This window comes from Pantherophis guttatus, chromosome 4, assembly GCF_059756535.1.
Source record: "Pantherophis guttatus breed Tessera chromosome 4, ASM5975653v1, whole genome shotgun sequence".
NCBI classification, from domain to species: domain Eukaryota; kingdom Metazoa; phylum Chordata; class Lepidosauria; order Squamata; family Colubridae; genus Pantherophis; species Pantherophis guttatus.
The window spans coordinates 7,018,387-7,156,291 of NC_142066.1; the positions used below are offsets into that span (position 1 = coordinate 7,018,387).

Sequence of the window (137,905 nt, forward strand, 5' to 3'; positions counted from 1 at the left end):
CAATGGGAGTATCCTGGTGCTTAATAAAAGTTCCAACTACCCAAGAGGTCAAGAAGAAGAAAGAAAGAGCAGCTGAGGCTAAACCAGTTCCTAAGGTTTCTTCAAATGATAGAAAGACCACCGGTTTCAGGATACATTCTTTCTGTTCTTTATCCGGGTAGTGGTCTTTTGAACATTCAAAACAGTCGTCCATATCTGGAACAAAAAGTCAAGACATTTGTCATCTCTCCATTGAATATTGTTGAAAATTCTTTTCCTAGTGGATGCTCACTGCTATTCCTTATCAGTTCTTTCCACCGGTTCCTAGTCTGATCGTGATTCTGTGAAAATGCAGGTTTTCCTCTATTTAGGATTCACATGTAATAAAGTATATGTGAGGGAAAAGGCAATTATTCTTTCAAATCAATACTGAAAAAAGTATGTTGGGTCCAACAAGCAAAAATAATCTCCTATGCTTGCTTTCAAGATAATGAAGGTATATTAATCCTTTTCTTTGTTATAGAAATAGAATGACAGAGTTGGAAGGGACCTTGGAGGTCTTCTAGTCCAACCCCCTGCTTAGGCAGGAAACCCTACACCACTTCAGACTAATGGTTATCCAACATCTTCTTAAAAACCTGGGTGTGTTGCAGCATTCACAACTTCTGGAGGCAAATTGTTCCTTAGCCACAAGGTTGTTTGTTGAGTTTTACACTATCATTTTTTAAAACTGTCATGGTTTATTTGAACTTTAACTAGAAGTGTAAATTTAACTTGAATCTCCTTATTAACATCACTTTTTTTAAAAAAAGAAGAGATTGGTGGTCTTCAAATTATACTTTAATCTAGGCTAAAAAGAAAATAAGATAATAAAAAATTGAGTTAAATCATCGCTTAATTGACTCAAATGATATATTCATTTAGGGTTTTCTGGTAAGAAAAAAGTACTTTGTGCTTTTCTTTTCCCAACAGACTTTTTCTTTAATTCCTAAATATTTATATATTTAATTCCTAAATATTTATTGCTTCACAGAACTTACAGTGATTAGGTTAACATCACAATTTATGAAGATGACATCTTCAAGATAGAAGACAACAAGAAGCGTTTTATTTTTTTTATTTTTTTTAAAAAAAGCATAATATATCCCGAGTTTATAAAAATCATGATAGATTTGAATGATCTTATGGGGGACGGGGTGTCCTTGGTGCTCTCTGAGCTTGCTTTTTTTCTTGCAAACATTTCATCACCCAAACTAGGTAACATAGTCAGGGCTCGTCCTACTGATGTTACCTAGTTGGGTAATGAAAGATCTGCAAGAAAACAAGCAAGCTCAGAGAGCACCAAGGACCCCCATCCCAAGTCAACCCTGAGCTACAAATATATAAACCCTCAAAAAATAAACCCTCAATAGGCAAATGAAGTTGAAACTATGAGAAATAAATAAATGGATAATAGATGGTGTGATCATAGAAGATCTATGGCTCAATGGAGATATATATTTTGGGCCCATATTAGGAAACTCTACCTGCCAAAATCTCTGAATAAGAGACTGTAGTCTACAGTATAGAAAGGAACATTCACCCCGAAGAACTCATAAAACTACTAATTCTACATATCCCAAAGTAATTAATTACTGTACTTTTCGAAGTATAAAATGCACTTCCCCCCCCCCCAAAGTGGGTGAAAATTTGGGTGCATCTTATACACTGAATATAGCCTCCCCACCCGCCAGCCCCCACCCTTTGTTCGTTTTCAGCCTCCGTGTGGTGCATTTTTGGCCTCCGCGTGCTGTTTTGGACCTGTTCCAGGCTGCAGGGATTACTACAGCACATCGCTGCTTCCGTGCCTCATGTTTTCAGCCTCCGTGTGGTGCATTTTTGGCCTCCGCGTGCTGTTTTGGACCTGTTCCAGGCTGCAGAGATCACCACAGCACATCGCAGCCAATCGCTGCCTTCACACATCGCATTTTTAGCCTCCACGCGTCATGTTTTTGGCCTCTGCATGCCCCATTTTTTGCCTCCGCGCATTGTGTTTTCGGCTGTTTGCTATTTGCTGCAAGGATGCAAGCCAGATGAATACCAATGGATGTTGGTAGGCAGAGGCAGAATTTTTTTCCATTGTTTTCTTCCCCAAAAACTAATGTGTGTATTATGCTCTGGACCATCGTATACTCCGAAAAATACGGTACATTTTGCTTAACTCAATCTAATGAAAACTTGAGGGATTGTCTCACCTACCCTTTTGATTTGAAATCTTTCCTTCTGGGCATGAAACACAGTCATAGCAGCAGAATTGTTTTCCTTCTATCCTTTTCTTCCAGTATCCAGGGGAGCAATGGTCATTACACAGAGAAATTGGAAGTACCTGGTCATAAAAATGAAAGGTTTTTCAAACAAATATTTTTTTTAAAAAAAAAAACCAGATTTGAATTATTCTCTTTTATGGCAGGAAAGAATTTTAATGGCCTGTTTGGAGAATGGCAGGATGAGGAAATAAATGTGCACCATGACAATCTTATGGAAACAGCATGACTTCTGTGATTTCAAATCGAAATGTAGCTCGGATACGAAAATCTGGCTTTTACATTGTAATGTCATTTTGTCAGTTTGGTAAATGCTTGAACATGGTCAGCATTTATATAGAATATATCTGGGGTTTTTTTGGTTTTTTTTTTCATTTAAAAATAAGACTGAAAGAAAAGATGTATAAAGAGACTACGTGTCAGGGTTCCAAGTAACAGCCCCAACAAAAGAAAACTCTGAGGCTTGAGTTTCCTCAAAGTTACATTTTATTAGAGATGTCATACTGGCAAATCTGGGAAAACCCGAATTTGAAAGCTTCCAGGTTTTCCCCACCCAACGGAAAGTTCAAGTCCCTGCCCAACACCCACAAGTCCATCACATGATCCAATCAAACCACCATCCCAAGTGGAGATGCCTCCCAGTTCCATCCCTCCAGGTGCAGGACAGGTTGTCCTTGACTTCCTGAGAAAGGAATGTTATTATGATTATATATCACCCATGCTCCATACATTCCCCCCTCCCAGTTTCCCACAGCAGTAAATGTGGCAGGTCTGAAGGCCTAATACAAAAGATGGCGTCCAGGCCTGTCACTATGTTCAATACAGATGAAGAGACCTTTGTGGTATCATAATGGATCACAATAAATGGCCATTAAACGTGTCCACACCTGGTTAAAAGCTGGGTGCCAGATAATCTCATCTCCACTGATAAACAATTCTTTCCCTTTTGGAGCACTGGGATCTAAGACTCCAACGGTAACTTTCTGAAAGGACCTGTTTGGAAAAGTGATCAAGTTGGTGATGTCGAATCCACCTGCTGCTTCCCTTTTCTCATTCAGGCACACTCTCTCCCCAGCTGAATTGTTAAATGAAATGCCTTGAAGAAATGGATGGAGCTACTTGAAAGAGAATAGAAGAGAGAGGGAATTGAAAGGATAATAATGGAGAACAAGCCATCGTGTTCACATTTCTTTCAGTCATTCTTCCCCTTTCTGTAATAACGCTCAAATAAGTACATTGATAAAATTGATATTCTGTATTGCATGGAATGTATAGATTTACTCTATTATTAATCTGAGGAAAAATAGAAAATAGTGTCCATCAATACAAGCAAAATGAAAACAGGCTATTTTGTATTAATCAATCAATTAATCAAACCTTCACCCTACATAATCTTATCCACCACTTTTCTTTCTTACAAAGCTATTTGAGAGCCTGGGATCTGACAAATTTCATTAAGACAGATTTTAGAATTTGAGATTTAAGTGAGGAGAGAGAAAGAGAGAAAGGGAGAGGAGAGAAGAGGAGAGGAGAGGGAACACATTCATATTCTCAACACTGAAAACATTTATGAGCCATATAAAAGTATCTTGGACAATTTTTTATTTATGGAAAAGAGATTGAAAAATAATGGTAAATGATTGTATGAAGCAGTGCTTCCTTTGATCATCTTTTATGATGCAAATTATGATTTTCTACATAAATCACACTTATACCAAACATCTGGCAATCTGCAGATGTGGAACGTCAGGTGTTTCTTTATGATAATTGTTTTTTTTTTTAATGATACAAAAATTCCATTGACTAGACTGAAAGACTATTTTTTTTCAACGCTTTTGTTCTATAATATAGAATCAGCTTTTACATTAATAACTTTGTTTCCTCGGTATCTGTCTTGATCTGTGGCCATGGCAAATAAGCTATATTAGATTATGATAAGAAAGGCTATTCACTGGGAAAGAAAAGGTAGGTGTGGCATAGAGACATTACCTGCCATGGCTGCAGATTTGAAAATGCAAACATTTTAATTCTTCTGTGTTGGGCTCTTGATCTCACAGCCTCATGCAGAGAATGTGCCACTGCATAAACAGCATTGTAGATGCTGTAGCTTTGGCCAGTCATCTTCAACTCAAACAGAGGAGAAGGCAGATTTTCCAAATTCTCTTCTCCACTACATGTTTGATTGGATATTAGGGGTGATTCTTCATTTGAAAGTGAGCAGTCAAACAATTGCTCCCAAACGTCTTGAAGAAATCCATCTTTGTGGGTTGAAGGTTTGATGACTTGAAGAAATTCTTTGAAGCCTTGAACTTCTCTTGAATGAACAGTAAAGGAAAGAGACCCATGGTACAACTGGACATCCCAAGCCCTATGAAATCCTGTCAGTATGAAATCAATTGGGAACATCAGGATCCAAACCTTTCTAAATGACGCAATCTCTTTATTGTCATAATCACGTAGAAACACAATAGTTCTGAGCCACAGAATCGTGAAGGATTCGCCATAGACAAGAAAAACATTGGCTTTCTGATCCAACAGTTTCTTAGAAATAATGGTGATTAGAGCAAAGAGTGCTGAAAGTTTTTGAAATGGGGCTTGTTGTGGAATCTTTTGTGTGAAGGTTAAACAGATCCCATTCTGGAAAAGCAACGGATGCATTTTCTGCAGGAACTGTTCTCCCGTGTTTTTATCAAATGTAAAGACTCCAATCCATGTCCATCCAAAATGGAGAAGAAGCTTGATAATTCCAATGTACTGATGGTCCTCTTTTGGCACCATGCAATAAAGTGAAGATAATTTAGTAGCCTGGAACTCTTCTTGGGCAAAAGAACCATAAGTCAACTGAACAAATAAAAGGCAGTCATTATTCATAAGAAGGAAAAAATATGGGAACTGAATGAACTCTAATGCTCGAACTCTCCGAGACCTCCTTCTACCGCATAACTCCCAGCGACTGGTAAAATCTCAGAGAGGTGGTCTCCTCCGGGTCCCATCAGCTAAACAATTCCGGCTGGCGGGCCCACAGGGGAGGCCTTCTCTGTGACTGCCCCAGCTCTCTGGAACCAGTTACCTCCTGAGGTCCAGATCATCCCCACCCTACTGGCCTTCCGAAAAGCAGTGAAGACCTGGCTTTTCCAGCAGGCCTGGGGCCGTTGATCTCGCTCTTGCGATCCGGCAAGATCTGGCCATGAATGGTGTGAATGAGTTTTAATGTTTTTAATGTTTTAAATTTTTAAATGTTTTTTATAATGATTTTAAATGCATTGTGAGCCGCCGCCCTGAGTCTTCATAGAGGGGTAGTATACAAATTGAATTAATAAATAAATAATAAATAAATAAATAAATAATGGGTCCTGTCTCCTGTCTGTGCACTGGGTTGAGCTACATTACAGTAACAGAGTTGGAAGGGACCTTGTAGGTCATCTAGTCCAATCCCCACTCACCCACCCATGAAGAAGACCCTACATGGCAGTCCAATCTCTTCTTGAAAGCCTCCAGTGATGAAGCTCCCACAAGTGTCAGAAAATTTATCCTTATTTCAAGGTTGAATTTCTCCTTGTTCAGTTTCCATCCATTATTCCTTGTCTGGCCTTCAGGTACTTTGGAAAATAGCCTCACTCTTTCCTCTCTGTAGCAGTCCCTCAAATATTGGAAGACTACTATCATGTCTCTCCTGGTCTTTCTCTTCACTAGACTAGCCTTGCCCACTCCTGCAACCATTCTTCATGATCCCTTCCCACTCTGTTATTCTGTTAGTCCCTGTTATTCCCTTATTTTGTGATTCACTCATCTCCTCCCACTTCTGACTGTATGACTCTAACCTTGTTGCTGGTATCCTTAAGATTTATATTGACTGTTTCCTAATATGATTTGATTGCCTATTTGTTCCCTATGACTTTCATTAAGTGTTGTACCTTATGATTCTTGACAAATGTATCTTTTCTTTTATGTACTCCGAGAGCGTATGCACCAAGACAAATTCCTTGTGTGTCCAATCACACTTGGCCAATGAAGAATTCTATTTTATTCTAATTCTCTATTCCATTCCATTCCATTCCATTCCATTCCATTCTATTCTATTCCATTCTTACTGTTAATGTTCATTACAAAAGAAGATAAGTTTCTCTCTTACTGCTCTCCCAAAAGTTACCTGTGGAATCTTGAAGAGATTTACACTTTCTGCCATAAAGGAAGAAGTAGGGGCATCTAACCCTCCAATGATGGCCATGAGATTCTTCTGGTTATCACATTTGTAGTTAGGAACAAATTCCTGGGATCTGAAAAGGAGGTCCAGAGTGGTGCGGTAAGTCATCCTTGGGTTGTAGTAACTGTCACAGATGTGGAACCCAAGAGTGATGTTAGGTAAGATCTGGGAGTCTTCATTGATCTCCTTCACAGCAAAGGCCACGGCAAGGACGTGTTGATAGAATTTAGTTATTACACTGCCAAGAGTTAAATCCCCCCAATTGAAGAAAGTCATTTTAAGATTCTTATAATTTGGCATCATTTCTAACTATGTAACAAAGGTTTCTATCTCTGATGCAAGTAGGAAGGTGATAAGTACAATGTATTAATGTATTGTAATAATTTGTACAGAGTGCCATCACTCTGCTAAACAAATAATTCCCTCAACACTGTCAAACTAGTTACTAAGTCTGTATTACTATTAATCTTTTCATCCTTCCTGTCACCCATCTCCTCCCACCTATGACTGTAATCTTGTTGCTGGTATCCTTAAGATTTATATTGACGGTTTCCTAATATAATTTGATTGCTTATTTGTTCCCTATGACTATCATTAAGTGCTGTACCTTATGATTCTTGACAAATGTATCTTTTCTTTTATGTACACCGAGAGCGTATGCACCAAGACAAATTCCTTGTGTATCCAATCACACTTGGCCAATAAAGAATTCTATTCTGTTCTGTTCTGTTCTGTTCTGTTCTGTTCTATTCTATTCTATTCTATTCTATTCTATTCTATTCTATTCTATTCTATTCTATTCTATTCTATTGTAATAATTTGTTTTTGAGTGTTTCCATGGTTTGAAATAAATATGCGTGACAGCAAACAAATTATGTTTTCTAAGCTACATTTATTTTATATCAGTTTAGCATGAAATGAAATATAAACAGATCTTGTTTTAAAAGAAATAACTTCAGCTCATTAAATGTTCTTCAAAAAAACCTCAATAAGCCTTTTGGAGATTTAATTTAGGAATCAATAAGACTTTAAGACTCTAATGTATTTTCATGAGAAAAATTTTAACTTAATGTAAAGAAGGTATTTCTTCACTCACAACCCAATGTAATGCAAAGACAAAGAAGGCTTAGATTAGATCCAAAATGTACAGTAGTGGTCAAAATTGTGGAAACATTTTGAGAAAAGTGTATTTTCTAAAATTAGCTAATAACACCACTTTTTTTGGGAAGTAGTACCATAAAATTATATATCAATGGAAAGATAATTTAATCAAGAATGTAATGCAATAACTTTTATGAAGGATTTACTATTAGAATAGAGGTTACAGTATAAAGAAGAAAAGGGAAACCCGTAGAAAAAATGAAATATACAAAAATGATCACCATAGAAAAAAAATGAGAGATACAAAAATGATCACCATGTCAGTTAATACTTAGTTGGGTAACCTTTAGCATGAATTATAGCCTTACAATGTCTTCCCATGGAGTGAACCAAATCTTTTAGTTCTGCAGATGTTATAATGTGAAACCAAGATTGAATGATTGCTTCTGTTAACTGGGTTTTATTGCTGGGTTGCTTCTGACTTACAAGTTTCTTTAGTCGGCTCCATAGATTTTCAATTGGGTTAAGGTCTGGGCTATTTCCAGGCCATTCCAGCAGTGGAATAGGATTATCTTGAAACTAAAAAAAAAAAAAAAAAGTGGTGTTATGAGCCATCAAACCTCAAAAATACACTTTTCCCAAAAGGTTTCCACAATTTTGGCCACTACTGTGCATTATGTTGAAACTCATATAACAAATATTTAAGGAGCTGGCTAAGATTGGAGAACACCCCTGAAGAAAAATATATTCTTACAGTGGTAACTGATAAGGTTTTAGGGATGGATGTTCCTTAAATTCAATTTCAAGAAAGTTATAAAATATTTGAGACACCATCCCACCGATGATGAGATCACCAGGCTGGAACCACTCATGTGGAACAGGGAAAGCTTCACTTGCAGGGCATCTTAGAGTAGCTACTCTGTGCATGGAGAACATCAAAAGGAACAACAGCTTCATTCTATTGTTACATTTGGATCTATCCGTCAAATAGAAGTCAAATAGAAGAAGGAAGAGAATCTGTGGAAATGAACTTCATAGAGCAAAGCCCTTTGGGCCCCCATGTGACTCTAGAAGTACTTATACCACTTGTTTCTCAATTCCTATTCCCTTCTGCAGAGAACCTTTGATGTTTTGGACTACATGGAAAATAGACTGATTTCAGTTATTTATAAGGGATATAATTACCTGTTAAACATTGGCAAGCTGGCAATTTTTCTTTGCATAGCTGATCAACATCTTTCTCTCTTTTGGGTGACCGACAGTTAACCTGTTTGGAAAATACTTGGAGAAGTAGAATTGGGAAGGTATTTTTCACTTTTCTATAGTTTTTCAAACTTATTCAAAATAATATTTACAGGTAATCCTCAAATTACATCAACAACAGCTAAAATCCTACCAGTGACTTTAAAAGTTTTTCTTAAAGCAACGTTTCGACAGGCTGAAGATGACAGGGTGTGAGCCTGTCAAAACGTTGCTTTAAGAAAAACTTTTAAAGTCACTGGTAGGATTTTAGCTGAGGTTTTAAAGGACCTTGCAGAGTGCTCTGTAGGGAATTTTAGAAGATTTTAAACTGGGATTTTAACTAGGATTTTAAATATTTTAACCAACTTATTTATAATGACGCGGGAAAACACCCGAGATTTTAATTTTTTGCATTATATATATATATATATATATATATATATATATATGTATGTATGTATGTATGTATGTATGTATGTATATGTATATGTATATGTATATGTATATGTATATGTATATGTATATGTATATGTATATGTATATGTATATGTATGGGTATGGGTATGGGTATGGGTATGGGTATGGGTATGGGTGTGTTTTTGTGTGTGTGTATATATATGAAAAAAGAACTGTAAAGCCTACAAACTTGAAATTTGGCACGTATGTTCCTCTTGGCTTCTATGAGCTCGCTAAGAAAGTATTTTTCGAAATTAATATGTGGTATATTCATATACAGTATATTAAGAAGCTCTGATGCTAAGAAGTTAGACACTCTACTCCCCCTCCCCCCCTGAAAAGTCCCAACTGCCACTTGCCTCACATTCCGTTACCTCAATTCAAACTGGCAGACATTGCACTCCTTCACTCAGGGGCAGTCTGGGGCTCCTTACAGAACTAAATGTCACTACTTCACCAAAATGTCTACGGCTCCCCCCTATGGAACTGCTTCCGGACTCAAGGTGGTGGGAGAGATATTCCCTTATGTGTTTCAATCACTGACCACCACTGAGCCAACGGATTGTGAACTGACTTTCTCCTGCATAGTGTTCCAGTCCCAACTCACTTCTTACCCTTACCCTATGTATCTATCTTGAACCAAAATTCTTCATCTACATACATACATACATACATACATACATACATACATACATATAATTTTTCTAAATTTATTCAATACACACCAGTGGTGAGTTGCTACCGGTTTGCCCCAATTCAGGCGAAATAGTAGCAGCGGTGATGGGAGGCTCCACCCCCCCCCCTCCGGACATCATCAAATACAATCTGCGCATGCGCAGAAGCGAACTGGTAACAATGGTAAATGAAACCCACCCCTCACACACACACACACACACACACACACACACACACACACACACACACAAATACACATATATATAGTCCTCGACTTACAACAGTTCATTTAGTGACCATTCAAAGTTTACAATGGCGCTGACACACACACACACAAACCAAAATGCTTCATCTACTCTTCTAACATATCTAACTGAGATGTAAAGTAGCTTTGAGAGTTCATGGTACTTGAAATAATTGACCTAAAATGTGCAGGGATACAGCAAAGGTCTTCCAATTTCAACATTTCCATGAGGAAAAAAAAAATCAATTGTTGTTGGTTCCCAATTTTCTAAAATGTTGTATTTTCAAAACCGACAGTAGGACATCTCCATCTTAAATTAGGAAATATTCCTCGATGATTGATATTTCTTTATAGCGAAAAAGTTATACTTTCTTTTCAGGGGTGCTATTCAGTAGGTTCTGACAGGTTCTGGAGAACTGGTAAGGGAAACTTTGAGTAGTTCAGAGAACCGACAAATACCACCTCTGGCTGGCCCCAGAGTAGGGTGGGAATGGAGATTTTTCAATATCCTTGCCCTGGAGTGGGGAGGGAATGGAGATTTTACAGTATCCTTCCCCTGGAGTGGGGAGGGAATGGGGATTTTGCAGTATCCTTCCCCTGGAGTGGGGAGGGAATGGGGGTTTTGCAGTATCCTTCCCCTGCTATACCCACTACACCACACCATGTCCACAGAACCAGTAGTAAAAAAAATTGAATTCCACCACTGGTTCCTATACTGGACATTTTAATTTCTACTTCTGCTGTGAGCGCTGCAAAAGCATCAGGAAAATCATCTGGCCAGTAAATGCTCAGCTCTATTATGTCGCCTTGATTCCACCCCAATGCAAGAGATTACAGGGTTGTGAAAAAGAAAAAAAGGATATACCAGAATAGAAGAAAAGGAACTGGAGAAGACAGCAAAATACAAAGACATGCAAATAGAAACGGAATGTCTGTGACAAAAGAAAGCAAAGGTAACAACAACAACAACAACAACAATAATAATAATAATAACAATAATAATAATATCAGGAGTACTGAAAAAAGAAACAGAAAGCTTTATTTTGGCAGCTCAAGAACAAGCCCTAGCCACAAACTGCATGAAGGCAAAAATTCAACATGTTACCACCAACAGCAAATGCCGCCTCTGCAATGAGAAAGATGAGACAGTCGACCACCTGATCAGTGGGTGCAGCAAAATTTCACAAACTGACTACCTACAACGCCATGACCGTGTTGCTAAGATCATTCACTGGAAATTGTGCCAGAAGTTTGGATATGACTACAGCAAAAACCACTGGGAACATCAGGTTGAGAAAGTTTTAGAGAATGAGAAACTCAAGATCTTGTGGGACTTTAGGATTCAGACTGACAGGCACTTGGTCCACAACACACCTGACATAACAATAGTTGAAAAGAAAAAAATAAGGTTCATTGACATTGCAATACCTGGTGATGCACAGATTGAAGATAAGCAGCAAGAAAAAATCACAAAGTACCGGGATTTGCAAACTGAAGTTGAGCGACTATGGAAAAAGAAATCGTGTGTTGTTCCGAATGTAATTGGAGCCCTTGGAGCAATACCCAAAGGGCTACCCCACTATTTAGAAATTCTAAATTTGCTGGACTTGAACATTTTGACTCTACAAAAAACCACCTTACTCGGAACAGCTTACATCCTCCGACGTTACCTTAACAGTTCCTAGGTCCTTGGTTAGGACTCGAGCTGCTGAGCTATTAACCAGCCTCAAAGGCTGTGAATCTCACTAAAGATTAACTAATAATAATAATAATAATAATAATAATAATAATAATAATAATAATACGTGCTTTGGGTGCAAGCTCAAAACATCTGAAGATTCACTTAAACACCATCGGCATTGACAAATTCACCACTAGTCAATTGCAAAAGACAATTTTATTCAGAAAAGCTTACACCCTGCAATGATGCATTTAAATACCACCAAACATCCACATCTGCCATTGGGAAGGATTTGATATGGGGAACAAATTGCCAAAGCCAGTTTGAACATCTAACCATGTGACAAACCACGGTAAAAATAATCCCCCATAAATCCTTCTTTGGCAAAAAACAAACTACATGGTTCCTGCAAACAGCAAATGGTCCTTGTCAGCATTTTTTCTTAGCAAGAGAGATCATATGGGGTCCTATTTTGTCTTTGTGAGTTGCTCCCTGTGGTTGAGGTCAGGACGCAAAACAATGATGTAGCATTTTGGCAAAAATATGCATCCCAGTAAAGCAGCACTGGAGGACAAGATGGAAAAGACCTCCACAGCTACCATGGCTTTGCCTTTTGTGCTCATATAGGCTGGAAAGAAGGAGATCCAAACACTGCAGAAGGCCAACATGCTGAAGGTGATGAACTTGGCTTCGTTAAAGGTGTCTGGTAATTTACGGGCAAGGAAAGCCACAATAAAGCTGGCGATGGCCAAGATACCCATGTAGCCCAAGACACAGTAGAAGAAGAAAGCTGACCCCTCATTGCACTGTAAAATCATTTCCTGGGACTGTGAATGCATGTCCAACTCAGGGAATGGAGGGAATGTGAACAACCAAATAGTACAAATACATACTTGGAAGAGGGAGCAGGAGAGGACAATAGAAAAGGCCAATTTTTTTCCCACCCATTTCCTCATCTGAGATCCTGGTTTAGTGGCCATGAAAGCCACAACCACAGTGATGGTTTTGGCCAGGACACTAGAAATGGCCACTGAGAAGGTGATGCCAAAAGTTGATTGTCTGAGAAGACAGGTCACTTTGCCAGGTTGGCTGAGGAAGAGCAAAGAGGAGAGAAAACAGATTTGAAGAGAGACAAGCAGGGTGTAGGTGAGGGACTGGTTGTTGGCTTTCACAATGGGAGTATCCCTGTGCTTAATACAAATTCCAAGTACCCAAGATGTTAACAAGAAAAAACAAAGAGCTGCTGAAGCTAAACCAATTCCTAAGGTTTCTTTAAAATTTAGAAAGACCAGCAATTTCAGGATACATCCTTTCTTTTCTTTATTTGGATAATGATCTTGAGAACATTCAAAACAGTCATCCATATCTGGAAGAAAAGATAAGAATTTGTTAGATAAAGAAGTTTTCGAATTGAATGACTGCCCAGGGATTCAAGCGATAAATACATGCGGGGTTTTCTGGTAAGACTAATGTTCTTTACTCTTCTCTATTTCCAATACAATTCCCCCCCCCCCTCCGACTAATTCTCAAGCTACTGTACAAATTATCTGAAGATCTCCCACTCAAATATTTATTAGGTCAGACATTATTTATCTGGGCTTACGATGATTAGACACTGATCACAAGTTATCAAGATGACATCATAATAACAGTGGTGGGTTTCACATTATGTTACTACCAGTTCGCCTTGAGCGCCTGTCTTTCGCCATGTCGTTTGCTCACATGTGCGCCTTCCGTTCATGCGCCCAGGCTCAAAAACGTGCCTAAATAGGATGGCATAGAACTGGGGTGGGCAGGTGGGTGCCCCCCCCTGCGATTTCCGCTACTGGTTCGGCAAACCAGTTCGAACCGGCTGAATACCACTTCTGCGTCATAATATAGGCAATACCAGAAAAGAAGGCTTTTAAAAATGCTAAATATATTCTTACAATTTTTTTTTTCAGTTTTTAACTGAGTGAAGAATCTTAGGGGAAAGAACAGCAAATGCAAATGAAGTTGAAAATGTGAATAATAAATAGATAAGAGATCATATGATCATAGACTGCCTGCAATTACTGCAGCTGTCTGCCATTACTGCAAGTTCGAATCTCACCAGGCTCAAGATTGACTCAGCCTTCCATCCTTTCGAGGTAGGTAAAATGAGGACCTGGATTGTGGGGACAATAAGCTGACTTTGTATAAAAAAGAACACCGCTTAGGGGGCGGCCGAAAGCCCTACTAAGCATGTATATACAAAAGTATGAAGGCTATTGTTTAACGCATTGTAAGCCGCCCTGAGTCTCCGGAGAAGGGCGGCATATAAATTGAACCAATAAATAAATAAATAAATAAATAAATAAATAAATAAATAAATAAATAAATAAATAAATAAATAAATAAACAAACAAACAAACAAACAAACAAACAAACAATCTAAGTTTCAGTGGATATATATTTTGGGGCTCTATTAAGAAAGCCTACTCATTAGAATCTGATACACAAACCTTTGACCCCTGAACAACGGACAATAATCCACAGGTGCAGAAATGTATATTCAACGTGAAGAACATGTCAAAACATTAATTATATGCATCCAAACTTCGTGCATTACAATTTGCTTAAATCCAACTTTTTTTAAAAAAGTTGATGGATTGTCTCACTTACCCTTTTGATTTGAAATCTTCCCTTCTGGACATGGCACACAGTTGTAGCAACAGAATTGTCTTCCTTCCATTCCTTTCTTCCAGTATCCGGGGGAGCAACCATCATTACACAGAGAAATTGGAAGTACCTGGTCATAAACATGAAAGGTTTTGCAAAGGGAGATCTTTAGAAGAGTTCCTAATTCTTCATTATGGCAGGAAGCAATATTTGACTTCCCAAAGGGCTATTGAATTTTATTAAACTTGATTTATAAAGGTATACAGATTCAACATCTTTTCAATTAATAATTGCAACACAAATATGAAATGTGTTCTCATTGTAATGTCACTTTTGTATATATGGAGAGTAATGCCTTTCTTCTTTCAAAAAACAGAAATTACATTTATAAATTGCATAGATTTATACAGAGATTATGTTCAATATGGCTTTACGGACAAAGGCATCTTCATGATATAATAATGGATCACAATATAATCCATTAAATGTGTCCATACCTGGTTAAAAGCTGGGTGCCAGACAATCACATCTTCATCAATAAATAATTCTTTCCGTTTTGGAGCACTGGGATCTATCCTTCCAACTCTAACTCTCTGAAAGGATCTGTTTGGAAAAGTGATCATGTTGGTGATGTCAAACCCTCCAGTTGTTTCCCCTTTCTCATTCAGGAACACTCTCTCCCCAGCCGAATTGTTAAAAGAAATACCTTGAAGAAATGGATGGAGCTACTTCAAAGAGAATGAAAGAGAGAAGGAATTGGAAGAAGCTAATAATAATATTCAAATTTTATTTACACGTTCTTTCCATTCCTGCGATAATGCTCAAATAGCTACATGGAGAAAATTGATAATCTATATTGCATGGAACTGTATAGATCTTCTCTATAAATGATTTTAAGGAAATATAAGGGGGAAATCATTCAATAAAAGCAAAATGAAAACAATCTATTTTGAATATGATATGGACTCACTATTTATACAATGAATCAAGCCTACACCATCCATAATCTTATTCTATCTATCTATCTATCTATCTATCTATCTATCTATCTATCATCTATCTATCTATACGTCCATCCATCCATCCATCCTCGAGCTATCTATCTATCATCTATCTATCTATCTATCTATCTATCTATCTATCTATCTATCTCAATCTAGTTTGGTCTGATCTTTCATCGGAATAGAGCCGGAAGGGACCTTGGAGGTCTTCTAGTACCAGCCCTCTGCTCAAGTAGGAGAACCTATACCATTGTACACAAGTGACTGTCCAGTCCCTTCTTAGAAACCTCCAGTGATGGAGCACCCACAATTTCTAGTGGCAAGCTGTTCCACTGGCTAATTCTTCTAGCTGTTAGGAAGTTTCTTCTTAATTCCAGGTTGCTTATCCAGATCTGATCTAAACTTATCTAGATTAATATTTTCCGATACAAAAAGAAGATGTTAATTAACAATTGTTAATTGTTATGGAGAATGTCTTTCAAAATATAGATTTTTGTTTAAACCAGAACTAAAATTAAGAGGTCAACTAAATTTAAGTAAGATGCATAACATATGTATAGCATGTAGGCATCACCTGCCAAGGCTGCAGAGCTTGAAATTCAAACCTTTGACTTTCTCTGTGTGGGGCTTTTGATCTCACTGCCTCATGCAATGAATGTGCCACGGCATAAACAGCATTGTAGATACTGTAGCTTTGGCCAGTCATCTGCAACTCAAACAGAGCACCAGGCAGATTCTCCAAATTCTCTTCTCCGCTACAAGTTTCATCGATCATTGAGGGTGATTCTTCATTTGAAAGTGAACAGTCAAACAATTGCTCCCAAACATCTTGAAGAAATCCATCTTTGTGGGTTGAAGGTTTGATGACTTGAAGAAATTCTTTAAATCCTTGAATGTCTCTTGAATGAACAGTAAAGGAAAGAGCTCCGTGGAACAACTGGAGATCCCAGCTCTTTTGAAATCCTGTCAGTGCGAAATCAATTGGGAACATCAAGATCCATACCTTCCTAAATGACGCACTCTCTTTGTTTTCAGGATCACGTAAAAACACAACATTTCTGAGCCACAGAATTGTGAATAGTTCACCGTAGACAAGAAAAACATTGGCTTTCTGATCTGTCAGTATATTAAAAATAGTAGACATTAGATCAAAAAATTCTGATAGGTCTTCAAATGGGGCTTGCTGTGGAATCTTTTGTGTGAAGGCTAAACAGATCCCATTTTGGGAAAGCAACGGATTCAGTTTCTGCAAGAAATGTTCTCCCTTATTCTTATCGAATGTAAAGACTCCAATCCACATCCATCCAAAATGGAGAAGAAGATGTATAATACCACTGTATTGATGCTCTTCTTTTGGGACCAAGTAATAAAGTGAAGAGAACTTAGTAGCTTGGAGCTCTTCTTGGGCAAAGGAGCCATAGGTCAGCTTAACAAAGAAAGAGAGTCATTATTCATGACGATGGAGGGAAAAATATTAGAGGATGATCTCTAATGTTCATTACAAAAGACAACCGATTTATCTTTTACTGCTCTCCCCAAATTACCTGCGGAATTTTGAAGAGATTTATACTTTCTGCCATACAGGAAGAAGTAGAAGCATCTAATCCTCCAATAATGGCCATGAGATTCTTCTGGTTGTCGCATTTGTAGTTAGGAAAAAATCCCTTAGATTTGAAAAGCAGGTCCAGAGTGGTGCGGTAGGTCATCCTTGGGTTGTAGTAACTGTCATGGATGTGGAACCCAAGAGTGACATTAGGTAAGATCTGAGAGTCTTCATTGATCTCCTTCACAGCAAAGGCCAAGGCGAGGGCATGCTGGTAGAATTTGGTGACTATACTGCCAATAAGTTAAAAAAATCTTATTGATTAAGAAATTTAAACATTGTTATAGTTTGGCATCATTTATAAATGAATAAGAAACATTTCTGTCTCTGACGGAAGTAGGACGATGAGAGTTGCACATAATAAAATACTGGAGTAATTTATAGTGTTTCCATGTATTTCCATGCCTTACAATAAATAAGCACTACAGCCAATTGAATAGTCAGCTTTTTTACATACTACTACTTTTATTTTCTTTCAGTTTAGCAGAAACACATTCAGCAAATATCATGCATTTACTGCTAGCATATTTTGTGAGGAGTCATAATGGAGATCTTTAAAAAAAAAGTTCAGCTCATCGAATGTTCTTTAAAAAAACTTCTTTTGGCAAACATTTAATGTGTGAATGAAAAAGACTTTAAGACTTTAAAGCATTTTCACGAAAAAGATATTAACTTAAAGAAAACATTTCTTCTCCCACAACCAGATATACTCAAAAGACAAAGGAAGATACAAAATCTGCATTATGGTCATAAAAACCTTTAATCATATAAGAAATATTTGGGGAGTTCAGTAAAATTGGGGACACATCTGAAGGAAAAAAATATTACATTGGCAAGGGATAAAGTTGGAGAGAACGATGGTCCTTTAATTCAATTTCATAAAATGTGTAAAAAATGTGAGACACCATCCCACCGATGACAATGTCACCAGGCTGGAACCACTCATGTGGAACAGGGAAAGCTTCACTTGCAGGGCATCTTAGAGTAGCTACTCTGTGCATGGAGAACATCAAAAGGAACAACATCTTTCTTTCTATTGTGATGGAGAAAATGTCTGGGTCTGTCATTCAAAGAGAAGTTCTGGCAGATAAAACAGGAAGAATGAATGTCAGAAAGTCAGCATTATCCTTTACTGTCTCCATGCGGCTCTCATGATATTTATGAGGACTGTTTTTCAATTCCTATTTCCTTCTGCACAAAATGTTTGCTATTTCAGTCAAAGAGAAGTTCTGGCAGATAAAACAGGAGGAAGAGAATTTGTGGAAATAAACCTCATGAAGCCACCCCTTTGTGCTCTCATGTGGCTCTAGAAGTAATTATATGGGTTGTTTCTCCATTCCTATTCCCTTCTGTTGAGAACCTTTGATAGTTTTGGCCTATTTCGATAACAGACTGATCTCAGCTATTTGTAAGGCATATAATTTACCTTTGAAACATTGGCAAGCTGGCATTGTTTTCTTTGCATAGCTGACCAGCATCTTTCTCTCTTTTGTTGGGTCACCTAATAATTGACTGATTGCTTTGAAAATACTTGAAGAAGTAGAATTGGGAAGATATTTTGGAGATATTCTTTTTCACTTTTCTATAGTTCTTCAGATACATTCAGTAAAAAGTTATACATTCTTTTCTTGGATGTTTTAATTCCTATTTCTGTAGGCTTTAATTTTTACTAGTATTTATTCACTTTGGCTCATGATATGATATATTAGAGAATAACCTGGCTAAAATAAACTAGGCAAGATTCACCCTGCCTTCTTACTTCCTGTCTCCAATAAGGCAGCAGGGCCTCCCTAATCTTCAGCTTCCTCTTTAGCAGGATAGAGTCATCCATTTCAACATAATTACTTCACTTGTTTTAAATCACCTTATAAATCCTCATCTTGTTGTCCTTCTGAATTCTTTTATTTAAAATAGCTAGCTGTGTTTCCAACCCAGTTAAAATTTCCACCCACAAATTGCAGGGACTGGGTATGTCTAGTTTAATGAAAAGAAGACTAGAGGAGACATGATAGCAGTGTTCCAATATCTCACGGGCTGCCATAAAGAAGAGGTTATGTGGGTTTGGGGGAAAACCCACGGGGGATGGGGACGAGCCCGGCTGTTAATGGTGCCATAGGGGGTACGGACTCTGGGGGAAAGGGGACTGTTAGAATGCCCGCTATTGAGGGCTTCTCCATTAATAAGCTGAGTGGGAGGGGCAGGTATGGCGGGAGCAGGGGTCCGTATCATGTGGTGGGGACACGCGCTCGCTATCTCCGAGCGATTGCATGCTCCGGTCCCCTTAGCTCTTCCCGTTCCCCAGGTTGCTTACAGTCTCAGGGCCCGAGTCTCCGGCTGATGTTGTGTAATGCCAGGTCCGTAGTAAATAAAGCCCCCCTCATTTGTGATCTTATTCAGGAGGAGGGAGCGGACCTGGCAGGTACTACGGAGACCTGGTTGGGCCATGGGGGGGTTCCCCTTGTGGAGATGTGCCCATCAGTCTTCCATGCATTTCATCAGCCGAGAGCTCAGGGCAGGGGCGGGGGGGTGGCGGTCATTCTAAGAGAAGGTCTTGATCCGAGGGAGACCACTGTACCTCAGATAGCCAGATGTGAGTCCCTTTTTGTGAAGTGGGGTCGTGGGGTACAGATGGGTTTGTTGATCAGGTACCTGGCTCCCTGCCACGTGGCAACGACCCTGCCCGAACTCCTCAATGTTATAGCCGAGGTGGCGACTGATACCCCCAGACTTGTGGTCATGGGGGATTTCAACCTGCCATCTATCGGTGAAACATCTGAGGTAGCTCGGGAGTTCATGGCTTCCATGATGGCCATGGACCTGACCCAAGTAATTCATGGCCCTACTCACATAGGGAGACATACTCTGGACTTAGTTTTTATCTCTGGTCAGTGGTTGAGTGGCCTTGATATAGGGGATATAGATACTGAACCCTTGTCATGGTCTGACCACTCGCTCCTTCGACTTGACTTTCCGACCGCCGCACCCCGTCGCAGGTGGTTCTGCCCCAGGCGCCTGATGGATCCTGATAGGTTCCAGATGGAGCTTGGGCCATTTCCTGAGACTCTAGCTCATGACTCGGCTGATGACCTGGTGGCTGCCTGGGATAGTGCAGCTGCCGGGGCTTTGGACCGAGTCGTGCCTTTGTGGCCTCTGACCCGGCACCGAACTCACTTAGCTTCTTGGTTCTCTGAGGAGCTGAGAGAGATGAAGCACTGGAAAAGATGCCTAGAGAGCGGTTGGAGGGCCAGTCGTTCCGAATCTGACTTGACACTGGTAAGGTCTCATATTAAGACCTACCTAGTGGCGATAAAAGCGGCAAAATCTAGCTATTTTATCTTATCGTATCATCAGATAACTGTCCAGCCGCCCTGTTCAGGGTGACCCGCTCCCTTCTCCATCTGGGAGCGCGGGATGACCCCTTGCAGGGCCGAGCTGAGGATTTTGTACAGAATCTGTATGATAAAATAACTCAGATTCGGGAAGACTTGGCTGCTGACTGGGTTAGTTCAGACGAGATGACTGAGGCAGGCCTTGAGACTGTTATCTGGGAGGAGTTTGATCCTGTGGCTCCCGAGGACATGGACAGGATCTTGGGACAGCTGAACGCAACCACATGTTTATTGGACCCGTGTCCCTCCTGGTTGGTGCTGGCTTCCCGGGAGGTTACACGAGGCTGGCTCCAGGGGATTATCAACGCTTCTTTGAGTGAGGGTGTCCTGCCGGCCGCCTTGAAAGAGGCGGTGGTGAGGCCTGTCCTCAAGAAGCCATCACTGGATCTGGCTGTTTTGGCTAACTATTGTCCAGTCTCCAACCTTCGTTTTATTGCAAAGATTGTTGAGAGTGTGGTGGCACGACAGCTTCCCCAGTACCTGGATGAAGCTGTCTATTTGGATCCGCTCCAGTCCGGCTTCAGACCTGGGTACAGCACGGAAACGGCATTGGTCGCGTTGGTGGATGATCTCTGGAGGGCTCAGGATAGGGGTTATTCCTCTATCCTGGTCCTGTTAGATCTCTCAGCGGCTTTTGATACCATCGACCATGGTATCATGTTGCGCCGGCTGGAGGGACTGGGAGTGGGGGGCACCGTTTTGCGGTGGTTCTCCTCCTATCTCTCAGACCGGTCGCAATCCTTGTTGACAGGGGGGCAGCGGTCGACCCCAAGGTGCTTTGTTTGTGGGGTGCCACAAGGGTCGGTCCTCTCACCCCTCCTGTTCAACATTTATGTGAAGCCGCTGGGTAAGATCATCCGTTGTTTTGGGGTGGAGTTCCATCAGTACGCTGATGATACTCAGCTGTACAGCTCCACTCCAGACCATCCCAACGATGCCTTGGAAGTGATGTCCCAGTGCCTGGAGGCCGTGCGGGTCTGGATGGGGAGAAACAGGCTTCGACTCAACCCTTCCAAGACCGAGTGGCTGTGGCTGCCGGCATCTCGGTATAGCCAGCTGATGCCATCACTGGTTATTGGGGGCAAATCATTGGCCCCCACGGAAAGGGCCCGCAACTTGGGTGTCTTCCTGTTCTCACGGCTGTCTTTAGAAGGGCATATGACGGCCGTGGCCCGGGGGACTTTCTATCAGGTTTGCCTGATACGCCAGTTGCTTCCCTTTCTGGATTGGGACTCCCTACGCACGGTCACTCAATCACTCGTCACTTCTCGTCTGGACTATTGTAATGCTCTCTACATGGTACTCCCCTTGGGGTACACCCGGAGGCTCCAACTGATGCAGAATGTGGCCACGTGGGGAATTATGGGAGCGACGGGGCGCGCCCATTTGACTCCTCTCCTGCGCGAGCTGCATTGGCTTCTGGTGGACTTCTGGGTGCGCTTCAAGGTTTTGGTGATCACCTTTAAAGCACTCCATGGTTTAGGGCTGGGGTACTTATGGGACCGCCTTCTGCCACCAATAGCCTCCCACCGGCCAGTTCGCTCCCACAGAGAGGGCCTCCTCAGGGTGCCGTCGGCCAGACAATGTCAGCTGGCGACCCCCAGGAGGAGAGCCTTCTCTGTGGTGGCACAGAGCCTTTGGAACAATCTACCCCCAGAGATACGAGTGATCTCCGACCTCCGGACTTTTCGTTGGGCCCTAAAAACTTATTTCTTTCAGTGAGCCGGTCTGTCCTGATTTTATGGTTGGTTTTAAAATTTGATACGGATTTTTAAATTGATAAGTTTTAAACTACGGGCCAAATTTATTTAATTATTTTAAATCTATTTTTAACTTTATGTATAAATGTTTTTTATCTTGGCTATTCACTGCCCTGAGTCCGAAAGGAGAAGGGCGGTATAGAAGTTTGAATAAATAAATAAATAAATAAATAAATAAATAAATAAATAAATAAATAAATAAATAGGGAGTCAAGCTATTTTATGAATGGATACAGAAAAGAGGTAGAAATTAGAGAAAGTAAGATTATGAATGTTAATATTATAAGTATTGAAAGTAAAGAAGAGGGAGTCAAGCTATTCTCCAAAGCACCTGAGGGCAGGACAAGAAGCAATGGGTAGAAACTAATCAAGGAGAGAAGCAACTTAGAACTAAGGAGAAATTTCCTGACAGTTAGAACCATTAATCCGTGGAACAACTTGCCTCCAGAAGTTGTGAATGCACCAACACTGGAAGTTTGTTAAGTAGGGGTTGGATAACCATTTGTCTGAAGTGGTGTAGGGTTTCCTGCCTAAGCAGAGGTTTAGACTAGAAGACCTCCAAGCTGCCTTCCAACTCTGTTCTTCATTCAAATGACAATTAAGAAATACTAGGGGATACTCTAAAAGTTTCAGTTCACCATGAGGTCATATATTCTATCAGAAAGTTTGGAAGTCATTATTATAGCTAGGCCATCATCCTTCCAGAGGCGCTTTTTCAAGAGGTAATTCGACTTTACGGTACTGACCTGGATGGGCAGAAACAGACTCAAACTCAATCCCTCCAAGACTGAGTGGCTGTGGATGCCGGCATCTCGGGTTTCAGAGGCCCCATCACTTTTGATAGATGGGGAAAAACTTGCCCCCGTTGATAGGGCTCGCAACTTGGGTGTCCTCCTGGATGCTCGGCTGTCCCTAGAAGACCATCTAACGGCCGTGACCAGGGTGGCCTTCGCACAGGTTTGCCTGGTGCGCCAGTTGCACCCTTTCCTGGACCAAGATGACCTTTGCACAGTCACTCATGCCCTGGTTACTTCCCGCTTGGATTACTGCAATTCCCTCTACATGGGCCTGCCCCTGAAATGCACCCGGAGACTCCAGCTGATTCAGAATGCAGCCGCATGGGTTGTTACGGGAGCCGTTCGTTACTCCCATATAACACCTCTCCTGTGTGAGCTACACTGGTTACCAGTGGTTCTCTGGGTCCACTTCAAGGTGCTAGTTCTCACCTATAAGGCCCTACATGACTTAGGTCCGGGATATTTGCAGGACCTTCTCCTGCCTGCCTCTCACCGTCCTGTTCGCTCACATAGGGCCGCTCTCCTCAGGGTTCCAATGGCGAGCCAATGTCGTCTTGCTATGCCCAGGGGTAGGGCGTTCTCTGTGGGTGCTCCTACCTTCTGGAATGAATTACCTACCGAGCTCCAGATGGCTCCTGATCTTCGTTCCTTCCATCGGGACCTGAAGACTTGGCTGTTCAAACAAATAGGCTGACTCTGATTCCGGGCTTTATTATTTACTATTAATTAGTTATTTGGTTTATTTCCCCCAAAAAATGACAAACCTAATTGTGTGTGTGTGAGAGAGAGAGAGATGCAGAGACAGAGACAGAGAGACAGAGACAGAGATAGACACACACACACACACACACACACAGAGAGAGAGAGAGAGAGAGAGACAGAGACAGAGACAGAGACAGAGACAGAGACAGAGACAGAGACAGAGAGACAGAGAGTGACAGAGAGAGAGTCAGAGAGAGACAGAGAATGTATTGTGCACATGGATGTTTATGTAGACTATAAATTAATCTCCTAACCAAGAAAGCTTAATTCATGAAGTCTTGCTATCTTGCCATGTTGAAAAGGAGAATGGGTTAAGTTATAGAATCTTGGAAAAATAATTGAAAATGCCGCAGTATGTGCAGTTATTTTGAAAAGAATAATAGAATAATAGAGTTAGAAGGGACCTTGGAGGTTGTCTAGTCCAACCCCCTGCTTTAGCAGCAAACCCTACACTACTTCAGACAAATGGTTATCCAACCCCTTCTTAGAAAACTACCAATGTTCGAGCAGTCACAACTTCTGGAGGCAAGTTGATTAATTGTTCTAACTGTCAAGAAATGTCTCCTTAGTTCTAAGTTGCTTCTCTCCTTGATTAGTTTCCACCCATTGCTTCTTGTCCTACCCTCAGGTGTTTTGGAGAATAGCTTGACTCCCTCTTCTTTGTGGTAGCCCCTGAGATATTGGAACACAATTACCATATCTCCTGTAGTCCTTCTTTTTATTACATTAGACAACCATAGTTCCTGCAACCGTTCTTCATATGTTTTAGCCTCCAGTCCTCTACTCATCTTTGTTGCTCTTCTCTGCCCCCTTTCTAAAGTCTCCACATCTTTTTTACATCGTAAAAATTTTTCGTTTTCGAATGAGTAAACGAAATATATCTTAATATTAACAGATAGCATGGTGGCCTAAAGGTGGACCACACTCCTCACAATCAGGAGGCTGTGATTTCAATCCTAGGTAGTGGCAGATATTTTTCTCTCGGGGGGGGGGGACGACAGACCAAATATCTGCTGTGATCTTCCTATAAGCGCCAGGAAGGGCATCCGGCCATTAAATGCTCATCTCCATTAAGTTGTCTGAACTCCTTCCAATGCAAAGGATTACAGGATCGTTAAAAAGAAAAAAAATTACCAGGGCAAAATAAATCTAAGATAGTACCAGTGGTGAAATCTAAAATTTGTTACTACTGGTTCTGTGGGCGTGGCTTGGTGGTGGTGGGGATAATGTGACTGGGTGGGCATGGCCAATTTTTTTTTACTTTTAAAACCATTTTTTACATGTAAAAGCATGTTTTAAAAAATGCTTTCAAAAGGCTCTGACGATCCCAGTTGAGTTGCCTGATCGGCAGAGGGTTTTTTAAAAGCTGGGATCGTCAGAGCCAAAAGAGCCAAAAGAAAAAAAAAACTTTTTTTCTTTTAAATGGCTCTGACGATCCAAGCTGAGTTGCCTGATAGGCAGGTAACTCAGCTGGGATCATCAGAGCTTGGATCGTCAGAGCCATTTAAAAGAAAAAAAGGTTTTTTTGCCTGATCAGCAAGTAACTCAGCTGGGATCGTCAGAGCTTGGCCCGTCAGAGGCATTTAAAAGAAAAAAAGGCTCTGATGATCAGGCTCAGCTGTGCATAGGGGGCGGGGGCAGGGATTTTCGTACCGGTTCTCCGAACTGCCCGCCGCCATTGCTACCTTCTTGCCCGAGCCGGTCCAAACTGGGAGCATTTCACCCCTGGATAGTACCAATAGTAATAGGCACTTTGGGTGTTATCCCAAAACAGATTCACTTAAACAACATCAGTATTGACAAATTCAACACCAGTCGATTGCACAAAATGCTTTATTTAGAGCAGTTTAAAACCTACAAAAAATAAATAAATCCACATCTGCCAATCCCAGGTCCTTGGAAAGGATTTCATGTGTGAAAAAAACCTGCCAAATCCACTCTGAACACCTAACTTGCATGATGAACTGTAATAAAAATAAACCTCCATATATCTTCTTAGGCCAAAATCAAAACTACATGGTTTCTGTAAATAGCAAATGGTCCTTTTATTGTTTGTTGTCAGCATTTTTTACTAGGAAAAAAGACAACATTGGGTACTATTTTCTCTTCATGAGTTGCTCCCTGTGGTTGAGTTTAGGCCGCAAAACAATGATGTAGCACTTTGGCAAGAATATGCATCCTAGTAATGCAGCACTGGAGGCCAAGATGGAGAAGACCTCCACAGCTACCATGGCTTTTCCCTTTGTGCTCAGATAGGCTGGAAAGAAGGAGATCCACACACTGCAGAAGGCCAACATGCTGAAGGTGATGAACTTGGCTTCATTAAAGCTGTCAGGTAATTTACGGGCAAGAAAAGCTACAATAAAGCTGGCGATGGCCAAGATACCCATGTAGCCCAAGACACAGTAGAAGAAGAAAGCTGATCCCTCGTTGCATTGTAAAATCATTTCTTGGATCTCTGAATGCATGTCCAACTCAGGGAATGGGGGAGATGTTGACAACCAAAGAATACAAATACATACTTCTAATAGAGAGCATGAAAGGACAATAGAAAAGGACAATCTTTTCCCCACCCATTTCCTCATCTGAGATCCCGGTTTAGTGGCCATGAAAGCTACAACCACAGTGATGGTTTTGGCCAGGACGCTAGAAATGGCCACTGAGAAGGTGATGCCAAAAGTTGGTTGTCGGAGAAGGCAGGTCACCTTGTCAGGTTGACTGAGGAACAACAAAGAGGAGAGAAAACAGAGCAGAAGAGAGACAAGGAGGGTGTAGGTGAGGGACCGATTGTTGGCTTTGACAATGGGAGTCTCCCTGTGCTTAATAAATATTCCAAGTACCCAAGCTGTCAAGAAGAAGAAACAAAGAGCAGTTGAGGCCAAACCAATTCCTAAGGTTTCTTTAAAAGTTAGAAAGTCCAGCAGTTTCAGGATGCATCCGTTCTTTTCTTTATTTGGATAATGATCTTCTGGACATTCAAAACAGTCATCCATATCTGGAAGAAAAGTGAAGAATTTGTCATCTATGCCATCCATGCTTTTCAAAATCATAATCGATGACCGTTGTGATTCATTTTGACTTGTTTCCATTAAGCACCAGTGTAACCATTTGTCAATGAAAATGCAGTTCTTCCTCTGCTCTATGCTTTAGAATTCACAAGTAAAGTGGGAAGGGCAAAGAGCCAGAACTGTCCGAAGACGTCTTCATGGTCATGTGGCTGGCATGACTCAATGCCAAAGGCGCACGGAACGCTGTTACCTTCCCACCAAAGGTGGTCCCTATTTTTCTACTTGCATTTTTTACGTACTTTCGAACTGCTAGGTTGGCAGAAGTAACGGGAGCTCACCCATTACGTGGCACTAGGGATTCGAACTGCTGAACTGTCGACCTTTCGATTGACATGCTCAGCATCTTAGCTACTGAGCCACCACAGTACAATCAATATAATCTTTTTAACACTTCTAAATTTTAAATTCTAAAATGTGAGCAAGATAAAGAAGCATTAGTCTTTTTATTAGAAAATAAAAGACGAACGAACAAAATAAATCACCTACATTTACCATCAAAACAAGATATTAGCCTGAACTATGGCCCAACCTTTTGTGTGCTTCTGTGTTCTATATAGAAAGTATTAATTGGTTCTAAAAACACCCACCCTATATCCCCCTGTGGTTGGAATATCTAATCCATTCACAAATCTTCATTTGTTTGCTGAAGCTCTTTTCTCTTACTTTCAGGTTTTAGTGGAAGATAAGATCTAGAAAATGGCAGATGAAGAAGGAAAATGTCTTAGTTCTCTCATGGTTAAAATGGACCTCAGCGTATCAAAGGGTTTGGTTGCAATATTATACTATCATTTGTAAAAACAACAACAACAACAACAACAAATCTGTCATTGTTTATTTCAATTTGAAGTAGAGTCTTTGAAGAGTGGACATTAATGGTCCTTTAATCATACTTTTAGGGGATGCGGTGGCTCAGTGGCTAAGAGATGAGCTTGTTGATCAGAAATGTCAGCAGTTCAGCGGTTCGAATCGCTAGTTCCGCGTAACTCTGGCAGGTCGGCAGAATTAGCCTGCAACGCTACATTCTAACCACTGCACCATCACAGCTCAGTCTCACCTATCAATTTGCTAACAATCTTAGGGAAAAGAACAGCAAATGAGGTTGAAAATGTGAAAAGTAAATAAATAGATAAGAGATCACGTGATGATAGACAATCTATGTCTGAATGGATATATATTTTGGGCCTCCATTTGGAAAGACTACCTCTTAAAATCTTATAGGCAAACTTTGACTCCTGAACGACGGACTGTAATCCACAGTGCAGAAATATATTTCCAGCCTGAAGAATTTGTGAAAACTATTCTTTATATGCATCCCAATGTAGTGCATTACAATTTGCTTAAATCTATCTAATGAAACTTGATGGAATGTCTAACTTACCCTTTTGATTTGAAATCTTCCCTTCTGGACATGGAACACAGTCGTAGCAACAGAATTGTTTTCCTTCCATTCCTTTCTTCCAGTATCCGGGGGAGCAATGATCATTACACAGGGAAATTGGAAGTATCTGGTCATAAACACGAAAGCTTTTGCAAAGGAAGGTTTTTAAAAGAGTTTCTAATTCTTCTCCAATATGGCAGGAAACAACATTTGACTTCTTAATGTGTTAGTGAATTTTATCAAATTTGATATACAATTTAAATACGTTCAACATCTTTTCAATTGATAATTGCAATCCAAATATGAAATGTTTCCTCATTGTAATGTCAGTTTTGTAAATGGAGAGTATTTTTTTTCCAGAATATGCCTTTCTTCTTTCAAAAACAAAAATTAGGTTTATAAATTATATATATACATACAGAGATGATGTTCAATATGGCTTTACAGACAAAGGCATCTTCATGGTATCATAATGGACTATAATACAATCCATTAAATGTGTCCATACCTGATTAAAAGCAGAATGCCAGACAATCAGATCTTCATCAATCAATAATTCTTTCCCTTTTGGAGCACTGGGATCTACCTTTCCAACTCTAACTCTCTGGAAGGACCTGTTTGGAAAAGTGATCATGTTGGTGATGTTGAATCCACCTGTTGCTTCCCCTTTCTCATTTAGGAACACTCTGTCCCCAGCTGAATTGTTAAAAGAAATGCCTTGAAGAAATGAATGGAGCTGCTTGAAAGAGAATGAAAGAGAGAGGGAGTTGAGAACAATATAAGAAGCAAGAGACCATCATATTAAATTTTCATTCCAATTCCTACACTAACACTCAAATAATTACATTGAGAAAATTGAGAATCTCTATTGCATGGAAATGTGTAGGTTTACTCAATTACTAATCTAATCTTATTTTAAGGAAAAATTGGAAATCGTGTCAATCAATAAAAACAAAATGAAAACAATCTATTTCGAATATGATTTAGATTTAGATTTACCATTTAAACAATGAATCAAACCCATAATCATATCCTCTATGTATCCTTCTTCATTGGCACAAAGCTATTTGAAAGCATAGGATATGATAAATTTCCTTTAACCAGCTTTTAGAATCTGAGACTCAAGAGGTCCTTAATAGACTCATACGTACTCTGCCTCCTCATCCATCTGTCTCTCTGTCTGTCCATCCGTCCATCCATCCATCCAGCCAGCCAGCCAGCCAGCCAGCCATCATCTATACATCTGTCTGTCTGTCTGTCTGTCTGTCTGTCTGTCTGTCATCTCAGTCCAATCTGATCTGATCTGATGTAATCTAGATTAATATATTCCATTCTCTTGGTAGTTTATCATAAGTCTCAAAACCAACAACCTTTCAAGGAAATGATAAATAATAAGACTTCATAAATTCTAAGTCCCGAGTCTAAAAGCCCTGACTTAAGTAAATAGCAAAAAAAAACTGTTAAGAAGAGTGAAATATTCACATTTCAGAATAAACAAAAAAGAAAGAGAGAGAGAGGGAGGGAGAGAGGGAGGGAGAGAGAGAATGGCTTTTGGAGATTTCCCCATTCAATTTTTCTTGTAATCAGGCTGAAAAAATCTACAAGAGAGGACAATTCTACATAGAAATGAAATGGTTATTTATGGAAACAAGGATGATATAAAATCCCCATGGACTAGTCTGAAATTTGCAAAGGCATATTTTATTTTCATCTCCTTTTGTTCTGTAACATAGAATGACCTCTTAAATTAATAACATTGTTTATTCAGTCTCTGTATAGATGTGTAACCAGAGGCCATGGCAAAAAACTTATATGATACTGTGGATTGCAATGAAAGAAAGCATAGGTGTGACATGTAGGCATCACCTGCCAAGGCTTCAGAGCTTGAAATTCAAACCTTTGACTTTTTCTGTGTGGGGCTTTTGATCTCATTGCCTCATGCAAAGAATGTGCCACTGCATAAACAGCATTGTAGATACTGTAGCTTTGGCCAGTCATCTGCAACTCAAACAGAGGCGCAGGCAGATTCTCCAAATTCTCTTCTCCACTGCATGTTTCATCGGCCATTGAGGGTAATTCTTCATTTGAAAGTGAACAGTCAAACAATTGTTGCCAAACATCTTGAAGAAATCCATCTTTGTGGGTTGAAGGTTTGATGACTTGAAGAAATTCTTTGAAGCCTCTAACTTCTCTTGAATGCACTGTAAAGGAAAGAGCCCCATGAAACAACTGGAGATCCCAACTCCTTTGAAGTCCTGTCAGTGCAAAATCAATTGGGAACATCAGGATCCAAACCTTCCTAAATGACGCACTCTCTTTATTTTCATAATCACATAAAAACACAACAATTCTGAGCCGCAGAATCGTGAAGGACTCACCATAGACAAGAAAAACATTGGCTTTCTGATCTATCAGCTTATTAAAAATAGTTGAGATTAGATCAAGAAATCCTGATAGTTCCTGAAATAGGGATTGCTGTGGAATCTTTTGTGTGAAGGCTAAACAGATCCCATTTTGGGAAAGCAACAGATGCATTTTCTGCAAGAAATGTTCTCCCTTATTCTTAGCAAAAGCGAAAACTCCAATCCAAGTCCATCCAAAATAAAGGAGAAGCTGTATAATTCCACTGTATTGATGTTCCTCTTTTGGGATCATGCAATAAAGTGAAGATAATTTAGTAGCCTGGAGCTCTTCTTGAGCAAAGGATCCATAGGTCAACTGAACAAAAAAAACAAAACAAAAAGAGGGAATCATTATTCATGACAATGAAGGGAAAAATATGGAACCTGAATAATCTCTAATGTTCATTAGAGACCAATTTATCTCTTACTGCTCTCCCCAAATTACCTGCGGAATCTTGAAGAGATTTATACTTTCTGCCATACAAGAAGAAGTAGAAGCATCTAATCCTCCAATAATGGCCATGAGATTCTTCTGGTTGTCGCATTTGTAGTTAGGAAAAAATCCCTTAGATTTGAAAAGCAGGTCCAGAGTGGTGCGGTAGGTCATCCTTGGGTTGTAGTAACTGTCATAGATGTGGAACCCAAGAGTGACATTAGGTAAGATCTGGGAGTCTTCATTGATCACCTTCACAGCAAAGGCCAAGGCAAGGACGTGTTGATAGAATTTGGTGATTACACTGCCAATAAGTTAAAAAAAATCTTATTGATTAATACATTTAAACATTATTATAATTTGGCCTCATTTCTACAGAGACTAGGATTATGAGAATTAAATAATAAAATACTGGAGTAATTCATAGATTACTCCAGTAATAACCAGTTTCCATGTATTTCCATGCCTTACAATAAATGAGCAAAGACAATAGTCAACTTTTTTCCAAGCTACTACTTTTATTTTCTTTCAGTTTAGCACAGAACAGAATATGAACAAATTCAGCAAATATCATTCATTTACTGCTTGCATATTTTGTGAGGAGTCAAAATGCAGATCATTAAAAAAAAAAAGCTCACTGCATGTTCTTTAAGAAACTTCTTCTGGCAAACATTTAATGTATGAGCGAAAAAGACTTTAAGGCTTTATTTTCATGTAAAAGACATTAACTTAAAGAAAACATTTCTTCGCCCACAACCACATATGCTCAAAAGACAAAGAAGGTAGCTAGATTGAATAGTCAAGAAGCAGTTACAGGTAGAGATAATAGAAATAAAGATCTGAGAGGGGAAAGTAGGAGGCAAATGAAAAAAATGCATAGCAACCAAAGTATTGAAGTGGGCAAGAGATGACGGATAAATGATTTGTCTTTGTTGTTCTGATTTGCGTTTCCTTTTCTCTCTTGCTTTTCTTTCTTTTTCTTTTCTTTTCTTTGTTTCAGATAGATGACACAATTAGAAGCCAGGTAGGATAGAAAGAAAATGTTTTTTTTCATTTAGAGGTGATTTGATTAAAAGTTAGAAAAATTGATAGAAATAAGAGAAAGGGGAATGTTAGTGTATTATTATTAGAAATATATAAGTTGATGGAATGTAATAACTATGATCAATTTTACTAGTTTTACTAGTATTGGAATGTATGATCCTCAGGTACCACACTGTTTACACTTTGATTTGATATGTTTGTAAAAAACAAAACAAAACTAAAAACTAAAAAAAGAGAGAACAGAATATGTACAAATTCAGCACATATCATTCATTTACTGCTAGCATATTTTATGAGGAGTCATAATGCAGATCTTTAAAAAAAATTCAGTTCACCGAATGTTCTTTAAAAAACTTCCTTTGAAGAACATTTAATGCATGAGTGAAAACGACTTTACGACTTTATTTTTATGTAAAAGACATTAACTTAAAAAAAACATTTCTTCGCCCACAACCAGATACACTCAAATGACAAAGAAGTTACATTATAATAGATATAACATCTGCATTATGGTCATAAAAACTTTTAATCACATAAGAAATATTTGGGGAGTTCAGTAAAATTGGGGAACACATCTGAAGGGGGAAAATATATTACATTGGAAAGGGATAAAGTTGTAGAGAAGGATGGTCCTTAAATTCAATTTCATAAACCTGGTAAAAAATGTGAGACATCATCCCACCAATGACGAGGTCACCAGGCTGGAACCACTCATGTGGAACAGAGAAAGCTTCACTTGCAGGGCATCTTAGAGTAGCTACTCTGTGCATGGAGAACATCAAAAGGAAAAACATCTTCATTCTATTGTTATGGAGAAAATGTCTGGGTCTATCAGTCAAAGAGAAGTTCTGGCAGATAAAACAGGAGGAATGAATCTCACAAAGTCAGCATTATCCTTTACTGCCTCCATGCGGCTCTAGTGATATTTATATGGACTGTTTTTCCATTCTTATTTACTTCTGCACAGAGTGTTTGATACTTCAGTCAAAGAGAGGTTCCAGCAGATAAAACAGGAGGAAGAGAACCTGTGGGAATAAACCTCATGATGCCACCCTTTTGTGCCCCCATGTGGCTCTAGAAGTAATTTATGGGTTGTCCCTCCATTCCTATTCCGTTCTGCTGAGAACCTTTGATGGTTTTGGCCTATTTGGATAATAGACTGATTTCAGCTATTTATAAGGTATATAATTTATCTTTGAAACATTGGCAAGCTGGCCTTTTTTTTCTTTGCAGAGCTGACCAACATCTTTCTCTCTTTTGTTGGGTCACCTAATAATTGACTGATTGCTTTGAAAATATTTGAAGAAGTAGAATTGGGAAGATATTTTGGAGATCCCCCCCCCCCAGTTTTCTATAGTTCTTCAAATATATTCAGTAAAAAAATATACATTCTTTTCTTGGATGTTTTAATTCCTACTTCTGGAGGCTTTAATTTTTACTAGTCTTTATTCACTTTGGCTCATGATATGATATATTAGAGAATAACCTGGCTAAAATAAACTAGGCAAGATTCACCCTGCCTTCTTACTTCCTGTCTCCAATAAGGCAGCAGGGCCTCCCTAATCTTCAGCTTCCTCTTTAGCAGGATAGAGTCATCCATTTCAACATAATTACTTCACTTGTTTTAAGTCACCTTACAAATCCTCATCCTGTTGTCCTTCTGAATTCTTTTTTTAAATTAAATCTCAAACTGGGAAGGCTTAAAGGACTATCTGAATTGGATATTATTTGAAAAGAAGAAAAAAAAGAAAAAAAGAAATCAAAAGGACTTGAATTAGAACTATATAATAAGTTAAAATAAAAAAACTATTTCTTCTTAAATTGAAAATATGAAAAATTGGGAGCATGAGTTTGAGGAGTTGAGGGAGATGTTGCAAAAGGTCCGAGAAGTGTTTAAGAGAAACAAAGAAGTGGAAGATTGGATAGAATATAAAAGGAAAGAAAGAGAAAAGATAAATGAGAAGCAAGAATATAACGTTGGAAAGAAAATAATTGAAGGGAAAATATAGATGTTTACACTGAGATCAACAGTGATAAAATAAAAATAGATAGGGGGGAATATCTCTCAAAAAAGAAGGAAAGAGAAGGAAATGGGAAAAGAGTAAGGGGGAGAACTAAAAGGGTAATAAAGTTAAAAATTAGAAAAAAGATGCAGGAAGGAGGATACAATAAACACAAAAAAAAGAAGAGGAAGAAAGAAATGAGTGAATGGGAGAAAGGGGAGAAAATATTAAGAAATGGAATTCAGGGAAGTTTAAAATAAAATGGTTAAAAGGGGAAAGAAAAAATGTAGTAGAAAGGAATCACAGCAGTAATATGTTGATTTAAGGGAATGGCATTAGTAGTAAAAGTTGTATGTTAGAAATAAATTGAAATAAATATATAGATTACTGTAAAAGGGAATACTTAATTGCAATTAAGACATAAAATTGAAATGAAAGTAAAGAAATATGTGCTAAAGATTGAAAAAACAAAAGGAAATTGAACGTAAGAAATGAAATTGAAATGTTAAATAAATGATGTAAGAAAATGTTGTAAGTAGACCAGCAGATACAGAATGGTTTACTTTATATGTAAAAATAGCTGGAAATAATTGAAATATTAAGAAAAGAGAAAAATAACTATTGAAATGGAAATAAGAGGTGGAAAGTTAATTAAGTTGAAAGATTTTAAGGTAAAGATGAAATGAGTTGAAATACAATGTTAAGAATTTTAAAATATGATGGGAATTTTGAGGAATATATGCAATAAAGGGAGAGAAAAACGGGGATGCCTGGACACCATAGGAAAAAAAGGACTGAACTGAAAATGAATACAGCAATAGAAAGAGACAGAAGAAGGAGTAGGGAGATTGAAGGAAGGGAGAAGGAGAGAGAGGAACAGAAGAAAGGGAAGAGGAGAGGAAGAAAGGAAAGGGGAATAAGAGTAGGAGAGAACATTAGACGGGGGAGGAAAGGAGGAGGGGGAGAAAGGAAGGGGAATTAGAGAAGGAATAGAAGAGGAGGGAAGAAGAAGGTAGAAAGGATAAAAGAAGGGAGGGAGAGGAAGAGAAAGAGAAGAAAGATTGTTGTAAAACAAAAAAGATGAAATGGAAAAAAGGCATCACTGGACATGTTTAAATATATTAAGAATGAATTATTAAAAAATTAAAGGAGGATGTATATGATTAAGAATGGAAAAAATAGAACTTGAGAGTGAAAGAAGATACTGTTTATAGAAATAAGAATAGAAAAATTAAGATTGGGTTCAAATATCATCAGACCCCAGGAGGCCACAGATAGAGGGTTTGCAGAAGTAAGTTCTCTGAACTGGAAAAAATTTAAGATGAATTCCTTTCTTTCATATCAATTGAGGTCCCAAGAACTATTAAAGCGAGCCCCTGCTTTTAGTTATCAGGATAATCTCTAGAAAAACAAAACACCAAAAATGTTCATGAAACATTTGGAAAGGCCCAAATAAAAGTCAAACCTACTTCATCGCTACCATTTATTTTTCTTGGTGTTTCAGCTAAGATGGCAGACAAGGCAATCAAGCACTGCGAAACATCAGCATTGTGAGACGATTACTAAACTTATTAAACATAATATTGAGTTAGCAAGTGTGCTATGCCACCCATCTATGCCCATCTAGTTTTTTTGACCCAACTGCAACCACCCAGCCATATCCACCTAGCGGCTGTGAGTTGTCCCCTTCTTTCAAGAGGAGTTGGAAAGGAGGTTACGTACATGGATAGAGGTTTCCAACAAATCCTTTGGCAGCCCTTTATGTTCAATCATTGCTTGGTGACGCAATGCTAAGAAAGTAGAATTTAAGTCTAACTATTCCCACACTCAGAAGGTTGATCCTGGTTGACTCAAGAGTGACCCATTCTTCCCTCCTTCCAAGGCCAATAAAATGAAGACTCAGATTGTTGGGGGCAAAATGCTGACACTGCAAACCACCCTTAGAATAATGTAATACTATGTGCATATACGCCACTTTCTCTGGAGTTTTTCTATGACACTTTCAGCCTTCTGCTTCTCATGATATGGCTTCACCTTGGGCCTTATAACAACTATTACCATATTTTTCGGACTATAAGACACACTTTTTTGTCTCCCTTAAAGAGGATGAAAATGTCTGTGTGTCTCATAGACTGAATATTGCTGAAGCCCCGCCCACCTGCTGGCCATTTTTTGGCCTCTGCATGCCCCATTTTTGGGCCTTTATTTGGCCTGTTTTCAGGGCTTTTTTCAGCCCATTTTTCACCCCCAAAAAGGGCCAAAAAAAAGCCTTGAAAATGGGACATAAAAGCCCCAAAAATGGGCCAAAAAAAGTCAAACCTCTGCTCAAGCAGAAAACCCTGCTAGACAAATGTTTGTCCAAACTCTCCTTAAAAACCTCCAGTGTTGGAGCAACACAATTTTTGGAGACGAATCGTTCCATTGATCAATCATTCTAACTGTCAGAAAATCTCTCCTTAGTTCTACTTTGGTCCTCTCCTTGATTAATTTCCATTCATTGTATCCTCCCCTGCCTCCAGGTGCTTTGGCATATAGGATGATGCCCTGCTTCTTTGTAGCAGCTCCTTAGATATTGGAACACTTTTGTCTTGTCACCCCTTGCTCTGTCAAAATGTTTGCCTTTGTTGGTAATTTGGTACCCAGAGGATGGGGAGCTCAGAAGCAAAGCAATCTGACATCTGGGCATCATTATGTGAAGTTTTGTTGACCAGAAATATCTTCTGGAGAATGAGCAGAACCCTCAGAATGCATTGATGCCAATAAAAGGAAAAACTAAAGAAAAACATTTGAAGAGGCATTTTGAAAAGCAAGCTTAGACAGCCATATTCACAGGAAGGCTGAAAGACCTTCCCAGGTCATCTGAGAATGTCCAGACAGGACTTACTTTGGTGTTATTGATAAAGCAAATCCACAAACATGTGAAAAATGCCGTAGAACCCCTTGAAGTCAGAATGCCAAGCTTTTTATAAGACTGGACTGCCTCAGAGGAGAGGTTTCAATGCTTTGTATAACCTTCTTGATAAAGAAGCTAAATATTATTAGGCAAACAGAATTGATGGTAATTGATGTTTGAATCCCCAAATCTTACCCATACTAATATGCACCAGAAAGGAAAAATATCTAATATTGTAACTCTTTATTCTTATTATCTTCACTATAAATCTTGGTAAAGAAGTTGAATAATATTAGGAAATATAAATGACATTACAATGAATTCTTGATGCCAAAATCTTACATATACTAATCAATATTGTACTAGAAAGTAAAGGAATTGAATTCTTCAGTTCTTTCTTCTTACTAGCTGATCCTTAGTATTCATCTCAGGTCTCAACAGAATGATGTAGCATTTAGGGAAAAAGATACAGCCCAGTAATCCTGCACTAGAAGCTAAGATGGAGAAGATCTCCACAGCCAACAAGGCTTTTCCTGTGGAGCTCAGGTAAGTTGGAACAAATAGCACCCAAACACTGCAAAATACCAGCATGCTAAATGTAATGAATTTGGCTTCATTGAAGCTGTCCGGTAATCTGCGAGCACAGAAGGCCACAAAGAAGCTGGCAAGAGCCAGGAAGCCCATGTAGCTTAGGACACAGGAGAACATGACCGTAGAGCCTTCGTTACATTCATTGATGATGGCCTCGGTCACAGAATGCATGTTCAACTGTGGGAATGGAGGGGAATATCCTAGCCAGATGGCGCAAAGGCCAACTTGGATGAGAGAGAAGAAAAGGACAATGCAGGTTGCCATTCTTTTTCCCACCCACTTCTTCATGTTGGAGCCTGGCCTGGTAGCCATGAAGGCTACAACCACAGTGAGGGTTTTGGCCAAGATGCAAGAAACAGCCACGGAGAAGATGATGCCAAAGGTTGGTTGTCGGAGAAGGCAAGTGACTTTACCGGGTTGACCAATGAACAGGAGAGGACACAGGAAGCAGAAGTGGAGGGAGATAAGGAGAATGTAGGTGAGGTCCCGGTTGTTGGCTTTGACCAGAGGGGTATCTTTGTGCTTAAGAAATATTCCTAATATGAGAGCAGTGATCAAAGACAATGAAACAGAAACGGAGGCCAAAGAAAACCCTAGAAGTTCCTTGTAAGAAAGGTATGTTACAACTTTGTGGATGCAGTCATCTTTTCCTTTGTTTGGGTATTGGTCTTCTGGACATTTGAAGCATTTTTCCATATCTTTAAGACAGATGGACAGATGGACAGAAAGAAAGGAAGGAAGGAAGGAAGAAAGAATTCAGGTCAATTTGTGTATAGCACTTTGTCTCCCAGCAGAGTTGTTGTAACATCCTGTATGTTTATGTGTATACGTATCTATATGTGTGTATCTATATGTGTATGTGTGTGTGTGTGTGTGTGTATATATATATATATATATATATATATATATATATATATATATATATATATATATATAGTGAGATAAAAGTTCCGCTCGCACATATATGCTAGTCGTTCCTGACTCTCTAGGAGGCAGTGCTCATCTCCGTTTCAAAGCTGAAGAACCAGTGCTGTCCGAAGACATCTTTGTGGTCATGTGGCCAGCATGACTAAATGCCAAAGGCGCATGGAATGCTGTTACCATCCCACCAAAGGTGGTCCCTATTTTTCTACTTGCATTTTTTACATGCTTTTGAACTTCTAGGTTGGCAGAAGCTGGGACAAGTAATGGGAGCTCACCCTGTTACACAGCACTCGGGATTCCAACTGCTGAACTGCCAACCTTTTGATTGGCAAGCTGAGTGTCTTAGCCACTGAGCCACCACATCTCGTGTGTGTGTGTGTGTGTGTGTGTGTGTGTGTGTGCCTGTCTGACTGTCTGTCTCTCTCTCTCTCTCTCTCTGTGTATCAATTTGACCTCATGAGTACAACATTCAACAAGAAACCATTGTGAAAATTGTGAGTTCTACTCCCACCTGAGATGGAAAGTCAGCTGGATGACCTTCACTCAGAGCCACCAAAAATAACATGGACTGCTTTGGATTTCACATAAGTAGAAGTTCCAAAGGTGCTTTTTCAAGGAGCAACTGGACTTTCTGTTTTTTCTTTGAAGACACTTTGCTTCTCATCCAAGAAGCTTCTTCAGCTCTTCTTCAGCTTCTTGAATGAAAAGTGAAACACTTTGGATGAGAAGCGAGGCCATGTGATGAGGTGAGCTCCTGTCCTTGCCCCATCCTCTGCCAACCTAGCAGTTCAAAAGCATTCAAATGTGAGCAAATAAATAAGTACCACGTTGGTGGGAAAGTAACAGAACTCCTTGACATCATGCTGCCTATGTACTCAAGAGACATCAGTTTCAGAGTTCTGGTTAGTTAACTGATGCAGCTGCTTATATTACTGCTTTAAGATAAAAAACAAGAGACTGCTATAACAATGGATAATGTACCTGTTTTGTTTGAAATCTCCCCTTCAGGGCAAGGAACACAGTCATAGCAACAAAATTTTTCCTCTTCCTTTTTCTTCTTGTGTTTTCCAGGATGGCACTGTTCATTACACACTGAAAGGGGACAAACCTAATACAAGTAGGAAAAAAAAAAACTGGAATGAGAATGATACATTCAGGTATTTCTATGTACAGGTGGTCCTTGACTTACAGCAGTTCATTTAGTGACCATTCAGAGTTTACAGCAGGGTTGAAAAAAGTGACTTACGGCCATTTTTCACACTTACAACCTTTGCAGAATCCCTGCGATCATGTGATCAAAATCCAGATCCTTGGCAATTGGTTCATATTTATGAGAATTTGGGGAGGGGGTGTTCCCATCTGCTCTAGCTGAACTTCTTTTGTCTGGTTTAGGTGATATTTTTCCTTTATTTCCTTAATGACTTTGTTATTTGTCCCCAGTGTACTTGTCCATAAGGCAACTGGATTTTGCTTTTCCCTGAAGACATTTTGCTCCTCATCCAAGAAGCTTCTTGAGATCTTCAGTTAGAATTGAAGACATTTCTTGGATGAGAAGCAAAACATCTGCCTTTTGAAAAAGCACCTTTGGGACAACCAAATTCTGGATGACCGTGAATCTCCATAAAGACTTAATAACTTCTTATCTATCTCCTGAAGGAATCTTTTAGACAACGTTCATGCCTACCCATGCCTGCTTCATCTTTAGGTATGGCAGCTTCAGTCTAGCCTCACAAACTGTAGCGTTTCACTTTACAACCTTAAGAAAAATGTTATAAATTCAGTCACAAAACTCAACAGCTGCTTTGCTTAACAGTGGAAAATCTGGTACCAAATATGGTCATAAGTCAAGAGCTATCTGTATACATAAATAATATTTCCAGAAAAAATGGCTGCCAGTACTATGTGCAAGAATCTAGGTCCCAAGTCTATAAGATAAACAAAGCATCACATATTGCATTTGTACTTTAATTGAGGTAGAAATCAGATTTAGAGAGGATTCTGCCAATTCTAATAAAAACAGAAAGGTTGAGGTTTCCCAAGAAAGACAGTAAGAGTGACTGATGTTCAGCCTTATGGCATATTTGGTCTGACTGCCAAGGTTCTGTAGTAAAGATTATACAGTCCTATTATTTATTTTTCGGAGTATAAGATGCACTCTCCCCCCCCCAAAAAAAAATGAAAATTTGAGTGTGTTTTATATTCCGAATTTATTTTTATTTTTTATTTTTTTATTTTATTTTGAATTTGTATACCGCCCTTCTCCCTGAGGACTCAGGGCGGTGAACAGCCAAGTAAAAACATCAAATACAAATATTAAAATACAGTTAAAATATACATATATAAATTTGGCCCCATTAATTAAAAACAATAAACAAAACACTTAAAAACACTTAAAAAATTAGGCCAGCACGGCTTGCTGGAAAAGGAAGGTTTTAAGGGCACGGCGGAAGGCACCGAGGTCTTGGATTCTCCTTATCTCTGGAGGCAATTGATTCCAGAGGGTAGGTGCCCCCACAGAGAAGGCCCTCCCCCTGGGGGTCACCAGCCTGCACTGTTTGGCTGATGGAACCCCGAGGAGGCCCTCTCTGTGGGAGCGCACGGGTCGATGGGAGATCGTCGGTGGCAGCAGGCGGTCTCGAAGATAGCTAGGCCCTATGCCATGGAGCGCTTTAAAGGTGATAACCAACACCTTGAAGCGCACCCGGAAGACCACTGGGAGCCAGTGCAGCTCGCGCAGGAGCGGTGCTACATGGGAGCGCCAGGCTGATCCTGTCACTACCCGCGCTGCTGCATTCTGGACCAGTTGGAGCCTCCGGGTGCTCCTCAAGGGAAGCCCCATGTAGAGAGCGTTGCAGTAGTCAAGGTGAGAGGTGACGAGGGCATGAGTGACTGTGCACAGGGAATCCCGATCAAGAAAGGGCCGCAACTGGCGGATCAGGCAAACCTGACAAAAGGTCCCCCTGGTTACAGCCGTCAGATGTTCCTCCAAGGACAGCTGCCTATCCAGGAGGACTCCCAGATTGCGAGCCCTCTCTGTGGGGGCCAACGACTCGCCCCCAATAGTCAGTGATGGAGTCAACTGACTATATCGGGATGCCGGGAGCCACAGCCACTCAGTCTTGGAAGGGTTGAGCCTGAGCCTGTTCCTCCCCATCCAGATCTGCACAGCCTCCAGGCACTGGGACATCACTTCAAGGGCATCGTTGGGGTGGCCTGGGGTGGAGATGTACAGCTGAGTGTCATCAGCGTACTGGTGGTATCTCACCCCAAAGCCACGGATGATCTCGCCCAGCGGCTTCACATAAATGTTGAACAGGAGGGGCAAGAGGACCGACCCCTGAGGCACTCCACATATAAGAGGCCTTCAGGTCGACCTCTGCCCCCTGCCAACACGAACTGCGACCGGTCGGAGAGAAAGGAGGAGAACCACCATAATACGGTGCCCCCCATCCCCAACTCTTCCAACCGGTGCAGCATGATACCATGGTCGATGGTATCAAAAGCCGCTGAGAGGTCTATCAGGACCAGAACAGAGGAACAACCCCTGTCCCGAGCCCTCCAGAGATCATCAACCAATGCGACCAATGCCGTTTCCGTGCTGTGTCCAGGCCTGAAACCCGACTGGAACGGATCTAGATAGGATGTTTCCTCCAAGAATTGTGGAAACTGTCGCACGACCACACTCTCAACAACCTTCGCCAGGAAGCGAAGGTTGGAGACAGGACGATAGTTGGCCAATATTGCCGGATCCAGGGACGGCTTCTTGAGGAGAGGCCTCACCACCGCTTCTTTCAAGGCGGCGGGGAAGTGACCCTCACTCAACGAAGCGTTGATAACACCCTGGAGCCAGCCTCGTGTAACCTCCCGGGAGGCCAGTACCAACCAGGAGGGACACGGGTCCAGTAAACATGTGGCCGCACTAAGTCTCCCCAAAATCCTGTCCACATCATCCGGAGTCACAGCATCAAACTCCTCCCAGATAACATTCTCAAGACTATTCCTCGTCACCCTGCCCTGATCTACCCAGTCAGAGTCCAAATCCCCCCGGATCTGAGCGATTTTGTCATACAGGTATTGTCCGAAATCCTCCGCCCTGCCTTCCAAGGGATCCTCCCGCGCTCCCGGATGGAGCAGGGAGCGGGTTACCCTGAACAGGGCGGCCGGACGATTCCCTGATGACGCAATAGAGGTGGAAAAGTAGTTAAACTTTGCCGTCTTTATCGCAACTAGGTAGGTCTTAATATACGACCTTACCAGTGTTCGGTCAGATTCAGCGAGACTGGCCCTCCAACCGCTCTCTAGGCGTCTTTTCCGGCGTTTCATCTCCCTCAGCTCCTCGGTGAACCAAGGAGCCACGAGGGATCGACACCGGGTCAGAGGCCGCAAAGGCACGACTCGATCCAAGGCCCCACCAGCCGCCCGATCCCAGGCAGCTACCAGGTCCTCGGCCGAGTCGTGTGCCAGATCTTCAGGAATTGGCCCAAGCTCCGTCTGGAACCTATCAGGATCCATCAGGCGCCTGGGGCGGATCCATCTAATTGGGTCCGCCTCCCTGCGGTGGGGTGTAGCGGTTCGAAGGTCCAGACGAAGGAGTGAGTGATCTGACCATGACAAGGGTTTCATGTCTATATCCCCTATAATAAGACCACTCAACCACTGGCCAGAGACAAAAATCAGGTCCAGCGTGTGTCCCCCCCTGTGAGTGGGGCCATGAATTAACTGGGTCAGGTCCATGGCCATCATGGAAGCCATGAACTCCCGAGCCATCTCTGACATTTCACCAACGGACGGCAGATTGAAATCACCCATGACCATAAGCCTGGGTGTATCAACTGCCACCGTGGCTATCACGTCGAGTAGCTCGGGCAGGGCCGTTGCCACACAGCAGGGAGCCAGGTACGTAAGCAGCAAGCCCATCTGAACCCCATGACCCCATCTCACAAAGAGGGACTCACATCCGGCAATCTGTGGCACAGTGGTCTCCCTTGGACCCAGACCTTCGTTAATAATAACCGCCACCCCCCCGCCCCTCCCCTGGGCCCTTGGCTGATGGAATGCTCTGAAGCCTGGTGGACACATCTCAACCAGAGGGACCCCTCCCTCCGGGCCCAACCAGGTCTCCGTAATACCCGCCAGGTCCGCTCCCCCCTCTTGAATAAGATCGTAAATGAGGGGGGCCTTATTTACCACGGACCTGGCGTTGCACAGCATCAGCCGGAGGCCCAGGTCCTGAGTATCTGAGCCACCTAGTATCCGAGGGGAGCCTTGAGGACCGGGGCGTGCAATCGCTCTCAAGTAGCGAGTGCGCACCCCCGGCACAAGATAAGGTCCTCTGCTCCCGCCATATCTGCCCCTCCCATCCACCGTGCTGATGACATCCCCAATCCCTCGTCCTGCGCCCTCCAGACCGTTACCCTGTGCCAGGCTGGGCCCTGACCTAGGTGGATTACCCCCCCCATCCCCTTCGGTCGCCCTCCCAGTTCCCCTTAAAAGATTATTAAAAACCCTAATTAAAAAACCCCTCAATCCCCGCTTTAAAACATGCCACCTCTCGGGGCTCCAAAGCCCGTCCTTAAGGTAGGCCTTCGATAGAGTGGAAGGCCATCGCCGCGAGAGGGGGGCATCTCGCAGCGCAAGCAAATCTGCCGAGGTATAAGCCATACAAGTATTTAGCTTTTTCGAAGTTGTTTTTCAGCCGTAATGAGGCACTAGCAAGTGAAGTGATCTTCCGTGTTTTGCCTGCTTTTCTCATTGCTGCTCCCTCCAATAATCAGCTGTGTTTTACAAGTTTTTTTTCAGCCCTAATGAGGTGCTAGTGAGTGAAGCGATCTTCCGTGTTTTGCCTGCTTTTCTCATTCCTTCTCTCTCCAACGATCTGCTGTGCTTTAGAAGCTGTTTTTTTATCCCCAACCAGGGGATAAAAAGCAAGCATGCACACTCAAAACCAGCGAACTAAAGTGTTGAAGCTGACCAGACTAAGGATGCTAGCCAGAAGAATACCTGATAGGCAGAATTCCTATTTTCCTCCCCAAAAACTAAGATGTGTCTTATATTCTAGTGCATCTTATACTCTGAAAAATATGGTAATTTGTAAAAGCCATTGAGAAACCAAAATTGGGAACTGGGGAAAAGAGAAAGTACAGGCAAGGAAGCAAGTGGAATGATATGGAGAAGTGAAGGAACACTTGTCTGAGGTCCTTCAAACATGGCAATGTTACCTATGCTAAATCCAGATCTGATTTGATGTGAAATCAATGTCAGTGATCCAACTGGAGAACATGGGCTCTCTCAAGAAGCCACAAGAATACATACCTGATTGAAAGCTCTAGGCCACAAAATCATATTGTCACTGATGACAAATTCATCTTCTTGGGCTCCATTTGGATCGATCCATCCAATTTTTACCCTCTCAAAGGACCTGTTTGGAAAAATGACCATGTGCACAATGTCAAATCCACCTCTCATTTCCTTTTGCTCATTGAAGGACACTGTCTCACCAGCAGAATTATTGAAAGAAACCCTTTGAAGGTAGGGATGGAGCTAATGGAAAGCCAAGAGGAAAAAAAAAAAGAAAGAAAAGCTTACAACATTTAGAAGAAAGAAAACAAAATGGATGAATACCATTAGATTTCATTTCTGCTTGCAGTTATGGTGAAATAGTTCTACTTCCCTAATTCCAGTCATTAATTCTGATTAAGAAATATTATAACCTCACAGACTTCAAATGAGTCTCAGCCTAATTTCTTCTCCATCACTTACATAGAATAGAATAGAATAGAATAGAATAGAATAGAATAGAATAGAATAGAATAGAACAGAACAGAACAGAACAGAACAGAACAGAAAAGAAGGAGAGGAGAGGAGAGGAGAGGAGAGGAGAGGAGAGAAGAGAAGAGAAGAGAAGAGAAGAGAAGAGAAGAGAAGAGAAGAGAAGAGAAGAGAAGAGAAGAGAATTCTTTATTTGCCAAGTGTGATTGGACACACAAGGAATTTGTCTTTGGTTCATATGCTCTCAGTGTACAAAAAGAAAAAATAAAATATATTCGTCAAGAATCATAAAATACAACACTTAGTGATAGTCATAGGATACTAATAAGTAATCAAATCATACTAGGAAACGATAAAAACAATATAAGTTGTAAAGATACAAGCAACATGGATATAGCCATAAGTGGGAAGAAATAGGTACTAGTAAGGATGAAGAGAAGAAGAATAGTAATAGTCTTACTAGTTAATTTGACAGTATTGTGGGAATTAGTTGTTTAGCAGAGTGATGGCATTTGGGAAAAAGCTGTCCTTCTGCCTTTTTGTTCTGGTGTGCATTATATTTGGCAGGGGAAAAAATCAAGAATCAAAATACAGTCACTGCAAGATAGTAGAGAAAGAGGAGGATTTGGACTCCCAGATTGGGAAATTTACTATAAAGCAACATCACTTATATGGATCAAAGACTAGATGGGATTATGAAACAAAAGAATTTTCACATTAGAGGGATATGATTTAGAGAGAAGGTGGCATTCCTTTTTATGGGAGGGAAAAAATAGACAACATAACTATTTTCAGCGACATCTAATCAGAGAGGCACTACTACAAACAGGGCAAGGGATAGAAAAGAATCACTATGATAAAATTCTAGAATGGTTATTCACAATGGAGGCACAAATTTACCCAAATGCATTAAACATTGACAAAATGAAAAGATATAAAGATTTGTTAAATAGTCAAGGGGAATTGAAAACAAGGCAGGAATTAAAAGAACAAAGTACAGACATTGATTGGTAGCCTTACATGCAAATAAAATCTAGATATAAGACAGATTTGATACACTATGGATTCCAAAGAGAAGTACATGAATTAGATAAAATCCTCCAAAACAAAAGAATTTTAACATTAGAGGGATACGATTTACAGAGAGGGTGGCATTCCTTTTTATCGGACGGAAAAAATAACTATTTTCTTTTCTTCTTCTTTTTTTGTAAAGTTTTTTTTTTTTTTAAACACACAAACAAACATACAATGCATCTTTTCTGAACAGAATATTGGCCCGGTTTTAAATTTGTACAGATTTTTATTCATTTTTAACACAATTTTATATATTCAATTTTTCTCATATCTTTTATTTTCTCTAAATTTAAAAAACCAATATTACCCTTCATCTTAATGTTTCATGCTAGTATAATTCCTTTTTTCTTTTCCCTCCTTAAAATTTGAACCCCTAAATTTAAATTCACAGAACATAATACAATCCCCAATTATTTCCTTAAGTTATCTTATTCTACTCACCAATAATTCTTTTATCAACTATTCCAGATAATACATTTCAACAGTTAAACATATTCAATAAAGAAAAAAAATCAATTAAATATCAATCTTACTTCAATACCCCTATATTTAAATTCATATAACATAATACAATTCCCAATTATTTTCTTGAATTCTCTTATTCCAATCTCAGATAGTTTTTTCTTTACTAATTATTCCAAATAGTACATTTTGACATTTTTATCGAGACCAATTAAATATATCTAAGTAATTCATAATCCAATATCATTTCAACTTTCTTTTCTTATTTAGTTAAGTTCCAAATATATAATTAAAAATATTCCATTTGTTACAGTACCCTTCATTAATTCTTTAAAGATACAGTTCATTTCTTCATATTAATTTAAATGGTTTATTATTTACCATTCTATTACTTCAATTATTTATACATTTGTCTCTTATACTCCAGACATCATAGTTTCACTAATTAGTTAAAGAATCAATTTAATATCAATCTTACTCCAATGTCCCTAATTTAAAATTCAAATAATATAATACAATTCCCAATTATTTTCTTAAATTCTCTTATTCCAATCTCAAATAGTTTTTTTCTTTAGTAACTATTCCAAATAATACACTTCAACCATTTTATAACATTTTTATAAGGACCAGTTAAATATATCTAATTAATCCATAATCCAATACCCTAGTAGTCATTTCCTTTACCCCATATTTCTCTTCCATTTCTTTCTCCCTTCCCTTCCTTATATTTTATTTTCTTTTTCTTTCCCCTTCTTCTTTTTTGTATTTTAAAATCCTGAACTCTCTTTTCCCTTTTTCTTATCTTTCCACTGTTAGTCCCAATGTAATAATTTTTTTAAAATCATAAACTCTTTTATTTTGCTGTATCTTTCCCGTTATTTTTCATCCCTTTCCCCTTTTTCTTATTTTGTCACTGATAATCCTAGTGTAATCATTTAAGTTTTTTATATATTCTTTCTAGTCCACCCTCTTTTCTTTTTTTGTTTCTTTCCCCTTTTTCTATTTTTTCCATTGTTAAGCCCCGTTTAATTTTTAAGTACATTGTTATCATCATTTCTTTCAGTTCCTGCACCATTTTATTCTTTTTAAGTTGATATTGTTCCAATTGAATTTACATTATAGTCCTCTTTTTTCTCTTTTCTCTTTCTCTTTTCTAATTTAAAATTCAGTCCAAATATACATAGTCCAAATTGCGCATTGCATTCCAATTTAGTTTCAATTTAAAGTCATTAACCAGTCCTTCTATTACAATTTTTTCTTTATTCTTTTAATCTTCCTCTCTTTAAAGTTTCCAAATTAAAAATAATCTTTTCGGGTTCTTAATTCTTCTGATTTTTTTTTTTAATTCTCCAATTACTTAAATACAAAACAAACTTCTAGTCGGATTTTATCACTTTATAATATCCGCCTTAATCTTCTTCAGTCCTTCACACCTGTTATCCGCTATTACAGCTCCAGGACTTCACAGTTATTTTAAAAGTCTTTTTTTTCTTTCTTTCTGCCTATGAGTTAAATATCATTCACCCAGCTTCAATATTCTGTTCAATTCTACACTCCTGCCCATTACTTAATCTGGTTGCCCCAGTTTACTGGTGGTCGTAATGGCCGCAGCACTCCACTGCAAAGTCAGAGAGAAAAACCTCCGACCTCTGAGGAACTTGCCTGTTCCTCTTGGTCTTCCAAGGTGCCTCTCTTTCTTCTCTGTCCCTGCAGGACAGATCTGGTCCAAAGACCCCTCTGCAGCGGTTCGTCAGCCCGGGATTTCATGGGGCTCATCAGAGCCCGCTAATCCCCGACTGTCTCACCGCAATGCTTCTAGTTGAATCACAACATAATTATTTTCAACGACATTTAATCAGAGAGCCACTACTACAAACATGGCAAGGGATAAAAAAAAAGAATCACTATGATAAAATTCCAGAATGGTTATCCTTAATGGAGGCACAAATTTATCCAAATGCATTAGACATTGACAAAATGAAAAGATATAAAGATTTGTTAAATAGTCAAGGGGAATTGAAAACAAGGCAGGAATTAAAAGTGTCTGGAGGCCGTGCGGGCCTGGATGGGGAGAAACAGGCTCCGACTCAACCCCTCCAAGACCGAGTGGCTGTGGCTTCCAGCGTCCCGATATAGCCAGCTGACGCCATCACTGGCTATTGGGGGCGAATCACTCGCCCCCACGGAGAGGGCTCGCAACTTGGGCGTCCTCCTGGACGCACGGCTGTCTTTAGAAGATCATTTGACGGCCATGGCCAGGGGGGCTTTTTATCAGGTTCGCCTGATACGCCAGCTGCGCCCCTTTCTAGATCGGGACTCTCTACACACAGTCACTCAGGCACTAGTCATTTCCCGCCTGGACTACTGCAACGCTCTCTACATGGGGCTCCCCCTGGGGTGCACCCGGAGGCTCCAGCTGGTCCAGAACGCGGCCGCGTGGGGGATTATGGGGGCGACGAGGCGCTCCCATGTGACACCTCTCCTGCGCGAGCTGCACTGGCTCCCAGTGGTCTTCCGGGTGCGCTTCAAGGTGTTGGTGACCACCTTTAAAGCGCTCCATGGCTTAGGGCCGGGGTATTTACGAGACCACCTTCTGCCACCAATAGCCTCCCACCGGCCAGTACGCTCGCACAGAGTGGGCCTCCTCAGGGTGCCGTCCGCCAGACAATGTCGGCTGGCGACCCCCAGGGGGAGAGCCTTCTCTGTGACGGCGCCCACCCTCTGGAACAACCTTCCCCCAGAGTTACGTATAATAACAGACCTCCGGATTTTTCGTCGGGCCCTGAAAACCTATTTATTTCAACAAGCTGGGCTGGCCTGAGTTAAATTTTAAATTGATTTTAAATTGGGTTATCTTAATTTCGGCCAAAATATTTAATTATTTTAATACTGTTCTTAAATTTTGTATGCTTTGTTTTTATCTTGGCTGTGCACCGCCCTGAGTCCTATTGGAGAAGGGCGGTATAGAAATTTAATAAATAAATAAAAGAACAGGGTACAAACATTGGTGGCCTCACATGCAAATAAAATCTAGGTATAAGACAGATTTGATACAATATGGATTCCAAAGAAAAATACATGAATTAGATAAAATCCTCCAAGGCACAGAAGATAAATTGATAAAAAAAAATTATAACTATCTATTAAGGTACAAATTGGAAGAGAAAGGTAGTTAAGGAAAATATGATAATTTGGGCAAAAAATTTTGGATATAACATTGAATTGGATAAATGGAACAAAAATTAAAAACTGACAATGTCTGTATCCTATAAAGAAAACATGTACAAAAGATTGGCAAATATTTTTCCCAAAACTTCATCAACATGATGGAAATTCAAACAGCAAAAGGGAGCATATTACCATATGTGGCAGTCCTGTTATAAAGCAAAACAATATTGGAGTAAAATCAGATCACAATTAGAAGAAATAACCAAACAACGTACGGCGATGAGGCCAGAATATTTTTACTAGAAATACTCCTAAAGTCATATGAAAAAGAAATATAATATTTAATTATTCATATTATCACAGCAGCAAGAATAATCTATGCTCAGAATTGGAAAAACAGTAATATACCAACCGAAGATAATTTGATCAGAAAAGTTTTGGAATGTGTGGAAATGGATAAACTTACAAAGGAGATACAAGAAAAAGAGGAAACAGAATATTACTTAGTGTGGGAGAAATGGTATGAATGGGTGGAAGAGAGAGATAAAAGGCAAGGAAAATTAAATAATGGTTGAAATAGGAGTAGAAGCAGTGGTGGGATTCAGCCAGTTCACACCACTTTGGGAGAACCGGTTGTTAACTTTCTGAGCAGTTTGGCAAAGTGGTTGTTGGAAGAAATCATTAGGGCAGGGAATCGGTTGTTATACTTGAATCCCTCCACTGAGTAGAAATACAATAACAAATATGAGGAAACAAAAACTGTAGAAACGAAATTGTGTACAGGGGTATTTATACGTATATATATAAATAAATTAATATTAGAAGAATATGTACAAAAGATACATTAGAATAAGGGAGAAAAAATGTATGAGTAAGAATTTTTTTACTGATGCGAAACTGTTGAAAAGGAAAAATTGTTAAAGCTTTCTTTCTGTTTTTTTTTTTTAAAATGTTTAATATTTTTTTTTAAAGTGTTCTGTTGTTTTTACAATTACCTGCCAAGGTTGCAGCTCAAAAAGTTCAGCATTTTGAACCTTCCTGAAAGATCTCTGATGGGACTGATAAAACAACATGGCATTCAAAGCATGTGCTGCTGCATAAACACCATTATAGATACTGTAGCTATGTACAGTGGTTCCCACCTCAAAGAGAGGCCCAGGGAGGTCCTGTAATCTCTCTTTGCCAGTACACATTTCATTCTTCTCTATTTCCATACCAGGATCTGGAAAAGTACAGTCAAATGCTCGCTCCCAAAACTCCTTCTGGAAGCCCTGACTTTTGGTATTGGATGGTTTTATGCCCTCAAGAAATTTGCTGAACCCCGGAAGTTCTCTTGAGTGAAATGTAAAGGAAATGGCACCATGGAAAAAGTTCAGGTCCCAACTTCTTTGCAAGAAGGGTAATGTGAAATCAATTCTACTTGTCATGACCCATACTTTCTTAAATGAATCTTTTAATTTATTTCTGAGTTCTTGTACGAGTAGAATGGTCCTCAGCTGGGAGAGTGTCACTGATTCTCCATAGAGGAGGAACACCTTGGTTTTCTGATCAGTTAAAGGTACATCGATATATGAGGTTATTTCAGTCATTTCTTCAAAGTTATCCAAAGAGACGCGCTGTGGGATTTTTTGTCTGTAAGCTGTGCAGATGCCATTCTGGAAAAGCAAAGCTTCCAGAGTCTGCAGGAACTTCTGTCCATTGTCATTGTCATGAATGAAGATCCCGATCCAGGTCCATCCAAAATGTTGAAGCAATTTAAGAATCCCCAAATATTGTTGGGCTTCGTTGGAGACCATGGAATAGAACGAAGGGACCAGAGTGGAATCAATCTTCCCAGGGACCAGTGCACCATAGGTGAGCTACAAATATAATATATAGGTGAGTTAAAAATATAATTATAATTTTTAAAACCAGCGGACAGCTTCATCTCTGTATGTCTGATTTTGCTACCATTTTTTAAATAACTTGTCAATGCATAGAAAACCATGGATTAGTTTGGGAACTGTTTCTGAAGTATTAGTGCATAATGCATTTCCAGCAATATTTTTTGGTCAGAGTTGGAAGGGACTTCATTGGTCATCTAGTCCAGACCCCTACTCAAGCAGGAGACCCTACACAATTTCTGATAAATGGTAGTCCAATCTCTTCTTGAAAGTCTCAAGTGATGAAGCTCTCACAGCTTCCGAAGGCAACAATCATAAACCAATCCATTACCATCTACTTAGAGACTAACAACCTACTCTCTAACAAACTATTTGGCTTTAGAAAAACATTGTCCTGCAATCTGCAACTATTACACTGCAAAAACATATTGGCTTCAAAACTCGACCAGGGTAAATCAATAGATGCAATTTACATAGATTTCTGTAAAGACTTCAATTCAGTGGTACACGACAAGTTACTTCTAAAACTAAAATCTTATGGCATTTCCGGTTTCCTGCATAAGCTAGAATAGCTGCGTTCTCTTTGCGGATGATGTAAAACTATTCAACACCATTGACAATGCTGCTACTTTACAATAAGACCTTGACTATGTGTCAGAATGGTCAAACAATTGGCAACTCCAAATCTCAACCAATGCTCTTTTTAACACATTGGCAAAATCAGAACACAAAATACAAGCTGGATGGAAATGACCTAACAGACAACCTCACTCTGTTAAAGACCTTGGAGTACTCATCTCAGATGATCTAAGTGCCAGAGCTCACTGTAACAGCATTGCTAAAAAAGCATTAAGAGTTGTTAACTTAATATTGTGTAGCTTCTTCTCCGATAATATTGAACTGCAAACTAGGGCATACAAAACTTTTGCCAGACCAATTCTTGAATACAGCTCATCTGCCTGGAACCCGCACTACATATTGGACATTAATACAATTGAACGAGTCCAGAGATATTTCACAAGAAGAGTCCTCCACTCCTCTACTTGCAACAAAATACCTTATGCCACCAGACTCAAAATTTTGGGCTTAGACAATTTAAAACTTCACCGTCTTCGGTTTGACCTAAGCATAATACATAAAATCATCTGTACAATGTCCTACTAAATGTCCTACCAAACTCAAGGTAAACTGATCCAAACTCAATTTCAGAAAATATGACTTCAGTAACAGAGTGGTCAATGCCTGGAATGCACTACCTGACTCTGTGGTTTCTTCCCTAAATCCCCAAAACTATAACCTTAAACTGTCTACTGTAGACCTCACCCCATTCCTAAGAGGTCTGTAAGGGGCGTGCATAAGCACACCAGCGTGCCTACCTTCCCCTGTCCTAATGTTTTCTTTTAATCATATCCTTTACATGTATTTATAATTATTTTTACACTTGTATCTGTCATAAAATACATGAAAATAATAATAATAATGATAATAATAATGATGATGATGATGATGATGATGATGATAATATAAAAAAACAAAAACAAAAAAACAAAAACAAAAAATTGGCAACCCAGATGAACCAGATCCTAAAAACATGATGAATGGATGACAAATGGAGGACATTTTTGATCCAAAAAGATAAAGAAAAAGGAAAGGACACTGGAAACTATAGGCCAATCACCTGTTTGCCAACAACATACAAGCTTCTTACTGGTATCATCGCAAACCAAATCTATGGATACCTGGAAAGAAATAACTTGCTTCCTGTAGAACAGAAAGGATGCTGCAAAAACTCAAGAGGAACAAAGGATCAATTGCTGATCAACAAGCTAATCCTAAAGAACTCAAAGAAAAGATGAACCAACCTGTTCATGGCTTGGATAGACTATAAGAAAGCATTTGATTCAGTTCCCCATAGCTGGATCAAGAAATGCCTGGAAATCTTAGGCATCAGCAGGAACATACAAAAATTCTTGGAATCTTCAATGAACCTCTGGAAAATGAAACTTATGGCTAATGAAGAAGAACTGGGTGAAGTTGAAATTAAACGAGGCATTTTCCAGGGCTATTCCCTTTCACCCCTACTTTTTATACTCTCAATGCTACCACTGACAATCATTTTGAAGAAGATGAACTGTGGATACGAACTTGCAAAGAAAGGACTGAAAATCTCGCACTTGATGTACATGGATGATTTGAAACTGTTTGGTAAAACAAAAGCTGAACTGAATTTATTAATTGAAAACACAAAAGCCAAGACATCGGTATGCAGTTTGGAATTGACAAATGTGCAACAATAGCAACCAAAGCAGGCAAGATCACAGAAGAGGATGGAATAGAACTAGAGAATGAAGAAATGATAAAGGCAGTAAAATCAGAAGAAGGCTACAAGTACTTGGGGATTTTAGACGCCTCTGACTTAATGAATAATAAAGTCAAGGAATTAACTTCAGCCAAGTACATTTGGCGAATTCGTAAGATATTAATGTCCAAATTGAGTGGAGGAAACTTCATAAAAGCCATAAATACCTGGGTTATATCTGTGATTAGATACTCTGCAGGAATAATTGACTGGACCCAGTTGGAGTTAGACAATTTGGACAGAAAAACAAGGAAGCTTATGACAATGAATCATGCCTTGCACCCTAAAAGTGATGTTGACTGATTATATTTACCAAGAGCAGAGGGTGGTCGAGGACTCCTACAAGTAAAGCAGACTGTGGAAGAAGTAAAATGCAGCTTGAATGATTACATCCAGAAAAGAGAAGAACCAATGATTAAGGAAGTAAATAAAGGAGGCCTTTTAAAGACAACTAAAACAAAAGCAGAATATAAGAAAGAAGTAATTGAGCAGCGAGCTGAAAATTGGAAAAGCAAAGCTCTGCATGGCCAATACTTGAAAAGTATTGAAGGCAAAGCTGACCAGAAACTAACTTGGAACTGGTTAAGATCAGGAGTACTGAAAAAAGAAACAGAAAGCTTTATTTTGGCAGCTCAAGAACAAGCCCTAGCCACAAACTGCATGAAGGCAAAAATTCAACATGTTACCACCAACAGCAAATGCCGCCTCTGCAATGAGAAAGATGAGACAGTCGACCACCTGATCAGTGGGTGCAGCAAAATTTCACAAACTGACTACCTACAACGCCATGACCGTGTTGCTAAGATCATTCACTGGAAATTGTGCCAGAAGTTTGGATTTGAGTACAGCAAAAACCACTGGGAACATCAGGTTGAGAAAGTTTTAGAGAATGAGAAACTCAAGATCTTGTGGGACTTTAGGATTCAGACTGACAGGCACTTGGTCCACAACACACCTGACATAACAATAGTTGAAAAGAAAAAAGTATGGTTCATTGACATTGCAATACCTGGTGATGCACGGATTGAAGATAAGCAGCAAGAAAAAATCACAAAATACCGGGACTTGCAAATTGAAGTTGAGCGACTGTGGAAAAAGAAATCGTGTGTTGTCCCGATTGTAATTGGAGCCCTTGGAGCAATACCCAAAGGGCTACCCGGCTATTTAGAAATTCTAAATTTGCCGGACTTGAATATTTTGACTCTACAAAAAACCACCTTACTCGCAACAGTTTACATCCTCTGACGATACTGTAATGGTTCCTAGGTCCTTGGTTAGAACTCGAGCTGCTGAGCTATTAACCAGCCTCAAAGGCTGTGAATCTCACCAAAGATTAAATAATAATAATAATAATAATAATAATAATAATAATAATAATAATAATAATGTTTTGGAACATAATACCCTGGATATCACGATTGTGGAGAAAAAAGTGTGGATCATCAACATTGCCATAACTGGTGACAGCAGAATCGATGAGAAACAACTTGAGAAAGTCACCAGATATCAGGACTTGAGAATCGAACTGCAGAGACTCTGGCATAAACCAGTGCAGGTGGTCCCAGTGGTACTCGGCACACTGGGTGCTGTGCCTAAAGACCTAGGCAAGCACTTAAAAACAACTGGCGCTGACAAGATCACCATTGGTCAGCTGCAGAAGGCCACCTTACTGGGATCTGCTCACATAATCCGCCGATACATCACACAGTCCTAAACGCTTGGGAAGTGTTCAACTAGTGATTTGTGATACGAAACCCAGCATAGTTATCTCTTTTGCTGTGTATACTGTCATTTTTGTGTAAAATAATAATAATAAAACTTCTGTTCCATTGGTAGATTGTTCTCAGTCAGAAAGTTCCTCCTCATTTCTAGGTTGAATCTCTCCTTGGTCAGTTTCCATCCATTATTCCTTGTCTGGCCTTCTGGTGCTTTGGAAAATAGCCTGACCCCTTCCTCTCTGGGGCAGCCCCTCAAATATTGGAAGACTGCTATCATGTCTCCCCTGGTCCTTCTCTTCACTAGACTAGCCATGCCCAGTTCCTGCAACCGTTTATCATATGTTTTAGTCTCCAATCCCCTAATTATCCTGGTTGCTCTTCTCTTCGCTTTTTCTAGAGTCTCAACATCTTTTTTACAGTGTGGTGACCAAAACTGGATGCAGTTAATTAGCCTTTCAATTACCTTTTCCTCCTTTTGGAATCACCAGGAGTTTAAGGTGAGGAAAAAAATATGTAATTCCATGTTTTATAGTGCAAGACCCCTACCTGTGGAATCTTGTAGAGACCAAGGATATCTGCCATGTAAAAAGAGGTATCAGAACCAAGTCCTCCAATGATGGCTATCAGGTTCTTCTGTCTAGTACATTTGTAGTTGGGAAGAAAGCTCCTTGATTTGAAGAGCAGGTCCAAGGTGGTCCGATAAGTCATCTTTGCATCATAGTAGCTGTCGTAGATATGGAATCCAAGGGTAACATTAGGCAAGATCTGGGGATCCTCATTGATCTCCTTCACAGCAAAGGTCACGGCAAGGGCATGCTGGTAGAACTTTGTCACCATACTGAAAATAGAAGTGCATTCTTTTCCAAACATGTGCAGAAATCACGCTTCCAATGTTTACAAAGCTACAAAACGTCCTCAGCCAGCATCCTATTCATGTTTGCAAAAACACTCTTTTACTTGAAGTTTTTTCTAAACTCAATTACATAAGTCCACCTAGTTTTTAAAATGTGATTTGCAATAAAAAAACTGGAGAGATTGAAATCAATTAAATGCAACACTATAACAAATATAAATTTTAATTGTAATTGTATTTTTTTAAAAAAAGAAAAAACATTGTTCACCATTTAGAATTATTTGGTAAGAGGGGTTGTTGTACATATTGAATCAATTGATCAATAAATTTAATTTTTAGCACAGAAGCCATTAAAGGAAAAAAAATGAAGAAGGGATGGAGCACAGGGGCTGCAAGGGCAAAAACACAATTGTTATTTTCATGAGAAGACAAGGAAATGTTGAATAGAAAGTTCCATATGCATAGAAAATTGTAACTGACATCAAGTTTATTGCATTATTATAAATGAATTGAAAAACCACAGCTCATGTCAACTGGTTATAAAATATAGCAGCATAAAAGTATATCTTTAATATAGTCACACTTTATTTATTTATTTTATTTTGCAAGCTAGATATTGTAACTGTTTTCACATCATAGAAAATAGAGGCTGACTATTTTTGTTGTTGTTTCCTAGCACTTTACCTTTCTCTAGAATCTTAGGCCAATGTTTCAAAATAAAAAGAATTATCCATAAGGATGGACCAATGCATTGATTACTTAACAGTAAGGCTAATACTGAGTAAGGTATTATAGTTTATGAAACATTATCTCTCACAGACAAAGTTCCTCAGTTCCACCTTTGTTGTCAGTCTGGCTAATATTTGCAAGTGCAGTGACCAAAACACACACACACACACACACACACATATTCTCTCAAAGTTGCATTTTTTCTTGCAAAAGACAACTGAACTGTTTCTTTATTTGTGTCATCATTTTCCAAGGTATCAGTGGAGATTCTCAGTCATCCAGATCATAACTGATATAGTTGTCCAGTTGCTTTTTGAAAAAGCACCTTTGAGATTCTTCTCAAAGATGCTGCATCAGTTATAATGATAACCAATGAACATTATGTGTAACCTATAACATTATAACTGTTGTATAACCTATAGCATTATAACTGATGAGGCAATTGGACTTTCTGGTTTTTCTTTAAAGACGTTTCACTTCTCATCAAAAGAAGCTTCTTCAGCTCTGAGAAGCAAATCATCTTCAAAGAAAGAAAAGAAAGTCCAGTTACTGTACCTCTTGAAAAAGCACCTTTGGGAGACCCTATATTATTTCAGACATACAGTATGGTTGTCCAGTCTTTTTTTGAAAGCCTTCACTGGTAGTCTTCCATCTTCTTCCTCTTCAAATAAAACAAACAAACAACCCAGTTGTCTTTTGAAAGAAAAGAAATTAAACCTTCAAAATACAATAACTATGACCTGGATTTCTGAGAATCTCCATAGGTAAAAACACTTACTCAGAAAAGTCAGCTGAGACCTGTGAAGGCATTTCCTCAAATAGATCTTCACTGAACGCATACGTAAACTGAGAGATCATCCCACCAATGAGGAGGTCAGCTGGCTGGTACCACTCATGAGGAATGGGGATAAGATCACTCTGGTGACATTTCAGACTGGCTATATTTCCCACTAAGTTAAGGATCAGAGTCAAAATCATAGATTGTTTCATCGTCTGAGAGAAAATCTCAGCTTTCTGCATCTGTACAGTCTTATCCATTTCAACTGCCATTTTCATCAGCCCCTGTCATTTTTTAGAAAAATAGATTGGTTACCACTTAACAAGGAGATAAATGCAAGTTGATGTGTATCAGCTGAGCCTGCTAACATTCTAACTTCAGATGGATATCAGTAGATTAAAAAGGGAGAGATTTGAAAAATTAACTCTTCAGAAACTCCCTTACTTCAGGTCCCTCCTCCCAGTTTTGAATATCAGAGGCAAAATAGACATGTTCAGACTTATTTTCTCCTGGGAAATAGTTGAACAATAGGTTGGTTGGAGGAAAATTTATTTGACTAAATCCGGAGAGAGATAATTCAGACAATAATTCTTTGAATGCTGGGTTTGGAATCCTAAACAACCTTTTTGCTAATAATTGCATTTTTTCCCTTCCTTCAAGCTTGGAAGGGTATGTGTGCATAGAGTTAGTTTGTGTGCCCATCTGGCCATGACACTCATCAATGCCCACCTAGTTGTAGTGAACCAACCAGCCATGCCCACCCAGCCATACACACCTGGCGGCTTTGAGTCGTCTCATTCTAGAATTAGAATTATAGAATAACAGAGTTGGAAGGTACCTTGGAGGTCTTCTAGTGCAACCCCCTGCTTAGGCAGGAAACCCCACACCACTTCAGACAAATGGTTATCCAGCATCTTCTTAAAAACTTCCAGTGTTGGAGCATTCACAACTTCTGGAGGCACGTTTTCCAACAATTAACTGTTCTAACTATAAGGGAATTTCTCCTTAGTTCTAAGTTGCTTGTCTCCTTGATTAGTTTCCACCCATTGCTTCTTCTCCTACCCTCAGGTGCTTTGGAGAATAGCTTGACTCCCTCTTCTTTTTGGCAACCCCTGAGATATTGGAACACGGCTATCATGTCACCCCTAGTCCTTCTTTTCATCAAACTAGACATGCCCAGGTCAGCAACCGTTCTTTATGTGTTTTAGCCTCCAGTCCCCTAAATATCTTTGTTGCTCTTCTCTGCACTCTTTCTGGAGTATCAACATCTTTTTTACATCATGCAACCAAAACTGGATTATTTATTTATTTATTTATTTATTTATTTATTTATTTATTTATTTATTTATTTTGTCACATTTCTATGCCGCCCCACTCCCAAGGGACTCTGGGCGGCTTACAACAAAGAATAAAACAATGCAAACAATCTCATAAAAGGATAGGGTGTGGGCAGTCCAGACCTCAGGAGGTAACTGGTTTCAGAGAGCTGGGGCAGCCACAGAGAAGGCCCTCCCCCATGGATTCGCCAGCCGACATTGTTTAGGAGGAGACCGACTCTGTGGGATCTTACCGGTCTCTGGGAGTTATGTGGTAGAAGGCGGTCTCGAAGATAGCCTGGCCCTGAGCCATATAGGGCTTTAAAGGTAATGACCAACAGCTTGAATTGTACCCGGAGACCAATAGGGAGCCAGTGCAGCTCGTGGAGAATTGGTGTAATGTGAGTGTATCTAGGCGCACCCATTATAACTTGCGCGACTGCATTCTGGACCAACTGTAGTCTCCGAACACTTTTCAAGGGTAGCCCCATGTAGAGCGTGTTGCAATAGTCCAACCGTGAGGTGACAAGGGCATGAGTGACTGTGAGGAGAGCCTCCTGATCCAAGTAGGGTCGCAATTGGTGCACCAGATGAACCTGTGCAAAGGTCCCCCTAGCTACAGCTGTCAAATATTGTTCCAGTCTCAGCTGTGAATCTAGAAGGACACCCAAATTGCGAGCCCATTCTGAGGGGGGTACTTTCTCACCCCCCAGAACCAAGGATGGACAATCGACATAGTCTTTAGGGGGCAATACCCAGAGCCATTCGGTCTTGTCTAGGTTAAGTCTGAGCCTGTTGACTCCCATCCAGATCCTCACAGCCTTCAGGCACCGGCACATCACATCTACTGCTTCATTGAACTGACGAGGGGTGGAGATATACAGCTGGGTATCATCAGTATATTGCTGATATTCCACCCCGTGTCATTGGATGATTTCACCCAGTGGTTTCATATAGATGTTAAATAGGAGGGGAGAGAGGACTGAGCCCTGAGGCACCCTGCAAACGAGGAGCCTAGGGGTCGACCTCTGTCCTTCTATCAGGACCAACTGTGATCGACCAGAGAGATAGGAGGCAAACCACCACAACATGGTGCCTCCCACTCCTAGCTCCCTTAGTCGTACCAGAAGGATACCATGGTCAATGGTATTGAAAGCCACTGAGAGGTCAAGTAGCACCAAGATAGAGGAATGACCCCATCTCGGGCTCACCAGAAATCATCCCTCAGCGTGACCAACGCAGTTTCCATGCTATAGCCAGGTCTGAAACCAGACTGAAAAGGGTCCAGATATTCTGTTTCATCCAATGACTGCAGGAGCTGAAGTGCCACCACCTCTCTACAACCTTTCCCACAAAGGGTAGGTTGGAGACTGGATGAAAGTTTTTTTAATTCTGCTGGGTCCAGGGAAGGCTTCTTCAGGAGGGGCCTCACAACCGCTTCCTTTAAGGGCTGCAGGAAGGACCCCTCCCTCAAGGACGCATTAACTAAAGCCTGGAGCCAGCCTCGTGTCATCTCCCTGCTGGCCGAAACCATCCAGGAGGGGCACGGGTCCAACAAACAAGTGGAGGAACTCATCACCCCTACAGCCTTGTCCACTTCCTCAGGAGTCACTGGCTCAAACTCCTCCCACACAATAGGACTAAGACCCACCTCTGTCATCTCAGTCGGTATTGCCCAATCAGAGTCCAGGTCCATCCGAATCTGAGCAATTTTATCTGACAGAAACTGTACAAATTCCTCAGCTCTACCCTGCAAGGGCTCCTCTGTTCCCCCAACCTTAAGGAGGGAGCGAGTTACCCTAAATAGGGCAGCTGGGTGAGAATCAGCGGATGCAATAAGTGCGGAAAAATGTGAACATTTTGCCGCCTGTATCGCCATTAAGTAAGTCCTAACAAAGGCTCTTAAAAGTGTTTGGTTGGATTCAGATTTACTGGTCCTCCAGCATCACTCTAGATGTCTCTTCTGGTGCTTCATCTCCTGGAGCTCCTCAGTAAACCAGGGAGCTTTCCTGGATCCGCTGCCATTGAGAGGCCACAAAGGCGCAATCTGGTCCAATGCTCCAGACGCCGCCTTATGCCCAGGCAGCCACTAGGGACTCGGCCGGATTGTGGACAAGGGAGTCAGGTATCTCCCCAAGCTCCTTCTGAAACCCCTCAGGGTCCATTAGGCGTCTGGAGTGGAACCACTTAATCGGCTCCGCCTCCCTACGATGGAGGAGTGGTGTCTTAAAGTCCAGCCTCAACAGGAAATGATCTGACCACGACAAGGGCAAGACCGCTATACCCCTTAATTCCAGATCATATCTCCACTGCCCTGAGAGAAATACCAGGTCAAGCGTGTGTCCCCCCCCTCATGGGTCAGACCCTGAAGTATTTGGGTCAGGTCCATGGTTGCCATGGAAGCCATGAACTCCTGAGTGCCATCGGAGGATTCACCAAGTGACGGTAGGTTGAAGTCCCCCAGTACCATAAGCCTGGGGATCTCCACCGCCAACCCGGCTACTGCCTCTAGCAGCACAGGCAGGGCTGTTGTCATGCAGCTGGGAGGCAGGTATGTCAACAACAAGCCCAACTGGACCCTTGAGTCCAACCTCAAGAGGAGAGACTCACACCAAACAATCTCCGGGGCAGGGATCCTGCGAGCACAAAGGCTCTTCTGGAGAATAGCTGCCGCTCCTCTACCCCTTCCCTGGAGTCGTGGCTGATGCAATATCTGAAACCCATTTGGACACATCTCTGAGAGGGGAACCCCGCCTCCTGGCCCAGCCAGGTTTCAGTTATACATGCCAGGTCAGCCCCCTCCTCCAGGATTAAGTCCCGAACAAGGGGGGCCTTGTTAACAACAGACCTGACATTAAACAGCAGCAGCCTGAAGCCAGGGCCCTGACATCCCAAGTCGCCAGGTATACGAGGTGAGTCTGATGAACCAAAACCAGAGGGGCCAGAACAAGTAATCATTTTGAGGCAGCAAGTCCTAGTTCCCTGAGAGCAGCCTACCCCTTGGCTCCCGCCATATCTACCTCTCCCAGTCATAACCACAATATTCCGGCTCTCCATCCCCCCAGGGATCCCCTTCCCCACCTCAGCAGCCTCCCTCCTCCCCGACAGGCAAGGCATCCAACTCGTACCGAACCGGGAGTCATATCTGAGCCCCCATCTGCTTCTGCTTGCACACTCAGCAGAGGGGACTCCATTCCCTGCCCCTGGGTCCCTCATTCTCCCTAATTCCAGCCAGTCCAAACCCACTCCTTCCATTCTAAAAATAATTTAACTTTCAATCCATCCCAAACACACTCACACATACACACATACGCACTGTCCCCAAGGTAAAATTAATATATCGAGCAACTTCAAAAATGGTCTAAGCTTCAAAGATGTCGAATAAAATTGAAGCAAGTCTGGGAGTGCTCTAGGGACTCTACTGATGGCTTGTGAGGAACCACATATTGAGGTATCCCACCAAACAATGAATGTCCTCCTGTTACTGAGCCTTAGCCCTGTCCGATCATTTCCACAAGCCGACAGCCACTCCACCATCTTGCCTTGGGAGGCCCGATGCATTTCACGGAGGCCTCCGGTTTTTTTCTTCAGATGATCCTCCTGGTTGAAGTCCTGCTTTCCTCTCCACTAAGACAGTCTAAGGGGCCACAACTTGGCCCTATTTAAAAATGTTTACATGGGAATAAATCCTAGTTCTTTCTAAAGACAACCTCTAGCCCAGGATAGCTGTTTTATCAGTGGCATGGAAAGTGAAGATTAAAAGACAATTTGGCTGAAAATTTTCCCAGAAGGAACTCCCACTGCAAAGAATGCTGATAAACTTAGTGGGTTTCTCTGCGTCTACCTTCACCTTAATTAGCAGTGTTTCAAATCCTAAAATTTCTGACTCACTCTTCAAGTAAACCACAACTGAGTTTGTCCATAGATTAAGAGTCATCCAGTTTACGGTTGTTCCGGATGTTGGCTTCTTCCTTCCTGAGCTGTCTTAGCTAGCCCACCCTGGTAGAGCTGAGGCAACGAGGCGACAAACAACCTTAGGTGGTGGTGAAGGGCTCTAGGACCCAGGGGAGCACAGGCAGCCAGGAGCCAGGTTGCAAATTTGTCTCCATGACTCTGTGACTCAGATTAGAAACCAAGAGTCTTAGATTCAAGTCCTATAATCTTATAGGACCCCTGGATGCAGTATTCCAGGGGTGGTCTTACCAAGGCCTTATAAAGTGGTATTAACACTTCAGGTGATCTTGATTCTATCCCTCTGTTTATGCAGCCTAGAACTGTGTTGGCTTTTTTGGCAGCTGCAGCACACGGCTGGCTCCTATTTAAATGGTTGTCCCCTAGGGCTCCAAGATCCACAGTTGCTACTCTTGAGCAAGGTACCACATATACTAATTGCAAGAGAGGTTGGAATAGATGATTATGTACATGGATATGGCTTTCCAGAAAATCCTTTGGATAGCCCTTCATGTTCAATCATTGCTTGGCGATGCAATGCTTAGAATGCAGAATTTCAGGCTAACTGTGCCCACAGTCAGAGGTTTGATCCTGGTTGACTCAAGGTTGACCCATCCTTCCAAGGCCGATAAAATGAGGACCCAGATTGTTTGGGGCAAAATGCTGACATTGTAAACCACTCTTAGAGTAATGTAACACACTATGGAGTGGTATGTAAGGTATAATAGCCTTTGCTATTGCTATATCAGCGACTCTCTAACACACATCAACTCAGGCGTCATTTTATTTATTCTGATTAACTCTTAAATGGGACTCATTGCTCTTGCCTGTCATGTCAGATAATTTCAGTGTGCTTTTGTGCATGTACATCACTTTCTCTGAGTTTTTCTATGCCACTTTCAGCCTTCTGCTTCTCACAATATGCCATCACTTTGGGCCCTATAACAACTATTACCATATTTTTTGGACTATAAGGTCACTGTTTTGTCTCCCAAAATGGGGATGGGGGTGGGGAAATGTCTGTGTGTCTTATAGACCGAATATTGTGGAAGCCAGGCCCACCCACCGGCCATTTTTTGGCCTCTGCACGCCCCATTTTTGGGCCTTTTTTTGACCATTTTCAGGCCTTTTGGGGCCTTTTACAGACCCTTTTTTGGCCTGTTTTGGGGGCTTTTTTCAACCCAATTTTTTTATTTAAAAAAAGGCAAAAAAAAAAAAAAGCTTTGAAAACAGGCTGAAAAAAGCCTCAAAAATGGTTTGAAAAAAGCCCCAAAATTCATCTGGAAAAAGGCTTGAAAATGGGCTGAAGAAAGCCTTGAAAATGGGCAGAAAGTAGCCTTGAAAATGGGCCAAAAGCCTCAAAAATCAGTGGAAAAAAGCCTCAAAAACGGGCCGAAAAAGGCTGAAAAATGGCTGAAAAGAGCCTCCAAAACAGGCCCAAAAAGCCTCAAAAATGGGCTGAAAAAAGCCGCAAAAAAGGGGCAAAAAAGGTTGAAAATGGGCTGAAAAAAGGCTGGATAAGGGCTGAAAAAACTCTCAAAAATGGGCTGAAAAAAGCCTCAAAAAAAGGGCCAAAAAACACTGGAAAAGGTCCAAATTTGGTAATTGTTACCCAGAGGATGGGGAGCTCTGAAGCAAACTGATTTGAATGAGCACAACCCTAAGAATGCATTGATGCCAATAAAAGGAAAAACTGGAGAAAAACCAGGAGAAACATTTGAAGAGGCATTTTGTAAAGCAAGCGTAGGCAGCCATATTCACAGGAAGGCTCACAGATCTTCCCAGGTCATCTGAGAATGTCCAGACAGGACTTACCTTAGGGTTATTGATAAAGCAAATCCACAAACATGTGAAAAATGCCTTAGAATCCCTTGGAGTCAGAATGCCAAGCTTTTTATAAGACTGGACTGCCTCAGAGGAGAGGTTTCAATGCATTGTATATTCTTCTTGATAAAGAAGCTAAATAATATTAGGCAAGGTCACAAATAAGGTAAAATATTTGGGGATACAATTGACAACGAGGTGTAGTTCACTTAAAGAAAATAATTATAATAAGCTTAAGCAACAGATAGGACAAGATTTGGTGAAATGGGGAAGTTTGCAGCTATCTCTGATTGGTAGGATTGCAACTATTAAGATGAATATTTTACCTAGAATTTTGTATCGTTTTCAGACAATTCCAATAAAGCTGGGTAAGGATTTTTTTTGTGGATTTGAATAAAATGGTGTTGAAATACATTTGGCAGGGAAAGAAGGCAAGAATAAAATTTAAGCTGTTACAAGACGCTAAAATGAGGGGTGATTTTGGTCTACCCAACTTTGAATTATATTATCAAGCAGCTAGTTTAATGTGGATAACATTGAAAAACGCTAGATTATTGAATTTGGAGGGACATGATTTGTTGATGGGGTGGCATGCCTTTTTTTTAATTAAATTTTTATTTATTTAAAAATACAAACAAAACAAGACAAGTAATCCGGACTTTTCGTCGGGCCCTGAAAACACATATTTTTCACCTAGCCGGGCTGGCTTGATCCCATCCCTTCGGTTTTAATTTGTAATTGGTTTTAATCCGGGTTGTTTTAAATGGATAGCCAAATTATTTAATGTTTTTAAATTGCTTTTAAATTTTATATGTTATGTTTTACCATGGCTGTTCACCGCCCTGAGTCCTGTTGGAGAAGTTAATTAATTAATTAATTAATTAAATAAATAAATAACAAAACATACAAACATGTAAACAAAAAAAGAGGTCAAATATAATCATGTCGAAGTTATCACAACTGTAATCTGTTATATAATTCTCATTTGTATATTTGACTCTTCCCTAATTGGGTCTTTTACATTGTGTCTGAATTTTTTAAGTCACTATTGGCCTATATTGAATAATGTGTATTTCTATAGCTGTCTTGGGTTCCACTGGCTGCCTCCTAATCCTGTTTTTTCCTTTTCCTATCTTCCAACCAATTGTACCACTTATTCCATGCTAAATAGTAATTATGTTCCTCTTTATCTTGAAGTTCCTTTATGAGTCTGTCCATTTCTGCACATTCCATGATTTTGCTAATTACTTTCTCTTCGCTTGATGTGTCATTACTCTTCTAATTTTGTGCAAAAGTTGTTTTTGTTTAAAAAAATAAAAAAAACTTTTTTTTAAAAAAATAATAATATTAGGCAAACAGAATTGATGATAATTCATGTTTGAATCCCCAAATCTTACTCATACTAATAAACATTGCACCAGAAAGATATCTAATATTTTAACTCTTTATTCTTTTTATCTTCACTTTGATATTCAGCTCATAAATATTGATAAAGAAATTGAATAATATTAGGAAATATAATGGCATTACAGTGACTTTTTGATCCCAAAATCTTACACATACTAGTCACCATTGTATCCAAAAGTAAAGGAATTGAATTCTTCAGTTCTTTCTTCTTACTAGCTGATCCTTGGTATTCATCTCAGATCTCAACAGAATGATGTAGCATTTAGGGAAAAAGATACATCCCAGTAATCCAGCACTAGAAGCTAAGATGGAGAAGATCTCCACAGCCAACAAGGCTTTTCCTGTGGAGCTCAGGTAAGTTGGAACAAATAGCACCCAAACACTGCAAAATACCAGCATGCTAAATGTAATGAATTTGGCTTCATTGAAGCTGTCCGGTAATCTGCGAGCACAGAAGGCCACAAAGAAGCTGGCAAGAGCCAGGAAGCCCATGTAGCCTAGGACACAGGAGAACATGACCGTAGAGCCTTCGTTACATTCATTGATGATGGCCTCGGTCACAGAATGCATGTTCAACTGTGGGAATGGAGGGAAAGATCCTAGCCAGATGGCACAAAGGCCAACTTGGATGAGAGAGAAGAAAAGGACAATGGAGGTTGCCATTCTTTTTCCCACCCACTTCTTCATGTTGGAGCCTGGCCTGGTAGCCATGAAGGCTACAACCACAGTGAGGGTTTTGGCCAAGATACAAGAAACAGCCACGGAGAAGATGATGCCAAAGGTTGGTTGTCGGAGAAGGCAAGTGACTTTACCGGGTTGACCAATGAACAGGAGAGGACACAGGAAGCAGAAGTGGAGGGAGATAAGGAGAATGTAGGTGAGGTCCCGGTTGTTGGCTTTGACCAGAGGGGTATCTCTGTGCTTAAGAAATATTCCTAATATAAGAGCAGTGATCAAAGACAATGAAATAGAAATGGAGGCCAAAGTATACCCTAGAAGTTCCTTGTAAGAAAGGTATGTTACAACTTTGTGGATGCAGTCATCTTTTCCTTTGGTTGGGTATTGGTCTTCTGGACATTTGAAGCATTTTTCCATATCTTTAAGACAGATAGACAGAAAGGAAGGAAAGAAACAAAGATTTCAGGTCAATTTGTGTATAGCATTTTGTCTCCCAAGCAGAGTTGTTGTAACATCCTATGTATGTTTATGTGTACTGATACATATGCGTGTGTATAAATATATGCATCAATTTGACCTCATGAATATGACATTCAGCAAGAAACCAAAAGATTGTGAGTTCTACTCACACCTTAGACAGAAAGTCAGCTGGGTGACCTTCACTCAGGGGCACCAAAAATAACATGGACTACTTTGGATTTCAAATTAGTAGAAGACCCAAAAGTGCTTTTTCAAGAGGGAACTGGGCTTTCTGGTTTTTCTTTGAAGATGCTTTGCTTCTCACCCAGGAAGCTTCTTCAGCTCTTCTTCAGCTTTTTGGATGAGAAGTGAAATACCTTAGACAGAAAGCCAGCTTAATATTTGACTTCCCAAAGGGCTATTGAATTTTATTAAACTTGATTTATAAAGGTATACAGATTCAACATCTTTTCAATTAATAATTGCAACACAAATATGAAATGTGTTCTCATTGTAATGTCACTTTTGTATATATGGAGAATAATGCCTTTCTTCTTTCAAAAACAGAAATTACATTTATAAATTGCATACATTTATACAGAGACTATGTTCAATATGGCTTTACAGACAAAGGCATCTTCACGATATAATAATGGATCACAATATAATTTATTTTTATTTTATTTTATTTTATTTTGAATTTGTATACCGCCCTTCTCCCTGAGGACTCAGGGCGGTGAACAGCCAAGTAAAAACATCAAGTACAAATATTAAAATACAGTTAAAATATACATATATAAATTTGGCCCCATTAATTAAAAACAATAAACAAAACACTTAAAAACACTTAAAAAATTAGGCCAGCCCGGCTTGCTGGAAAAGGAAGGTTTTAAGGGCACGGCGGAAGGCACCGAGGTCTTGGATTCTCCTTATCTCTGGAGGCAATTGATTCCAGAGGGTAGGTGCCCCCACAGAGAAGGCCCTCCCCCTCGGGGTCACCAGCCTGCACTGTTTGGCTGATGGCACCCCGAGGAGGACCTCTCTGTGGGAGCGCACGGGTCGATGGGAGGTCGTCGGTAGCAGCAGGCGGTCTCGAAGATAGCTAGGCCCTATGCCATGGAGCGCTTTAAAGGTGATAACCAACACCTTGAAGCGCACCCGGAAGACCACTGGGAGCCAGTGCAGCTCGCGCAGGAGCGGTGTTACATGGGAGCGCCAGGCTGCTCCCATCACTACCCGCGCTGCTGCATTCTGGACCAGTTGGAGCCTCTGGGTGCTCCTCAAGGGGAGCCCCATGTAGAGAGCGTTGCAGTAGTCAAGGCGAGAGGTGACGAGGGCATGAGTGACTGTGCACAGGGAATCCCGATCAAGAAAGGGCCGCAACTGGCGGATCAGGCGAACCTGACAAAAGTTCCCCCTGGTTACAGCCGTCAGATGTTCCTCCAAGGACAGCTGCCTATCCAGGAGGACTCCCAGATTGCGAGCCCTCTCTGTGGGGGCCAACGACTCGCCCCCAATAGTCAGACATCACTTCAAGGGCATCGTTGGGGTGGCCTGGGGTGGAGATGTACAGCTGGGTGTCATCAGCGTACTGGTGGTATCTCACCCCAAAGCCACGGATGATCTCACCCAGTGGCTTCACATAAATGTTGAACAGGAGGGGTGAGAGGACCGACCCCTGAGGCACTCCACATATAAGAGGCCTTGAGGTCGACCTCTGCCCCCCTGCCAACACGAACTGCGACCGGTCGGAGAGAAAGGAGGAGAACCACCGTAATACGGTGCCCCCCATCCCCAACTCTTCCAACCAGTGCAGCATGATACCATGGTCGATGGTATCAAAAGCCGCTGAGAGGTCTAACAGGACCAGAACAGAGGAACAACCCCTGTCCCGAGCCCTCCAGAGATCATCAACCAACGCGACCAATGCCGTTTCCGTGCTGTGTCCAGGCCTGAAACCCAACTGGAACGGATCTAGATAGGATGTTTCCTCCAAGAATTGTGGAAACTGTCGCGCGACCACACTCTCAACAACCTTCGCCAGGAAGCGAAGGTTGGAGACAGGATGATAGTTGGCCAATATTGCCGGATCCAGGGACGGCTTCTTGAGGAGAGGCCTCACCACCGCTTCTTTCAAGGTGGCGGGGAAGTGACCCTCACTCAACGAAGCGTTGATAACTCCCTGGAGCCAGCCTCGTGTAACCTCCCGGGAGGCCAGTACCAACCAGGAGGGACACGGGTCCAGTAAACATGTGGCCGCACTAAGTCTCCCCAAAATCCTGTCCACATCATCCGGAGTCACAGCATCAAACTCCTCCCAGGTAACATTCTCAAGACTATTCCTCGTCACCCTGCCCTGATCTACCCAGTCAGAGTCCAAATCCCCCCGGATCTGAGCGATTTTGTCATACAGGTATTGTCCGAAATCCTCCGCCCTGCCTTCCAAGGGATCCTCCCGCGCTCCCGGATGGAGCAGGGAGCGGGTTACCCTGAACAGGGCGGCCGGACGATTCCCTGATGACGCAATAGAGGCGGAAAAGTAGTTAAACTTTGCCGTCTTTATCGCAACTAGGTAGGTCTTAATATACGACCTTACCAGTGTTCGGTCAGATTCAGCGAGACTGGCCCTCCAACCGCTCTCTAGGCGTCTTTTCCGGCGTTTCATCTCCCTCAGCTCCTCGGTGAACCAAGGAGCCGCGAGGGATCGACACCGGGTCAGAGGCCGCAAAGGCACGACTCGATCCAAGGCCCCACCAGCCGCCCGATCCCAGGCAGCTACCAGGTCCTCGGCCGAGTCGTGTGCCAGATCTTCAGGAATTGGCCCAAGCTCCGTCTGGAACCTATCAGGATCCATCAGGCTCCTGGGGCGGATCCATCTAATTGGGTCCGCCTCCCTGCAGCGGGGTGTAGCGGTTCAAAGGTCCAGACAAAGGAGTGAGTGATCTGACCATGACAAGGGTTTCATGTCTATATCCCCTATAATAAGACCACTCAACCACTGGCCAGAGACAAAAATCAGGTCCAGCGTGTGTCCCCCCCTGTGAGTGGGGCCATGAACTAACTGGGTCAGGTCCATGGCCGTCATGGAAGCCATGAACTCCCGAGCCATCTCTGACGTTTCACCATTTAATTTAATCCATTAAATGCCTCCATACCTGATTAAAAGCTGGGTGCCAGACAATCACATCTTCATCAATAAATAATTCTTTCCCTTTTGGAGCACTGGGATCTATCCTTCCAACTCTAACTCTCTGAAAGGATCTGTTTGGAAAAGTGATCATGTTGATGATGTCAAACCCTCCAGTTGTTTCCCCTTTCTCATTCAGGAACACTCTCTCCCCAGCTGAATTGTTAAAAGAAATGCCTTGAAGAAATGGATGGAGCTACTTCAAAGAAAATGAAAGAGAGAAGGAATTGGAAGGAGCTAATAATAATATTCAAATTTTATTTACTCATTCTTCCCATTCCTGCGATAATGCTCAAATAGCTACATGGAGAAAATTGATAATCTATATTGCATGGAACTGTATAGATCTTCTCTATAAATGATTTTAAGGAAATATAGGGGGGGAAATCATTCAATAAAAGCAAAATGAAAACAATCTATTTTGAATATGATATGGACTCACTATTTAAACAATGAATCAAGCCTACACAATCCATAATCTTATTTTATCTATCATCTATCTATCTATCTATCTATCTATCTATCTATCTATCTATCTATCTATCTATCTATCATCTATCATCTATCTATCCGTCCATCCATCCATCCATCCATCCATCCATGATCTATCTATCTATCTATCTATCTATCTATCTATCTATCTATCATCTATCTATCTATCTCAATCTAGTTTGGTCTGATCTTTCATCAGAATAGAGCTGGAAGGGATATTGGAGGTCTTCTAGTACCAGCCCTCTGCTCAAGCAGGAGGTTCTATACCATTGCAAACAAGTGACTGTCCAGTCCCTTCTTAGAAACCTCCAATGATGGAGCACCCATGATTTCTAGTGGCAAGCTCTTGCACTGGTTAATTCTCCTCACTGTTAGGAAGTTTCTCCTTAATTCCAGGTTGCTTATCCAGATCTGATCTAAGCTTATCTAGATTAATATTTTCTGATACAAAAATAAGACGTTAATTGTACTGTTATGGAGAATGTCTTTCAAAATATAGATTTTTGTTTAAACCATAACTAAAATTAAGAGTTCAACTAAATTTAAGTAAGTACAACGTATGTATAGCATGTAGGCATCACCTGACAAGGCTGCAGAGCTTGAAATTCAAACCTTTGACTTTCTCTGTGTGGGTCTCTAGATCTCACTGCCTCATGCAATGAATGTGCCACGGCATAAACAGCATTGTAGATACTGTAGCTTTGGCCAGTCATCTGCAACTCAAACAGAGCACCAGGCAGATTCTCCAAATTCTCTTCTCCACTACAAGTTTCATCAATCATTGAGGGTGATTCTTGATTTGAAAGTGAAAGTCAAACAATTGCTCCCAAACGTCTTGAAGAAATCCATCTCTGTGGGTTGAAGGTTTGATGACTTGAAGAAATTCTTTAAAGCCTTGAACGTCTCTTGAATGAACAGTAAAGGAAAGAGCTCCGTGGAACAACTGGAGATCCCAGCTCCTTTGAAATCCTGTCAGTGTGAAATCAATTGGGAACATCAAGATCCAAACCTTCCTAAATGACACACTTTCTTTGTTTTCAGGATCACGTAAAAACACAACATTTCTGAGCCACAGAATTGTGAATGGTTCGCCGTAGACAAGAAAAACATTGGCTTTCTGATTTATCAGTATATTAAAAATAGTCGACATTAGATCGAAAAATTCTGATAGGTCTTCAAATGGGGCTTGCTGTGGAATCTTTTGTGTGAAGGCTAAACAGATCCCATTTTGGGAAAGCAACGGTTTCAGTTTCTGCAAGAAATGTTCTCCCTTATTCTTATCGAATGTAAAGACTCCAATCCACGAATCTAAAGACTCCAATCCAGGTCCATCCGAAATGGAGAAGAAGATGTATAATTCCACTGTATTGATGCTCCTCTTTTGGGACCAAGTAATAAAGTGAAGAGAACTTAGTAGCCTGAAGCTCTTCTTGGGCAAAGGATCCATAGGTCAGCTGAACAAAGAAAGAGAGAGATTATTCATGATGATGGAGGTTAAAATTTTAGAGGATGATCTCTAATGTTCATTACAAAAGAAGACCGATTTATCTTTTACTGCTCTCCCCAAATTACCTGCGGAATTTTGAAGAGACTTATACTTTCTGCCATACAGGAAAAAGTAGAAGCATCTAATCTCCCAATAATGGCCATGAGATTCTTTTGGTTGTCACATTTGTAGTTAGGAAAAAATCCCTTAGATTTGAAAAGCAGGTCCAGAGTGGTGCGGTAGGTCATCCTTGGGTTGTAGTAACTGTCATGGATGTGGAACCCAAGAGTGACATTAGGTAAGATCTGGGAGTCCTCATTGATCTCCTTCACAGCAAAGGCCAAGGCGAGGGCATGCTGGTAGAATTTGGGGACTATACTGCCAATAAGTTTTTTAAAAAATCTTATTTATTAATACATTTAAACATTGTTATAGTTTGGCATCATTTCTAAATGAATAACAAAAATTTCTGTCTCTACAGAAGTAGGACAATGAGAATTGCACATAATAAAATACTGGAGTAATTTATAGTGTTTCCATGTATTTCCATGCCTTACAATAAATAAGCACTACAGCAAATTGAATAGTCAGCTTTTTTACACACTACTACTTTTATTTTCTTTCAGTTTAGCACAAACAGAATATGAACAAATTCAGCAAATATCATGCATTTACTGCTTGCATATTTTGTAAGGAGTCATAATGCAGATCTTTAAAAAAAAAGTTCAGCTCATTGAATGTTCTTTAAAAAAAACTTATTTTGGCAAACATTTAATGTATGAATGAAAAAGACTTTAAGACTTTAAAGCATTTTCACAAAAATGATATTGACTTAAAGAAAACATTTCTTCTCCCACAACCAGATATACTCAAAAGACAAAGGAAGATACAAAATCTGCATTATGGTCATAAAAACCTTTAATCATATAAGAAGTATTTGGGGAGTTCAGTAAAATTGGGGACACATCTGAAGGAAAAAAATATTACATTGGAAAGGGATAAAGTTGTAGAGAACGATGGTCGTTTAATTCAATTTCATAAAATGTGTAGAAAATGTGAGACACAATCCCACCGATGACAAGGTCACCAGGCTGGAACCACTCATGTGGAACAGAGAAAGCTTCACTTGCAGGGCATCTTAGAGTAGCTACTCTGTGCATGGAGAACATCAAAAGAAACAACATCTTCATTCTATTGTGATGGAGAAAATGTCTGGGTCTGTCATTCAAAGAGAAGTTCTGGCAGATAAAACAGGAGGAATGAATCTCAGAAAGTCGGCATTATCCTTTACTGCCTCCATGCGGCTCTCATGATATTTATGAGGACTGTTTTTCAATTCCTATTTCCTTCTGCACAGAACATTTGCTATTTCAGTCAAAGAGAAGTTCTGGCAGATAAAACAGGAGGAAGAGAATTTGTGGAAATAAACCTCATGAAGCCACCCCTTTGTGCTCTCATGTGGCTCTAGAAGTAATTATATGGGTTGTTTCTCCATTCCTATTCCCTTCTGTTGAGAACCTTTGATAGTTTTGGCCTATTTCGATAACAGACTGATCTCAGCTATTTGTAAGGCATATAATTTACCTTTGAAACATTGGCAAGCTGGCCTTGTTTTCTTTGCATAGCTGACCAGCATCTTTCTCTCTTTTGTTGGGTCACCTAATAATTGACTGATTGCTTTGAAAATACTTGAAGAAGTAGAATTTGGAAGATATTTTGGAGATATTCTTTTTCACTTTTCTATAGTTCTTCAGATACATTCAGTAAAAAGTTATACATACTTTTCTTGGATGTTTTAATTCCTATTTCTGTAGGCTTTAATTTTTACTAATATTTATTCACTTTTGCTCATGATATGATATATTACAGAATAACCTGGCAAAAATTAACTAGGCAGGATTCACCCTGCCTTCTTACTTCCTGTCTCCAATAAGGCAGCAGGGCCTCCCTAATCTTCAACTTCCTCTTTAGCAGGATATAGTCATTCATTTCAACATAATTACTTCACTTGTTTTAAATCACCTTATAAATCCTCATCTTGTTGTCCTTCTGAATTCTTTTATTTAAAATAGCTAGCTGTGTTTCCAACCCAGTTAAAATTTCCACCCACAAATTGCAGGGACTGGGTATGTCTAGTTTAATGAAAAGAAGACTAGAGGAGACATGATAGCAGTGTTCCAATATCTCACGGGCTGCCATAAAGAAGAGGTTATGAGGGTTTGGGGGAAAACCCACGGGGGATGGGGACTAGCCCGGCTGTTAATGGTGCCATAGGTGGTACGGACTCTGATGGAAAGGGGACTGTTAGAATGCCCTCTATTGAGGGCTTCTCCATTAATACGCTGAGTGGGAGGGGCAGGTATGGCAGGAGCAGGGGGCCGTATCATGTGGTGGGGACACGCGCTCGCTATCTCCGAGCGATTGCATGCTCCGGTCCCCTTAGCTCTTCCCGTTCCCCAGGTTGCTTACAGTCTCAGGGCCCAAGTCTCCGGCTGATGTTGTGTAATGCCAGGTCCGTAGTAAATAAAGCCCCCCTCATTTGTGATCTTATTCAGGAGGAGGGAGCGGACCTGGCAGGTACTACGGAGACCTGGTTGGGCCATGGGGAGGGGTTCCCCTCGTGGAGATGTGCCCATCAGTCTTCCATGCATTTCATCAGCCGAGAGCTCAGGGCAGGGGCTGGGGGTGGCGGTCATTCTAAGAGAAGGTCTTGATCCGAGGGAGACCACTGTACCTCAGATAGCCGGATGTGAGTCCCTTTTTGTGAAGTGGGGTCGTGGGGTACAGATGGGTTTGTTGATCAGGTACCTGGCTCCCTGCCACGTGGCAACAACCCTGCCCAAACTCCTCAATGTTATAGCCGAGGTGGCAGCTGATACCCCCAGACTTGTGGTCATGGGAGATTTCAACCTGCCATCTATCGGTGAAACATCTGAGATATCTCGGGAGTTCATGGCTTCCATGATGGCCATGGACCTGACCCAAGTAATTCACGGCCCTACTCACATAGGGGGACTCTATGGACTTAGTTTTTATCTCTGGTCAGTGGTTGAGTGGCCTTGATACAGGGGATATAGATATTGAACCCTTGTCATGGTCTGACCACTTGCTCCTTCGACTTGACTTTCTGACCACCGCACCCCATTGCAGGGAGGTGGAGCCGACCAGGTGGTTCCGCCCCAGGCGCCTGATGGATCCTGATAGGTTCCAGATGGAGCTTGGGCCATTTCCTGAGACACTAGCTCATGACTCGGCTGATGACCTGGTGGCCGCCTGGGATATCGCAGCTGCCGGGGCTTTGGATTGGATCGTGCCTTTGCGGCCTCTGACCCGGCACCGAACTCACTTAGCTCCTTGGTTCTCCGAGGAGCTTAGAGAGATGAAGTGCTGGAAAAGACGCCTAGAGAGCGGTTGGAGGGCCAGTCGTTCGGAATCTGACTTGACACTGGTAAGGTCTCATATTAAGACCTACCTAGTGGCAATAAAAGCGGCGAAATCTAGCTATTTTGCCGCTCTTATCACGCCATCAGATAACCGCCCAGCCACTCTGTTCAGGGTGACCCACTCCCTTCTCCATCTGGGAGCGTGGGATGACCCCTTGCAGGGCCGAGCTGAGGATTTTGTACAGTATCTGTATGATAAAATAACTCAGATTCGGGAAGACTTGGCCGCTGACTGGGTTAGTTCAGACGAGATGACTGAGGCAGGCCTTGAGACTGTTATCTGGGAGGAGTTCGATCCTGTGGCTCCCGAGGACATGGACAGGATCTTGGGACAGCTGAACGCGACCACATGTTTATTGGACCCATGTCCCTCCTGGTTGGTGCTGGCTTCCCGGGAGGTTACACGAGGCTGGCTCCAGGGGACTATCAACGCTTCTTTGAGTGAGGGTGTCCTGCCGGCCGCCTTGAAAGAGGCGGTGGTGAGGCCTCTCCTCAAGAAGCCATCCCTGGATCTGGCTGTTTTGGCTAACTATTGTCCAGTCTCCAACCTTCGTTTTATTGCGAAGATTGTTGAGAGTGTGGTGGCGCGACAGCTTCCCCAGTACCTGGATGAAGCTGTCTATTTGGATCATGATCCTGTTAGATCTCTCAGCGGCTTTTGATACCATCGACCATGGTATCATGTTGCGCCGGCTGGAGGGACTGGGAGTGGGGGGCACCGTTTTGCGGTGGTTCTCCTCCTATCTCTCCGACCAGTCGCAATCCGTGTTGACAGGGGGGCAGCGGTCGACCCCAAGGCACCTTGTTTGTGGGGTGCCACAAGGGTCGGTCCTCTCGCCCCTCCTGTTCAACATTTATGTGAAGCCACTGGGTAAGATCATCCGTGGTTTTGGGGTGGAGTTCCATCAGTACGCTGATGATACTCAGCTGTACATCTCCACCCAGACCGTCCCAACGATGCCTTGGAAGTGATGTCCCAGTGGCTGGAGGCCGTGCGGGTCCGGATGGGGAGAAACAGGCTTCGACTCAATGCTCATCTCCATTAAGTTGTCTGAACTCCTTCCAATGCAAAGGATTACAGGTTTGTTAAAAAGAAAAGAAATTACCAGGGCAAAATAAAGCTAAGATAGTACCAGTGGTGAAATCTAAAATTTGTTACTACTGGTTCTGCGGGCGTGGCTTGTTGGGGGGGTAATGTGACTGGGTGGGCATGGCCAATTTTTTTTTACTTTTAAAACCATTTTTTACATGTAAAAGCATGTTTAAAAAAATGCTTTCAAAAGGCTCTGATGATCCCAGTTGAGTTGCCTGATCGGCAGAGGGTTTTTTAAAAGCTAGGATCGTCAGAGCCAAAAGAGCCAAAAGAAAAAAAAAACTTTTTTTCTTTTAAATGGCTCTGACGATCCAAGCTGAGTTGCCTGATAGGCAGGTAACTCAGTTGGGATCGTCAGAGCTTGGATCGTCAGAGCCATTTAAAAGAAAAAAAGTTTTTTTTTGCCTGATCGGCAGGCAACTCAGCTGGGATCGTCAGAGCTTGGCTCGTTAGAGCTTGGCCCGTCAGAGGCATTTAAAAGAAAAAAAGGCTCTGATGATCAGGCTCAGCTGTGCATAGGGGGCGGGGGCAGGGATTTTCGTACCGGTTCTCCGAACTGCCCACCACCATCGCTACCTTCTTGCCCGAGCCGGTCCGAACTGGGAGCATTTCACCCCTGGATAGTACCAATAGTAATAGGCACTTTGGGTGTTATCCCAAAACATCTGGAGATTCACTTAAACAACATCAGTATTGACAAATTCAACACCAGTTGATTGCACAAAATGCTTTATTTAGAGCAGTTTACAACCTACAAAAAATAAATAAATCCACAACTGCCAATCCCAGGTCCTTGGAAAGGATTTCATGTGTGAAAAAAACCTGCCAAATCCACTCTGAACACCTAATTTGCATGATGAACCATAATAAAAATAAACCTCCATATATCTTCTTAGGCCAAAATCAAAACTACATGGTTTCTGTAAATAGCAAATAGTCCTTTTATTTTTTGTTGTCAGCATTTTTTACTAGGAAAAAAGAAAACATTGGGTATTATTTTCTCTTCAAGAGTTGCTCCCTGTGGTTGAGTTTAGGCCGCAAAACAATGATGTAGCACTTTGGCAGGAATATGCATCCTAGTAATGCAGCGCTGGAGGCCAAGATGGAGAAGACCTCCACAGCTACCATGGCTTTGCCTTTTGTGCTCAGATAGGCTGGAAAGAAGGAGATCCAAACACTGCAAAAGGCCAACATGCTGAAGGTGATGAACTTGGCTTCATTAAAGCTGTCAGGTAATTTACGGGCAAGAAAAGCTACAATAAAGCTGGCGCTGGCCAAGATACCCATGTAGCCCAAGACACAGTAGAAGAAGAAAGCTGATCCCTCATTGCATTGTAAAATCATTTCTTGGATTTCTGAGTGCATGTCCAACTCAGGGAATGGGGGAGATGTTGACAACCAAAGAATACAAATACATACTTCTAATAGAGAGCATGAAAGGACAATAGAAAAGGACAATCTTTTCCCCACCCATTTCCTCATCTGAGATCCCGGTTTAGTGGCCATGAAAGCTACAACGACAGTGATGGTTTTGGCCAGGACGCTAGAAATGGCCACTGAGAAGGTGATGCCAAAAGTTGGTTGTTGGAGAAGGCAGGTCACCTTGCCAGGCTGGCTGAGGAACAACAAAGAGGAGAGAAAACAGAGCAGAAGAGAGACAAGGAGGGTGTAGGTGAGGGACCGATTGTTGGCTTTGACAATGGGAGTCTCCCTGTGCTTAATAAATGTTCCAAGTACCCAAGCTGTCAAGAAGAAGAAACAAAGAGCAGTTGAGGCCAAACCAATTCCTAAGGTTTCTTTAAAAGTTAGAAAGACCAGCAGTTTCAGGATGCATCCATTCTTTTCTTTATTTGGATAATGATCTTCTGGACATTCAAAACAGTCATCCATATCTAGAAGAAAAGTGAAGAATTTGTCATCTATGCCATCCATGCTTTTGAAAATCATAGTGGATAACCATTGTGATTCATCTTGACTTGTTTCCATTACGCACCAGTGGGATCATTTGTCAATGAAAATGCAGTTCTTCCTCTGCTGTATGCTTTAGAATTCACAAGTAAAGTGGGAAAGGCAATTATCCATTGAAATCATTAAGGACCATTATTGCTTTATTATTTTTTCCAAAGCATAGAGAAGAAAACTGTGATTTATTTATTTATTTATTTGTTTTATTAGTCATATTTCTATGCCGCCCACTCTCTGAGGACTCTGGGCGGCTTACACCAAATACAGTATACTAAATAGCATATTGCCCCAACAATCTGGGTCCTCATTTTACCCACCTTGGAAGGATGGAAGGCTGAGTCAACCTTCAGCCGGTGAGATTTGATCCGCTGATCTGCTGAACTAGCAGTCAGCTGAAGTAGCTGCAGTACTGCACCCTAACCACTGCACCACCTCGGCTCTTATGATGGTAAGAGAAGCAGAGCTACTAACTCTGAAGTAAAAAGGTAAAGGTAAAGGTTCCCCTCACACATACTGTATGTGCTAGTTGTTACCAACTCTAGGGGGTGGTGCTCATCTCCGTTTCAAAGCCGAAGAGGCAGAACTGTCCGAAAACATCTCCGTGGTCATTTAATTTAATTTTAATTTAATTAATCATATTTCTATGCCACCCAACTCCCAAGGGACTCTGGGTGGCTTACAACAGAAATAATACAAACAGTGACATAATTTTTTTAAAAAAACATTATAAAAGCATTTTTAAACACTAAAAACACATGCAAACCATCCATTGCCAGATCTCGCAAGATTGAACAGCGAGATCAACAGCCCCAGGCCTGGCGGAAAAGCCAGGTCTTTCACCGCTTTCTGGAAGGCCAATAGGGTGGGGGTAGTTCGGACCTCAGGAGGTAACTGGTTCCAGAGAGCCAGGGCAGCCACAGAGAAGGCCCTCTCCTGCGAGCCTGCCAGCCAGCATTGTTTAGCTGACAGGACCCGGAGGAGACTAACTCTGTGGGATCTTACCGGTCACTGGGAGCTATGCAGTAGAAGGCGGTCTCGAAGATAGCCTGGCCCTAAGCCATGTAGGGCTTTAAAGGTAATGACCAACACCTTGAAATGTGTCATGTGGCTGGCATGACTAAACACCAAAGGCACATGGAATGCTGTCACCTTCCCGCCAAAGGTGGTCCCTATTTTTCTACTTGCATTTTTTACATTCTTTCCAACTGCTAGGTTGGCAGAAGCTGGGACAAGTAACGGGAGCTCACCCGGTTACACGACACTAGGGATTCGAATCACTGAACTGCTGGCCTTTCGATTGACAACCTAAGCATCTTAGCCACTAAGCCACCACGTCCTTAACTCTGAAATTCAATCAATATAATCTGTTTCACCTCTTCTAAATTTTAAACTCTAAAAGATGAGCAAGCTAAAGAAACATTAGTCTTTTTATTTCAGAATAAAAGGTTGGGTCAAACGAACAAAATAAATCACCTACATTTACCATCAAAACAAGATAATAGCCTGAACTCCAGCCCGTCGTTTTGTGTGCTTCTGTGTTCTATATAGAAAGTATTAATTGGTTCTAAAAACACCCACTCTATATCCCCCTGTGGTTGGAATATCTAATCCATTCGCAAATCTTCATTTGTTTCCTGAAGCTCCTTTCTCTTGCTTTCAGGTTTTAGTGGAAGATAAGATCTAGAAAATGGCAGATCAAGAAGGAAAATGTCTTAGTTCTCTCATGGTTAAAATGGACCTCAGCGTATCAAAGGGTTTGGTTGCAATTTTATACTATCATTTGTAAACAAAAAACAAAAAAAACACATCTGTCATTGTTTATTTCAATTTGAAGTAGAGTCTTTGAAGAGTGGACATTAGTGGTCCTTCAATCATACTTTTAGGGGACGCGGTGGCTCAGTGGCTAAGACGCTGAGCTTGTCAATCAGAAAGGTCAGCAGTTCAATGGTTCGAATCCCTAGTTCCGCGTAACTGTGGCAGGTTCGGCAGAATTAGCCTGCAATGCTAAATTCTAACCACTGCACCATCACAGCCCAGTCTTTCCTATCAATTTGCTAACAATCTTAGGGAAAAGAACAGCAAATGAGATTGAAAATGTGAAAAGTAAATAAATAGATAAGAGATCACGTGATGATAGACGATCTATGGCTGAATGGATATATACACTATTTTGGGCCTCCATTTGGAAAGACTACCTCTTAGAATCTTATAGGCAAACTTTGACTCCTGAACAACGGACTGTAATCCACAGTGCAGAAATATATATTCAGCCTAAAGAATTTGTGAAAACTTTTAATTATATGCATCACAATGTAGTGCATTACAATTTGCTTAAATCTATCTAATGAAACTTGATGGAATGTCTAACTTACCCTTTTGATTTGAAATCTTCCCTTCTGGACATGGAACACAGTCGTAGCAACAGAATTGTTTTCCTTCCATTCCTTTCTTCCAGTATCCGGGGGAGCAATGGTCATTACATAGAGAAATTGGAAGTACCTGGTCATAAATAAGAAAGCCTTTTCAAAGGGAGATTTTTAAAAGAGTTTCTTTTTTTTAATGAAAGTTTTTTATTTTTTTCAAACACACATAGAAACAAACAAACAATGCATTTTTTTCTGCCGAGTCACAATTTGTACCGCTTTTAGTTTCTCAAACACCATTTTATATATTTCACTTTTCGCTATAAAATTCTTTCTCTCTAATTTTCCTTCTATTTTATTTTATTTTCCTTCTATTTCTTCTAATATATAAACAATATTACCAATTATTGCCTTAATCTCTAATCCTAATCATTTTTTCCACTCCTCTCTACTTTTTTCAAATTGAAACCCTTTAAATTGAAATCAGTCATTTTTCTAAAATCTAAACCTAACTTTAAATTGTCTTATTTAATTAATTAATTAAATTGTCTTAATTAATTAATTATTTAATTACTTAATCCCATTACTCCCTTTTCACAATAAAATTTCAAATATTTTCCCTATATTCCATCATTCCAATCATAGATATTTAATATTCAGCAGTTTTACAATTATCCCTCTTTTCCATTTCTTTTTTATCAGTTTCCACATGTTTTCTCTGGATTCTTTTATTCCAATTACAAATCTTAATTTTCATACACTTAAATATATAACTCATTTATTTCCCCCTTTTCCATTTCTTTTTTTCCAACTTAACCATAATATAATTTCAAATATTTTTCCTAAATTCCATTATTCCAATTATCAATATTTAATATTCATACAGTTATACACATATAGCCCATTTCCTTCCCTCTTCTCTATTTCTTTTTATCAGATTAACCAAATAATACAATGCTACAATTTACTTAAGTATATAAACCCAATTTTCCATATATATAAATATATTCACACGTTTCCCTAAATACCAATATTCCACTCATGAATCTTTTTTTTTTAAAAAAAGTTTTTATTTTATGATCAAACAAGTATACAGTATCATTCGAACTATCATCAAGAAAAAAATTAATCCATAATCCATCTCTAAACTCAATCTTCAACCCCTTCTCACCACCCCCCACCCCCGACTTCCCAGAACAAAAACAGGGCATAGATTTCACCAAACATTCACTAAAATAAACTAGCTAACTGCAAGATTTAATAGCTCCCAAGACCCCTTAACTCCCCTTTTATAATTTCATCAACCTCCCTTTTTATAGACTCAAAGTAGCATATAATCCAATAATTCTAAGAGTTTTAAAACCATTAACAAATATTAAGCATTCAAACCTTAAAAAGTCTCTTAATATATCAATAAGGTATTCAATTCATTTACATAAACATTTTCCCCCTCTTACTTTTCTCAAAATTCAGATATTTTGAAATCTTATAACAAAAAGTAAACCTTAAATATTCAATAGTTAAATTTCTACATTTTTCCTCCCTCCAACTTTTAAAATTTTAAAACATAAACATCAGTGTTTTAATTAACCATTATTACATAAGGTAGAAAGCCAAAAAAAGATGAATCTTACATTCTTACTCTCAAATATTTTAAAAACCTTAAAACAAAAAATAAACCTTAATTAATCATAATCTGTACGTTTACCCCCTCAGTCTTTTTTCCTCCCTCCAACTTTTAACTCCTAAAACATAATCATTTTTAGCCATTATCATTATTTAAGTTTCTAAATTTTTTTAAAAAAACATAATCATTTTAATTAACCATTAATGCATCATATTTAAAAATCAATATTTAAATTTATACATTTTCCCCCTCAGTAGTTGTAACACCTAAAGCATAATCATTTTTAACCATTAATAGAACAACTGCAAAACCAAAAAGAAAGATCTTCCATTCTTGCTTTCTTTTTATATTTTTTCCAATCTTTCTGCATCCCTCCTTCTTCTATTTTGAGGAGGTTTTTAATTTTAATTTGAGGTTGATGTAACTGCAAAGATTGTCCCCTTTTTGAGAAAATTTCCTCTGATTTAGAGCCCCCATATCGCCTCTTCTTGCTTATATAGATCAGTTCATTCCTTCGTCTGTAAAACCAAAGATTGTCAAGAGTTTGTGAAAAAAAGTTCAGCTGTTTCTTTTCTATTAAATGTATAAATACCACTGGCAAATCTCCTTCATCTTCTAAAACTTCGGAAGTCTGATCATTTACTACTTTCTTCCAAACCAAGTCGTAATTTTGAAAGATTCTGTCAATTTTTTCAAAAAGAACAGAGAATAAGCTTGAAAATTCTTGAGAAAATTCTTGACAACCAACCAGTTCCACCTTCTCTGCTTCAATCAAAATGTCCCCTGGATTGTCATCATGCTCCGTACTTGCTTTTGTCTCCCCCATCATTTCTGTTGTTATCCCTTTGAGAATTGCTATTTGATTATTTATAGCTGCAGTATGATTATTCATGGCTTCTTTTATAAATTCTGTAAATTATGCATTAGGATCCTTGTAGTTCTGTAAATCAGACAACTGTATCATTTCTGACACCTTCAAATAGCTTCCAGCACTTTCAAAATCTCCTTTCTTGGAAGCCATTTTATTTTAAAAAGATTTTCTTTCTTTCCACAACCATAAAGTCATAAAGTCACAGCCATCCTCTTGAGCAACTTTCAGCAATTTCCTTATAAATCACCAAACGAAATAATCTTTTCCCAAACAGCTCTTTAAAATCTAATCCAGCAATTTAAAGCCAGTCTCTGAGCATGAGTCTATTAGCAGGCACTTTCCTTTCTAGCTTTCACTTTTAAAATCGCAACAATAACGCCATCTTTACTTCCAGCTCAGAAAACTCAATTAGAAACATTGTATCACCGGAGTTAAGCATTATACTTGCAAAAAGCTTGTCCTCCTGCTTCCATTCTGTCTGCTTTTTTGAAATCATTTAATCTTCTATTTGACAGCAGAAATTGGACGCGACGCCTAGCTCTGTAAAAAAACAGAGTCCCCCCGGAACCGGAGCTTCAGCGGGCTGAACGGGGAGCTCTCGCCCTCCGAAACCCTGGAATTAATCCAGGGGTTTTTGGGGAGCTCTACCCTCACCCACCAGCTCTCCTCCCCTTCTTTTCCTGAAGGGGAGATTTTCAAGCCGTTTGACAGCTGATTAGCGCTGTCAGAACGGCTCAACGGGATCGCGGGGGCGGCGGTCTAAAAAGACCGTCCATGGCGCCGTGGAGCCAACCCGGAAGTCCTCCACTCATGAATCTTGATATCCATACTCTTTTTCATATTTAACCCATTCCTTCCCTCTTTTCTATTTCTCTTCTGCCCCCAATTTATCCAAATATTGCATTCAAATATATTACTACATTTCACTTTAAAGTCATTCATTTCTACATCAATACGATATAATTTCAAATGTTTTAGCTGAATTCCATTATTACCATTAAAAACATTCCAAATATTATAATCACATCTATTAAACTTACTACCATTCATTTATAGTTATAAATCTTACTATCCTTTATCCCATCCTCTTTTCTTCTTTTTCCCTTTTTTCTCTTTTCTCTTTTTCCCTTTTTTCTCAATTTTAAAGCCCCTTGCTCTCCTAGTTCGCCCTGTATTTCCAACTGCTCTCCTCCTTTTTCCCCTATTCACCTTTCTTGCTTTACCACTGAGATCGTCCGGTCTCTCACCTTCGTTTTGTGGCGAAGGTTGTTGAGAGTGTGGTGGCACGACAACTGCCCAGGCACCTGGATGAAGCTATCTATCTGGACCCGTACCAGTTGGGTTTCAGGCGGGGGTACAGCACAGAAACGGCATTGGTCGCGTTGGTGGATGATCTCTGGAGGGCTCAGGACAGGGGTTGTTCCTCTGTCCTGGTCCTGTTAGATCTCTCAGTGGCTTTTGATACCATCGACCATGGTATCATGTTGCAGCGGTTGAGGGGGTTATGAATAGGGGGCACCGTTTTGCGGTGGTTCTCCTCCTTCTTATCTGACCACTCGCAGTTCGTGTTGACAGGGGGGCAGAGGTCGACTTCAAGGGGCCTCGCATGGGGAGTGCCACAAGGGTCAGTCCTCTAGCACCTTCTGTTCAACATTTATGTGAAGCCGCTGGGTGAGATCATCCGTGGTTTTGGGGTGAGAGTCCACCTGTATGCTGATGATACTCAGCTGTACATCTCCACCCCAGACCACCCCAACGATGCCCTTGATGTGATGTCTCGCTGCCTGGAGGCCGTGCGGGACTGGTTGGGGAGAAATAGGCTGAGACTCAACCCCTCCAAGACTGAGTGGCTGTGGTTCCCGGCGTCGCAATATAGTCAGCTTGTGCCATCGCTGACTATTGGGTGTGAGTCTTTGCCCCCCATAGAGAGGGCTCGCAATCTGGGCGTCCTCCTGGACGCACGACTGTCTTTAGAAGAACATATGATGGCCGTGGCCAGGGGGGCTTTTTATCAGGTTCGCCTGATTTGCCAGTTGCAGCCCTTTCTGGATTGCGACGCCTTGCGCATGGTCACTCATGCCCTTGTCACCTCCTGACTGGACTACTGTAATGCTCTCTACATGGGGCTCCCCTTGAAAAGCACCCGGAGGCTCCAATTGGTCCAGAATGCGGCCGCACGGGTGGTTATGGGCACAACTCGTTGTGCCCACATGACACCCCTCCTGCATGAGCTGCACTGGCTCCCAGTGGTCTTCCGGGTGCGATTCAAGGTGTTGGTTACCACCTTTAAAGTGCTCCATGGCATTGGACCTGGGTACCTTTGAGACCGTCTTCTGCCACCAGTAGCCTCCCACCGGCCAGTTCGCTCCCACAGAGAGGGTCTCCTCATGGTGCCATCAGCCAAACTATGTCAGCTGGTGACACCCAGGGGGAGGGCCTTCTCTGTGGGAGCTCCTGCCCTTTGGAATGAACTGCCCCCTTCTGGGGGCATGATGAGTAAGAAGGAGATGCCTTCTGGGGGCATGATGAGTAAGATGAGTAAGATCTCCGACCTCCGTGTATTTCACTGTGCCCTCAAAACCTTGTTGTTCCACCAGGCAGGGCTATCAATGTAAAGACTTTAATTGATTAAATGTGGGATTTTAATTTAAACGTGGGATTTTAAATTTGGGGGTTTATAATGGAGCCAATTATTTAATAATTTTAATTATTTTTAAATTTTGTTTGTCTTTGTGCTTTTAATCAGGCTGTACACAGCCGTGAGTACTGCGGGAGAAGGGTGGTATAGAAATAAAATTATTATTATTATTATTATTATTATTATTATTATTATTATTATTATTATTGTTAATCCCAGTGTAATCATTTAATTTTTTATGTTTGATCTCTTCCCCTCGTCTTTCATTCCTTGTCTTCTTCTACTACCTCTATTTTTATCATTGTTAATACCGATGTAATCTTTAAAGTGCATCTCCGTTTCTAACTTTTTCCCCTTTCCTTTTCTTCCCTTTGTTTCCTTTTTCCCATTAATTTTCTCCTAAGTCTTCTCTTTTTTTCACTGTTACTCCCACCGTAATCATTTAATTTTTCATAATCAATGACTTTATTTTTAATACTATTTTCTTGCTTCTCATTCTTGGTTTCTTCCACTTGGGTATCTTCCAGCACAGTCTCTGGTTCATCCCGTTTAGGTTTTCCATGCATCGTTGTAAGCATTTCATTTATTTCCAGTTTGAATGATATGTGCATTGTTTTAATCATTTCAATTAGTTCCTGCGTCATTTAGTTGTTTCTGAGTTGTCTTCATTTCAATTTAAGTTTTGCTGTGTTCCACTTTCTTTGAATGTCGAGATCAAACATCTTATACAAAAACAAATCCTCCTCAAAAGTTCCCATCCGCTCTTATCACTTTAAGAGATTTTTAAAAGAGTTTCTAATTCTCCTCCAAAATGGCAGGAAGCAATATTTGACTTCTTAATGTGTTAGTGAATTTTATCAAATTTGATATATAATTTATATAGATTTCAACATCTTTTCAATTGATAATTGCAATCCAAATATGAAATGTTTTCTCATTGTAATGTCAGTTTTGTAAATGAAGAGTATTTTTTTTTCAGAATATGCCTTTCTTCTTTCAAAAACCGAAATTAGATTTACAAATTACATAGATTTATACAGAGACTGTGTTCAATATGGATTTACAGACAGACACCTTCATGATATCATAATGAATCACAATACAATCCAGTCAATGTGTCCATACCTGGTTAAAAGCTGGGTGCCAGACAATCAGATCGTCATTAATGAATACTTTTTTCCCTTTTGGAGCACTGGGATCTATCCTTCCAACTCTAACTCTCTGAAAGGACCTGTTTGGAAAAGTGATCATGTTGGTGATGTCGAACCCTCCAGTTGTTTCCCCTTTCTCATTCAGGAACACTCTCTCGTCAGCTGAATTGTTAAAAGAAATGCCTTGAAGAAATGGATGGAGCTACTTCAAAGAGAATAAAATCGAGAAGGAGTTGGAAGGAGCTAATAATAATATTCAAATTTTATTTATTCATTCTTCCCATTCCTGCAATAATGCTCAAATAACTACATGGAGAAAATTGACAATCCATATTGCATGGAACTTTATAGATCTTCTCTATAATTGATTTTAAGGAAATATATGGAAAAAGTTCATTCAATAAAAGCAAAATGAAAACAATATTTTGAATATGATGTAGACTCACTACTTAAACAATGAATCAAACCTACACCATCCATAATCTTATTTTATCTATCATCTATCTATCTATCTATCTATCTATCTATCTATCTATCTATCTATCTATCTCAATCTAGTTTGGTCTGATCTTTCATCAGAATAGAGCCGGAAGGGACCTTGGAGGTCTTCTAGTACCAGCCCTCTGCTCAAGTAGGAGATCCTATACCATTGCAGACAAGTGACTGTCCAGTCCCTTCTTAGAAATCTCCAGTGATGGAGCACCCATGATTTCTAGTGGCAAGCTGTTCCACTGGTTAATTCTTCTAGCTGTTAGGAAGTTTCTCCTTAAGTCCAGGTTGCTTATCCAGATCTGATCTAAGCTTATCTAGATTAATATTTTCCGATACAAAAATAAGATGTTAATTAACAATTGTTAATTGTTATGGAGAATGTCTTTCAAAATATAGATTTTTGTTTAAACCAGAACTAAAATTAAGACTTCAACTAAATTTAAGTATGTATAGCATGTAGGCATCACCTGCCAAGGCTGCAGAGCTTGAAATTCAAACCTTTGACTTTCTCTGTGTGGGGCTCTAGATCTCACTGCCTCATGCAAAGAATATGCCACTGCATAAACAGCATTGTAGATACTGTAGCTTTGGCCAGTCATCTGCAACTCAAACAGAGCACCAGGCAGATTCCCCAAATTCTCTTCTCCGCTACAAGTTTCATTGATCATTGAGGGTGATTCTTCATTTGAAACTGAACAGTCAAACAATTGCTCCCAAATATCTTGAAGAAATCCATCTCTGTGGGTTGAAGGTTTGATGACTTGAAGAAATTCCTTAAAGCCTTGAACATCTCTTGAATGAACAGTAAAGGAAAGAGCTCCGTGGAACAACTGGAGATCCCAGCTCCTTTGAAGTCCTGTCAATGTGAAATCAATTGGGAACATCAAGATCCATACCTTCCTAAATGACGCACTCTCTTTGTTTTCAGGATCACATAAAAACACAACATTTCTGAGCCACAGAACTGTGAATGGTTCGCCGTAGACAAGAAAAACATTGGCTTTCTGATCTATCAGTATATTAAAAATAATCCACATTAGATCGAGAAATTGTGAAATAATTTCAAATGGGGCTTGCTGTGGAATCTTTTGTGTGAAGGCTAAACAGATCCCATTTTGGAAAAACAACGGATTCAGTTTCTGCAAGAAATGTTCTCCCTTATTCTTATCGAATGTAAAGACTCCAATCCAGGTCCATCCAAAATGGAGAAGAAGATGTATAAGTCCACTGTACTGATGCTCCTCTTTTGGGACCAAGTAATAAAGTGAAGAGAACTTAGTAGCCTGGAGCTCTTCTTGGGCAAAGGAGCCATAGGTCAGCTGAACAAAGAAAGAGAGTCATTATTCATGACAATGAAGGGAAAAATATTAGAGAATGATCTCTAACGTTCATTAGAAAAGAAGACCAATTTATCTCCTACTGCTCTTCCCAAATTACCTGCGGAATTTTGAAGAGATTTATACTTTCTGCCATACAGGAAGAAGTAGAAGCATCTAATCCCCCAATAATGGCCATGAGATTCTTCTGGCTATCACATTTGTAGTTAGGAAAAAATCCCTTAGATTTGAAAAGCAGGTCCAGAGTGGTGCGGTAGGTCATCCTTGGATTGTAGTAACTGTCATGGATGTGGAACCCAAGAGTGACATTAGGTAAGATCTGGGAGTCCTCATTGATCTCCTTCACAGCAAAGGCCAAGGCGAGGGCATGCTGGTAGAACTTGGTGACTATACTGCCAATAAGTTTTTAAAAAATCTTATTTATTAATACATTTAAACATTGTTATAGTTTGGCATCATTTCTAAATGAATAACAAAAATTTCTGTCTCTGACGGAAGTAGGACAATGAGAATTGCACATAATAAAATACTGGAGTAATTTATAGTGTTTCCATGTATTTCCATGCCTTACAATAAATAAGCACTACAGCCAATTGAATAGTCAGCTTTTTTACACACTACTACTTTTATTTTCTTTCAGTTTAGCACAAACAGAATATGAACAAATTCAGCAAATATCATGCATTTACTGCTTGCATATTTTGTAAGGAGTCATAATGCAGATCTTTAAAAAAAAATTCACCTCATCGAATGTTCTTTAAAAAAACTTATTTTGGCAAACATTTAATGTATGAATGAAAAAGACTTTAAGACTTTAAAGCATTTTCACAAAAAAGATATTGACTTAAAGAAAACATTTCTTCTCCCACAACCAGATATACTCAAAAGACAAAGGAAGATACAAAATCTGCATTATGGTCATAAAAAACTTTAATCATATAAGAAATATTTGGGGAGTTCAGTAAAATTGGGGACACATCTGAAGGAAAAAAATATTACATTGGAAAGGGATAAAGTTGTAGAGAATGATGGTCCTTTAATTCAATTTCATAAAATGTGTAGAAAATGTGAGACACCATCCCACCGATGACAATGTCACCAGGCTGGAACCACTCATGTGGAACAGGGAAAGCTTCACTTGCAGGGCATCTTAGTGTAGCTACTCTGTGCATGGAGAACATCAAAAGGAACAACATCTTCATTCTATTGTGATGGAGAAAATGTCTGGGTCTGTCATTCAAAGAGAAGTTCTTGCAGATAAAACAGGAGGAAAAGAATCTGTGGAAATAAACCTAATGAAGCCACCCCTTTGTGCTCTCATGTGGCTCTAGAAGTAATTATATGTGTTGTTTCTCCATTCCTATTCCCTTCTGCTGAGAACCTTTGTTAGTACTGGCCTGCTTCAATAACAGACTGATCTCAGCTATTTGTAAGGTATATAATTTACCTTTGAAACATTGGCAAGCTGGCCTTGTTTTCTTTGCATAGCTGACCAACATCTTTCTCTCTTTTGTTGGGTCACCTAATAATTGACTGATTGCTTTGAAAATACTTGAAGAAGTAGAATTGGGAAGATATTTTGGAGATATTCTTTTTCACTTTTCTATAGTTCTTCAAATATATTCAGTAAAAAAATATACATTCTTTTCTTGGATGTTTTAATTCCTACTTCTGGAGGCTTTAATTTTTACTAGTCTTTATTCACTTTGGCTCATGATATGATATATTAGAGAATAACCTGGCAAAAATAAACTAGGCAAGATTCACCCTGCCTTCTTACTTCCTGTCTCCAATAAGGCAGCAGGGCCTCCCTAATCTTCAGCTTCCTCTTTAGCAGGATAGAGTCATCCATTTCAACATAATTACTTCACTTGTTTTAAGTCACCTTACAAATCCTCATCCTGTTGTCCTTCTGAATTCTTTTTTAAAATAAAATCTCGAACTGGGAAGGCTTAAAGGGCTATCTGAATTGGATATTATTTGAAAAGAAGAAAAAAAAAGAAAAAAAGACATCAAATGGACTTGAATTAGAACTATATAATAAGTTAAAATAAAAACTATTTCTTCTTAAATTGAAAATATGGAAAACTGGGAGCATGAGTTTGAGGAGTTGAGGGAGATATTGCAAAAGGTGCTAGAAGTGTTTAAGAGAAACAAAGAAGTGGACGATTGGATAGAATATAAAAGGAAAGAAAGAGAAAAGATAAATGAGAAGCAAGAATATAATGTTGGAAAGAAAATAATTGAAGGAAAAATATAGATGATTACACAGATCAACAGTGATAAAATAAAAATAGATATGGGAGAATATCTCTCAAAAAAGAAGGAAAGAGAAGGAAATGGGAAAAGAGTAAGAGGGAGAACTAAAAGGTAATAAAGTTAAAAATTAGAGAAAAGATACAGGAAGGAGGATACAATAAACACAAAAAAAAAGAAGAGGAAGAAAGAAATAAGTGAATGGGAGAAAGGGGAGAAAATATTAAGAAGTGGAATTCAGGAAAGTTTAAAATAAAATGGTTAAAAGGGGAAAGAAACAAATGTAGTAGAAAGGAATCACAGCAGTAATATGTTGATTTAAGGGAATGGCATTAGTAGTAAAAGTTGTATGTAAGAAATAAATTGAAATAAATATATAGATTACTATAAAAGGGAATACTTAATTGCAATTAAGACATAAAATTGAAATGAAAGTAAAGAAATGTGTGCTAAAGATTGAAAAAACAAAAGGAAATTGAACGTAAGAAATGAAATTGAAATGTTAAATAAATGATGTAAGAAAATGTTGTAAGTAGACCAGCAGATACAGAATGGTTTACTTTATATGTAAAAATAGCTGGAAGTAATTGAAATATTAAGAAAAGAGAAAAATAACTATTGAAATGGAAATAAGAGGTAGAAAGTTAATTAAGTTGAAAGATTTTTTTTTATTGAAAAGTTTTACAAAAAGTTTACATATTTCCCCCCCCTTCCCTACCTCAACCTCCCCCCTCCCCCCCTCCCCTTCCCAGAACAAATTACAGGGTATAAACTTCAACAATCATAATCAATCCTAATCTAAACAATTATGACATTTCACATCTCTTGTTTCTTCAATTCCCTAATTACCCGCCTAGCTTTATTACTTAAAGACACACTAAATATCTATATAATCATTCATAACCTATCTGCAATTTCTTATTCCAATATTTATTTTGAATATAATCTATCCACCTTCTCCAGTCTCTTAAATATCTTTCATTTGAATGATCCTTCAGGTACGCCGAGATTTTTGCCATTTCCGCTAGATTTATAACTTTCATTGTCCACTCTTGGATTGTAGGTAAATCTTGCTTCTTCCAATATTGTGCCACCAAAGTTGAAAGATTTTAAGGTAAAGATGAAATGAGTTGAAATACAATGTTAAGAATTTTAAAATATGATGGGAATTTTGAGGAATATATGCAATAAAGGGAGAGAAAAACGGGGATGCCTGGACACCATAGGAAAAAAAGGACTGAATTAAAAATGAATACAGCAATAGAGAGAGACAGAAGAAGGAGTAGGGAGATTGAAGGAAGGGAGAAGGAGAGAGAGGAACAGAAGAAAGGGAAGAGGAGAGGAAGAAAGGAAAGGGGAATAAGAGTAGGAGAGAACGTTAGATGGGGGGAGGAAAGGAGGAGGGGGAGAAAGGAAGGGGAATTAGAGAAGGAATAGAAGAGGAGGGAAGAAGAAGGTAGAAAGGATAAAAGAAGGGAGGGAGAGGAAGAGAAAGAAAAGAAAGATTGCTGTAAAACAAAAAAGATGAAATGGAAAAAAAGGCATCCCCGGACATGTTTAAATATATTAAGATAAAGAATGAATTATTAAAAAAATTAAAGGAGAATGTATATGATTAAGAATGGAAAAAAATAGAACTTGAAGGTGTAAGAAGATACTGTTTATAGAAATAAGAATAGAAAAATTAAGATCGGGTTCAAATATGGAAAAGAACACTTTGACAGAAACTGTAGTTAAGTAATATACTTAATATGATATAAATGTACTTGGATATGATAAATTGTATATGATATGATATGATATGATATGGTCGATACTCTGTTTCAAAAAATATGTGGGCGTGTATTGGGGGGGGGGGAACCAATAAAACTTGTCAAAAAAAGAGAAATAAATAACTGAGGCTATCATAAGACCCCAGGAGGCCACAGATAGAGGGTTTACAGAAGTAAGTTCTCTGAACTGGAAAAATTTTAAGATGAATTCCTTTCTTTCATATCAATTGAGGTCCCAAGAACTATTAAAGCGAGCCCCTGCTTTCAATTATCAGGATAATCTCTAGAAAAACAAAACAAAAATGTTCATGAAACCTTTGGAAAGGCCCAAAGAAAAGTCAAACCTACTTCATCGCTACCATTTATTTTTCTTGGTGTTTCAGTTAAAATGGTAGATAAGGCAATCAAGCGTTGTGAAACATCAGCATTGTGAGGGGATTACTAAACAGGAACAAAACTCCTAACCAGTGGTAAAATGTAAAATTTGTTACTACCGGTTCTGTGGGCGTGACTGACTTGGTGGGGGGTAATGTGACTGGGTGGGTGTGGCCAACTTTTTATTATTATTATTTTTAAAAGCATTTTTTCTACAACCTCTTCGGCTGAAGAGGTTGTAAAAAAAATGCTTTTAAAAGGCTCTGACAATCCCAGCTGAGTTGCCTGATCGTCAGAGGCTTTTAAAAGCATTTTTTTTCTACAACCTTTTCGGCCGAAGAGGTTGCAGAAAAAAATGCTTTTAAAAGCCTCTGACGATCCCAGCTGAGCCACACGATCATCAGAGGCTTTTTTTTTTACTTTTAAAAGCGCTTTTTTGGCCAAAGAGGTTGTAGAAAAAATGCTTTTAAAAGTTAAAAAACAGCCTCTGATAATCGTGCGGCTCAGCTGGGCATGGGGGGGGGGGCGTAGGGATTTTTGCTACTGGTTCTCCGACCACCCACCACCATCACTACCAGACTGGGCGATCCGGTCCGAACTGGGAACATTTCACCCCTGCTCCTAACTGAATAACAGAGTTGGAAGGGACCTTGGAGGTCTCATAGTCCAACCCCTTGCTCAATTTCTTCTTAAAAATCTCCAGTGTTGGAGCATCTACAACTTCTGGAGGCAAGTTATTCCACTGATTAATTGCTCTAACTCTCAGGAAATTTCTCCTTCATTCTAGATTGGTTCTCTCCTTGATTATTTCCATCAATTGCTTCTTGTTCTGCCTTCAGGTGTTTTGGAGAATAGCTTGACTCTCTCTTCGGTACGGGTACGGGTCTGGATGGGGAGGAACAGGCTTCGGCTCAACCCTGCCAAGACTGAGTGGCTGTGGGTACCGGCATCTCGATCTGATGGAGAGTTTCCATCGCTGGCTATAGGGGACGAAGTTTTACCCCCTGTAGACAGAGCACACAACTTGGGTGTCCTTCTGGATTCATGGTTGAGTTTAGATGATCATATAACAGCCGTGACCAGGGGGGTGTATGCCCAGATTTGTCTGGTGCGTCAGTTGCATCCTTATTTGGACCGAAATGCTCTACGCACAGTTACTCATGCGCTAGTCACCTCCCGTCTTGACTACTGTAATGCTTTCTACCTGGGGCTGCCCTTGAGGACCACTCGGACGCTTCAGCTCATGCAGAATGTGGCTGCGCGGGTTGTGATGGGAGGCTCCCGATACTCCCATGTTACACCCCTCTTGCGTGACTTGCATTGGTTACCGGTTGCCCTCTGAGTGAGATTCAAGGTGCTGGTGATGACCTATAAAGCCCTATATGGCTTAGGCCCAGGATATTTGTCGGACCATCTGCAGCCAGCAACAGCTTCCCATCGCCCAGTATGTTCTCACCAGGAGGGCCTTCTCCGGGTGCCGTCGGCTAGACAATGCCATCTGGTGACCCCCAGGGGCACAACTTTCTCTGTGGATGAGCCCATTCTTTGGAATCAACTCCCCCTGGGGCTTTGGTTGGCTCCTGACCTTCGCACCTTCCGCCGCAAATTAAAAACATGGTTGTTTACATTGCCCAACCTGGACTGAGGGGGTTTGATTATTTTAATGGGTTTTAATATATGTTTTAAATTTATATTTATACATTTATGTATTTTGTATGTATTTTATGTTTCATTGAGTTTGTTTTTATTGTTGTGAGCCACCCTGAGTCTACGAAGATAGGGCGGCATACAAATCACATAAAATAAAAATAAAATAAATAATAAATGTCTCCCCTAGTCCTTCTTTTCATTAAACTAGACATACCCCGTTCCTGCAACTATTCTGCATATGTTTTAGCCTCCAGTCCCCTAATCATCTTGGTTGCTCTTCTCTGCACTCTTTCTAGAGTCTCAACATCTTTTTTACATCATAGTGACCAAAACTGAATGCAGTATTTTAAGTGTGGCCTTACCAAGGTATTATAAAATGAAATTAACACTTCACGTGATTAATGAGAAAGAAAGTAAGAGATCAGAAATCTAAAGATTGGTTTAATGGATATAGTCACATTTTTTTTCAGGATTGTTATAACTTCACACAGCTGCTAAATGAATGGTTATAAATTGAGGATTACCTGTAACTCAACAGTCCTTCCTACAGAAGGAATTAAGCATATGGAATAATAGCAAATACTTTGAACTGCACCTAATATAGTGTGTGTTAACTCATTCAAAGCCATTTAGAATAAAACTTTATTATTGAAATCAATCAAATAAAGCAGTAAAACATATCAAAGGACAATGGGAAATACATTATATACAATGAGAAAAATACTCATTTTCATAATCATAACAATGCTGAATTCTTCTCCATTTCAGTAGTAATCAATCCAAAATTAATTTCTGTTTAGTGATCCAGAGCTTTACCTGGCTGACCGAGCAAATCTAGCAACAGATATTGTTATTTAAGGTCTATCAGAAAAAGATTTTTATTCAATTCATCTGAATAATATAAATATCCTTCACCCTTTAATACAAACAAATCATGTAATATTAAACGTAAACATATCACAAGGATAAAAGAGAGCAAAGCTCTGATCATAGATCAACAAATCAGTTCCTTAATGCTTCTGCTTTGTCAGCTGTTCTTTGGTGTTTAGCTCTGGTTTAAATAGAACAATATAACATTTTGGGACAAAGATGCAACCAAGTAAGCCAGCACTGGAGGCCAAGATTGAGAAGATCTCCACAGCTAGCTTCTCTTTCCCTTTGGTGCTGAGATAGGCTGGAAGGAAAGTTAACCAAATGCTGCAAAACACCAGCATACTGAAAGTGATGAACTTGGCTTCATTGAAACTCTCTGGAAGGTTCCTGGCTAGGAAGGCCACCATGAAGCTGATGATGGACAGAAGTGCCATATACCCCAAGACAAGGAAAAACATCACAATGGGCTCTTCATTGCATTCTGCAATGATTTGTTTGGTGAATGATTGTTTGTCCATATCTGGGAATGGGGGAAAGATTGTCATCCACACAACACAAAGAACTGCTTGAATGAAGAAACAGGAGACTACAATGGAGTTGGCCAATCTTTTCCCCACCCACTTCCTCATGTTGGACCCTGGTCTTGTTGCCATGAAAGCCACCACCACTGTGATGGTTTTGGCCAAGACACAAGAAATGGCCATTGAGAAAGTCATACCAAAAGTGGGCTGTCGCAGAAGACAGGTGATCCTCCTTGGTGGACCAAGAAAAAGCAAAGAGCAGAGGAAACAAAGCAGAAGGGAGACAAGGAGAATGTAGGAGAGATCTCGGTTGTTGGCTTTGACAATTGGAGTGTCTCTGTGCTTAATGAATATGTCAAGCACAAAGAGCGTGGTGAAAGAGAAAACGAGAGCAGCAGAAGCTAAGCTGATTCCAAAGGGTTCTTCATAGGAGAGAAAAGTTATGACTTTGGGGATGCATTGAGTGTGGTTTTCATTTGGATACTGTTCTTCTGAGCAACTGAAACACTCATTCATATCTGGGGGAAAAAAGACCAAGTTCCAGTTTAGTTCTGACACATTGAAATTGTTTGTGGATGTTTCTTCCTGAAGGCTACTGGAAACCACCGAATCTTCTACTGAAATATAATGGAAGATGATTATGGTCATCCTAGCTATTATAGCACATATTTCATATGTGAATTCTAAAGCACCCATTATGAATGAGACTTATCTTGACTTGAACAAGACTTTACATTTTTATTACATACATTTTTATTACATACATTATTCTCCAATTAATAATGGTCTCACTGTCTGCTGAATACTGTCTATACAACTTCACTTACCCTTCTGGTCTGAAAACTTTCCTTCTGAACATGGAACACAGTCATAACAACAAAATTTCTTCCCTTCCTTCTTCTTCTTCTGATAACCTGGTTGGCAAAGTTCATTACACATTGATTGAGGGGCCCCCTATCCGGAAAATAAAGTGTTGGAATACAATTTGTTGGAATGTATTTTATATGTGACAACTACAGTAGTATTCAGGCAATAGATGGCAGTGTTTACAAGTTTGAATCTATGGTATATACTCTATGTTATTTTGTTCCAAGTAGAGTTTCCTGTTTCCTGTTACAGTTGAGCAGTTAAGCAGTAAATCACATGATGAGTGTACTCTTTGTTTGATCTGTAGTGCTATACATAAACATAATTTCTAACATAAAGATAATTTAAAATTAAAATTTAGCCATCAATGTCTAAGAGATACAGTAAGTTGTTTTCCTCTATAGTGGACCCTGAATTAACCAGAAAAGAGGAGTAGGGGACAGTAAGTAATTTCTTTATTTAAAATAGTAAATGCAGGCATTTATCTTGATGGAATGATGGGCCTTTGACATACTTTTCAGAGACTTGAAAAACTTCCTTTTCATTTTAATAAGAGTTCAGGAAGAGTTGCCAGTGTTAAAAATGAGGGAAGTGCATAATGCGCAACAATATAATCCAATTGCATTGTTGTGTAATATTTATTTGCTTGTTAGATTGATTTCTATAGCTGCCCAGAGTCATTCACTAAAATGCGTGCCTATAAAAATTAAACAAACAAATAATATGCAACAATGCAATAACGGCAACAGTGCAGTATATGCAATCCATAACCATTCTTGGGTGGGATGGGACGGGAATGAAGATATAAAATTATGCTTTCTTTTTCGGTGTGCTACTGCTTGTTGGTTTTCTTTTCTTTTTTTCTTTGTGTAAAACATCAATAATCAACTGTATAATAAAACACAGTTAAAGCAGAAAACTCAGCACTAAAGATGTTCTGGGAAAAAGAAGAATCTGAAGGTACTACCGTAGAAATTCAGCCATTTGTTACACTATTAAATATTGGTTTATACAAATTGTGTGAAGTGCCCCTGAAGCATGAAAAGAGATGGATGAGACAAACATCAGAACTATTTTTCATTCAGAAGACACACCATTATTTCCATTAGAAACAACGTAAGATCATATTTGGGGAAATTTTCAGTATCAACCCCTGTTTCAGATTGTTTTTCTTGCAGATTTGAGTTCATAAACTGTGTGTATTGTTTTGGTCATGAACTCTTTCTTCTATTGCTCTGTGTTTACCTTCACTTGAACAGAGAAGGAAAATGGGGAATAAATATATGAATTAATCCATAAAGATTTTTTTTAAAAAAATGAATAATACTATGATAATATTTCCTGCCTAAGCAAGGGGTTGGACTAGAAGACCTCCAAGGGCCCTTCCAATGCTGTTATTGTATTGTATTGTATTGTATTGTATTGTATTGTATTGTATTGTATTGTATTCTATTCTATTCTATTCTATTCTATTCTATTCTATTCTATTCTATTCTATTCCTATTCTATTCTATTCTATTCTATTCTATTCCTATTCTATTCTATTCTATTCCATTCCATTCCATATTTTCTATTCTATCTATTCTATTCTATTCTATTCTATTCTATTCTATTCTATTCTATTCTATTCCATTCCATTCCATTCCATTCCATATTTTCTATTCTATCTATTCTATTCTATTCTATTCTATTCTATTCTATTCTATTCTATTCCTATTCTATTCTATTCTATTCCTATTCTATTCTATTCTATTCCATTCCATTCCATATTTTCTATTCTATTCTATTCTATTCTATTCTATTCTATTCTATTCTATTCTATTCCTATTCTATTCTATTCTATTCCATTCCATTCCATATTTTCTATTCTATTCTATTCTATTCTATTCTATTCTATTCTATTCTATTCTATTCTATTCTATTCTATTCTATTCCTATTCTATTCTATTCTATTCTATTCTATTCCATTCCATTCCATATTTTCTATTCTATTCTATTCTATTCTATTCTATTCTATTCTATTCTATTCTATTCTATTCTATTCCTATTCTATTCTATTCTATTCCATTCCATTCCATATTTTCTATTCTATTCTATTCTATTCTATTCTATTCTATTCTATTCTATTCTATTCTATTCTATTCTATTCTATGTGATAGTAAGGAGCACAATTTATTTTTTATTTATTTATTTATAAAATTTGTATGCCACCCTATCTCCAAGGACTCAGGGTGGCTCACAACGACAATCGACCAAGTGATTGTTAAAAACAACAAATATACACAGAAGAATAAAAAGTTTTTTTTTTTAAAATTAAAATATATTACCCCATCAGTCCAGGCCGGGGGACATAAATAGCCAGGTTTTCAATTCACGGCGGAAGGTGCGAAGGTCAGGGGCCAACCGGGGCCCCAAGGGAAGTTGATTCCAGAGGGTGGGGGGCGCTCACAGAGAAGGCTCTTTCCCTGGGGGTCGCCAGCCGACATTGTCTAGCCGACGGCACCCTGAGTAGGCCCTCTCTGTGAGAGCGTACCGGGCGATGGGAAGTTGATGCTGGTTGCAGGTAGTCCGACAAATAACCTTGGCCTAAGCCATGAGGTTAACACCAGGTTATAAATAAACCTTATTTATAGGTTAACACCAGCACCTTGAATCTCACCCAGAGGGCAACCGGCAACCAATGCAAGCTGCACAGGAGTGGTGTAATATGGGAGTATCGGATCCCTCCCACAATTGATCAAAGCCAGAGGTGGTATTCAGCCGGTTCGTACCGGTTCAGACGGATCGGTAGCAGTGATTGTGGGTGGTCCCGCCCACCCATCCTGACATAATGCCATCCTATTTAGCCACGTTTTTGAGGCCACGTGGATGCATGCAAAGCGCATGCATGGAAGGCCAGGCACCTGTGCTGAAGGCGCAACATGCAACGAACTGGTAGTAAGAATATCAGAAACCCACCACTGATCATTCTCAGTATGAGCCTCTGAAACTTCTTAATAAGATTTTTATGAGAAATCATTTGCTGATGATAATATCTGAATGGCGGGCTACTATACAGTTGTGGACCCTTCACCTTTACAGCTTCTGCAGATAAGGCTGGAGAAACCACCTTCTATGATGGCTTGAACATCATTCCTGCACATTACTGAGCAGTGGTGGGATTCAAAAATTTTTGCTACCGGTTCTGTGGATGTGGCTTGGTGGGCATGGCATGGCTTGGTGGGCGTGGCATGGTGGGCGGGGCAGGGGAAGGATACTGTAACATCTCCAATCCCTCCCCACTCCAGGGGAAGGTTACTGCAAAATCCCCATTTCCTCCCGATCAGCTGGGACTCGGGAGGCAGAGAATAGATGGGGTAGTCAGAGATGGTATTTACTGGTTCTCCAAACTACTCAAAATTTCCTCTACTGGTCTCCAGAACTGGTCAGAATCTGCTGAAACCCACCTCTGTTTCAGAGGCCTGGAATATATGATCCTTGTAAACTTTTCCAATACTACACTTTTCCACTTCTATAATCCACAGTCATCAGTCTCTGATAATTTTTCTTTTTAAAAAATTAAACTAGGATCCTACCTTGTGCACCTGGTTAAAAGCCCTATTCCACACTATCACATCTTCACTAAGAGAGATTTGTTTTCCTTGCACAGATTTGGAATCAAGCTTTCCAACTTTCAGCCTCTGGAAAGTATGATTGGGGAAGGTGAGCAAGTTGATGATGTCAAATTGGCTTTCCATTTCTCCTTCTGCGTTGAAGGACACTGTTTCTCCTGCTGAGTTGTTAAAGGAAATCCCTTGAAGAAAAAAGTGGAGCTGATGGAAAAGGAAATAGATAGGTTGGTAGGTAAACAAACAAAACAAACAAACAAGCAAAAACCAGGCAGATACATTTGTACAAAATCTTTGAGTAGCCATGTAAATTATTCAAAAATATTAAAGCAGAAGTTTGCTCCAAGTAATATTTGAAATGGTATTCCATATATCTTATCTATTTCTATCTCAAACCTGGTAATGTCTGTATTTCATTGCTGACAGTAGAGACTTAAAAAAACCACATAGCTTTTTATACATATATTTTTCTTATGTCAGGAATCCGTTTTTACTCGATTGTTTCTGGAGAAAGATTTCTGAAAACAAACTTAAAAATCTATTCCCATCTTCATGATTCAGACAATACTCCCGTAATTAAGTGTCTTCATACACATGAATTTTGACCTCACCCATGATTAGTCTCTAATCTACTTTCCCAGGGCCAGTTTAACCCAATATATTCTGAAAATGTCATCCTTTTTAGGTCTAATCCCCTGAATTGCAGTGAACTGAAGAGAGTGGTGCTGTGGCCTGGAGGTGGAGCTCGCCTCACAATCAGGAGGCTGTGAATTCGATCCTAGGTAGGGGCTGATATGACTCTCTGTGGGCACAATGAGAATATATCTGCTGCAAAATTCCACATTGGTGACAGAAAGGGCATCTGGCCAGCAAACACTCTGTTCAGTTGTCCTGACTCCACCCTGTAAGGGATTATGGGGTCATTAAATGACAAACAAAATTGCAATGAACTGAAGACCAATTGAATGAGTGGTGGATGAGGCCCAGGGAAGGCCAGGGGAAAATACCAAGAAATATATTACTGTTTTCATTTTCACTCTGTTGACATATCAGTGTTGTGACCTAGGCTTACGAGTCATTACAATACACAATTAGTCCCCCCCAAAAAACTATTTTATTGTAACAGCCGAGAATTACTTTCATTCCCAGCTGAGTTTCAATTAGTTGCAAAAAAAGTCCTTCAGAAGAAGTCCTTCAGGATAATCACCAACCTTTATCTTCTTTGACACATTGCCAAAGGCCTTACTTGGCAAAGCCCTGCGGAGTTCAAAAACAAACAGAGATGCCGACTGGAAACAGAGTTAGCAATGTTGCTTTCCTGCAAAAGGCCCAAGTGCCTTTGTTTCTCTTTTAAGCCTTATGGGAGAGTCCAATCATCTCCTGGCCTTACTCCCAAGTCATCCCTTTGCTTTAGCTGCTCTTGCTTTCTGGCAGCTCTGCGCATGTATGCACTAGGAACAGGCTCCTCCTGTTCCTTTGCCTCTTCGCCGCCTGACTCTGGGGGCACTGGAGTCTGCGCATCACTCCTAGATGGCCCTGGCCCCATCTCTGCCTCCGACAGAGAGCCCTTGTCCAGGCCTTCCCCAGACTCCAGGACTGGCCCATGTTCCTCCCCAGCCTCCTCACTGTCAAACTCTGCTGCCAGCTCCACAGGCTGCTGGTGGACCACAACAATCAGCCAGGAAAGCTTCAGATAAAAAGATCCCTTCCCTCCATCTTTCCTCTTCTCCACTCCATAAATAAAACGTTGAACTATAGTACTCTGAATGTTAGATTTAAGACACAGGAAGGAAGATTTTGATGGTGTGGGAAACAGTACTAAGGAAAATAAGTCAACTGGGAAAGAGGTGGCAGGACCCTCTTCCTTTGAGGTGCTCAAGAAAGCCTGGAGCACCCGCTGAAATCCATTCTTTAAGTGTGTGCCCAGAGCAAGTTTTCCCAACCTTGGTAATGTTGAAAGCTTGTTTTGAAGTAAACTTGGTAAGATTAAATGTGTATCTGGAGCAGTTTTCTCAACTTGGGTATGTGTATGATGTATGGACATTAATTGCCATAATTCTTCAGCCAGCCATTGAACTGAAGTCTTGAAATCATAACACTGCTAGGTGTTGACTATTGTAGTTTTCAGAAACCCTCCATATTTAGTTTTTAATGTGGTGGCACTTTCCCATGTGAGACCAGGGCATACAAATGGGATCCTCCTGGACCGATAACTCCTGTTGAAAAGAGCTGTGGCTTGGAGCTACTTTACAAAAGGTTTTGTCTTGTCTTTTTTATATATTTTTTAATTTATTGTATAACTGTGCTATCCATCTCACTAATACCATGACTATAGTAATAGCCCTTAGATTTATATACCACTTTACAGTGCTTTACAGCCTTCTCTAAATAGTTTTACAGACTCAGACTATTTCCCTCAACAATCTGGGTCCTCATACTACCTATCTCAGAAGGATGGAAGGATGAGTCAACCTTGAGCCTGGTGAGATTTGAACTGCCAAACTGCAGGCAGCCAGCAGTCAGCAGAATTAGCCTGCAGTATTGCACTCTAACCACTGCGCCACCTTGGCTCATATTATATAGGCAGATATGTGCCATGATAAGGACAGAGTTCCATGAGTACCTGCCATGGCTGAAATCTTTTTCTGCCCAGTGTTCTCATGGATATAACTTGAGATGAAACTGCAGAATGCAAAGCATGGGCCACAGCATGAACTGCATTGTAGATGCCATAGCTCTGTCCGCTCATGGCCATTTCAAAAGTTGAAGCAGGAAGCGACGCCAAGCTTTCCACCCCAGTGCATGAATGTTTAAACACATGGTTGAGATTTGGAAACTGGCATTTAAAAGCTGCCTCCCAGAACTCTTTCAGAATCCAGTCTTGTGGACTCTGACCAAATTTGAAGAACTTCAGAAAATCTTGGAACCCATTAATTTCCATGGAATGAAGCATGAAGGAAAGGGATCCTTGGAACAGATCCAATGTGTTCTCAAACTGTTGGTCCATTAATGTAACATCTATCTGGGCTGTCATAATCCACACTTTTCCATCACATATCTTTTCATTACATCTATTATGTTCTGTAGATGTTAAAATGTTCAGCCACATCAGGGTCTTCGCATCTCCATAAACAACCATTATGCTCGTTCTGCTCTGTGTAAAATGAAGATGAATTCTTCTAACCAAGGCACTGACTTTATTCCAATCACCCACCCTTTGGTGCTCCTGATGTGGCACTGATTGAGTGAAGGCTGAACAGATTCCATTCTGAGAAAACAAGGCCTCCAGGTTGACCAAAAAATGCTCTCCCTTGTCACCATCCTCAGCAAAGAGGCCAATCCAGGTCCATCCAAAATATCTTAACAGGGAAATGATGCCTTGGACCTGGTGGTCTTCATTGAGGGCCATACGGAAGAAGGAAGGGTTCAATCCATTTTTCCCTTGAAAGGGAAAGGAGCCATATGCCAGCTAAATGGAGAGATGTTTCAGAAATGATACAGAGGAAATGATAGATGAAATGATAGATGAAGAAATGATAGATAGATAGAAATGATAGATGGAAGAAATGAGATAGAAGAAGGCTCTGCCAGTCTGTATGAGTGTGTGACATTAACGTTTTTTGTTTGTGAACCAACCTATTTGTCACTTGGGAGGCTATGCTGGATTTTAGTACAGTATGACTTAAACTCACTGCTGATGAGACAGAATATGTAGATGCTTTTGCCAAAAAAGCATTAAAAGTTGTTAACCTAATCTTGCGAAGCTTCTTCTCCGGTAATATTGAACTGAAAACTATGGCCTACAAAATTTTTGCTAGACCAATTCTCAAAATACAGCTCATCTGTCTGGAACCCGCACTGCATATCGGACATTAATACAATCGAACGAGTCCAGAGATATTTCACGAGAAGAGTCCTCCACTCCTCTGCTCGCAACAGAATACCTTATGCCACCAGACTTCAAATTTTGGACTTAGACAACTTAGAACTTCTTCAGTCCAACCTAAGTGTAGCACATAAAATTATCTGCCCTACCAGCCAATGAATACTTCAGCTTCAACCAAAACAATACAAGAGCACACAATAGATACAAACTCACGGTAAACCACGCCAAATTTGATTGCAGAAAATACGACTTCAGTAACAGAGTGGTCAATGCCTGGAATCCACTACCTGACTCTGTGATTTCTTCCCCAAACCCCCAAAACTTTAACCTTAGACTGTCTACTGTTGACCTCACCCCATTCCTAAGAGGTTTTTAAGGGGCGTGCATAAGCCTTCTATCCCTGTCCTAATGTTTCCTTTTATCCGTATCCATTTCATGTATTCATAATTATGTTTATACTTATATCTGTTATCTAATACATGCTTGATGAAAATGAATAAATGAATAAATGAAAATGAATGAAAATGAATGAAAATGAATGAAAATGAATGAAAATGAATGAAAATGAATGAATAAAATAAATAAAAATAAAATGTTCCTGTCTGGTTAACAGTACTTATAAACATAGCAAACAGTATTTATAAACATAGTGGGATTGTAAAATTCATCCAATCCCTTGCTTAGTGGAGCATCCACTTAGAACATCTCTTTCACACAGGTTGCTGATAAAGTTTCTTCCCTGAAGACAATTTTTAAGGGTTGTTCTCATAAATACAGATTTTCTCTCATTTTTCTTGGTGCCTTGTTCTAAAAAGCTGGATTAAAAATTGACTCTACAGCAGTGGTGGGATTCAAAAAAAATTACTACTGGTTCTGTGGGCGTGACATGGCTTGGTGGGTGTGGCAGGGGAAGGATACTGTAAAATCTCCATTCCCACCTCACTCCAAGGGAAAGATACTGCAAAATCCCCATTTCCTCCCAATCAGCTGAGACTTGGGAGGCAGAGAATAGATGGGGGCAGGACCAGTCAGAGGTGGTATTTACTGGTTCTCAAAATTTCCTCTACCGGTTCTCCAGAACTGGTCAGAACCTGCTGAATACTACCTCTGCTATACAGTGAATGTACAGCAACAAGCAAATTGGTGAGATCTGGCTATTCTTTCAATTTGCGATAGTTGTGCCAGATGTTAGAAATGTTTGACCTCCATGAAAAGACATGCAGAGGGAAACTGGGAGAGGACATATAACTACAAAAATGTTCTAAATCTTGAAGAAGGAAGAGTTTTACCAAAGCCAGTCAGTACAAAAAAAAATGAACTTCAAAACTATGAGCAAACATTAAAATTAATACTATTAAAATAAGAAATTTGGCATGTCACAGCCTAGAGGCAAACTCAAAAAGCCCATCTGTAGCCATTGGTTACACGCATCTTACAATTTGATGAAATTCTGGCATGATGGTTTCAAGTCATAAATCTCGATTTTCCTGTTTTGTATTTTCAGAATCTATCTTAAATGCCATGGAGGCAATTGTTGGATTTGTTCTGACACTCCCACCCAAGTACAGGTTAGACCATCCTTTAAAACCTAATGAGATGCTAATAGCTAAATAGAATAGAATAGAATTTTTTATTGGCCAAGTGTGATTGGACACACAAGGAATTTGTCTTGGTGCATATGCTCTCAGTGTACATAAAACATATGAAGAACGGTTGCAGGAATTGGGTATGTCTAGTTCAATGAAAAGAAGGACTAGGGGTGACAGGATAGTTATTCCAATATCTCAGGGGCTGCCACAAAGAAGAGGGAGTCAAGCTATTCTCCAAAGCACCTGAGGGCAGGACAAGAATGGATGCAAACTAATCAAAGAGAGAAGCAACCTAGAACTAAGGAGAAATTTCCTGACAGAATAATTAATCAGTGAAACAACTTGCCTCCAGAAATTGTTACTGCTCCAATACTGAAGGGTTTTTTTTATTTTTTTTCCCATTTTTCCAATTTACATAACAATAAGCATTTTTTAACAGTACTGTGTCATGTGTCTCTTACAGTTATCTACATTTATTTCTATACATTTTTGTTTTCTGTTCTAACCACTGATACCACTTATCCCAAACCTCATAAAATTCTGTTTCTTCCTTGCCTTTTATTTCTAATGTGAGCGTATACATCTCGGCACATTCTAATATCTTATGAATAATCCTCTCGTTGGCTGGTATATTTTCAAGTTTCCAACGTTGGACATAAACAATTTGTGCTGCTGTTACTATATGTAAAATGATATGTTGGAGTTGCTTCTTTATCTTTTGATTAATTATTCCTAATAAAAATAATTCAGGTTTAAATTCAATTTGTTCTCCTGTTATCTCCTGTAACCATCTCCTTTATCTGTTCCCAATATTTCTTTGCTTTGGGACATTGCCACCACATGTGATAGAATGTTCCATCATTATATTTACACTTCCAGCAGTCCAGTTTCATATTTGCGTACATTTTAGCCAATCTCGCCGGTGTTAAATGCCACCTGTAAAACATTTTGTACTGATTTTCTTTATATCTGGTCGACAATGTTAATTTACAGTTTTTGTTCCATAATTTTTCCCATTCCTCTAAATTTATATTACGGCCTACATTTCGTGCCCATGCTATCATTGGACCCTTCACTATTTCTTCTTCCATTTCTACCAATACTGAAGGTTTTTAAGAAGAGATTGGACAACCGTTTGTCTAAAATTGTGTAGGGTTTCTCGCTTGAGCAGAAGGTTGGATTAGTAGATCTCCAGGGTCCCTTCCAACTCTGCCATTCTATTATTTTATTCTGTTATCGATAAGCTCTAGTTCACAAGGTACTGTTATACATATGACACATTAAAAGAATGAGTCATCAATAAGTCACTAATTTGTTGACTTGATGATCCAGGGAAAAATCCTGGGAAATAGGTCTGCTTCAAAATATTAATTGAACACTGTGATTTCTGTTCCCATTGTCCACTGTATTTTTTACTCTTAAAAGTAATGCAAACTTTGATTTGAATCTTCTGCTTTGGCTTGATGAACTGGCTTCATATGTGCTATATTCCCTGTCTATTAGGGTGGGTTCTAAAATGTTTTACTACCGGTTCTGTGGGCATGGCTTATTTTGTGGGCGTGGTTTGATGGTCATGTGACAAACAATTCTTTAGGATTTAGCAGAGGTACTGGTCTACCAGTCTTTTAACTGCTTGCAGAGCCGTACCGGTCTACCCATTTGTTTTTGGAGCATACCCGTCTACCCATTTGTTTTTGGAGTGCACTGGTCTACCACCACACTGCCTTTTACCGCTGATCAGCTGTAGGGCGGCCCTTTGAAGTGCCACTGCAAGAGTTTAAACAGTTTTTTGCCGCTCTGCCACTACTGAGAGCATCGGAACCACTTTCAGGCAGCTTGGCCTCAATTGCCAATCTACCACCACTGAGCGGTTTACAAGGAGCGGATCGGTTCTAGCTGATCAGTTGGGAAGCTTCTTGGCTTTTCAATTTAAAGCTAAGGTGTCTTGTTTTTTTTTTTCCTTTTCTTTGTCAAGTGAGCCCTGATTTTTTTTCCTTCTAACTGATCAGCTGGGACTCGGGAGGCAGAGAATAGATTGGAGGCGGGGCCAGGCAGAGGTGGTATTTATCGGTTCTCTGAACCGCTCAAAATTTCCACTACCGGTTCGCAAGAACCGGGGAGAACTGGTAGCAACCCACCACTGGTATCTATTGAGATTGAAGCTTGGTTCCTTTGAGACCGTCTTCTGCCACCAATAGCCTCCCACCGACCAGTCCGTTCCCACAGAGAGGGTCTCCTCAGAGTGCCATCAGCCAAGTTATGTCAGCTGGCAACACCCAGGGGGAGGGCCTTCTCTGTGGGAGCCCCAGCCCTGTGGAATGAACTGCCGCCGGAAATACGTAAGATCTCCGACCTCCGGGTGTTTCGCTGCGCACTGAAGACCCTGTTGTTCCGCCAGGCAGGGCTATCAACATAATAATTTTAAATTGGAGTATTTTAATTTTTGGGGTTTTAAATCGGTCAAATCTATTTAATTATTTTAATTTTTAATCATTGTTGTATCCTGTGTTTTAAATTGGCTGTACACCGCCCTGAGTCCTTCGGGAGAAGGGCGGTATAGAAATAAAATAATAATAATAATAATAATAATAATAATAATAATAATAATAATAATAATAACAACAACACACCTGACATAACAATAGTTGAAAAGAAAAAAGTATGGTTCATTGACATTGCAATACCTGGTGATGCACGAATTGAAGATAAGCAGCAAGAAAAAATCACAAAGTACCGGGACTTACAAATTGAAGTTGAGCGACTGTGGAAAAAGAAATCGTGTGTTGTCCCGATTGTAATTGGAGCCCTCGGAGCAATACCCAAAGGGCTACCCCGCTATTTAGAAATTCTAAATTTGCCGGACTTGAACATTTTGACTCTACAAAAAACCAACTTACTCGGAACAGCTTACATCCTCCGACGATACCTTAACAGTTCCTAGGTCCTTGGTTAGGACTCGAGCTGCTGAGCTATTAACCAGCCTCAAAGGCTGTGAATCTCACTAAAGATTAACCAAGAAATAATAATAATAATAATAATAATAATAATAATAATAATAATAATAATAATAATAATAATATTATTATTATTATTATTATTATTATTATTATTATTATTATTATTATTATTGGTTCCAATCATTGAAAATAGGTCAGTATGGGGCAAGTCATAGACTTGAATGTCCCAACAAAGTGAATGCTATTCTCACTCCACAAGTGAAGACAGTTCTGCTCAAAACTGTCCTACGTTTATCATGTTCCTATACACTTTCTGTAATGTGTAGGGTGTGATCTGGTTCTTGTTTGAATACCACGTTCAAATACATACATGCATAGACAAGGGGAAAAAAGTACACAAAGATAGCTGAAGAAATGTGTATATCAAGCCAATTAAGAAATTTACAATATATAGTAAATATATCAAACAAATATATCAAACTTAATTAAGAAAATTAAGATCATGGCATCCAGCACTCTCATTTCCTGGCAAATAGATGGGGAAGAAATGGAGGTAGTGACAGATTTTATTTTCCTGGGTTCCAAGATCACTGCAGATGGGGACTGCAGCCAAGAAATTAAAAGACCCTTGATCCTGGGGAGGAAAGCTATGGCAAAGCTAGACAGCATACTAAAAAGAAGAGACATCACCCTGCCAACAGAAGTGTGTATAGTCAAGGCTGTGGTTTTCCCAGTTGCAATGTATGGTGTGAAAGTTGGACCATAAGAAAGGCTGAGCACCAAAGAATGGAGGTCTTTGAACTATGGTGCTGGAGAAGACTCCTGCGAGTCCCTTGGACTGCAAGGCAATCAAACCGGTCAGTCCTAAAGGAGATCAATCCTGACTGCTCTTTAGAAGGCCAGTTCCTGAAGATGAAACTCAAAAACTTTGGCCACCTAATGAGAAGTAAGGACTCACTGGAGAAGAGCCTAATGTTGGGAAAGACTGAGGGCAAAAGAAGAAGGGGAATGACAGAATGAGGTGGCTGGATGGAGTCACTGAAGCAGTAGGTATGAGCTTAAATGATCTCCAGGGGATGCTGGAGGACAGGAAGGCCTGGAGGAACATAGTCCATGGGGTCGTGATGGGTCGGACATGATTTTGCAACCAACAATAAATCAAATCAAAGCAGCTCAAATCACCCAACATACAGGGGTCTGACCTGAGGAACCTTGTACATCCTTAAAATGTCTGCCACCTGGAAGGAAATATCCGAAGATAATCCTGCAATCACCGCTATCACATTCTTCTGGGAACTGCAGTTGTAATTGAGGACATATCTCTGTGATTTAAGTAGAACCTGCAGAACGCTGTGATAGAACACTTTTTCCTGGCAGTAGCTGTCCATGATATGGAATCCAAGGGTGACATTGGGCAAGATCTTCAGGTTGTCATTGATCTCATTTATAGCAAATACCAAGGCTAAATAGTGCTGGTAAAATTTTGTGATGACTGTGGAAATAAAACTACATAATATTTCATGTGAAAATGTCAACAAAAATCAAAATTACTACTTACAACATTCTGCACACTTATGATTCTGAGCCCAACCTTTATATATATATATATGCCATGGAGATTTAATTTAATTTAATTTAATTAATCATATTTCTATGTTGCCCAACACCCAAGGGACTCTGGGAGGCTTACAACAAAAATAATACAAACAATGTAAATAAAATATTTTTAAAAAAACATTATAAAAGCATTTTAAAAACATTAAAAACACATGCACACCATCCATGGCCGGATCTCGCAAGATTGAACAGCGAGATCAACAGCCCCAGGCCTGCTGGAAAAGCCAGGTCTTCACCGCTTTCCGGAAGGCCAATAGGGTGGGGGTAGTCCGGACCTCAGGAGGTAACTGGTTCCAGAGAGCTGGGGCAGCCACAGAGAAGGCCCTGCCCCGCGGGCCTGCCAGCCTGCATTGTTTAGCTGATGGGACCTGGAGGAGACCTGGAGGAGATCATCATAAAAGGTCCAGGAGTTGAGTTTTACTGGAGAGTGACTTCAAATGAAGCCAATTTTGGACAACCAGAATGATTACTTAGAAGATCACCAAGGAAAAAATTAAAAATTAAACCAATTAAATCCTAGAACTGTGGTTTAAACCGGGAGGGAAAGTCTCAAAAAAAGCCGTTTCTTTTTTGCCAGTGGAATTACAACTACATGAAGTCAGCAGAAGTTTGACTCAAGGTTGATCAAATTAGCTATTTAACCATTTCCAAGGCTACTGAAATTCAAAACTCATTCCTAGATTATGGCATAATTATAATAAATTTTAGATAGTTAGTAGCAATAACAGTAGCACTTAGATTTATATATTGCTTCATAGTGCTTAACAGCCCTCTCTAAGCAGATTACAGAGTCAGCATATTGCCTCCAACAATCTGGATCCTCATTTTACCGACCTCGGAAGCATGGAAGACTGAGTCAATCTTGAGCTGTTCAGAATCGAACTCCTGGAGTGAGCAGTGAGTTAGCCTGCATTCTAACCACTGTGCCACCACTGCACAAATAGCAACTAGTAGTTGTTATTTGAATGGGATCCAATCAAGAAACCTTTCTGCTATAGCTTGGACTGGAAGAAAAATTCCCATTAAATGGTTTACAACAAAATATATAGGGCCTGGTGACTCAGCAGACTAAAAGCATTGTGATTAACACCAGCTGTCTGCAATTACTATAAATTTGAATCTCACCAGGCTCAAGGTTGACTCAGCCTTCCATCCTTTCTAAGGGAGGTAAAATGAGGACCCAGATTGTGGGGGCAATAAGCTGACTTTGTATAAATATACAAAAGTATGAAGGCTATTGCTTAACGCATTGTAAGCCGCCCTGAGTCTCCAGAGAAGGGTGGCATATAAATCAAATAAAAAAAATGTATTCATGTTTCCAAAGTTCCATGGCAAACCATAAATGTATCTTAATTCACATGCAGTAAAAAGGGGAAAAAAACTCCCATTGAGTCACACCAATCCACCCAAATGCAAAGAAAATTGTCAAACGTATTACTGAAAATGCTAGGGCATTTTAAACAATAAAACTTATGCAAGGAATTGAGAGGGATTTCCTTACTTTTTCTTCCTCATATCTTGTAATGAAGGAGGACGAGACTTGAAATAATGCATGGGAGTAAATAGAATAAACTGAGAGGTGATCCCGCCGATGACATAATCTCCAGGCTCATAGGACTCATGTGGGAAAGAGTCCGATTCCATCCTATCCATTGTTTTGCCTGTTAAGTCTGGCAACATGAGTAGGAATATCATGTGCTGCATCATTTGAACATCCCTTCCTCTCTTTAGGTACATCTCTGGAATCATATGATGTACGCTGTCTTCTTAAAAGGTTTCAATGGGAAGTAGTGAATGCTCCTTTTGCCAAAGATCTTTAAACCAAAGATTAATGGTGATGGGCCAGTGACGTGCAAATGAGCATCTCTTATGAAGTGGGTTGGATTAGATGAATTCTAAGATTTCTTCCAACTCGGGGTTTCTTCTCCGTTAAGTAGAGATCATTTGGATGAAACAATCTTATTGTTGTCTTTTTCTCATCTTCAGGGAGCACAGCACATGCCTAAGGAAACCAGAAGAGATTTGCAAGAGACAAACATGGAAACCAGCAAAAAGGACAGATTGTTGATTAATCTATCTGAGTAGAGCCCTCGTTCCACTCTTTAGGGTCAATGGTTTTCTAAACCATCATATGGACATATTCATTCACTGTTTTTCTCATTGGTCTTTAAAAGTCACCTAAGCAGGGCCAAGAAAAATAAATGATACCCTTTTCAATAATAACAGGGTAGATAATTGCATCAATCAAGGTCAAGATAGAGTAATGGCTTGCGAGGAAACATGTTTTCCAGCCCCAACCCAACTCCCCTTCCAGGTGGAATTAATAATATTATTTTCTCTGAACATTATGTTATGTATGCTCCATAGAAAAAGAATACAATTTTTTTAAAAAATAAAATATTTGAATGAAGTCTCAGGACAAGTCTGGAAAAGTTGAGAGCAAATCAAAAATATTGTTAAAAAGAGAAGGCAAGACCTCCAAGAAATTACTTATTTATTCAAAAGATTTTGATTAGATGTTTACTCATAAACTTAACTGATAGAAATTCCTTCATGTTTTACCCTTTGCTCAGGTTTAAAATTCAAGAATTATGTGACATTTTCCTGATAAGTAAAATCACCAGAACTAAGGATGCTAAAGATCTTGGCAGACCTGAACAATGGGCTTTATCCACAAAAAGGAAATTTAATGTGGAGAAAAGCAAGGTTTTACACTTAGGCAGGAAAAACCAAAGGAACAAGTACAGATTAGGTGAAACCTGGCTCAAAAACAATAACTGTAAGATGGACCTTGGAGTCCTAGTGAATGATCCCTTAAATATGAGCCAGCAGGGTGTGGCAGCAGCCAAAAACAGGTAATACAATCCTTGGTTATATAAACAGAGGCATAGTATCAAAATCGTGTGAAGTATTATATAAAGTATTTATAAAGCCTTAGTAAGGCCACACCATAAGGAAGGCCGTGTGTCAAAGAATTGAGGCCTTTGAACGATGGTGCTGTAGAAGACTCCTGCAAGTCCTTTGGACTGCAAGGCCATCAAACCGGTCAGTCCTAGAGGAGATCAACGCTGACTGCTCTTTAGAAGGCCAAATCCTGAAGATGAAACTCAAATACTTTGGCCACCTAATGAGAAGGAAGGACTCACTGGAGAAGAGCCTAATGCTGGGAATGATTGAGGGCAAAAGAAGAAGGGGACGGCAGAGAATGTGGTGACTGGATGGAGTCATGAATTTAATTTAATTTAATTTAATTTAATTTAATTTAATTTAATTTAATTTCCAATTTATATACCGCCCTTCTCCCTGAGGACTCAGGGCGGTGTACAGCCAAGATAAAAAAACATAGAATACAAATATTAAAACATTTAAAAATATATATAAATTTTGGCCCGAAGTTAAGAATCACAGACTAATTAAAAGAATTTAAAAATTTCTTCTTAAGCCAACCCGGCTTGCTGAAAAAGATGGGTTTTCAGGGAACGACGGAAGGCATTGAGGTCATGGATTCTTCTTATCTCCGGGGGCAACTGATTCCAGAGGGTGGGAGCCCCCACCGAGAAGGCCCTCCCCCTGGGGGTCACCAGCCTATATTGTTTGGCTGATGGCACCCTGAGGAGGCCCTCTCTGTGGGAGCGCACGGGTCGATGGGAGGTCGTCGGTAGCAGCAGGCGGTCTCGGAGATAGCTAGGCCCTATGCCATGGAGCGCTTTAAAGGTGATAACCAACACCTTGAAGCGCACCCGGAAGACCACCGGGAGCCAGTGCAGCGCGCAGGAGCGGTGTTACATGGGAGCGCCATGTTGCTCCCATCACTACCCGCGCTGCTGCATTCTGGACCAGCTGGAGCCTCCAGGTGCTCCTCAAGGGGAGCCCCATGTAGAGAGCATTGCAGTAGTCAAGGCGAGAGGTGACGAGGGCGTGAGTGACTGTGCACAAGGAATCCCGATCAAGAAAGGGCCGCAACTGGCGGATCAGGCGAACCTGATAAAAGGTCCCCCTGGTAACAGCCATCAGATGTTCCTCCAAAGACAGCTGCCCATCCAGGAGGACTCCCAGATTGCGAGCCCTTTCAGTGGGGGCCAAAGACTCGCCCCCAATAGTCAGTGATGGAGTCAACTGACTATATCGGGATGCCGGGAGCCACAGCCACTCAGTCTTGGAAGGGTTGAGCTTGAGCCTGTTCCTCCCCATCCAGATCCGCACAGCCTCCAGGCACTGGGACATCACTTCAAGGGCATCGTTGGGGTGGCCTGGGGTGGAGATGTACAGCTGGGTGTCATCAGCGTACTGGTGGTATCTCACCCCAAAGCCACAGATGATCTTGCCCAGTGGCTTCACATAAATGTTGAACAGAAGGGGCGAGAGGACCGATCCCTGCGGCACTCCACAAATGAGAGGCCTCGAGGTCGACCTCTGCCCCCCTGCCAACACAAACTGCGACCGGTCGGAGAGAAAGGAGGAGAACCACCGCAACACAGTGCCTCCCACCCCCAACTCTTCCAGCCGGTGCAGCATGATACCATGGTCGATGGTATCAAAAGCCGCTGAGAGATCTAATAGGACCAGAACAGAGGAATAACCCCTGTCCCGAGCCCTCCAGAGATCATCCACCAACGCGACCAATGCCATTTCCGTGCTGTGCCCAGACCTGAAACCCGACTGGAACGGATCTAGATAGGATGTTTCCTCCAGGAATTGTGGAAACTGTTGCGTGACCACACTCTCAATAACCTTCGCAATAAAGCGAAGGTTGGAGACAGGACGATAGTTAGCCAATATTGCTGGATCCAGGGACGGCTTCTTGAGGAGAGGCCTCACCACCGCCTCTTTCAGGGCAGCGGGGAAGTGACCCTCACTCAATGAAGCATTAATGACGCCCTGGAGCCAGCCTTGTGTAACCTCCCGGGAAGCCAGTACCAACCAGGAGGGACACGGGTCCAGTAAACATGTGGCCGCACTAAGTCTCCCCAAAATCCTGTCCACATCCTCAGTTTGATGCTGAGTCACAGCATCAAACTCCTCCCAGATAACATTCTCAAGACTGTTCCTCGTCACCCTGCCCTGATCTACCCAGTCAGAGTCCAAATCCCCCCGGATCTGAGCGATTTTGTCATACAGGTATTGTCCGAAATCCTCCGCCCTGCCTTCTAAGGGATCCTCCCGCACTCCCAGATGGAGCAGGGCGCGGGTCACCCTAAACAGGGCGGCTGGACGATTCCCTGATGACGCAATAGAGGCGGAAAAGTAGTTAGACTTTGCCGTCTTTATCGCCACTAGGTAGGCCTTAATATGCGACCTTACCAGTGTTCGATCAGATTCAGCGAGACTGGCCCTCCAACCGCTCTCCAGGCGTCTTTTCCGGTGCTTCATTTCCCTCAGCTCCTCAGTAAACCAAGTAGCCACCCGGGATCGGCATCGGGTCAGAGGCCGCAAAGGCACAACTCGGTCCAAGGCCCCACCAGCCGCCCGATCCCAGGCGGCTACCAGGTCCTCAGCCGAGTCATGTGCTAGATCCTCAGGAAATGGCCCAAGCTCCGTCTGGAACCTATCAGGATCCATCAGGCGCCTGGGGCGGATCCATCTAGTTGGGTCCGCCTCCCTGCGGCGAGGGGTCACGGTTCGAAGATCTAGGCGAAGGAGTGAGTGGTCAGTCCATGACAAGGGTTCCATGTCTATATCCCCTATAACAAGACCACTCAACCACTGGCCAGAGACAAAAATCAAATCCAGAGTGTGACCTCCCCTGTGAGTAGGGCCATGAACTAACTCGGTCAGGTCCATGGCCGTCATGGAAGCCATGAACTCCCGAGCCACCTCAGACGTTTCACCGACGGATGGCAAGTTGAAATCACCCATGACTAAAAGCCTGGGTGTATCTACTGTATCTATGAAGCAGTCGTTGTGAGATTAAATGGACTCCAGAGGATGGTAGAGGACAGGAAGGCCTGGAGGAAAGTTGTCCATGGGGTCGCGATGGGTCGGACACGACTTTGCAACTAACAACAAAGTAAGGCCACACGTGGAATACTCCATCCAGTTTTGGTCACTACATTACAAAAATAATGTTGAGACTTTGGAAAAAGTGCAGAGAAGAGCAACTAAGATGATTAAAGGCCTGGAGACTAAAACGTATGAAGAACAGTTGCAAGATTTGGACTTGGCTAATCTGGCGAAAAGAAGAATTAGGGATGACATGATAGCAGTCTTGCAATATTTGAGGGGCTGCCACAAAGAAGAGGCAGCCTTTCTCCAAAACATTTGAAGACAGGGCAAGTAACAATGAATGGAAACCAATAAAGGAGAGAAGCAATCTGGAACTAAGGAGAAACTTTCTAACAGCGAGGACAATTAACCAGTGGATCAGCTTGCGATCAGAAGTTGTGGGTGCTTCATCACTGGAAGTTCTTAAAAAGAGACTGGACAGCCACTTGTCTGAAATGGTATAGGGCCGTGATGGCAAACCTATGGCACGGGTGCCACAGGTGGCACATGGAGCCATATCAGTGGGCACGTGAGTGTTGCCGTAGCTCAGCTCCAGCACGTATCTGTGTGCCAGCCAGCTGATTTTTGGGCCTTTCGGTCCCACCTGAAGTTGGGAAATGGGCTGTTTCTGGCCTCCAGAAGGCCTCCAGGGGGGGTGGGGAAGGCCATTTTTGCCCTCCCCAGGTTCCTAGAAAGCCTCTGGAGCCTGGGGAGGGTAAAAAACAGGCCTACCGGGCCCACCAGGCTATCACATGCTAAAAATGGGGGTGGGGAATGCGTGCACATGAGCAGGGGCAGGGTGAATTGGATTATTTATTTATTTATATTTTATTTATTTATATTTAAATTTATATACCGCCCTTCTCCCGAAGGACTCAGGGCAGTGAACAGCCAAAGGTAAAAAACATAGAATACAAAGATTTTATTTATTTATTTATTTATTTATTTATTTATTTATTTATTTTAAATTTATATACCGCCCTTCTCCCTGAGGACTCAGGGCGGTGTACAGCCAGAATTAAGAAAACATAAAATACAAATATTAAAAAACAATTAATATATATATAAATTTGGCCCAAAATTAAAAATACAAACCCATTAAAACATTTTAAATTTCTTCTTAAGCCAGCCCGGCTTGCTGGAAAAAGTGGGTTTTAAGGGCACGGAGGAAGGCACTAAGGTCATGGATTCTCCTTATCTCTGGGGGCAACTGATTCCAGAGGGTAGGTGCCCCCACAGAGAAGGCCCTCCCCCTGGGGGTCACCAGCCTACATGGCTGATGGCACCCTGAGGAGGCCCTCTCTGTGGGAGCGCACGGGACGATGGGAGGTCTTTAAAAGCAGTCTAAAATAAATTAAACAATTTGGCCCAACAATTAAAACCCCCTGTTTAATTATGGGTGTGGGCACACACGTGGGTGACCTCCCCGCGCTCCCCCCACTTTTGGCACGCGACGGCAAAAAGGTTAGCCATCACTGGTATAGGGTTATTCCTGCTTGATCAGGAAGTTGGACTAGAAGACCTCTAATGTCCCTTCCAGTTCTATTCTGATTAAAGCAAAATATGGATAGAGGTCTTTACTATTTCCAGAGTTAGGATAAGAATCCTATGCCTACAGACAAACAATCTGCAGGTTGATCAGTCATGTAATTCTGATGAAGTCATTAAGCAAAGGGAATATTCTTGTTGGGCATCTTACTGGAAAAATATAATAAAGGGAATGCATAATTAATTTTACATGTGCTAACTAGGGGTGAAATGCTCCCGGTTTGGACTGGATCGGTTGATCCGGTAGCAATTGTGTTAGGTGGCTCAGAGAAGTGGTAGCGATGGCGGTGTGAAGCTCTGCCCACCCGCTTGTGTGTCGTTACTTCCTGCTTTTAAAAGGAAGTAACAACAGCGCCACAGCTGTGATCGTCAGAGCCTTTTACCTTTACTTTACCTTTTACCTTGTGTAATTAGTGTAATTTCTCTTTTATTTTTATTTTTCATATTTCTTTCTCTTTTCTCTTTTAGTTTCTGAGTTTGTTAATCTCTTGTAAAGTTTTATTTGAATAAAAATATATTTAAAAATGATGGTCATTAGGTGTGGATCAATATCAGGACAGCATCATCTACTCTTCTGAATTGCCATCTTGCCTTCTGGGCAAGCAACATAATAGAATTTCAGGGCTCAATTGTGGGCATGAGTTGAGGACTATGTGTGTGTGTGTGTGTGTATGTGTATATTTCATTTTTCTATAGTTCTTCATATGTGTGTGTGTGTGTGTAGGTGTGTATGTATGTGTGTAAGTATGTCTGTAAGTACACACACACACATATATATTGTTGTTAGTCGCAAAGTCGTGTCTGACACATCACAACCCCATGGACAACGTTCCTCCAGGCCTTCCTGTCCTCTACCATCCTCTGGAGTCCATTGAAACTCACGCCAACTGCTTCAGTGACTCCATCCAGCCACCTCATTCTCTGCCGTCCCCTTCTTCTTTTGCCCTCCATCTTTCCCAGCATTAGGCTCTTCTCCAGTGAGCCCTTCCTTCTCATTAGATGGCCAAAGTATTTGAGTTTCATCTTCAGAATCTGGCCTTCTAAAGAGCAGTCAGGGTTGATCTCCTCTAGGACTGACCGGTTGGGTCGCCTTGCAGTCCAAGAGACTTGCAGGAGTCTTCTCCAGCACCAGACCATTCTTTAATGGTCAGCCTTTCTTATGGTCCAACTTTCACAGCCATATATTGCAGCTGGGAAAACCATAGCCTTGACTAAAAGCACTTTTGTTGGCAGGGTGATGTCTCTGCTTTTTAATACGCTGTCTAGATTCACCATAGCTTTCCTCCCCAGGAGTAAGTGTCTTTTAATTTCTTGGCTGATATATATATACACATATCAATACTGATATTTCTTTATCAGTAAAATATATTTGGTATAAAAATGGTTTGTTGTGGATGCAACTGCTTGAGGGCTCCTGGGTTGGAGCTGAAAGGCAAAAGAGAGCAGAATGCTCTCTCCCGGGTATATGTGTGTGTACAGTTAATATTTCGGGTTTCTTCCCATGTAATTGTGAACATATATATATGCATATTCTTTCTAGCCAGGTTTTACCTACGTAAGCTAAGTTGTTCCACAGCCCTAGTTCTGTGAAATCTCATTCACAGAACTAGGGCTGTGGAACAACTTAGCTTACATAGGTAAAACCTGGCTAGAAAGAATATGCATATATATATATATATATATATATATATATATATATATATATATATATATATATATATATATATATTTGTGTGTGTGTGTGTACGTATGTTTGTGTGTATGTATGTATGTATATGTATGTATGTATGTAAGTCTGTGTGTAAGTACACACACACACACACAAACACACAATTTTGAAGAAGTATAGAAAAGTGAAAATATCTTCCCAATTTTACTTCTCCAAATATTTTCAAATTAGGTTAACCATCAGTCACTTGTTAGATGGTCCAAAAGAGAGAAAGATGCTGATCAGGTGTATAAATAAAAATTGCAAGGTTGCAAATCTTTCAAACGTAATTATATAACTTACAAATAACTGAAATCAATCTATTATCCAAGGAGGCCAAAACCATCAAAGGTTCTCAGCTGAAGGGAATAGGAATGGAGAAACAACCCATATAATTACTTTTAGAGCCACATGAGGGCACAAAGGGATTGCTTCGTAGGTTTATTTCCACAAATTCTCTTCCTCCTGTTTTATCTGCCAGAACTTCTCTTTGACTGATAGACTCGGACATTTTCTCCATAATAATAGAGTGGAGATGTTGTTTCTTCTGATGTTCTTGGTGCACAGAGTAGCTACTCTAAGATGTCCTGCAAGGGAAGCTTTCCCTGTTCCACATGAGTGGTTCCAGCCTGGTGACCTCATCGTTGGTGGGATGGTGTCTCAAATATTTTACAACTTTGATGAAATTGAATTTAAGGACCATCCTTCTCTTAAACCTTATCTCTTACCAGTGTAATATTTTTTTTCCTTCAGTGTTTCCCCAATTATAGCCAGCTCTCCAAAAATTTCTTATATGATTAAAAGCTGTATGAGCATAATGCAGATGTTGTATCTATTTTAAAGTAATTTCTTTGTCTTTTGAGTGTATCTGGTTGTGGGAGAAGAAATATTATCTTTAAGTTAATGTCTTTCTTGTGTAAATACTTTAAAGTCTAACAGTCTTTTTCACTCATATATTAAATGTTTGCCAAAATAAGTTTTTTTTAAAGAATATTCAGTGAATGGAATGTAATTTTTTTAAAAAAGAAAAAAAAGATCTGCATTATGACTCCTCACAAAACATGCAAGCAGTAAATGAATGATATTTGTTGAATCTGTTCATATTCTGTTTTATGTGAAGCTGAAAGAAAATAAAAGTAGTCGCTTGGAAAATAGCTTATTATTCTCTTGGCTGTAATGCTTATTTATTGTAAGGCATGGAAATACATGGAAACACTCTATAGATTACTCCAGTATTTTATGATTTGCAATTCTCATTGTCCTACTTCCATCAAATACAAAAACGCATATTATTCATTTGGAAATGATGCCAAATTATAACAATGTTTAAATGTATTAATCAATAGGATTTTTTAAAACTTATCTGCAGTGTAGTCACCAAATTCTACCAGCATGCCCTCGCCTTGGCCTTTGCTGTGAAGGAGATCAATGAAGACTCCCAGATCTTACTTAATGTCACTCTTGGGTTCCACATCTATGACAGTTACTACAATCCAAGGATGACCTACCGAACCACTCTGGACCTGCTTTTCAAATCTAAGGGATTTTTTCCTAACTACAAATGCGATAACCAGAAGAATCTCATGGCCATTATTGGGGGATTAGATGCTTCTGCTTCTTCCTATATGGCAGAAAGTATAAATCTCTTCAAGATTCCGCAGGTAATTTGGGGAGAGCAGTAGGAGATAAATTGGTCTTCTTTTGTAATGAACATGAGAGATCATTCCGTTTCCGGATTTTCCCCTTCATTGTCAAGGGCCTTGGAGTACTCATCTCTAATGATCTAAGTGCCAGAGCTTACTGTAACAACATTGCCAAAAAGGCATTAAGAGTAGTTAACCTAATCTTGTGAAGCTTCTTCTCTGGTAATATTGTACTGCAAACTAGGGCATACAAAACCTTTGCTAGACCAATTCTTGAATACAGCTCATCTGCCGGAACCCGCACTGCATATTAGACATTAATACAATCGAACGAGTCCAGAGATATTTCACGAGAAGAGTCCTCCACTCCTCTGCTCACAACAGAATACCTTATGCCACCAGGCTTGAAATTTTGGGCTTAGACAACTTAGAACTACGCCGCTTTCAGTCTGACCTAACGGTAGTACACAAAATTATCTGCTACAACATCTTACATGTCAATGATTACTTCAGCTTCAACCACAACAATACATGAGCACACAATAGATACAAACTTAAGGTAAAATGCTCCAAACTCTATTGCAGAAAATAGGACTTCAGCAACAGAGTAGTCAATGTCTGGAATGCACTACCTGACTCTATGGTTACATCCCAAAACCCCCAAAATTTTAACCTTAGACTGTCTACTGTTGACCTCACCCCATTCCTAAGAGGTCTGTAAGGGGTATGCATAAGCTCACCAACATGCCTACAGTCCCTGTCCTAATGTCCCCTTGTATTTGTATCCATTTCATCTATTCATAATAATGTTTATACTTATATCTGTTATCTAATAGGTGCTTAACAAACAAAATAAATAATAATAATAATAATAATAATAATAATAATAATAATAATAATAATACTTGTCTTAACATTATACCTTAACAGTTCCTAGGTCCTTGGTTAGGACTCGAGCTGCTGAGCTATTAACCAGCCTCAAAGGCTGTGAATCTCACTAAAGATTAACCAATAATAATACTTGTCCTAAATAATGACTCTCTCTCTTTGTCTTTTGTTCAGCTGACCTATGGTTCCTTTGCCCAAGAAGAGCTCCAGGCTACTAAGTTATCTTCACTTTATTGCATGGTCCCAAAAGAGGAACATCAATACAATGGAATTATACAGCTTCTCCACTATTTTGGATGGACGTGGATTGGAATCTTCACTTTTGATAAGAAGAAGGGAGAACATTTCTTGCAGAAACTGAATCCGTTGCTTTCCCAAAATGGGATCTGTTTAGCCTTCACACAAAAGATTCCACAGCAAGCCCTACTTCAGAACCTATCAGAATATCTTGATCTAATCTCAACTATTTTTAATAGACTGATAGATCAGAAAGCCAATGTTTTCCTTGTCTATGGCGAACCATTCACGATTCTGTGGCTCAGAAATATTGTGTTTTTATGTGATTATGAAAACAAAGAAAGTGTGTCATTTAGGAAGGTTTGGATCCTGATGTTCCCAATTGATTTCGCACTGACAGGACTTCAAAGGAGTTGGGATCTCCAGTTGTACCATGGGGCTCTTTCCTTTACTGTTCATTCAAGAGACATTCAAGGCTTCAAAGAATTTCTTCAAGTCATCAAACCTTCAACCCACAAAGATGGATTTCTTCAAGATGTTTGGGAGCAAATATTCGACTGTTCACTTTCAAATGAAAAATTACCCTCTATGATCAATGAAACTTGCAGCGGAGAAGAGAATTTGGAGAATGTGCCTGCGACTCTGTTTGAGTTGCAGATGACTGGCCAAAGCTACAGTATCTACAATGCTGTTTATGCAGTGGCAGATTCTTTGCATGAGGCAGTGAGATCTAGAGCCCCACACAGAAAAAATCAAAGGTTTGAATTTCAAGCTCTGAAGCCTTGGCAGGTGATGCTTACATGATATACTTACATTGTACATCTTACTCAAATTTAGTTTAACTCTTAATTTCAGTTATTGTTTAAACAAAAATCAATATTTTGAAAAACATTCTCCATAACAGTACTATTAATGTCTTATTTATGTATCGGAAAATATTAATCTAGATAAGCTTAGATCAGATCTGGATAAGCAACCTGGAATTAAGGAGAAACTTCATAACAGCAAGGATAATTAACCAGTGGAACAGCTTGCCACTAGATATCGTGGGCGTTCCATCACTGGAGGTTTCTAAGAAGGGACTGGATGGTCACTGGTATAGGATCTCCTGGTTGAGCTGGTGGGCAGTTCGAATCCCAGAGGGTTGGACTAGAAGACCTCCAAGGACCCTTCCACCTCCATTCTGATGAAAGATTAGATTGAGATAGATAGAAGATAGATAGATAGATAGATAGATAAGGATATCTGAAGAACAAGATTATGGACGGTGTAGGTTTGATTCATTGTTTAAATAGAGACTCTAAATCATATTCAAAATAGATTGTTTTCATTTTGCTGTCGTCAAAGAAACACTGTGATTAATTTAAGAGGTCATTCTGTGTTACAGAATAAAAGGAGATAAAAATAAAACATCATCATCTTCATTTAATGACCCTATAATCCCTGGTGGGGTAGAGATAAAAATAAAACATGCCTTTTGCAAATTTCAGTCTAGCCAATGGTGGTTTTACATCATCCTTGATTCCATAAATAACCATTTTATTTGTATGTAGACTTTTCCTCTCTTTTAGATTTTTTTCAGCCTGGTTCCAAGAAAAATTAAATGGGGACATCTTTGAAAGCAATCTTTCTTTCTTTCTTTCTTTCTTTCTTTCTTTCTTTCTTTCTTTCTTTCTTTCTTTCTTTCTTTCTCTCTCTCTTTCTTTCTTTCTTTCTTTCTTTCTTATTGTTAATGTGAATATTTCACTCTTCTTAACTGTTTTTTGCAATTTAGTTAAATCAGGGCTTTTAGGCTGAGGACTTAGAATTTATGAAGACTTCTGCTACTATACCTTTATTATTTCCATGAAGGGGTATTGGTTTTGAGACAGGATAAACTACCAAGAGAATTGTTGAGTTTGTGCTTTAAAGTACTCTTAATCATTAATTAATAAAACAAAACAGAGTCACATATCACAATTATGGATATTTCTTTGTGAGTCAACAGTTTTTCTTCCATATTTCAAGCCAGTAGCCAGTTTTGTTTTTTCGCCAAAGATATTTTTTTTTAATTGAAGCTTCCTTATGGGTAATTATGGGTAATTTGTTTTTCCTGGTTTTGGGGTTATTAGTTTTACGTATAGTTCAAGATTAGATCAGATCAGATCATATTAGATTGAGATAGATAGATAGATGGGTGGATGGATGGATGGATGGATGGATGGATGGATGGATGGACGGATAGATAGATAGAAGATGGATGGATGGATGGATGGATGGATGGATGGATGGATGGTTGAACGGATGGATGGACAGGCACATAGACAAATGAGGGGGGAGAATACTTTTGCTCCATATAAGTCTACCAAGAACCTCTTGAGTCTCAGATACTAAAAGCTGGTTAAAGGAAATTTATTATATCCTAGGATTTCAAATACCTTTGTACCAATGAAGAAGGATATGTAGAGTATACGATCACTGATTTGATTCATTGTTTAAATAGTCAATATAAATCTGAATCATATTAGAAATAGATTGTTTCCATTTTGTTTTTATTAATTGACAATTTTTCCTATTTTTCCTTAAAATTATTAATAGAGAAGATCTGTACAGTTCCGTGCAATATAGACTATCAATAATCTCAATGTAGTTATTTGAGCATTACTGTAGGAAAGGGAAGAATGAGTGAATGAAACTTGAATATGATGGTCTCTTCTCTATTATATTGTCCTATGCTCCCTCTCTCTTTCATTCTTTTTCAAGTAGCTCCATTCATTTCTTCAAGGCATTTCTTTCAACAATTCAGCTGGGGAGAGAGTGTTCCTAAATGAGAAAGGGGAAGCAACAGGTGGATTCGACATCACCAACATGATCACTTTTCCAAACAGGTCCTTTCAGAGAGTTAGAGTTGGAAAAGTAGATCCCAGCGCTCCAAAAGGGAAAGAATTATTCCTTGATGAAGATATGATTGTGTGGCACCCAGCTTTTAATCAGGTATGGACACATTTAATGGATTGTATTATAGTCCATTATGATACCAGGAAAATGCCTTCATCGGTAAAGCCATATTGAATATCATCTCTGTATAAATATATATAATTTATAAACCTATTTTTTGTTTTTGAAAGGAGAAAGGCATATTCTGAAAAAAAAAACCTCTCCATTTACAAAACTGACATTACAATGAGAAAACATTTCAAATTTGGATTGCAATTATCAATTGAAAAGATGTTGAATCTATTTAAATTGTATATCAAATTTGATAAAATTCACTAACACATTAAGAAGTCAAATGTTGCTTCCTGCCATATTGGAGAAGAATTAGAAACTCTTTTAAAAACCTCCCTTTGCAAAAGCTTTTGTGTTTATGACCAGGTACTTCCAATTTCTCTGTGTAATGACCATTGCTCCCCCGGATACTGGAAGAAAGGAATGGAAGGAAAACAATTCTGTTGCTACGACTGCGTTCCATGTCCAGAAGGGAAGATTTCAAATCAAAAGGGTAAGTTAGACATTCCATCAAGTTTCATTAGATAGATTTAAGCAAATTGTAATGCACTACATTGGGATGCATATAAAGAATAGTTTTCACAAATTCTTCAGGCTGGAAATATATTTCTGCACTGTGGATTACAGTCCGTTGTTCAGGAGTCAAAGTTTGCCTATAAGATTCTAAGAGGTAGTCTTTCCAAATGGAGGCCCAAAATATATATCCATTCAGCCATAGATTGTCTATCATCACGTGATCTCTTATCTATTTATTTACTTTTCACATTTTCAACCTCATTTGCTGTTCTTTTCCCTAAGATTGTTAGCAAATTGATAGGCAAAACTGAGCTGTGATGGTGCAGTGGTTAGAATGTAGCATTGCAGGCTAATTCTGCCGACCTGCCAGAGTTACGTAGAACTAGCGATTCAAACCGCTGAACTGCTGACATTTCTGATCAACAAGCTCATCTCTTAGCCACTGAGCCACCGCATCCCCTAAAAGTATGATTAAAGGACCATTAATGTCCACTCTTCAAAGACTCTACTTCAAATTGAAATAAACAATGACAGATTTTTTGTTGTTGTTGTTGTTGTTGTTGTTGTTTTTACAAATGATAGTATAAAATTGCAACCAAACCCTTTGATACGCTGAAGTCCATTTTAACCATGAGAGAACTAAGACATTTTCCTTCTTGATCTGCCATTTTCTAGATCTTATCTTCCACTAAAACCTGAAAGTAAAAGAAAGGAGCTTCAGCAAACAAATTAAGATTTGTGAATGGATTAGATATTCTAACCTCAAAGGGATATAGGGTGGGTGTTTTTAGAACCAATTAATACTTTCTATATAGAACTCAGAAGCACACAAAAGGTTGGGCTATAGTTCAGGCTAATATCTTGTTTTGATGGTAAATGTAGGTGATTTATTTTGTTCATTCAACCCAACCTTTTATTCTCAAATAAAAAGACTAATTTTTCATTAGCTTGCTCACATTTTAGAATTTTAAAATTTAGAAGAAGTTAAAAAGATTATATTGATTGTACTTCAGAGTTAAGGGACAGGGTGGCTCAGTAGCTAAGATGCTGAGCTTGTTGAGCTTGTTGATCGAAATGTCAGCAGTTCAGCGGTTCAAATCCCTAGTGCCGTATCACAGGGTGAGCTCCCGTTACTTCTGCCAACCTAGCAGTTCGAAAGTATGTAAAAAATGCAAGTAGAAAAATAGGGACCACCTTTGGTGGGAAGGTAACAGTGTTCTGTGCGCCTTTGGCATTGAGTCATGCTGGCCACATGACTCAATGTGGAACGACTAGCACATATGTACAAGGGGGAACCTACCCTTTACCTTTTTACTTCAGAGTTAGTATCTGCTCCTCTTACTATCATTACAGTTTTCTTATCTATGCTTTGGAAAAATTAAATAAAAGGAATAATTAATAAAGGAATAATGGCCCTTAATGATTTCAATGGATAATTGCCCTTCCCACTTTACTTGTGAATTCTAAAGCGTACAGCAGAGGAAGAACTGCATTTTCATTGACAAATGATCACAAATGGTGCTTAATGGAAACAAGTCAAGATGAATCACAACGGCATCCACTATAATTTTCAAAAGCATGGATGGCATAGATGACAAATTCTTCACTTTTTTTCTACTGTGTCTTGGGCTACATGGGTATCTTGGCCATCGCCAGCTTTATTGTGGCTTTTCTTGCCCGTAAATTACCTGACAGCTTTAATGAAGCCAAGTTCATCACCTTCAGCATGTTGGCCTTTTGCAGTGTGTGGATCTCCTTCTTTCCAGCCTATCTGAGCACAAAAGGCAAAGCCATGGTAGCTGTGGAGGTCTTCTCCATCTTGGCCTCCAGTGCTGCATTACTAGGATGCATATTCTTACCAAAGTGCTACATCATTGTTTTGCGGCCTGAACTCAACTACAGGGAGCAACTCATAAAGAGAAATTAGTACCCAATGTTGTCTTTCTTCCTAGTAAAAAATGCTGACAACAAAGAATAAAAGGACCATTTGCTATTTACAGAAACCATGTAGTTTTGATTTTGGCCTAAGAAGATATATGGAGTTTTATTTTTATTACGGTTCATCATGCAAGTTAGGTGTTCAGAGTGGATTTGGCAGGTTTTTTTCACACAACAAATCCTTTCCAAGGGACAGGGATTGGCAGATGTGGATTTTTTTGGGGGGGTGGTTGTTTTGTTTTTTTTGTAGGGTGTGAGCTGTTTTGAATAAAGCATCTTGTGCAATCGACTCGTGGTCAATTTGTCAATACTGATGTTGTTTAAGTGAATCTCCAGATGTTTTGGAATAACATCCAAAGTGCCTATTACTATTGGTACTAACTTAGCTTTATTTTGCCCTGGTCATTTTTTTTCCTTCTTTTTAACAATCCTGTAATCCTTTGCATTGGATGGAGTTCAGACAACTTAATGGAGATGAGCATTTAATGGCCGGATGCCCTTCTTGATTCCTATATGGAGCTCACAGCAGATATTTTGTCTGTCCCCACCAGAGAGAGAACTATCTCCCGCTACCTAGGATTAAAATCACATCCTCCTGATTGTGAGGAGTGAGATCCACCTTTAGGCTACCATGCTATCTGTTAATGTTAAGATTTATTATGTTTACTCATTCCAAAATGAAAATTTTTTATGATGTAAAAAATATGTGGAGACTCTAGAAAGAGTGCAGAGGAAAGCACCCAAAGATGGTTAGGGGACTGGTGGCTAAAACATATGAAGAACGGTTGCAGAAACTGAGCATGTCTAATTTAATGAAAAGAAGGACTAGGGGAGACTGTGTTCCAATATCTCAGGGGCTGCCACAAAGAAGAGGGAGTCAAGCTATTTTCCAAAGCTCATGAGGGTAGGACAATGGGAAGCAATGGGTGGAAACTAATTAGTTTAGTGGAATCTAATCAAGGAGAGAAGCAACTTAGAACTAAGGAGAATTTTCCTGACAGTTAGAAAAATTAATCAGTGGAACAACTTGCCCCCAGAAGTTGTGAATGCTGCAACCCTGGACATTTTTTAAGAAGAGGTTTGATAACCATATGTCTGAAGTGGTGTAGAGTTTGCTGCCTAAGCAGAGGGTTGGACTAGAAGACCCCCAAGATCCCTTCCAACTCTGTTATCCTATTCAAAATAACTGCTCATACTGCTGCATTTTTAACTCTTTTTCCAAGATTCTATAACTTAACCCATTCTCCTTTTCAACATTGCAAGATAAGAAGACTGCATGAACTAAGCATGCATTGGGGATATAGTGACTGAACCCTTGTCATGGTCGGATCATTCTCTCCTTTGCCTTGACCTTCGAACCGCTACACCTCACCGCAGGGAGGCGGAACCAATGAGGTAGTTCTGCCCCAGGCGCCTGATGGACCCTGATTGGTTCCAGACCGAGCTTGGGCCATTTCCTGAGGCTCTGGCTCACGGCTCGACCGAAGACCTGGTGGCTGCCTGGGATAGGGCGGCCGCTGGAGCTTTGGATCGGGTCGTGCCTTTGCGGCCTCTGACCCAGCGCCGATCTCGCTTGGCTCCTTGGTTCACCAAGGAGCTGAGGGAGATGAAGCGCTGGAAAAGACACCTGGAGAGTGGTTGGAGGGCCAGCCAGTCTGAATCTGACCGAACACTGGTAAGGTCTCATATTAAGACTTACCTTGTGGTGATAAAAGCAGCAAAATGTAACTATTTTTCCGCTCTTATTGCATCATCATATAACCGCCCAGCTGCCCTGTTTAGGGTGACCCGCTCCCTGCTCCTTCAGGAAGCGCGGGAGGACCCCTTGGAGGGTAGAGCTGAGGACTTTGTACAGTATCTGTGTGATAAAATCGCTCAGATTCAGGAACATCTGGATTCTGACGGGGTAGATTCAGGGGGGAGGATGGAGGCAGGTCTTGAGAACATTATCTGGGAAGAGTTCGATTCTGTGACTCCCGAAGACGTGGACAGGATACTGAGTAGAATGAATGCTGCCACATGTTTATTGAACCTGTGTCCCTCCTGGTTGGTGCTGGCCTCTCAGGAGGTTACACGAGGCTGGCTACAGGGAATAATAAATGCTTCTCTGAGTGAGGGTGTCTTTCCCGCCGCCTTGAAAGAGGCGGTGGTGAGACCTCTCCTCAAGAAGCCTTCCCTGGATCCGGCAATATTGGCAAATTACTGTCCAGTCTCCAACCTTCGCTTTGTTGTGAAGGTTGTTGAGAGTGTGGTAGCACGACAGCTCCCTCAGTACCAGGATGAATCGGCTTATCTGGATCCGTTCCAGTCGGGCTTCAGGCCTGGGTACAGCACGGAAACGGCATTGGTCGCATTGGTTGATGATCTCTGGAGGGCTCGGGACAGGGGTTGCTCCTCTGTCCTGGTCCTATTAGACCTCTCAGCGGCTTTTGATACCATCAACCATGGTATCATGCTGCACCGGCTGGAAGAGATAGGGGTGGGAGGCACCGTATTGTGGTGGTTCTCCTCCTTCCTCTCTGACCGGTCACAGTCAGTGTTGGCAGGGGGGCAGCGGTCGACCCCGAGGCCCCTTGTATGTGGGGTGCCACAAGGGTTGGTCCTCTCGCCCCTTCTGTTCAACATTTATGTGAAGCCGCTGGGTGAGATCATCCGTGGTTTTGGGGTGAAGTACCACCAGTACGCTGATGACACCCAGCTGTACATCTCCACCCCGGACCACCCCAATGATGCCCTTGAAGTGATGTCCCGGTGCCTGGAGGCTGTACGGATCTGGATGGGGAGGAACAGACTCAGGCTCAACCCATCCAAGACCGAGTGGCTGTGGTTTCCGACATACCGATATAGTCAGTTGGTGCCATCACTGACTATTGGGGGCGAGTCATTGGCCCCCACGGAGAGGGCTCACAATTTGGGAGTCCTCCTGGACTCACAGCTGTCTTTAGAAGAGCACTTGACGGCCATGACCGGGAGGATTTTTTATCAGGTTCGCCTGATTTGCCAGTTGCGTCCCTTCTGGATTGGGACTCGTTAAATATGGTCACTCATGCCCTTGTCACTTCCCACCTGGACTACTGCAATGCTCTCTACATGGGGCTCCCCTTGAGGAGCACCAGGAGGCTCCAGCTGGTCCAGAATGCGGCTGCGCGGGTAGTTATGGGAGCGACGGGGTGCTCCCATGTGACCCCCCCTCCTGCGCGAGCTGCACTGGCTCCCGGTGGTCTTCCAGGTGCGCTTCAAGGTTTTGGTTACCACCTTTAGAGCGCTCCATGGCTTAGGACCGGGGTATTTACGAGACCGTCTTCTGCCACCAGTAGCCTCTCACCGACCAGTATGCTCCCATAGAGAGGGGCTCCTCAGGGTGCCGTCGGCCAAACAATGTCGACTGGCGGCCCCCAGGGGGAGAGCCTTCTCTGTGGGGGCACCTACCATCTGGAACGAGCTCCCCCCAGAGATACGGAGGATCCCAGACCTGCGCGCTTTTCGCCGTGCCATCAAAACATTTCTTTTCCAGCAGGCCGGCCTGGCCTAACCTCTCTTTTAAACTTTTAAACTTTTAAACTTCTTTAATTTTAAATTTGTCTTAAGAATTTGGGGTGTTTTAAATTTCGTTTTCTAGGCCAAATTATTAAATTGTATTTTAATGCTTTTTAAACATTTATATTATATGTATTTTATCTGGCTGTTCACCGCCCTGAGTCCTTCGGGAGTAGGACGGTATACAAATTCAATAAATAATAATAATAATAATAATAATAATAAGCTTTCTTGGTTAGGAGATTTAATTTATTATCTACATAGACATCCACGTGCACACAAACATTCTCTCTCTCTCTCTCTCTCTCTCTCTCTCTCTCTCTCTCACATACACACACAAAATTAGGTTTGTCATTTTTTTGGGGAAACATGTGACATGATCAGAATCTGAATTTTATATATAAATATAAATATAAATATAAATATAAATATAAATATAAATATAAATATAAATATAAATATATATATATATTCTTTCTAGCCAGGTTTTACCTACATAAACTAAGTTGTTCTACAGCCCTAGGTTCTGTGAAATCTCATTCACAAGTTTCTGGGCCTTTTTTCTGCTGACAAACTGCAACTCTGTGTTGCTCTCTGGGAGACTCAGATAGCTATTTCTGCCTATTAAGGCGTCATAAAAGCCTACGAAAAAGGAAAAAAGATATATATATATATATATTGCTCAAAAAAATAATGGGAACACAAGCAGAAGACATCCGAGATCTGAATGAATAAAATAGTCTTATTAAATACTTTGTTCTTTACATACAGTAGTTTATACACTGCTCAAACAACTAAAGGGAACACAAAACTACTGTATGTAATGAACAAAGTATTTAATAAGGCTATTTCATTCATTCAGATCTCGGATGTCTTCTACTTGTGTTCCCTTTATTTTTTTCAGCAGTGTGTGTGTGTGTGTATGTATGTATGTGTATATATATATATATGCAAAAAATTAAAATCTCGGGGGTGTTCCCGCATCATTATAAATAAGTTGGTTAAAATATTTAAAATCCTGGTTAAAATCCCAGCTTAAAATCTTCTAAAATTCCCTACAGAGCACTCTGCAAGGTCCTTTAAAACCTCAGCTAAAATCCTACCAGTGACTTTAAAAGTTTTTCTTAAAGCAACGTTTCAACAGGCTCACAACCCTGTCATCTTCAGGCTCTGTTTCATGTAGAAGCTGTGGGTTCTCTGTTGCGGGGCCGGAGCTGTCGCTTATCTATATTTGCTGCTGCTGACATATGCCTGCAACTCTGTGTCCCTATTGGAGGACAGCAGTTTTTCTTCTGTCCTCCAATAGGGACACAGAGTTGCAGACTAGCCAGCATACGTCAGCAGCAGCAAATATAGATAAGCGACAGCTCCGACCTCGCAACAGAGAACCCATAGCTTCCAAACGACACAATAGCCTGAAGATGACAGGGTTGTGAGCCTGTCAAAACGTTGCTATAAGAAAAACTTTTAAAGTCACTGGTAGGATTTTAGCTGAGGTTTTAAAGGACCTTGCAGAGTGCTCTGTAAGGATTTTAAAAAGATTTTAAGCTGGGATTTTAACCAGAATTTTAAATATTTTAACCAACTTATTTACAATGACGTGGAAAAACACCCGAGATTTTAATTTTTTGCATATATATATATATATATATATATATATATATATATATATATATGTGTGTGTGTGTGTGTGTGTGTGTGTGTGTGTGTGTGTGTGTGTGTGTGTGTGTGTTTTTCTTCTAGCCAGGTTTTCCCTACGTAGCCAAGGTTTTTTTGTAGCTCCAGCTCAGTAGAATCTCATCTACTCGGTTCTGGGCTTTTTTCTTTTCTAATACCTAGCCAGCTCTCATTGTGAGCTCTCAGTGAGAGCTTGCTAGGTGTTAGAAAAGAAAAAAGCCCAGAACCGAGTAGATGAGATTCTACTGAACTGGAGCTACAAAGGGAAGAACCTGGCTAAAGAGAAATACACATAAAGGCCTACGAAAAGAGAAAAAAAAATATATGTTTCACAAAGTATTTAATAAGGCTATTTTATTCATTCAGATCTCGGATGTCTTCTGCTTGTGTTCCCTTTATTTTTTTGAGTAGTGTGTGTGTGTATGTGTGTGTGTGTGTGTGTGTGTGTGTGTGTGTGGACTCCTTCCATTCCCTACCAATCAGCCAGAGCTGAAGAAGCTTTTCGAAGGAGAAGCGAAACATCTTGAAAGAAAAAACAGAAAGTTGAGTTACCTCTTGAAAAAGCACCTCTAGAAGGATGATGGCATAGCTATAACAATCACTTGTTAACTTTCTGATAAAATATATAATCTTATGGTGAACTAAAACTTACAGAGCACCCCCTATTGTTATGGAATGAAAGACTGAAAAACATTCCTGGGTCAGCCAGATACAGTTTATTGCGCAGGTTCAGAGCCAGATTTGTACCTGAAATTCTGAACAAAGCAAGAGTTCTGATACAACTGTTTTTATACATATCCAAGACAAAGGATTCGGTGAGCTCATGCATATTTCCATATATGGTTAACATACACTTGTTATATGATAATTGACACTTCCTAATTACTAAACCATTATTTTCTAGTTTATAAGATTATCTTTAGCTAGACAACCTTCCTTAGTTAGGTAAAAGTAAAGTAAAGTAAAGTAAAGTAAAGTAAAGTAAAGTAAAGTAAAGTAAAGTAAAGTAAAGTAAAGTAAAGTAATTACTAATACGGGAAATTTATTGCTGTCCTTAGGTAAATTTATTGGATTAAGTAACTCTTTGTAACATACATGTCTTTGTGTCTTTGACAGTGAGGCCCCTCAGATGTTTTCCATATGGCTGTCCTTCCGTGACAGCTAGGCCTCATCAGAAGATATATTACCAATAATGGGATTTAGCTGTTTTTTAATGTAATCTCCAAACAAGCACATTTCTCCCTTATAATAATGTGAATAGAGAGGGTCCTTTAGTGTTCATGTATCTGACCCTGTATGATTCCTACTTTATTCACATTACTACTATTTGACAATTTTCATTTCTGGGTGGAAATTTTAACTGGGTTGGAAACACCGCTAGCTACTTTAAATAAAAGAATTCAGAAGGACAACAGGATGAGGATTTGTAAGGTGACTTATAACACGTGAAGTAATTATGTTGAAATGGATGACTATATCCTGCTAAAGAGGAAGCTGGAGATTAGGGAGGCCCTGCTGCCTTATTGGAGACAGGAAGTAAGAAGGCAGGGTGAATCTTGCCTGGTTTATTTTTGCCAGGTTATTCTGTAATATATCATATCATGAGCAAAAGTGAATAAATATTAGTAAAAATTAAAGCCTCCAGAAGTAGGAATTAAAACATCCAAGAAAAGAATGTATAACTTTTTACTGAATGTATTTGATGAACTATAGAAAAGTGAAAAAGAATATCTCCAAAATATCTTCCCAATTCTACTTCTTCAAGTATTTTCAAAGCAATCAGTCAATTATTAGGTGACCCAACAAAAGAGGGAAAGATGTTGGTCAGCTAGGCAAAAAAAACAAGGCCAGCTTGCCAATGTTTCAAAGGTAAATTATATACCTTGCAAATAACTGAAATCAGTCTGTTATCGAAGTAGGCCAAAACCATCAAAGGTTCTCAGCAGAAGGGAATAGGAATGGAGAAACAACCCATATAATTACTTCTAGAGCCACATGAGGGCACAAAGGGATTGCTTCGTAGGTTTATTTGCACAGATTATCTTCCTCCTGTTTTATCAGCCAGAACTTCTCTTTGAATGATAGAGGCAGACATTTTCTCCATAACAATAGAATGAAGATGTTCCTTTTGATGTTCTCCATGCACAGAATAGCTACTCTAAGATGCCCTGCAAGTGAAGCTTTCCCTGTTCCACATGAGTGGTTCCAGCCTGGTGACCTCGTCATTGGTGGGATGGTGTCTCACATTTTTTACCAGTTTTATGAAATTGAATTAAAGGACCATCGTTCTCTAAAACATTATCCCTTGCCAATGTAATATTTTTTTTCCTTCAGATGTGTTCCCCAATTTTCCTGAACTCCCCAAATATTTCTTATATGATTAAAAGATTTTTATGAGCATAATGCAGATTTTGTATCTTCTTTTGTCTTTTGAGCATATATGGTTGTAGAAGAATAGAATAGAATAGAATAGAATAGAATAGAATAGAATAGAATAGAATAGAATAGAATAGAATAGAATAGAATAGAATAGAATAACAGAGTTGGAAGGGACCTTGGAGGTCTTCTAGTCCAACCCCCTGCCCAGGCAGGAAATCCTACACCACTTCAGACATAGTTATGCAATATCTTCTTAAAAATTTCCAGTGTTGGAGCATTCAGAACTTCTGCAGGCAAGTTGTTCCACTTATTAATTGTTCTAACTGTCAGGAAATTTCTCCTTAGTTCTAAGTTGCTTCTCTCCTTGATTAGTTTCCATTCATTGCTTCTTGCCCTACCCTCAGGTGCTTTGAAGAATAGTTTGACTCCCTCTTCTTTGTGGCAACCCCTGAGATATTGGAACACTGCTATCATGTCTCCCCTAGTCCTTCTCTTCATTAAACTAGACATACCCAGTTCCTGCAACTGTTCTTCATATGTTTTAGCCTCCAGTCCCCTAATCATCTTTGTTGCTATTCTCTGCACTCATTCTAGAGTCTCAAAATCTTTTTTACATTGTGGCGACTAAAATTGAATGCAGAAGAAATGTTTTCTTTAAGTTAATATCTGTTTCGTGAAAATGCTTTAAAGTCTTAAAGTCTTTTTCATTCACACATTAAATGTTTGCCAAAATAAGGTTTTTTTTTTA

At 40.2% G+C, this 137,905-nt stretch overlaps 7 protein-coding genes across 7 annotated transcripts in view; all 7 read right to left on the bottom strand.

Moving 5' to 3' along the window:
• The window catches only part of LOC132709835 (vomeronasal type-2 receptor 26-like), a 5,811-nt gene extending 751 nt beyond the window's left edge, over positions 1–5,060 (bottom strand). Inside the window, exons 1-4 of the mRNA XM_060684832.2 lie at positions 4,272–5,060; positions 3,170–3,397; positions 2,218–2,344; positions 1–195 (exon numbers count right to left, since the gene is read on the bottom strand). The exon at positions 1–195 is cut by the window's left edge and continues 751 nt beyond it. Of these exons, the coding sequence (XP_060540815.2) occupies positions 1–195; positions 2,218–2,344; positions 3,170–3,397; positions 4,272–5,060 (1,339 nt within the window). The remainder of the gene's footprint in view (positions 196–2,217; positions 2,345–3,169; positions 3,398–4,271) is intronic.
• A 7,292-nt stretch (positions 5,061–12,352) lies between these two features.
• On the bottom strand, positions 12,353–15,020 carry LOC132709881 (vomeronasal type-2 receptor 26-like). The gene is made up of 3 exons (XM_087892338.1): positions 14,960–15,020; positions 14,529–14,711; positions 12,353–13,251 (listed from the first exon to the last, which is right to left on the bottom strand). The coding sequence occupies exons 1-3, from the start codon at positions 15,018–15,020 to the stop codon at positions 12,353–12,355; spliced, it is 1,143 nt and encodes a 380-aa protein (XP_087748464.1).
• Positions 15,021–25,652: 10,632 nt separating this feature from the next.
• LOC132709889 (vomeronasal type-2 receptor 26-like) lies at positions 25,653–31,292 on the bottom strand. Its single transcript, XM_060684875.2, has 5 exons — positions 31,131–31,292; positions 30,150–31,001; positions 28,792–29,019; positions 28,284–28,410; positions 25,653–26,832 (listed from the first exon to the last, which is right to left on the bottom strand). The coding sequence occupies exons 1-5, from the start codon at positions 31,290–31,292 to the stop codon at positions 25,934–25,936; spliced, it is 2,268 nt and encodes a 755-aa protein (XP_060540858.2). The 3' UTR covers positions 25,653–25,933.
• Positions 31,293–37,435: 6,143 nt separating this feature from the next.
• LOC132709880 (vomeronasal type-2 receptor 26-like) lies at positions 37,436–56,842 on the bottom strand. Its single transcript, XM_060684869.2, has 5 exons — positions 56,552–56,842; positions 51,041–51,904; positions 44,886–45,113; positions 39,555–39,681; positions 37,436–38,347 (listed from the first exon to the last, which is right to left on the bottom strand). Exons 1-5 carry the CDS (start codon positions 56,840–56,842, stop codon positions 37,446–37,448), a joined length of 2,412 nt encoding a protein of 803 aa, XP_060540852.2. The 3' UTR covers positions 37,436–37,445.
• A 10,216-nt stretch (positions 56,843–67,058) lies between these two features.
• LOC148113642 (vomeronasal type-2 receptor 26-like) lies at positions 67,059–67,958 on the bottom strand. Its single transcript, XM_087893218.1, has one exon. It carries the CDS (start codon positions 67,956–67,958, stop codon positions 67,059–67,061), a length of 900 nt encoding a protein of 299 aa, XP_087749344.1.
• A 10,736-nt stretch (positions 67,959–78,694) lies between these two features.
• Positions 78,695–84,482, bottom strand: LOC132709879 (vomeronasal type-2 receptor 26-like). The gene is made up of 3 exons (XM_087893219.1): positions 84,405–84,482; positions 82,039–82,165; positions 78,695–79,593 (listed from the first exon to the last, which is right to left on the bottom strand). Exons 1-3 carry the CDS (start codon positions 84,480–84,482, stop codon positions 78,695–78,697), a joined length of 1,104 nt encoding a protein of 367 aa, XP_087749345.1.
• A 12,726-nt stretch (positions 84,483–97,208) lies between these two features.
• On the bottom strand, positions 97,209–105,206 carry LOC132709878 (vomeronasal type-2 receptor 26-like). The gene is made up of 3 exons (XM_087893220.1): positions 104,691–105,206; positions 98,420–98,546; positions 97,209–98,110 (listed from the first exon to the last, which is right to left on the bottom strand). Exons 1-3 carry the CDS (start codon positions 105,204–105,206, stop codon positions 97,209–97,211), a joined length of 1,545 nt encoding a protein of 514 aa, XP_087749346.1.
• Between the last annotated feature and the right edge of the window lie 32,699 nt (positions 105,207–137,905).

Bases quoted from the DNA above. Each gene is read 5' to 3' on its own strand.
- LOC132709880 (XM_060684869.2), bottom strand. From the start codon at position 56,842: ATGGTGACAAAGTTCTACCAGCATGCCCTTGCCGTGACCTTTGCTGTG. The intron at 51,905-56,551 runs GTAGGGGTCTTG...TTATATTTGTAG, and splicing joins GTCTCTACAAGATTCCACAG to CTCACCTATGGTGCACTGGT. The intron at 38,348-39,554 runs GTACATTATCCA...TCTGTCTTAAAG, and splicing joins GGAGATTTCAAACAAAACAG to ATATGGAAAAATGCTTCAAA.
- LOC132709879 (XM_087893219.1), bottom strand. From the start codon at position 84,482: ATGGGGGAGACAAAAGCAAGTACGGAGCATGATGACAATCCAGGGGAC. The intron at 82,166-84,404 runs GTTGGTTGTCAA...ATTTATGACCAG, and splicing joins AAGCAGAGAAGGTGGAACTG to GTACTTCCAATTTCTCTATG. The intron at 79,594-82,038 runs GTAAGTTAGACA...CTTTTCTTCTAG, and splicing joins GAAGATTTCAAATCAAAAGG to ATATGGATGACTGTTTTGAA.
- LOC132709889 (XM_060684875.2), bottom strand. From the start codon at position 31,292: ATGACCTACCGCACCACTCTGGACCTGCTTTTCAAATCTAAGGGATTT. The intron at 29,020-30,149 runs GTGATGCCTACA...TCTTTCAAGCAG, and splicing joins AAGCTCTGAAGCCTTGGCAG to CTCCATTCATTTCTTCAAGG. The intron at 28,411-28,791 runs GTATGGACACAT...GTTTATGACCAG, and splicing joins GGCATTCTGCTTTTAATCAG to ATACTTCCAATTTCCCTGTG.
- LOC148113642 (XM_087893218.1), bottom strand. From the start codon at position 67,958: ATGGAAAAATGCTTCAAATGTCCAGAAGACCAATACCCAACCAAAGGA.
- LOC132709878 (XM_087893220.1), bottom strand. From the start codon at position 105,206: ATGGTTGTTTATGGAGATGCGAAGACCCTGATGTGGCTGAACATTTTA. The intron at 98,547-104,690 runs GTACTCATGGAA...TTTTCCGGATAG, and splicing joins AAAGATTTCAGCCATGGCAG to GGGGCCCCTCAATCAATGTG. The intron at 98,111-98,419 runs GTAAGTGAAGTT...TTTTTCCCCCAG, and splicing joins AAAGTTTTCAGACCAGAAGG to ATATGAATGAGTGTTTCAGT.
- LOC132709881 (XM_087892338.1), bottom strand. From the start codon at position 15,020: ATGGACACATTTAATGGATTATATTGTGATCCATTATTATATCATGAA. The intron at 14,712-14,959 runs GTAAAGCCATAT...GCCATAATGAAG, and splicing joins TCATGAAGATGCCTTTGTCC to AATTAGGAACTCTTCTAAAG. The intron at 13,252-14,528 runs GTAAGTGAGACA...CTTTTCTTCCAG, and splicing joins GAAGATTTCAAATCAAAAGG to ATATGGATGACTGTTTTGAA.